Below are 144,179 nucleotides of genomic sequence, written 5' to 3' on the forward strand. Positions count from 1 at the left end.
CGTGAAAACGACATACACTAATGCGCACGCGATCAAAAATATCAAGATCAGATGAAAATTATAATAAAGTACGGAATGTGCAGACCAGCACACTCAACAATTGTGGGCTTGGATACAAAACTGATCCTCCCGGTTGCCAACGTTCTCAATTCAGATCTATCATTTAAAATGAAATATCTTATTGTACAAAATATAATATAGACTTCGGTCGAATAATCTAGCTATGTGTAATACATAGTGCTACAGAATAATCAAAATAGAAAAATCAAGACTTCATGGACAAGAACAGTCACAAGAGAATTCACCCCCCCCCCCCCCCCCCCACCAATACGCCCCCTTTCTAGTATTGATACCAGCGTGTGTAGGAGTGTGAAAGTTATGTGAAAGTAGGTCAAAAGTTCACGGATAGGGTATGCCATGTAAGGATTGTTAGGGGAGATAGATTACCTCTTTTTGCGTAATTATCATTCTGCCAATTTAGAGAAGAAATATCAGTATCTTTCATTGCACTTAGTAAAAATAAATTCTAATATGTCAATTTTCTATCCTTTGTCACGTAATTCGTCAGATGTAATTAAATTCAAGAAATTCCTAGAAAACCTTTACCCCCTCTTGTGAATGCAATGTGTCGCCTGCAGAGCATCAGCGTCTGCCACCACGCTGGATGATTCTCGCTTCCCGGGACCTGAACAGTTAACGTGGTCTGAATTTTTTTGAGGGAGAGTCAGATGAAATAGAGAGGGACCGTAGCTTTTATAATGTTCTACATGGTGAAGCTGGAGATGTGGGCTAGTTTTACTTTCTTTTAAATAGTTTGCAATATACTCTGACTTTTAGTATCCCTATGCAACCAAAATATTTTGCTGGCATCTTGATACATTTTCCATTTCTGTCTCCCCCATAAATCGGTCCACTCTAAAAAATCAATAATCGTATGGCAATTTTATACAGGCAATTGACCTACTTTTATACCCATGCAGCTATTGTCGAGTATTATGGCTGTGGAGTGAAAACGTGATACACGTCTGTGATGTAAAAGTTATTTCTAATTACATTACTTACAAACAATGCATGTGGATCAAAGGTGTCCCGATTTGTGAGCAAATGAGGTCATTACATTTTGAAAATAACGAAAAAATTGGAGAAAAGCCAAAATCAGAAAAAATGCATTTTTTTCTCTTATATGCAAATTAGGTTCCTTGAAGTAATATATGACTGGCCGGAAGTGATGTTCATATCAGAGATTTGTAACGATGATGATCTTGATGGCCTTGATGTTTTTAATGGTGATTCAAAAAACCTTATCAAAGTTTTCAGTTGTCATCTGGTGAGAAAGAAATTTTCTGCACTAACACAATCATTCCACGAGTGAAAAATAATTAGTAAACGCGCCTCAGAGTTGCACTGCTGACGTTACGGCTTTTGGGTGAAAATCGCACGCAATATTTGATTATAATTATGATATGTAGGTAAAAAAAAAATGCGTGTCTAATATTTCCAAGTGAGTGAAAATGAATATTGGCAAACCATTAATAGTCCGGTTGCTTAGGGCAAAAAAAAATGGCCAAATCGTGACACGGCGGATAAAAGCACCAAATTTTGCATATGTGGGTACCTTTTAACATACTAAATCAAATTAGAGCCGTAGCCCACGGAAAAAAAATTACCGTTTGGCCAAAAAATCCAAAATGGCCGCCAATTTGTGAAATTCTGTAGAAATATATACATACCTATGTTGATTTTTATCAAATAAAGTATTTTCTCAATGTTTTCCACATCCTTATTACCCATATTATGCATATATGTCAGATAACAAACGAGTGTACTTGGACTTTTTGAAAAATCCAAGATGGCCGCCGTATGGCATAGGAATACTAGGGCATGTACAAGGGTTTTCAACTAATGCCAAATAGGAAGATGCATGGCCCACTATCTAATTAATTTTGTTTCTGAGTGCCTTATTACAGAAATAATATATTTGTGGTGAGTAACTAACCTTTATTCTCAGGCATTTCGAGAAAAATCCAAGATGGCCGCCATATCAAAGGAACACTATAGTATACACATAGGGCTTCTTCTGCCATGGAGATATAATATTAATTGATAAATTAGGTTTGTTTCTGAGTAGTTTCCACGTCTTTTTAATCCACATAATATATATATGAGGAGAATGTTATGTGTATCCTTTTTGAAAACAAAACAAAACAAAATGTCTGCCATTAGCCATAGAAGGTGGGGTTAAGTTAATACCTGCGAGAGAAAGGGTTCCAAATAAAATGAAGCTAAATTCAGTTGTTTTTCTTTTATTATTATTATTATTATTATTATTATTATTATTATTATTATTATTATTATTATTATTATTATCATCCCATGATACATATCTGTTAGGTAATCTATGTCCATATTTGATCATTTTGGGGAAATCCAAGATGGCCTTCTTTTCCCCATAGGAAAACTGGTGCATTGGATTTTATAGGCACTTCTAAGGCAAATCAGGGTCATTATGATATTTTGTCAAAATACTTAAAGGTACACACTTGTTACCCACCAGACAGATATCTCAAAGTCCAAAAAGAATGTGGGAAATACGGAGAAACAAAATTCATTTTATATTGAACCCAATGTCACTCTGGCACTAGTTGACTGTATTATTCCTATTGTGAATTGCAGCAATCTTGAATTTTCTCAAATACGCAAGATGCACACTTGCTACACACCAGATTTATATAGAGTAAGGTTAATAAGGATGTCAACATGTTTAAATATCAAACGGCTTTATTTCATGTTGGAATCAATGTCTGAACTGTTCCATTAATTGACACCTATGTGCATTTGAATGATGTATTCCTATCGCAACTGGCATCTATCTTGGGTTTTCTCTGAATAGTACTCAATGATACATACACTTTCTACACACACAGAGTCTTTCAAAAGGATAAATAGGATATGAAAGGGAAAACATTTAAAACAATCTGAAGTTAACTGCATTTAAATTGTACTCAGTGTATCTCCGGCATTATTTGATTATGTGTACGAATATTCTAATGACAAAAGGCAGACATCTCGAATTTTTTCAGAATACCCAAAGATACACACATGCTACATACGAGGTATACATCATAGGGGTAATAATAAATGGAGAGAAAAACGTAAATTATTTTTTAAAACAAACCCATGGTAATGTAATTGTATAACGAACCACATGCAGCAATTGAAACCCACCCATTAGTATTCCTATGTCAAATTGTAGCTATCTTGGATTTTCTCAGAATATCCAAGGATGCACACTATTTACCCACCAGATATATATCATAGGACTAATAAGGATGGGCAAAACTTGATAAGCAAACACTATTTCACCCTGGTAGTAGATGAAAAGCCATGGATGTGCAGTTGTAATTCCAGTAGTATTCCTATGGCCAAGACGGCCATCTTGGATTTTCTCAAAATGATCAAATATGCACATTTATTACCTGCTAGATATGTATCACAGTGTAATGATAATGTGTAAAACACTGAAAAAATAAACTGAATTTGATAGTGAATTATGTTTTTCCTAGCTGGAATTAGTTCTAACCCTTTGTAATACTAGAAGAATTCCTATGACAAATGGCGGCCATCTTGGATTTTCTCATAATGCCCAAGAATACATGTTAGTTACTCACCACATACATATTGTGTGGAAGGGATGTGGAAAACACTCAGAAACAAACTTAATTTGATAGTGGAAAATTAATCTTTCCAGTTGCTATTAGTTGAATTCTTCGTATACTAGAATTCCTGTGGCACATGGCAGCCATCTTGGATTTTCCAAAATGCCCAAGAGCACTTCGTAGTTACTCACCACAAACATATTATGTGGGTAACAAAAATCTGAGAAACAGACTTAATTTGATAGTGGACAACGTATCTTTCTAGCTGGTATTAGTTGTGCACTAGTATTCCCATGGCTGTTTCTCTGGCATATGACAGCCATCTTGGATTTTTTCAAAAGGTCCAAGGGAACTTGTTTGCTACCTGACATATATGAATAAAATGGGTAATTAAGAGTGTGGAAAACAATTTATTTGATTAAAATCAACATGGGTATGTATATATTTCTAAAGAATTCCATAAATTGGCGGCCATTTTGGATTTTTTGACCAAACGGTAAATTGTTTGAGAGGGCTACGGCTCTAATTTGATTTAGAATGTCAAAAGGTAACTACATGCCAAATTTGGTGCTTTTATCCGCCGTGTCACGATTTTTTCCTTAAGCCACCGGACTATAAAATTTTGACTGCATTTCTATTTATTTGTGTTCAACAAGGGTGAATTTAATTAGAATGTTTTTAAGCGAATTTTAAGGAGAAAGCCGAGAGAAAAAATAATAACCGTAACAGTTAAAATATTCAGATGTAAAAAAAAGATTTCAGATTTGTGTAAGGCTTTCACTTTTAAGATAATGATTTTCTATTTATGTTTGAATGATGATAAGCTTAAAACATTTTCCTGTAAAGCTCTCTTTAAGAGAAACGGAAGGAAAAGTCTTCACAATATCTTATTTCATGTAAAAAGTTTCATATGCATAGCTGACTAAATAAACATTATGTTAATTCTAAGTCACCGCTGTAATCATATCTACTTCGAGAATACCCCTCTCATGTTGGAAGTGGGTGTGATTGCTTATTTTCTTTCATAGCCAAAATCGAATTTTCCAAGTGAAGCAACCCATCGTGGTATATTTAACCTGGGGCTGATCACATGACATGTCGAATTCCAGGTTGATATTCTAAGCAACATTTCCAGACGTGACCGCCACCGCCATGCCATCCCTAGGTATATCCAATGCCATTTTCACCCCAGCATAGAGTGCGCAGGGGCGGATCCAGGATTATTTGAAGGGGGGTCCGTGGATGCGGAGCGACCCCCCCCCCCCCCCCCACACACACACACACACTTGGCATGGGGTTTGGGGCCCGCTGAAGGGCCCGCTGAATTTTGGTATTTTAGAGGGCGAACGGTGCCATTTGGTACGGTTGAGAACTATGATTCAGCTAGTCAAAATTCTAATTTGAAGAGGGGACCAGAAATCGAAGAAAAAATCCGCCACTGAACATCAGCCAGTATCTTAGAGAACATTCCCACAGATATCTAGATCGATCAATCCCCCTGGGGAGTCTCACTAGATTGCTGTCAGCTTAACTGGCTTAAATGTCTGTCCCGCCTACTAAAAGCTGTTCGAGAGTAATTAACTTTGTGCGCGCTCGGCTCCCGGAAGCTGACAGCAATTTAGCGTGAACCCCCAGGGAGTTAGGTCGATCCAGATGGATCGATCTAAATCTGTGGGAACCCAGTCTTAGGTCCAGCAGTTTAAAGTATTTGACAATTCATTTTTCCTTTTAAGCAAAATGTAAAAATTGAAAGAACATTGATTTTTAAAAATACCAATGCATGTTAATAATAAATTATGTACATGTAAGTCACTGTGTGGGTGAAAGCATCTCTTAATAACCATTAAAGTTGTATACTGCTAAGTAGCTTGGTTTCCACATTTTCTTTCCACCTTATACATGTGCCTTAATTGGCAGATTTTAAATATCAAAACTTGTGTTACAGAATACACAGTGATGGATAAAATATTTTTATCAAACAGATGGATAACATAACTGGTAGCTAAATTAAAATGTTTAACCAAATAATTGATAAATTTGACAAAATACATTAAAAGATTCAACATAATATTGCCTTAAATCAAACTAGACTGTCACGGGTAAGAACGTGGTTGCATTAGTCTACTTAAATCTTTAGGCCTTTTTTAATCTATTTTTTCTCCTTTTTTGTAATGGACAAAGGTTGAATCGACTGTGTGTGTGTGTGTGTGTGTGTGTGTGTGCGTGTTTGGGTGGGGGCTGAGGGGTGGGGGTAGGTCCTCAGGTCCTTGGTCCACTTGATTAGCTTATGCTGTACATGGAAGAATCCAGTATATCATAGAGTAGGGTGCTTCCTGTTGATGTTCTGATATTTAAACCTGATAGTCACCGTATATTTTAAGCTTAATGATTTTTCATGCGCAAATGGTCCCTATAGCTACAATGACTTATGGAAGTTAAGTACATGATTATCTGAAATAAGACTTTTGAGACTCCAAATCTTGTTCATAAGCTTTGCACTATAGCATGGATCGTTGATCATTTGTACATGTAATACATAACCTCAAAATGACGTTCGCTGTTTGCATATGTCATAATTTCTCATTTCACCCTTACCATTGTACTCCATTCCTAATCACAAGTATCAACTTAACACGTAACGCTTCAGAACCTCTTCCTGGCCATCCTACAGGACCCTGTGTTAAATAATGTGTTTGATTCATAAATGCAGGACCTTTGTTGACGCCCTAGACGCCCGACGGCGTAATAGATAGTAGTAGTAGCTGAAGGATTACTGATAACATATACATGAAATCAATAAATGTTATTTAAGATTGAATCATGTATAAGTAAATCCAGACCAAATCTTAATTGAGGTCAAATTTGAAGCACTTTCACGAGAACGATTTTACTTAGACATAATTCAATTATACATAACATTTGTTATTACTTATATATTAAACAAAGAAAAACCCTTCAGCCTTAATGATCGATATATAAATCATAATCATATCTTACTTAGATTCCCTAATAAAAAAGATGCTCTTTCTCCAACCCTTTTTGCAATTGAACTGAATCCCTGTGCAGTAAACCTACTTGTATCGATTACATGTATAACTCACCAACTGTTCTACGAAAACTCTCCAAACCCAATTTAGTAATACTTGTAATACTAAGAAAATTTACCAAACATATATCAACAAAGCATTCTAGACTAAAATTCTTTAAAAATTTCAATAACATTACTGGTTTATTGTTCTGAAAATGGCAATTGAACTACTTGTACCCCCCCCCCCCCCCTACATTACACACTCAAACCTGATATAATGGTAAAGGTGCATGTCACATGCTGATCTATCAGACAATAAAATTGAACGAATTTGAAGTTGTATTCAATTATTTTAACACATAAACCTATACTAATGAAGGTAACAGGTCTATGATATAAGAAAGGCAAAAAATTAAAAATAAATGAAATACGATGAATAAATCCATCAACAGTGTCGTTTTGCCTTCGGACAAAGGTATTCAATATGGTTTGCTAAAGATGGAACCCTTAATTTTGGTAGATGTTTTTCTTAGTTGATTTTGCTTTTGTTGTAGGTTTGTCTGACCGTGTAAAGTTTATTCATTTATGTTTTCATTGTATACCTCTGCTCCGAGGTTTAATTGCTAGGCCCTGCTAGGCCCCTGTGGAGGCGGGGAGACCATCAGGCATCAGCGGCAGCGCTTTTGAACTATATTTAATCGGCAGATCAGGAAGTACTCGGAACATCCATTCTGAATGGGGCCTGTGTTAATGGTTAATACTTAGCTCACTTGTAAAACTACAGTATTATATCGTCGGCATTGTATTTTGCACTGTAGTCTGCAATAAGCTTCGATTCTACATTTTTTTATCTGGAATGAATATCGGTGTGAAAATAATGCAGTAAAATGTATTGAAACATTTTTCCTATAATTATGATGAACGAATTAATAACATGTCAAAGACAGGTTACATGAATAAAAACGAAGCCAGTCAAGCACGCGCACACACAGATACAGATAAGGAGCAAGTTGACGAGCAAACTTGCTACCACCTTCACCTGAGCTGAATATAATAGGATGAGGAGGTCAGTGGAATGCTTAAATTTTGACTTAGACCCCATTCCCACAGATTTTAGATCGAGCCAGCAATGTAAAAGGGGGTTCTTTTCCTGAAAAAGTGGACCTTTTTTCGCGAAACGTAACCTTTGTTTTTTAATCGTTTTTCGAAGTTTTCATCGAAGAATAACAAAGGCGCTGTTAGTCATTTAAGCATATTTAATTTGCTGAAAAGTTTTGACACACCCTAAAGTAAAGTGTAAGAAGAACAAAAATATCACAGCAACATGGGTAATATGCAGTATCATCTGATGTATAAAATTGAAATTGCACAATGAATCAATACTGCCATCACACAAAATCATCTGATTTAAAGTAAAACAGCACCAAGCATACTGCACATATGATATCGCTAATATAGACTTGTGCACCATTGTGAAAAAAACTTGTTGAGACTCATAAAAATGCTCCATTTTTACAACAGCAGTTTACACCAAAAATTTGACAACATAAATTTGCACCAAATTATACACCATTCATAAAATGCACCAATTATTACTCTTTCCTGAAGCTGAACATGTAACAAAAGCGAGGAAGGTTTAAGTGATCTTAGCACTCATCATCTATAAACAAAATTTTTAACTGCACATTACTAATACACAACTGAAGTTGCAAATGTATATATACTGCATATCTATAAACTTGCAAAAATGAACATAAATATATACACATTATGTTCCAAAATATTTTAAAGTTTTACAAGGAAGTCTAAATCCATCCTTTGTTGGTGCTTTCTAGCAAAATATCCACTACCAGTTCTAAACCAATGTCCATGTTGTAATGTATATGTAGCAATGCAAGGTTGCTCAACCTCACCTTACTCATGGAAGCCCGGATGTAAATGTTCAGCCTACGAAGAGCACTGGCGCTGCGTTCACACTCAAAAGAGATTGGGGTACACATCAGGATCACACTTTTTATGACAAGTGCTGGGATATTGGGTCTCTCCCTTTCTGGCAATATGTCAAATCTGAAATACGCAAATCATTCCACTTTCTAAAACAATCTAAGAGTACCGTGGCACCAGTGTTCTTTTCATTCATATTAAAATAAAACCATTTAGTTTGCAGAATGCATTTAATATATCCCTGATCTTAATTACCTGTTTTTCCATCTTCTTACTAGCTCTGGGAGAGGAGATCTTTCTCATAAGTTACAATATCTGTGACATCCCGCTCTCACTCACAGATCACTGATGGCAGCAAGCCCAGGAGGAAAGAGGCTGTGGTTGACAAACCTTAGAAAGTTAAACAGAAAATATCAAATAAAGAAACACTAACTTATTATTGTGTGCTGACAATATGTTTGGATGTTTATTTATACCATGGCCCATAGGAGCCTACGCGTGCGTCTTTTAGACGCCCCTTTACATGCGAAAACGACAAGGCCTATGCCGAGTTCGTCTTTTACTACAGAGCTTTGAGAGCCGAAAATGGCATGGCTGTGTCTCTTTCGCCACTTACTGAACTCCAGAGATGCGAGATTAACACGACCCATGTCGCGTTTGTCTCTCAAAAGACACTGTTATAAAACATGAAATAGGCATTACGTTTGATTTTCGCAGCTGAATAAGTAGACCCTTATAAACGAAGTTGACGTGACCTTAGAGTCATGTCGCTTTCAACTTTTACAAACCTCCAACAAAATCTCCACACAGACGTGCGCGACATGTACTATTGGACATGGGTCAGTTGAAAGCGACATTAACCTAAATGGCTCATGTTACTTTCTGCCAATTAATTTGAAACAGAAGGACCGTCTTAAAACCCTTTATATTTGAATCCTTGAAAATAAAAATATGAGGCCATATAATTATTACAAGCAATTAGCCACACTGTTATCTAGATAGCACTAAATTATGATGGGATTCAAATGAAAAAAATGTTTTGGGACAGCACAACACTGTTTCAAATTAATTGGATTTGACATATAAGAGTTGGCTGAAAGTAACATGAGCCCTTTAGGTTAATAGGGTTTCAACTGACCCATGTCCAATAGTACATGTCGCTCGCGTCTGTGTGGAGATAGATTTTGTTGGAGGTTTGTAAGAGTTGAAAGCGACATGACTCTCAAGTTACGTCAAGTTCGTTTATAAGGGTCTACTTATTCAGCTGCGAAAATCACACGTTATGCCTATTTCATGTTTTATAACAGTGTCATCTGAGAGACGAACACGACATGGGTCGTGTCAATCTCGCATCTATGGAGTTCAGTAAGTGGCGAAAGAGACACAGCCATGTCATTTTCGGCTCTCAAAGCTCTGTAGTAAAAGACGAACTCGGCATAGGCCTTGTCGTTTTCGCATGTAAAGGGGCGTCTACAAGACGCACGCGTAGGCTCCTATGGGCCATGGTATATTTAATGCTTCTTGTCATATATTATAATAGCACTGAAATAATGTAACGCTGTGATAGAATATGGGTTTTACATGTTAATTTTTTTTTTTTTTTTTTTTTTTTTATGAACTTACCGAAAAATTTATCATTCAGATTGTTACTGATATGCTCCAAGAAAGGAATGGCGACATTTACTTTATAACGTTCAAACACAGTTTCTGCTGGAGCGTTGCCCATATGTTTCTGCCTCTTAGAAATTCTGGGGTTGCTTGGTTCAATACCGACCTTCTAGGCCATCCGCACTGCTTGGTTATATATGAACTGAAAAGACTCCGTGACCTTTTCTCTTTCCTTTAAGTAAAACTCTGCACTTCTGCAACCTGAAACAATATAAGAAAAACATAATAATTTTACTCTAGACAAAATATTTTGGGATTTCAAATACAGCTGATTTATTAATCTGATGTCTAAAGAAAGGTAACAGAAACTGAACTGCTTAGAAGTACATGCATTTATATAAACAGCATTTCTGTCAGACATTAACTTAAGTAGTTTATATATATATATATATAAGACATGATTTTTTGCAATTCTGCATCAAACACACTTACCATGCTATGCGTTGGATAATATCCAATGTAGTGTTCTGTAATTTTATCGTGATTCCTGACAGATGTGATAGGTACTGATAAATGATCAGAAATGTCACTGAGGTTACACTAAGCAGGATTTGTTGAGCCTCGCATCTGACACCCGGATCCCAATCTTGGTATTCGCGATGTTCGGCTTCATAGAGCCTTAATCCGTCCCTGTATACTAAACTAAACTAAACTAAACTGAACTAAACTTAAAGTTTTGATAAAATTTCTAAGTACTGCAGAAGGAAGAAATATCGACTAATTAGTCAATTCATCAATGATACGATTATGATAAATGAAAATTATCAAACACAAGCCGAAATACTTTCATACCGTTAGCTTACGATATGATTATGACCTGTGGCTTGACCCTAATCACGTAGCAATTACTCACTTTCCTTGCTCGAATCAAAGAAATGGGACCTCTTCAGTCACCGTTGATGAAATGGCGAATCAGTACCATCTAGTTATGTAGGAAATGTTTCGGATGGATATTACCATCCATACACCTTTTGGACAAATATTTTGGAGAATGGCGTGAGTTTCTTTTACTCAAGACATTCGGCTGGCAATAATCGTGGAGAGCATTCAGAGCTCACGTCTGTGAAAACTGTCCGTAAGTCTAATGTTCTAATGCCAAGTGCTGTACGTTTTTGCGCGACCTCGCCCATCCACCTGTAGACGAAGGAACCTCTTCGTTGACAACATGTCCCCTGCTCTCGTTCTCTCCGAGAGAAAAGTTAGCTGTCAGTTTCGTGAGATTAGTAGCTACCATTAAACGGGGACTGAAAATTACAAATTAAGAGTGAAGAATTTCAAATTGCTTAGTTAAGTTCTTTGACTTTACGAATGACTTATTCTGGCTAAGAATAATCTAAAAAATAAAAGATTAATTGTGACATTTATTTACTACATGTATAAACATTGATTCCGTTATGCAATCCGTTATGCAATGGAATCCCCTTGCCAGAGTTAAAATGTACGGTGAAGCATTGAGTTATTTAACTGTTCCAGTAAATGTCATGTGGTGGTGTGGCATATACCGGTTGAAACTAAAGTCCTTGCCGTTTATTTGTACTTACCGTTTATTTCTCTTTAATCCTCTTTTTACGGAAAGGGGCTGATATAAAAAAAGTCAATAGCATAAATGCAAGAGGAAAACTGACAGTATTTGTTCTGAGATCTATGAATTCCTGACAAATCACAAGCCAAGGAGTATAAAAGTTGAAGTAGACTGATTTCAGGCACCAACTTGATTGGAAATGTGTGTGTACATGTGTGTTAAGGGGGGGGGGGGGGGGTATTCAGAAATGAATAAGCGACACGCGGGGATAGAGGGAATGTTTTTAGCACAATACAGTGTACTCCAAACTGGACATCAGTGGACTGGGTTCTATGTCAGCGACGAAATGTTAAAATGATTAATTTAAATATACTCAATTGACTCAAAATCTTTGACTTGAAGAAGTGGACATGGTCCCTTACCCCTCTGCATCCAGGGTTTTGTTTCAGAAGGTGTCAAGATGAAATAAATAGGTGTAATGTACATGTATATATGGCGATTTTATTGCTCCGTTTAATATGCTGCTCTCATAGTTTGTAGGATGCGTGTAGTAATAGATTCGTTCTTATATTTACATTTTACATTATATAGGTAAATTCCTGTTTGCATTGTACCTCACCACATCTTATAATGACTTGTCATTGCTTACCATAAAGCACACAAGTGCCCGCACGAGCACGTGCATATTCATGTTAGAATATGCACTGAGCAAAAATACAGACTTCACATTTCATATTTAAATATTTAAATTTCAAAGGCATGTCTAGGTAAAAAATGTATTATTTATTTCTAAAACGTGTACTTCATGTGAATTTTGAGAATAGATAATTGTGTAGTCAGGTGTGTCACTTAAGCAACTGCCTTGTCTGAAGCACTGCAGCAATACGTAATGTGAGGTGACTTTTTTTGGGATGGTCCAAGAATGTATATGGCAGAGCATGGTTTATTTAAAAAGCGTCAGTATGTCGCCTGCACAGAAAATATTGAAATTTTGCATACAAATAGCGGATGTTACGGTGCATAAACTGAGCGAAGCAGTGTTACAGCATTGTTGCCCCTCGCCAGAATGGCACTAATCAGGCTGCCAGACGGATTGTATCGCAAGGAGCGTATAACTCTGTCACAGATGATAATTTGGAAAATATTGATATCGAATAACGCTTTTAATGGTTGTTGTATGAATAAGAATCAGCCATGTATTTTTGTTGCTGCATTAGGTGAATTCAATTAAAACCTGGTGTCAGAATTACACTGAGTAGCTCAATTCAGCTATTAGAACAAGATTAAAATCCTTGTTTTCGTTTATAAGTTTGAAAAGCAGAGCAAATCAAAGAAAATTTATTTGGAAAAAATATTCTTCATTAAATGTCAAGTCTGTATAAACGCCCCACGCAATACTTAAAAGAGTTAAATATATATTAAATCATACAAAGTGAATTTTCTTGTTCGGTGTGCAACAGGTTACTGTCCGTGGCCACATATCACTGACCGTAGCCCATAACATAAATAATTCACATGGGGTGTTTATATTTTTGCTCGGTGTATATAGATTGCATTAGAGAAGCGCATGAATCAAAGTTCATTTTTAAAATTAGCAATCTGCTGAGCTGCCAATTGCTGCAGAGACGACCCTTTGTATTTCCTCCAGGTGGCGTAGTAGTACGGTCTTGTTCGTCAAAGCAGACAAAAACTACTCAGGTGAAACCAGTCGACTAAACTAGGACAACCAGTGGCCTATATCATATTATTTCCCTTTGGGGGTGGTCAGAATCTGGGATTTATTTACTTCTGATATTATGAATGTATTGGAATATGTTGATTATATGTCCAATTTTTTATTTTAGTAAATTTTAAAAAATTGTAAAAAGTTTTACCAGTCATATGATTGGGGAGCGGTGACCAGAAAAGGCAACCACTTCCACCTGCCCTCCCCCATCAGTCTAATGGACATAAACTAGAAAGAGTTGTCACTTCTTCAAGTTCTGAGCAACCATGGCGTGAAGACTAAGGCGGTCTGGATACTAAGTATACGAATATTTCAGTTTTAGTCGATTCAATATAACATTTGAAGATCTTTATGTTAAACATACAATGATAACTGATTTGTGTTTAATTTTTAAAATGTTATTTTGCTTAAAAATGGTTTTGTGCATTCCTCAATATTTTCCCCAGGTGACATTTTGCGTCCTCCATAACTTCCTTACCTTTTCACGGCCCATGAGAATTAAAAAGACAGAAAATGCAGTTTGGTTTCATGTTATCTGTTTTGAACTCTGTATGTAGAAAACGTAAAGTTTAAACAGTTAAAGTTTAACCTTAGGAACTGAGAAAAAGTCGAGTAGGGGAAAATACAGTGGAATTGCTTTTTAAAAGCTCTCGCTATTGGTATGTTGATATTAAATGGGCAGTTCGTAGTTAAATTAAAGAAACTAATGTAGGTGTAGTACATGTAAGATACCTCAATGTCCGAATTAAACACAATGATATATGTATAGGGATATACATGTACTTCGGTTTTGAATTTTGGCACGATTATCATATTTCAGTCTATTTATATAAAACTTGGACTGAGTTATTGCAACACTGACTTTTATGTGGCAGATTATAAGACCAGCTCTTGAAGGCACGATTTATGATCTCACTTTTGATCCTCTGATGCCCAAGGTCGATGTCATGCTGTTCATTCAAAACGCTCTGCCCAGAGATGATTTCCATATAATTTTCAATCAATTTGACACCATGAATTTAGACGTACTTTTAAAATAAAACATTGGATATTTGAAACGTCGCACATTTCATTCTGTACAACTACCAGTTCAAAGACTTCCCTTATTTTATTTAAGATATTTTATCTCAAAAACTACATGAAATAAAGAAAACTCAATTATTAAGTCCAGAGAAAGATCAATGTAAAGCTCCATTTGACCTTGACATCACTGGACAAAAGTGAGCATGTAGAAAGGTTATTTTCAAGTTGCAACAGTTTACTAAAAGGTTCTAGAAGTCTTGAATTTTTGTTCGTGTTTTTGCGCAATTTTCTGATCATGTTTCTTAGATTAATAAATCATATAAATATAGGCGCAAACTCAAAATCTTGATCTTATGAGTAATGAATTTGAAGTCCATGAATCTCTTTATCCATATCAGTTGACAAACGAATATTAAATTACTGATTTTTTAAAATGAAATGTCTGTTTTTATTTTCATTATTGAGCGCATATTTCTTCTATGTTTAACCCAGCATACAGAATATTTGAATCTCTTTGAACTTGAACTATAGTGACTTAAATCCTAGAACTGAGAAGTCAAAAATATCTTTATGGATCGTAATTTTCTTGACATTTGAAAACTTGCTGATTTTAAAAATGTCATTCTACTGTCCGCAAGCGAATATTTTGTTACAAAAGTGAATTCTAAAGAGTTTATAAATTTTAGTGTCTGTTTGGGAGACTTTCGTAAACTTGAACAAATTTATTTAGCGAAAATAAGTGTAGATCTGTCTGTTTTACCGTGCATAAAATGGAAAATACATTTTGTTTACGGTTGGTATTTATTTCAAATTTTTCACCATCATAGTAATAAGAATCCGAATAAAAAGCAAAGCGTCAGTAAGATTAATAATGTACATTTCTGGAGTAAAAGTTTGTAAATGAGCAACACGAAAAGTTTCGTTGTAAATGATACCTGTGATATTTAGTTTTTGAACAAATCTGGGTTCTGTGCTAAGATGAAGGGACTATTCATGTGATTGATTATTTCCTAATTTCCAAATTCTTCTGTCGGTTGGCAGTTAGAGTCTAATTCTCTAACCAACAACTTTCATTCCCTCGACCAGCAAGTGCAGAAATGTTGTTTTTAATTTCGCGTATTTGAGAAGAATATACGTTCACAAAGTTGAAAAACATTTGCTACAAGATTTTTGGAATTGAAAGTAAATGTAGAAAAAATTAGTAATTCCATGAACTGACCCTCCGTTTTTTCCCCAGATTTGATTGCTGTACTTTTTGCATATGATGTATGTATTTAATCGATATCATTTTTGTAAGGGGATTTATAATATTTTATATCCCCAATTTTCAAGGATCTTGCGCTTTCTTTTAAGATAAAGATCCGTCTTCTCAAAACCTATGTCTGGTATTATGTCAACTGCAGTGCAGATGTTGTTTACCCTTTTTTCTTCCCAGCAAGAAACCTCGAACTCTACTGGTAGTAGCTTTTTAATTTTGAAAAGACCTATGTCTTTTCTGAAATATTTTACTTAACATTAATAAGATCTAAGATAAGAAGTTGCATTGGTAGTTTATTTGAAAAAATTGTATGCAGAAAAAAGGTTGAATTTGTTACACCTTTGAGTGAGTACTAATGTGGATAGCAATAATCTTTTCTCCTACTCAAACCTTGAAATTTTAGCGATTAAATTATTCTAATTTACATTGGGTGTATTATTTAAAATGAATGAATACGTAAATGGAACTTTGCATTGGTCTTAATAAAAACTTTCTAAATATGCAAAATGTCTTCGTATTTTCATTGGCTTAGTAGAACCTTAGGGTTGAAGTTCGATTCCCGGCTCGGGTACTCCGAAGTGCCTTAATAATTTGTAACTGGAATTTTTTTCAGAATTTTCCTTTGGTTGCTATAAGAAGAAAGTCTACCCGGGGAGGGTGGGTGGGACCACTTAGAGGAGTGGATAACGCGCTTGCCTCCTAAACAGCAAGTCCCGAGTTCGATTCCTGGCGTTACTGGGTCCCAGCAAATTACCTTTTGCAAAAATAAAATCCAAATAAGCATTTTAAATTACTACAGTAGGATCATAGAAAAGTAAGACGGGTAAGCTGAGTTGACAGCTCAGTGGGTAAACCAACAGACTAGTAAGCAGAAGGAAAGTTTAGATGAAGAGTTCGAGACAAGCTGAAGAAAACTATGCAGAAAATTCACGCTAGCATTTTAATACATTTGTAAAAAAAAATGTTTATTATTGTTCGAACAAATTCAAGCAATTATATCATAGATGTTCACAAAAAGAAAAAAGAAAATTACATCGTCAATATTTCTAACAACATTACATTTCAAAATATAAATCGAGTTAAAAAATCCAACTAAAACATGTAAATTCTATACATTTTGAAAATTGTTGCTTGAATTACCAATGATTTCTTTAGTTCAGGAATACCATGGCCGTCGTAAGAACATAAAATTCACATGATCTAGTCTAGAATCAATCAGCAAATTGATAAATTAACAATCAGACCCGTAGCCAGGGTGGTTGTTGGGGTTCGGGGGTTAGAAAGAACCGCCCTTTTGGTCAGAAAAGATCCATTCTGGGTATAATTCGATTAAGGTACACAAAGGTTTCATTGTAAATGACCCAGAAAAATAATTCCTCTTTTGTAAGTGCTGGCTACGGGCCTGGTGATTTTATATTTTACAACTTTAAAGTTGACATGAGTATTATCGCTGATTTCATCCATTAACATTTCTGTCCAAATTCAGTGGTGTGAATGATATCGACCATTCAAAATGCATATGACACTCAAATGTAGGCCTATACATGCACCTCGTATTGTGTCGTCGTGCTGATGATCGCACACAAAACAAAAGGACAGCCCAAAAAGAAGCCATTTTTGTAAGATCTATGGTCGTTTTGCTTATCGAAATGTGCAGCTTTTGGCCTGCATCAACTTGTTTTCTTCACATTAAATCTAAAACTTAAATCTGGACACAATTTTAAGAGAACACTACTTTCCACAGTGTGCGAATCAAAAACGGCATGACGACACAGTCCGTTAACATGTGTATCCCGCCATATTCATTGTAAAAAATAATGTGCAATCAAAACTAGAAAGATTACGCAAAATCTATCTACACAAAACAATTGATTCGACAAATGACGATAAACTCAACTCTGGTCTCTGGTGTTCAATGATCAGGAGACAATAATAACTTCACCAACATGATGTTCAGTACTGACATATGTTAATACTAGATGCACGACCAACCTTCAATAGGCCAATTTGGTCAAAATTTTGTCACGAAAATTTCAATCCTATCGAAGAATGTACTGTGGATAGAATGTTTACTTACGATATTTACTTTTTTATCATGTAAGCAACATCCTACAGTCAAAAAAATGCATCGTTATCGTTATACTTCACCTGGTTTTATTTTCTAAAAAAAAGTTTTTCACCCCCTCCCAGCATTGAAAATATGGGTCCGTCACTGATCGGACAATATCAGTACACCGAGAATCAGAGGAAGTTTATTCTTGTGAAGTAACACTACATATCTTTTCAATGCGTGTGGGCAATACTACATTCTGTCAGTTTTATAATAGTTTAATTTGTGAAGTGTTATAATTTTGATTGCGTTGTTATCAATTTATTGTAGATATAAGTATTGTTTCTATATAACTACATCTTGAATTTTTTCTATACAGATGCATTTTACGTAATGGAGATGTGACAACATTTTTTCATCCAAAAGTTAACTTCATCAAAATGAAGAATGATACCACTCCATATTGCCTAATAGCAGCTTTGCCTGCACGCCACACTTACTGTCAAATAGAAATCTCCTGTAGCGTACCTAAACATCATATAGCGACCACTTTACGAGATTCACTTCATCATTTTCGTTTCTACACATTACTAAACAAAGGACCTTTTTTGCAGACTTTATTTTTGCTTAAGGAGAGTACCAAGTTTTGATCCCATTTAAGTTAGAGAACTGGACACCCTACTCGGTTCAAACGCATAAACAAATAACAATGAAAACGCTATTGAGGGCGGAGAGACTAACGTGAACATTAAAACGGTGACATGCAGGGTTGACAATTAGTGACAATTTTATTCATTTATTATTTTTTTCTGATTAGATGTTCCATGGATAAAATGCTCGTAATCTGCAAATTTTCATTTGGTACACGTTTTGATACAGAATATTATTACCCAAACCAAACATTACATTTCATATTAAATGTCAACCCTGCAAATTGACTAGAGGACAAACTTCGGCATGCGAGACTATCTTGACATATAGGTGCAGTCGCTGTCAAATGATGGACGACGCATTCATCTGCTCGCAAATGGTTGGAAAAAGTCCCTGAAAATAAACGAAGAAATTTACATTGAAATAACGATGCCATAGGGTTTGATAAAACAGTTTTTAACATTACAGCAACGCGTTTTGGTATTAATTGTATTGTATAAAACAAATCACGACTCGCCTTATCATACGAATATATTCAGTGAAAGAACACATGCACTTTACAACGACATTTCTATTTCTTTAATCAAGGCAGACTGTTATACAAGAACATCATCCGTCATTAGAAAAGCTGCTCAGTTTTGTTTCGTTTCGTCCATTATTAAACAATTGAGAGAGAGAGAGAGAGAGAGAGAGGTGTTTGTCGGGAGGGGTGTGGGGTGGGGGCACCCAGGTCCAATATAGAGGTGCATTTTACATGCTCAAGTATCAGAAAATAAAATTGAATGAATTCGAAGTTACATTTATTTTTAATTACATATAATATCATGTGTATAGAACAAAAACCCTACAATGTCTATACATTATGTAAGAAGCATAAGTTTTCCTGTAACGTATGTTCCGGGACATATAATTCTAATTTTTATTTTGCGTTCCGATATATTTTGTAGCAATTCGGTCATGGTAAATAATATATGACGAAAGGATGTTTTTATAAATATTTAAACTGTAACCCAAGGGACTTTTCGTCACTGCTAGGACTACGTAACGTATTGGTTCCCCGAAAAATATTTCAGAAAGTTTCATCTTGCCCAAGCACTTGGTGCAATAGGAAAAGGGTTTTCTGTTGCTGACTGAAAAATATATTGTGATTCCATGTATAGATTGGAATTTCTGATATAATATTTGGACCACGAATGGAAAATATTTTATTTTTAAATAAAATTAAAATGTTTGTTTTACTGCCAGGAGGGTGTATTTACCCCCAGTTTTATAATATTCAGTGACAAGCAAATTAAAGTCGCTAAAAAACAATTGCTCTGTACAGAAGATGATCATAATTCTTATGTTATACTTGTAGGGGATAAATTAAAGACCAAAGCCAGTGATAACTGAATTTTCAAAGGGAGTAAAACGTTCCACAGCTGGACGGTTTGCATTTGTGACAGAAACATGTTCCTTTTTGGGTTTAGACGATGAAATATATTTTATTGTTAATGGTTCCAGGAGAGTGAAACTTTGATACAAACTTCTTCGTGTGGGACCCTAAAATAATCGAACATAGTTTGCAATCTGTGCACTAAATATTTTCAAGAGAATGCCTGTGACTTCGCTTGCACCTCTATATTGGGTTTGGGTGAGGGGTGTCTGTATGGAGCTGCGAAGGTAATTACCTGCCTTGTCGCCTCATTAAGATGGAAGACTTGTTTGGACCATTGGACCGCTGGAAACTTCTACTTTTGCTTCTTTTTTGGCATATGTGTCCCTCTGGAAAATATAAAATAATAAACTATTTAAACTAATTAAAGCTAATTTTGCATTTTAAATGGAAAGTATCGTTCAAGTCAGCGGAATGCCGCCATGAATATGGTGGTTACCCCTTTAGAGCATCATTTTGGGAAAGTATCGACAAGACAATCAGCAATGTTATCTCACATTTATAATCTACAGTACTCACAACATATTGCCGCTGTTTTCAGTGCAAAATATTTGGCCGAGATGTGGAATTTATAGCAACATTCTATGAGACTTATTTCTTCTACATCTTCTGCTGACCTTGGTCCTATCTGAACACCTATCACCAAAATGCTCACCTGATTTACATAATAATAGACACCACCTTTCCAGACAGAAGCCTCCACATGAAGATAGGCTTTGTGATATAATCAGGCGCATTGGAAGCCCAGGGCCGTAGCCTCCGGGGGGCAGGGGGGGCAGCTGCCCCCCCTGTGATTTAGAATTTTCCACTCTGGTAAGGGACACCCCCTCCCCCCTCGGGGGCTTCGCCCCCTCGTGTCCGCTTACTGCCCCCCCTGGCAATTTGCTCAGGCTACGGCCCTGAAGCCTATCCTGGGAAGTGGATTTGGGTTTGCTGAAATCATAATGAAAAAAAGAAACAATCAGAATTCAGCCACCACACTCGATATCAAGTAATAAGACTGAGCATGATTTCATTAGTATAACGAATGAGCAACCCCCCCCCCCCCCACACACACACACAAAAACTGTCGAGTGATCGAGATTGTGCTAGAGAAGACAAGATGCAATTGTGTCGAATTAACTACGTTACCATCAAGTTATTGCGCACACTTGTCATCTTGTGAAATAAACAAAGCAAGATATTTTATTTTCTATACTTTTGTGACTGTATTTTTGTCCAGTTATGCCGGATCATTTGTACTTGCAAAAAAATTCCACGTTTGATTCTTCTCGATCGGAATTGTGTACATAATTTGCATCCTACATGATTTTTCGGTGTATTTTTATCGCCCTGTACAACAGACTTAAGTGGCCGGGCACAACTACAAGTGACACCTCTATCGTTTTATTTGGCACTGCTGAGGAACACAGCAATTCCTCGAATACCGTGAAGTTCAGAGCTACTTCTATGTATATGGGGTGGGGTGGGGTGGGGGGGTTCTTAGTAGCTGAGTACGTTATTTAGCCAAGTTTTAGTGTGCCCTGGTATCTCTTCACATGAAAATAAATTTCTGGCCAGTTTTGTCCATGCTCTTCTCTAACACTTAAGACCCAAACTTGGTTTCCGTGATCATCAATCTGTCAAGAATCGGGGATGAATAGAGGGCAATTTTGATAAGTAATGGGCCATTATTGCGAATATACTCCACCAATTCATTGGAAAAGCTTAAAAGGATATTACTGTTCGTTTTGGCCAAAAATCCGATTTTCCTCGGGTAAACGACGATTCCCCCATACTTCGCGATAGTGAATGAATCCATTCCGACATTCACAGTTAGTCCATTTTTTTCTAAAAAGTTTGGATTTTTGTTGGATTTTTGATAGTCCCTCTCAAACTTAAAGATTAAATAAATAAGTTAAATTTAACGTCTCCTAAGAACAGCTTTAACTGATAACAGTACAAGCGATTCAATTTCTAGGCAGGTACACGTCTCTTCAAGTTTGTAAATTAACAACGCAACGCTTTCTTCAGTGGATGGACTATAGACTATTTTTCAGTCAAACAATTTGTAATTCAGAACAGTAGCTAGCTTAGATCTTGTCACTAGAGTTATGCTGTTCGGCGCAAAGCAAATATATTACATACATATAAATAATACGTAAGCACATCAGTAAGCCAATAACCTACTAAAAAAAAAAGAAAGAAAAAAAAAACTAATCATTAAATACGCGACCGTAGTACATCATAAGTATGGTCGCGCAGACAGCGTTAACCAAATATGCACCATTTTCACGCGAAGTCAATTAAATCAAAATCTCGAGAAGCAAATTGCGCAAGCATACACATGTATCGCTATTTAGTCAAGGCAGATGATTAACTGCTGCGCTGGCGACAATTGGCAATTTATTAAAGCAGACTGACAGTGCTTTGGGCTCAGTTCGACATTTTGTGCCAATTTTTACTTTTCTCGCGCATTCTAGCGATTTTTTTCGCAATCTCTGTCGGATTTTTAATATTACTGTTTAGATATTGTGCAGTAGGCATCATCAAGACATACAATACAACTTAAGACATCGGCAGTCATCTCGGCACTGATATGGTTCAGCATTTCACGTGCGTTGTTCACCTTCCTCCGGGGAACATAAACCCCTGAAGTGATACATGTACACACTGAAACGGAATGCGATATTTGATCATGAAATGAGTTTATTAAAACCATAGCATCCAAAAGGTTGAAGTTATAGCAATATATTAGTGCGAATAAAAAATTTAAAAACCTCTCATCACATAACTCAAGCAGCTGAGTGGCAAACTGACAGCGAATGAAAATGTTTGAATTTTTTAAAAAGTAAAACGATATTCCTTCTCCCAATCATATTTATTAATCTGGGGATATTGCGCTTTCTCTCGACGTTTTCACTATTCTACTGCTATACTTGTTCATCAGTGTGATGATTGACGTTTGTTTATATAACTGCCAATCAAGCCATCCACCTTCAATAGCTTTGATTGGCACCTCTCAATCATAGGAGGTAAAATCTCCTTCGCAGGATGATCGTGATTGACGTTTGTTTAACTAACCGTCAATCAAGCTGTCAAAATTGACTTTGATTGACACATATCAATCACGGGAGGTAAAAGTTCCATTGCGGGACGGCTGTGATTGACGTCTGATTATACAGCCGTCAATCAACTGAATTTGATTGACGGAATATAAAATTTCAAATTTTTCATGTATATTCTTCTCGCAATTCTAATTTGGCTTGGTTGTTCAACTTCATTCGGGTGACGCTAAGGTGAGCTGAAAACTTGATTTTAATATGCTTTTAGTTCTTAACAGCTGGCGGCAGTTTTTCATACTAGTCATTCTTCCTCGTTAAAAAAAAATTAAAAGTGAAATTCTTTTCAACCACAACAGGTTCTTCTACCTGTGATAGAAATAAACGGGCAGATTTTAATCACTGAGGTAAAATAGCATATTTCCCCAATCAATGATAATGTGCGTATTTAGAACTATGAAAGTGAAAAAAGTTGTCCATCTCGCTCTCAATATTACATGTTGCAACAGTGATATGGATAGGGTGAACGGAGTTGGTCATAGATGGTTATGTCTGCAACACTTATTTTTTTGAACAACATACAAAACATTTTATTCTGGGAATTACACAAATGGACTGCAGCAAGGTTGAAGCAATGTATAAGTCAAGTTTAGATTAAGAGAGACAAACTATTCTACAAAATTCAAACTTGTGTTAGTTTTTTTTTTTTAGAAAATTTCCATTCCTTTCCATTATGCAGCATCAGGCCTGCAGAATTATTCCCCACTTTTCTGTCTTGGGCTAAGAGAAATCGAAAAATAAATAAATGAATAAATAAATAAATAAATAAAATACACAAGAAGAAAAGATAACTTCATAATGCATGAAATAGAAAAAAAAATAACCAAAAAAGTTTGATTTTATTTCATGCAGTGTAAATGTATATACATACTGAGCATAATTTGTGACATCAAGAACGTAATGTTCCTTAATTCATCATCATCATCATCCTTCCCCTTTAGGTGAAATGGCAGCAGCATCAGCAACATGATAAGACCAAAGTCGTTTCTGTCTCATTATTGCAGGGATAAACCTCACTTGTGTGTAGACCAGTGTCATTCATGATAGTGTCACACAGAAAAGAAAGAAAGTGGGAAAAATGAGGGAGAATACATGTACCTGTTGTACTCAATGAATGTGGTAAAAATAGATAAACGCAAAGAAAGAGACCAACAGGACCATATCTTTTTTTAATAAACTAAAATTTATCCAAGTTCTTAAAATTAAATGTATTCTAATATCTTTTACTTTTTTGGAATCAAACCATTTTAAATATTATCATCGTACTATCCAACTTTAAGTTGGAACTAAATAATAATTGGTTTCATTATTACTACACAGTCATGTCCCCCTCCCTGTCACTGGATGATCAATGAAACCCTGTAGATTGTGTAGGAAAAGACTTCTGCAAGTTTAAAACAAAAGAGTTTTTACTTTCCAGATATTGCTGCAGTATATTTCAATACAGCAAAATACAATGAAGATGAAAAATAATAAAATATGAACTGCATTCTACATGTAGCTATGCAAGTTACACAGCACAGGCACTGATTTCAAGTAACTGCTCTTTATTTTGTAAGGATTATGAGCACCATAATGTTCTGGTTATCATCACAAATACAACTTAAAATGTTATATGCTCATAATGCTGGTATTTGGAATAGCTGGATGAATACATTCTGAATTTCAGCACATGCATTAAAAGTACTTGTGGTAAGATTGAAGACAGAAAAGGCACCTGAAACATTACAGGAGATACAAGTATAGCGACCTCCTATACCAAAAAATAAATAAATATATAAGTCTTCTAAATAAATCTTCTCAGAATGACAGCACTGGACAAGATGACAATGAACAATTACTACACCTGGCTGTTACAACTTGAGTCTGCTCATATCTTTATTTTATTATTTCTTTAGCGTTCACATTAAAATGTTACATTCACAAGGACTATTGTAAAAAAAACATATATTATTCCACTGAACAATTTCCACGCACAACTAAAATCTTCACATACTAATTTTCATATCTAAAACACTTTCTCTTAAATGACTAAAATCAAATTATCAAATGATAGTAGTGAATTTTAAGAGAAAAAAAACCCTTTGCTTTCAGTTTATCAACAGGGTAGTGAGATGCACAATTTACTGTATGTACAGAATTGGAAGCTAAATATAATTTTATACACAGCAAACCAGTTACTTATTTTACAAAACACCTGGTTTTCACAATGGAGTTTATATCCGTTTTACATATAGCAAAGCACAACATTACACTCATTTATTCACACACTATGTAATCCATAATAATACCTGAAAAGAATGAGGCAATAAATACTACATTTTGAATGCCTTGTTTCCTTTAAACATCAGTTCCAGTTATAATATTGATGTATTAGATAATGTTCAGTGTGTGTGTGTGTGTGTGAGAGAGAGAGAGAGAGAGAGAGAGAGAAGGGTTTTGAGTTATTTTTATTGAAATGAACTATTTTTCATTGTGTCATGATAACATTTTGTCTGAAAAAATTATAGGTCTATCAAAGTACTGAAATGAAATTCAAATGTAGGGATTGTATGATAGATATCAATGATACCGTCAGTTTTTGTACTCATATTTTGTGTAACCTTAAATTACAAATCTCATATCAAGTCTTAGCATTTAAAAGATAGGCCAATATAGAAAGGGGACCAAATTTAGTCCATTTACTTTTAAACTGAACTCAAGACATACCTTCAGAAAAATTATAAATAGATTTTTATAAATGACTTTTCAATGTGAGTGATGAAGTAACATTTTGAATTTCTACATTATGTTTTAACCAATTTTTCCAGTTTTATTCAATATTTCTTTTCTTTTACTTTTCTTACCCTTTTTGTTATTTATTCATTGCATTGTAAAGTCTACTGAACAAATTTGGACTTAAGCCTAGAGTTAAATTGTATTATAATTATCAATATTATTATTATACATGAAGAGTACTCACTACTGTACATGTAAGTTGCTGGATTTAAAATATTTTATTTTAATATCTGACATATTATTGTATCACAAACTGTGAATGAGGACACATAATAGCACCTGAAACAAGTATACTTGGCAACAGCAAACAACCTATCTATTGTCTAAAACAACATATTTATAAACAATTTAAATTTCTGACATAAAATAAGTTGTGATTAGTATTTCTGTTCACCAGACATCAATGGTTCAACCTGTATGTACTATCTGAAGGTAGCACTTCTGCCATATCACCAGTTTATGTGGAAGTTGCTGCCATCTAGTGACAGTTTTGACAGTTGTCATGACACCTCTGTGCATTCACACGACACATGCAACCTCCACTGATGTCACCTGGGCCCTGAAATAGTCATAATTTGGAAAATTTCTGAAAATTGCTGACATAATTTTTAATCATGCATACCTCCACTTACATATAGATATTTATCTTATCTCAAATAGTCTCTTCATCACTTAACTACATCTAAGATGACACAAATATATTCCTAAAAGGAAGAAATTCAAAGAAACAGAATAAATGATAGCTGAAAGCTTTACGATATTTAGAAATCTTGTGCCATTAATGCTATGTGCTTGGATGAAAATGAACTCTGCAAACATTTACTGTATTAATTCATAATTTAAGCTAAAATACTGAATGATAACAATAAATTAATAAAATAAAAACCTACTGCAGGTCCCCATCTGGGTCCTCTTGTGACCCAGCAAATTTCTGTTTTACAAAAACTGCATTTTATCCAATCACATCCATCCTTCTTCTGCACTATGACCCTACAATGTGGACATCGCATGGCATCTCCATCTCTGATCAGTTTCTAGAAAAGCAGAACAGACTAATACTACAGCAAATCCAAGAACAGTGCATATTTTGGTTGTTACAAACAAAAACACTTTATAAGATATGGTGTAACCGGACCCCCCCCCCCCCCCCCCCCCACCTTGTTAAAGTCTACCTATGATGATTCCTACTACAGGGTAGCAAGAAACAACATATTACAGAGGATAAGGATAAGGCAAACTACTGTAAGTGGAATTCTCATGTTCTATATTTTGTGAAATAGGAAAAACATGCATGTGGATGTAAGAAAAATTTACTTCATTAGGAAAGGAAATGGTCTGGCCTCAAGTGCTTCAGTTTTACGGTATATTCGGTATACGTTGAAATGTGAACGGCCCTTACTTTCAATTTGTATTAAAACAGGGCACCCCCACCCCCCTCCAACCAGCTGTTCCCTTGCCAGTGTTACCTCTAACATGTCATTGGTCTGCTTGGCAGCCTTGTCATTTCCTGCTCTGATCTGCAGGTCTTCCTGGTACTGCTTACAGTTGATGCCTTCATGGATTGCCTTACATGTCAGGCAGTTCTTCTTGCCACAAACTGGACAGTCAAAGAAATTTACCTAGTTTGTTAGAGAAGAGAAAACAATTAAGAGTGAACTGAATCACAAAACCTGAAAACTGAAAACATGACTGTGTATTTGCATGATGAAACAACATATGACTTAGTCTAGTAGCAATTTATTTCAAATACAACAATAACACTGTAAAAGTTAGTGGTCAAAATCTGAACAACAGAATAAATTAATAAATTGGATGTGTCCAACCAACCTCATCCTCATATATACACCAGCCCCTGCAGTCTGCTGTCTTACAGTGGTAACTATTGGCAGCCTGGGACTCAGCCTGGGACAGACTCAGCTGCAGGTATTTCTGGAAGACCTCATTGGAAACAAGCTGAAAAACAAACATGCATCAAGCCAATATGGTTCATCTCAGCCAGAAGTGGATGTGTAATGTTGGGGATGACATGGAATAATTGACAGAAATATAACTGAATCAGAATCAATAATAACAAGACACAGCAATATTGTGGGGGTTATTTTTGGTAACATTAATCCATGGCATTTATCTGCTAAAAATGGCCAATAAACATTACTTGTCCGCAGATAAGTTCAACAAGAAATGGTTTTATGTAGCGGTGCTTGAGTAAAAAAATTTGTTTAAAAATATTAACTTTATCCCTTTAAAGGGCAATTATGAGTGTCAAATATTTCACTAAAGTGATGGTTGGAAGAACAAACTGTAAGCGAAACTAGAAAAATCTGGTGATTCCATTATTTTTCATGGCAAAGCTCCATGTATACTCCCTTTAAATGATGTAAAATAACATATATTTATATATATATATATATGCCACTAGGAAGGAATGTCATTTACACTGATTTTGTCTTGCTCAATTTTCATTACCCACTACAAAAGATTTATTTAAGACATGGATAAAAATTCTACTTACTGCCTTTATTTCCATATCTTGCAGAAAGGAAGGACATGTGTAGTTGTCATCCTGATATGGGCACTTCACAGCAGCCTCCTCACTGTAAGTAACTGCAGCCTGCAAACAGCTCCTAGAAATACAAACCAGATACATCTTAATCTACTCCACCATTTCTTTCATAAACTTTAGATAGAATTCAATAGAGTGCAATTCAATACTCTAATCCAGTACCATTTCCATTTCTAACTACTACATCTATACTACAGGCTACATCTACTCTTAGACTTACACAAAAATAGATATATATATAGCACTGGCCACTTTTGGACAGAGACTGCAACCTCCCAACAAAATAAATTTTAATTTGTTAAAACAAATAAAGAAGATAAAAAAGAAAAGAAAAGTCACCATCAGAATTCCTGAAGTTTCTTTAAATAAAAAGTTTTAAATAAAATTTTAAAAAAGAGCACATCATTCTTACTTGCAGAACATATGCAGACAGTCCCTGAGTACCACCCCATCACCAGGTGCTATGTCATCAAAACAGATAGGACAGGTGAAGTCCTCTGTGTTCACCACCAGAGACTGGTCTGCTGCATGTAACAACTGCTGGTAGTTCTCTAATCTTTGCTGCCCTTCTTGACGCCGTCTTCTTTCTTGATACTGAGCAAAATAATTTGAACAAATATTAGCAATTTAAGTAAGCATCAGATCTTCAAAAAACTGGGATGAACTGCTACTCTAAGATTGAAACTCTCAAATCCCAGGGAGGCGAGATTGTACACAGCGTGTTTTGACCAGTTGTATACTTGTTATATGTATGTACATATTTGTAAAGTCTAACGAACATATTCATATGGAGTTTAGACTTAAAATAAATATATTATTATTATTAAATATTTGCTTCCATTAAACTACATGTACCCTTCCTTCATGTACTATTCTATCAGTATTGGAATCAATAAAAATATAGGTTATTTTCCTTGAACATGTATCTATTTTTAATAAAAATGTGATGCACACAATGTTTTGGGCTTTAGTTTCCAAGTTATTTTCAACTATCTTATGTATACAAACAAAAGTCACATACAGGGGCATGCACATCACTTTACAGTCAGTCTGGAGTTATGTGCTATATTTCTTCATATTTCAACACAATTTCAACCATGTGTAATAATTTATGTACTAGAAAACATATCAAGCAATATTTGCTTATTTTCTGTGATTACTATTAAATAGGTATGAACTGAATGATGTAACACTTGATTTTTACTGCAGACAAATTTATTTCCAAAGGGGTTTAAAAATGCATCTGAAGTCAATTTTTCTGTCACTTAAGCTAACCAAATGCCACTATATAGTTTCAAATAGTATAACTTGGAGAAACACCAAAAGACAGTTTCATTTTACCTGAAAAAATATTTGAACAGATTTTTCTGCTTACAAAAGTTCTATGCTGTGTGTAAATGGGTAAGATAAGTAGGTCAAATTATTTACGATGAAAATGTGAAGAGAAGGTCTATTTGAAGCCATTTTATGGCTGATCCAGTGATTAATTCAGTTAATCCCTTGGTAATTGTATTTGAATGGTATGTGCTACTGGGAATCCACGCCCCATCCATGCTCAGTTCAAATGTAAGAAATGGTACCAAGTTTCTTGATACCCCTCTTACAGTTAGATCTTATTGATACATTGATAAAAGTTTGCAGCAGCAAAATTGCATTTTATGATTTCTAGAAGTAAACTGTACATTGAATACTGGGAATCTGTGCTTGTACACCTTTCGTGATCTTATATGCAAATGTGGGTGGTAGAATGTTTATTGAAAGCTGCAACAAAATTACATAATTTTAAGCACACTTCAAACCCAAAGGGCATAAAATGTAATGAAGCAGCAGAATAATATCAATGTTTTCATGTCAGTGTACATGGAGCACTGAAATATTTCTCAAAACCACTAAATTAATACTGCAAACAAATTGCACAACTGTTAATCTTGAAGAAACTCAGATTTATATGTTAACTATAGACATTATACATGCAGTGCACATCTGGCTACATGCATCATAAATTTCCCATGTGAAAGACATGTCTTTTTTCAAATTAACATGAAAGAGAATGTAACACTGGCTTGGCACCTGTAACTTCTAAATTGGCTATCAGTCATTTACATGCAGATGAATAACTTTCATAGGAAGCTTTTTAATTATACCAAATGGACCACATATTTGAAAATGAACACCTTGTCAATTTTGGTCTGCTACAGGTATGAAAAGTGAAAAAGTATTTTATAACCAAATTGCGTTTTTTTTTAAACCTGCAATTTTTCAAGAGGTTCAAAGCAGAATATATATTATGTGCATCTTCATCTTCTCTTAAACTTATTAATATACATAAAGCTACACCACATGCACAAAAACACTCTGGCTCATTTATAAAATGAAAAGAGCATCTTGGTGTATAGGATTATTTGTCCAATTAAAAAAAATATTTTCTTCTTATTAAACAGTTTCATTAGCTATATGTTTGAAATGACCAATAAAGTTTCTTTTGTCGATAGTTTTAGAAAATTCACTAATATTTGGAGTGGGCATTTAAGGAAGGTGACAAGAAAGGCAAAACAAAACAACAAGAATGTTACACTCAACCAGACTGAGTTACCCCACCTCTATCTTCCACTCCTTTGGGGGGGGGGGGGGACTGACTAGATACCACACTTAACGGGTGACAGGGTATAATACCTATCACAGCCCTCATTTTCCTGATAAAGTCTGACTGTCAACAGGCAAAATATTGGCTTGTAAACATCAATGAATTTTACATAGCTATTGACATAAGAAACTCTACTGATTATTTTGTTCTTATCCTAATCCTTGTTTCAAATTTTCTTAAATGAGTATATAATGTAGCAAAAAGCCAGCATTTAGACTTCTGTTACTACTGTCCACCCTGTATGGTGCTCATACAATTATGCAGAAGAGGGAATTGCATAATTTCATGTTAGGTACACTGCACGTGGTTAAACAATCAACCACAACTGATGGCACAATATACTGACAAAGCAAATGCTCAAGTTACAAGCCAACATTGACTGAAATTCATATTTGAAATTTTTCTAAAGAAGCATCTAACATATTTTAATTCAGCAATATCTCATCAGGTGCCTCATGCTTGAGGACTTCCAAGTTCTTGTATTACTGTGATTAAAGTACAGTGTAGGTGGCTAAATGTGACTAGATGTGCAAAATATTATATTGTGAATTGGATTCACACACAAGTTAAAGCAGTTCCTCACTCCAGATATAGTGCTGCAGCATTCTGGACAGAATGGCATAGATACATTTATTTCTTCGATATCAATTTGCTGCAATTTACCTTCGGAATGTCAAAACTCAAAAGTATCAAGTTAAAACTAAATAAAAATTATGACAAAACAATATATTTTTTTGGCTTAATGCATCAAGCCTGATCTTTCAGTTCTGGAGCAATTTAATCTACAACATCTTCATCAGGTGTGGGCTGGACAGCCTGGGTGGTCCGGGCAGTTTGGTTCTGACTCTCCTGGAGTAGCATTTCCAGCTGACCCGCGGGCACGGCAAAAAGTTCCACTGGGTCCTCATCCTCATATGGTCTCCTCATTTGTCTATCAGCCTGAAAAACATGACAAATGAGGAGTGAGAGAGAAAGAGGACCAAGTGGAACAAAGATGTGCCAAACATGCCAGAACCAAATGATTTGTAGAAATACTCTATACGAACAACACACATATCACAAGAACATGGATATGCCAAGCTTAGGCTTAAATTAGAAACTCAATTTTGTAAACAATCTTATTGTGTAAAGAATAGGAAACAGAACTGAAATGGAAACCTAACTATTAGTAAATAACTTAAATGGGAAACACACTTGAGCACAAATGCAAAACACAATGAAACAATATGCAAAGCAACATTCTGTTACTCACGCTATAATGGGAATTATGCACTAAACAGGAAATGAGGTAAAAAATGACAGATCTGTATGCATTTTGAGAACTACTGGCAATTAATTAATTGGTGCACTTTCAGGTTTTAACTGGTGGTTGAGGGATGCACACTGGAGTGCCCCATCCCAGGCATCCTTGTTGTCTATCAGCTAGTTCTCTCTCTCTCTCTCTACAAGAATGCACACATGTGCACACACACACACACACACACACGCACACATACACACACACACATATACACACACACATACACATACACATACACACACTCAAATACACACATACACAAACTGCAAGCATGCACACAGACACACAATCAAATATACACTTGCACAAAGACCCATCCACTCATCTATCATTCCAGGTTTCCCTACCTCCAAAGCTTGCCTATCAAGTTCTTGTTGTTGAGCCATCATCTGCAGCTCCTCATCTGTTGGTACATAGTTGTCTGGTTCCCTGTAGTCAGCAGGTCGGTCAGCGGCACACATGGCACAGCCAGGCCGCAGTGGTAAGTTGACATAGGTGCACTGTGGACAGGACCAACCCTACACAGTGCATAAAAAGTTTTATTTAACATAAATAAAGTTTCATCTCATTATTATCATACTGAAAAATCTACATGAAAGGTAATTATGGTAATTGTACCACAAGTACTTTTAATTCATTTCTACTTCAGACAGTGCTCCCATACTGTTCTTAAATAGCAATATAACAGTATCTTCATGTTACACTTAGTTATATTCTACTTTGTAACTTTAATAAGTATAGGACTTCAAACCTCCGCGGTATCCACTGGTTGTTGTTGTTGCTGTGGCAACTGTTGCTGTCTCTGTTGTTGCTGTGGCAACTGTTGCTGTCTCTGTTGTTGCTGTGGCAACTGTTGCAGTCTCTGTTGCTGTTGTTGCTGTGGTGGTCTCAAAGTTTCTTCTGAACCTGAAGGTCTCCTTGGTTCAGGAACATTTTGATGACCTGAGACAAAGATGAATCATGTCATAACTAGCAAGTATTATTTAATAATGATAACAATAACCAAATCCTAAGTTAGACCTATTTATGAATTAAAAATAATTTAACAATAACATCTCCAAGAAAAAAAATATATACCCAAACCGTTTACAAAACTTACAAGATCTTTTTGAAACTAAATTATGCAATTTCCAAGGCATATAGATCTCCAGAATTGGGGTTCCCTTCCCCTGTTATGAATACAACAGTTGTGAATTTATATAACAACAATATAACAATAATTCTTTACTGAGCACTAAAATGTGTACAGGTTTAATTTTCCTGGCTCTCTACTCTACCATTAGTTTTGTAACATAAATGTACATACAAATTACATATGGCATGATGACTGGCAAAGGATAAAATTACTAGTTATAACTTAGTTATTCAAATGCAGATGTTATTTGAGTTGTATCATAAACCTAGCTGGTCCAGACACTTTGGTAGTGTACCTGGAGCAGCAGCTCTCTGCTGTGAGGCAGGATGTGGTGGTGTTGTTGGTGCAGCAACTGCTGAAAATATACATGAAGGTGCACTGTAGAAGATATATCTATTTTATTACACATTTTTCATGGTTCTCTACTCAACGATTTATATTTCTAATTACTACATACTCATACAAATATCTTTTTTAATGTTGATGCAATCATAGGAAAGCAGCTATATGTAAATATGGTTAAACGCACCTTCAGCAAAACAAGCTACTTTCTAGTACAATTTGAACAAATCATCAATTGTATCAAATTTATCAATTAAAGAGCAACAATTGGTTCTGATTTTAACAAGCATTTTAGCCTACTGCAGGTGGATTTGAAATGTAAATCTTCAGAGGAGTTAATCTCAGCAACATTAACATTATCAATTAATTAATTAACAATATCCCTTCTACTCTTCTGAAAGCAAATAATGTATCATCACATTATCAAACATTTAATCATTACTGCTGTCTCAAAAATTTATCACAAAGAAATGAGCCATCATCAAACATCAAGCAGGTATTAGATATGAAAACTGTGAGTAAAACGATACCCTTTTCATCAATAAAAATCCTGATAAGTTTACCCCCCACCCCCAAAAAAGCATCCTTACTGGGGAATGTGCATTTTAAGGATTCTTTGATGAATTGTTAAATGATGCACATTTGGCTTCCAATTTTGTAAATAAATCTGTAGGTTATCATACTTTGAGACAGGATATAGGCAAAGCAACAGATTAAATTATATTCAGGGATTAAAGATTTTATAAATTTGATAATATATGTAAACACAATTTTGTAATCTAAGACTTTTTTATTTCCCTTGATTTGCTCTTGTATCAAAAGCCATAAGACATGGAGTGCAGCAGACTTAATCTTGAGTGTTCTTGAACCTCATGTCCAAATTTAATTACTGATAACGCCTGTAGCTGCCACAAGATAAAGAAAGCAACAAGGAAGAAAAAAGCTCCATGCTAAAGCTATTCTGGGATAAAAATGAACACCAAAACAGTTGATTTCAGTTATTTTTACATTATAGTAAGGGGCAGATGGAGGCCGTCTTCTGGGAATTCCAGAAGAGGTTAAGAATTTCTCAAGTTTACATTGATGGGCATCTAATTTTTTCTGTTGGAAGATGGTCAAAAATGGAGGATGGATCAACAAAGAAAAATTGGAAGACTGTCAGAAAAGATCTCTGGATCTGCCCCTAATAATGGATTTGAAAATAATTCTCCTCCCTATTACAGAATGATGACCTACCAGGCTCATCACACACGTCTACTGGTATAAGGTCTACAATCATGAAACAAAACATGGTCAGTACCAACAAAACATACCAATTTACAGTAAAGACAAAATACAGTTTTCAAGACAAAATAAATAAAACTTCTGTGCCATACCTACAAATACTGTGTTATACAGACCTGATTTCAGAAAAGCTGCCTTTAATATAGATGTACTTTAAGCCTCGGACTGTAGCTGAAACACACTACTCCCACTGGCTCTAGCAACAACTCAGTGAGCATTTCTATGCCCATGGTACTGACTGCACCAGTCTAAACCTGGGCTGTTTCTTACCTATATATGCCACTCAAATGATGGATATAAAGCACATTTTCAATTTGGTAAATGTAGGAACACTTATTCTTATATAAATGGAAATACAAGGCTCATAGGTGTGTGATTTGGAAGTTTGAACAAACCACCCTTTTTGTCAAGAAAAGATCCCCTCTGGGAAAAATCTGATCTAGGTACAGGAAGATTTCATGCCAAGATACTGATAAGCAGAATAAACAAATCTTTCTTCTGGCTGCCGCATGTCTAACAGCAAGTCTCACCTGCCTGTCCCATGTTATGTTCTCTCTCATACACCTGTCTTCCCGGCAGACCTACCTGCCTGTCCCATGTTATGTTCTCTCTCATACACCTGTCTTCCTGGCAGACCTACCTGCCTGTCCCATGTTATGTTCTCTCTCATACACCTGTCTTCCCGGCAGACCTACAGACTTGGCAGACATCAGGTATAGGTACACTGGAGAGCCATCATGGATCAGCTGCTTGAATTTATTCAGGTGGTCATCATCTTTGGCACGGCTCTTGCCAATTATCCATCTCTGCACTTCTGGGGGGAACTGGTGTTCCAGGAACATCTGTAAGAATTGGTTCCAAATTGACTTTTTCATAAGTAACCATTTATCTCTTTAATATCACACTGTCTTCTGTTTTGTCATTCATGATCAATCTCTAAAATGTGTTCAAATCAATGCTCGCTCATGGAACAACATTTATGTTTTTTTTTTTTTTGTTATTAAACATGTTGTAAGTAATCTTCAGTTATTTTATTAAAGTAGTATAGTAACCTGTCCTTCAATATTACAAGGAATTCTATGAACTGTAATTTTTTCAAAAGGATTCCCATTCTAAAACCATAAAATAATCCTTAAATAATCTTAGTAAGACAAATATTGCATTAGCCATTACTGACAATGCTCATCCAATTTTCCAATTTTAAGCAGTTTTCTCAAAAGGCATTCAGTAAAAGCGCTCCCTAGCAACCAATGAGACCATGTATGAGATAAAATAGTTCAGTAGTTAACACAACCCACAACAAGTTTCCAAAGTCTCCAGTCCCCATGTTTCTCCTACTTACATGCCGTTTTAAATCTCTGATGGTCATTGACAGCCTGACCTTCAGCATGATGGAGGTACCTGAATTACTCTTGTCTTCCACATACACCTTCAGGCTGCAACAATTACAATTTGATTAATAGAACATTTTGATGTAATATTTTAAAATAAAACTTTTATCATAAAACTTGCAATCAACTACTAGCAATTACTAACAATGTCAAAAGCTTAATAAAAAATAAAGGTCTAATCATAAAAAGTTTCAATGTTAAATATGCAATGTTATTATCTGTGTCATAACAAAAAAGGTACACTTGAAAACATAAATATATCCAAAGAAACAAGTCCAAGCAATACTACTTATACCAAACTCCCTGTTACACAGCAGATTTTGGTGAAATGCTACACGATATTATCTGGCTAAAGAAAATGAATCATTTTCTGACATTTTTCACCAAATCATTCATTGGTTGGATTCAAAACATTCCAGTTTTTCCTAAAATTATACAGCCATCTGGTTACAAAAAAATGTTTTATCTCAGAGTAAGCCAGGCAACAGTTAACAAGGCAGCAAATCTGTCAAATGAACAGACAACAAGAAGGAGGTTTGCCAATTTGAACTGTGGATTCTTAGAATCGTTCTTGTAAGTTACAAAATAATTAAAAATACACATTTCCATTTGTAGTGGCAGTGCACAAAATATGTATGTTTTGTCAATTTTGATACAATATTACACAATGCTTAACAGCATAATCATCAAAAATATACAATAATATACCACTGATATTCATAAAATGTAATCAGTGAGTCTTCAGATGCATGAAAGTTAAAAGCCACACCTTGAAAATGCCCATACTCAAAAATTAACATTTCACAAAAAACTGTATAACTTCAAGAAAAAGAGTTCAATCAGACTGGTTTTTGAGCTCAAGCTGTATTTTTGTCATATGCATCTTTTCTGTGAGTTTGAGAATCAGGGGCCCATTTCACGAAGCAGTCGTTAGATAGAACAACTAACTACTGAACTATCTCCCTAACGAGAAAACTTAAGGGGTGTTTCACAAAGCAGTCGTTAACTCATCGCTAAGTTCAGTTGTGAAGTTCGGTCGTTAGTTCTCTCGTTACTCACCGTAGTCTCGAAACAGTCTGCCAGCAGTGGAACACTTGCGTAAAAACGTCACGAAAGCACAAACTCTCCAATTTTTGGAGGCTGGAAATGCATAAGAACGTCTGCTTTGAGGTCGTCGTAAAGGATCTCCACCACCTTTTTGCCGCTCTTTTTGTCACAGCTATGCGCAACCTCTTGTAAATTGCATAATTGTGTGTATATTCTAATAGATTCTGCCTATCATGAAAATGTAGTCTACGTTGCCGTCTGGCGGTACAGATAGCAAGAATGGTAACTGCCATATTGGATACAAAGACAAACGACAGACAATGGTAACTAAGCAACCTTTCTATTTCATTACTTACGCATGCATATGATGAAACTCTGACCAGTTGTTAAATATCCAAGGTAACAACGACACAATAACGAGCGAGAGAGCTAGCGATAGCTTCGTGAAACGGCACTCATTACTAGCGAGAGGCTAACTACCGATGGCTAACTAACTACTGCTTCTTGAAATGGGCCCCAGAAGTGACAGGACTTTTTCCTAAATGGTCACTATGGTGGAAGTGCCCAAAATAGGGTTTTCTTCAATTTTGATACAATATTAAATTTTATTTAAGCTTAACAGCATAATCATCACCAACTTTTAAATTTTCAATGCAGGTAACATAGTTATTTAAAAACTATGACTAACAAAGGTCTTAAGGCCCTTGGAACTTCAAAGTCACACCTTGAAAACCTAAATATGTAAACAGGACATAATTGTAATGAAATGAGTTTAATTCTATTTTCAACACTTTATTACATAACACACAATAACCAATGTTATATCTTTTTTATGTGATCAACTAACAAAATAGTTGAGATGGAAAAATATCTATGGAACAATTTGAATTGTCCAGTTTGCTCACTTCAGTGAACATAACGATAGGAGGAGTGAGTCTAACAAACTGCAGTGCACTGAAATGAAATTTTTCCATTTTTGACACTTTATTACACAATACACAATAACAGATTTCTCATTATTTTTACATAGTATAGTAACAATTGTTAAGATGTGAAAATGTCAAAAGAACACTTATACATATCTCATTAGTTCAAAATTGTGACTGTTAACATGGCTAAGAATTGAATAAGAGGAAAAACCATTTATATACAAAACACACCACAACTTCAACAAAATTAACCTATCAAGCTAATTTGGAACTTGGTCAGTATATCAATCTTATGAATCATTCCTGCAAGTTTCAAAGCAAAATATGGCTTTTTTTGGTATAAAGGGGAGATTAAATAATTCTGAAAAATGCCAAAAAAAAGCATAACCTATGGAAAAATGGTCCAATCAAGCTGATTTTTGAACTTCACATGCTTTTAAGGAATATTTATCAGTTCTGTAAGTTTGAAGACCAAAGGTAAAATGGTTTTCCACTTATCATAATAACAATGAACAAGGCAGCAAAGCTGTCAAATGTACAGACAAAAAAACAGAAAATAAAGATGCAAAAAAGGTCATTTTGTCAATTTTGATGCAATAATAAATAATGCTTATAATAGCACTGTCAGTCAACACTGAATTTTAATCTTGCACAACAGGTAACATGGTCAATAACAGGAGCGGACCCAGAGATATTTTCTGACAGTATTACAAAGTATCTATGTTGATCCATCCTGCATTTTGATGGTCTTCCAACAGAAAAAAATAGATACCAGTCAATATAAACTTAATAACCTGACTGTCTTCCAGAAGACCCAGAAGATGGTCTCAATCCACCCCTTCAATAAGATTACAGTTTCAGGACCATGAGAGTTCAAATTCACATTATGAAAGTCTCAATATTTGAAAAATGATGACAGTGCATAAAATAATATTACATAATGTTTAAAGACATAAAAAACAATACAACTGCTTATGTAGAAATACAGAAAATGTGCAGAGCCCCAGGCAGATGAGAGCCTGCCTGGGGCTAAAAGTCACAAATGCAAGTGTTTGAGAAAAAATTATAAAGAAAAACAACAAAACTAGAAAAGCACTTTGAGAGTGCAGACCTCTGCCAAGGCAGCAATTGTTGATTATAATTGATAATTGATTGATTATTGATCCGGACCACCACCAAAAATTAATCATTGTCCTCTTTGGCCCACTTCCGACAGTTCCTGAAAATTTCTGCAAAATCAGTCCATAACTTTTTGTGTTACGTGGATGACAGACAAACAGGGGTGAAAATATAACCTCCTTGGCAGAGCTTGAGGTAAATATAATTCCAATGAAGCTGCTATTCAAACTTTTAATCTTCCAGTTTGATATATATATATATATATATATATATATATATATATATATATATATATATATATATATATATATATATATATATATTTAAAACTTATTTGCAATATTAAACAAAATTTACCTGCATAATTATCACTGCTTCCTTATTATTAATCTAGCAAAGAGCTTTACCTTTGGGAGTTTACAGGGAAATATCAACAAGTGTGCTTTACGTAATCTCATTTAATGGCCTATTAACGCAAATGACTTTATAACTCTGAAATTAATCTAGTGATACCCAAGGGTAATTTACAGACTGACCCACTCAAAGGTCTTCAGGCCCATAAGTCACACCTTAAGAAAAGCACAAAACCATAATGCCCAAAATAGGAGAATACCAATCCTGATGCAATAATACATTATGTTTTACTGCACAGTCAACATCAACTTATGCACAACAGGTAACACAGACGAAAGTAAAAGCATAAGGCTTCAGGCCCATCAGAGTTCAAGTTTATACTTAGAAAGTGCCAGATTGAGAAAAATGAAAATTTCACAAAAAATGCATAAATACAATAAACATGATAATCCAATAGAGCTGGTTTTCTCATGAGCTGAAGGCCAATCCTAAAAATCATACTTGTAAGTTTAAAATTATAATAAGTAGCACAGTTTTCTTTTCATAATGTTTGCAGTAGCAGTGCAAAAAGATTGTCAATTTTGATGTAACATTACATAATAAATTAGAGAATAATTATCACCAATTTTTGTTTATTGACTATAAATAGGATGGACATGTAGAAAATATGATTACCATTTGGCTTCATGTCCATGGGAGCTCCGAGTCCCACAATGAATATGCCAAAAAAGATAATGAATATAACACTAAAATGTATAACTTCCAGAAAAAGAAGCCAATTAGACTGCTTTTCTAACTCAGGCTGCATTTTAGTCCTGTGTTTCTTTTTTGAAAGTTTGACAGTCATAAGTAACACGGTTTTTCCATAATGGTCATCAAGGCAGCAGCACCAAAAATTGTGTTTTCTTCTATTTTGATGCAACATTACATAATGCTTAACAGCATAATGACCATCGATTTTTAATAATAAAATATAAGTGTCATGGATTTTCACAAAATGTGACTAGCACGGGTCTTCAAGCCTGTGGAGGTTCTAAGTTGCACCTTGGAAATGCCAATATGTGAAAAATTAAATTTTCACAAAAAACTGTTTAATTGCCAAAAAAATTTACCAAACAGACTGCATTGCCTACTGAAGCTGTATTTTAGACCCATGTTTCTTTCCTGTAAGTTTGAGAACAGTAATTGACATGATTTTTGTTAAATGGTCATCATGGGAGCAGTGCCCAAAATAGGGGTTTCTTCAAATTTTGATGCAACATTACATAATGTTTAACAGCATAATGACCATCAATTTTTAATTATAAAATATTAGTATCACGGATATTCAGGAAATGTGACAAGCAAAGGTCTTCAGGATCATGGAACTTCAAAGTCACACCTTGAAAATGCCAATAAGTGAAAAATTAAATGTTCACAAAAAACTGTTTAATTGCCAGAAAAATTTACCAAACAGACTGCATTGCCTACTGGAGCTGTATTTTAGTCCCATGTTTCTTTCCTGTAAGTTTGAGAACAGTAAGTGACATGATTTTCCTTAAATGGTCATCATGGGAGCAGTGCCCAAAATAGGGGTTTCTTCAAATTTTCATGCAATATTACATAATGTTTTACAGCATAATGACCATCAATTTTTAATTATAAAATATTAGTATCATGGTTATTCAGAAAATGTGACTAGCAAAAGCCTTCAGGCCCATGGAACTTCAAAGTCACATATTGAAAATGCCAAAATGTAAACAATACAGCACTGTTCTGAAATGGGTTTATTTCCATTTTTAACACTTTTTAAACATAAAACAAAATAAACAGTTAACTGCCATTTTTATATGACCAATGAAGAAAATTGATGAGATGGGAAAAGTATCAATAGAACAGTTTTAAATGCCCAACTTTCTCCATTCTGAGATTCTGAACATAGTGGATGAATGCATCTGACAAACTGCAATGATATGAGTTTATTTCCATTTTTGACACTTTATTACACAATACATGATAACAAGTTTACCATCATTTTTACAAAATCAACTAACAATGTTGTAAAGATGCAGGAAATGCCAAACAAACACATTTACGTATCTTATTAGTATAATAATTAGACTGTTAACATGCCTAAGAATTGAATGTGAGGAAATGTGAAAAAACAGCATTACCTTTTAAAATAATGGACTGATTATGCTGATTTTCAAACTCAACCTGCATTTTAGTAAGATTGGCCCCTCCTGTGAGTATAATGACAATTGGCCAATCTGTTTTTCTTATATTGTGTTATCAGTGTTGCATATATACTGAAAAAAGTGAAAAAAAAACAGCATAAATTCCCTATAAGTGACCCGATCGTGCTGATTTTCAAACTTGACCTGCGTATTATGAATATTTATCAGTTCTGTAAGTTTCAAGCCAAAGGGTAAAACAGCTCTTCATTTATTGTGTTATCAGTGTTGCAAAAATGCTGAAAAAAAGTGAAAAAATAGCCTAAATTCACTAAAAATGACCCAATCATGCTGATTTTCGAACTTGACCTGCGTATTATGAATATTCATCAGTTCTGTAGGTTTCAAGCCAAAAGGTCAAATGGTTTTCCATTTATGGTGTTATCGGTGCTGCATATATGCTGAAAAAAGAGAAAAAATAGCCTAAATTCACTAAAAATGACCCAATCACGCTGATTTTCGAACTTGACCTGCGTATTATGAATATTCATCAGTTCTGTAAGTTTCAAGCCAAAAGGTAAAATGGTTTTCCACTTATCGTGTTATCGGTGCTGCATATATGCTGAAAAAAGTGAAAAAACAGCATAAATTCCCTATAAGTGAACCGATCATGCTGATTTTCGAACTCGACCTGCGTATTATGAATATTCATCAGTACTGTAAGTTTCAAGCCAAAAGGTACAATGGTTTTCCACTTATCGTGTTATCGGTGCTGCATATATGTTGAAAAAAGTGAAAAAACAGCATAAATTCCCTAAGAGTGACCCGATCATGCTGATTTTCGAACTTGACCTGCGTATTATGAATATTCATCAGTTCTGCAAGTTTCAAATCAAAAGGCAAAATGGTTTTCCACTTATCGTGTTATCGGTAAAAGTGCACGGCGACGGCGACGGCGACGGCGACGACAGACGCAGATGATGGCTATATGTACAGACACATCTGTGTCTGTACATAAAAAGCATGGCGACAGCATCAATGATAACGCCAGACGCAGGTGACTGCTATATGTACAGACATATCTGTACATATACATACTTAAAAAAAATTCAATCAAACATATATAAACATACAAAAGATACCACCACACCCACCTGATCATTTTCTCAGTTGATTTCCCACTATCTCCAGACTGGTAAAGTTCCATTTTTATATTGGCCCTCTTAATTGCAAGACTTTTCGCAACTATGGCAGCTTGTTCTCCTTCACCTTTATAAATAGCACTCTGCAGTGACTCAATCAAGTTCTGAAGTCCTGTAGAAAGTGACCTGCTATGAACTTGTTCTTCACGTCTTTGCACCCCTCCCGCGCCCCCACGGGATGACAAAGGGGTGGCGGGTTGTTCATGTGCCTCAGGGGGTGGGGCGTAGGCGGAGTAAGACCTAGCTGCCTTGGCCTTAGAGGAGAAAGAAGCTGTGGGGGCACTAAAGTCCCTGGGGTGGCCTCCCCCTCCTTTGTATTTCCATTCCTCAGTGCTGTCATAGGGTTCTTTAGGAATGGCGTTTACGTACATGTCTACATATTGCTGTGAGGCTGTGTTGCCAGAGAAAGAGGACTCAGATGAATAGAAAGGTATGGCATCTGCAACTTCACGGCCAGATGCCATGTTCCCGTCCTTCGCTGCACCTTGAAAATAATTCATCAATTTAATGCCAATCTGTTATTTTCACAGTACGGTGAGTATATAAGTTTCAGCTGTATTTCCTTTTAAAACATTTAAAATAATTAAACAAATTAAAGGGGTTGGGCAAACAACAGACAACCAAATCAATACTGCCAACTTTTAAATGAAATAACACAATATAGGATCCAACATGTTCTCTTGGCAGGACTACCAGCTTCCAAGGTGTGGTAGCCAGAATTGGTGTAAAATTATAAAAAATTAATGCAATAATATTATATATTACTGATCTTTAAATGAATATTATGAATATTTAGTTTTTCTTATATTTTTCATGCTATTAACAATCAAATTTCTTTTAGGGATTTTATGTTTTTAATTTTTCATATGTAAATTGCCCTTTTTTATTTTCCCTTACTTTTTATTTAGATTGCACATTCCAAATACCAATTTCTTTCTTACATGAATATCACATGCACTGAATTTAAAGAGGATCTCTCTTTTTAGCCTGGATTTTTTAAGTATATGGAACAAATATAAATAAACAAGCATTTTCTGTCCTCAATTATCAAAATCACATGTGGTGCCAAATATTATGTCAAAAAGAAATCTGATCAAAAGCATTACCAACCTATGATGCTCTTTCCCTACAAGCTTCTCAGCCTCATGGTGCTGTTTAAAAAAAGCTTTTATATTTTACAAGTAAAAATTTAAAACATCCCTCAGAAAAGGACTGGACAGGACTGCTAATTCCTTGAAACATAATTTCCAACATATTCATAATGTAGGACAGATAGGATTCCTATAAAAATATTGATATCATAGAATCACAAGATGACCTGCTTTAAAATATTTCAAGCATTGCATACCAGGTGAGCACTTGGTGTTAGTTTGCTCTCTGTTCCTCCCTCCCCTCCTCAGTGGGTGTCTCTCTAACTGCAGCACTCTCTTTATTTCTGCTTGGAAAACTACAAACTGCTTATCATTTCTGTAACATCCAGAATGAAAAATAAATATTATGTTATATTCACAACTTATAGCATATATCATGAGACAGTATATACATCATATTAGGCAGATGCTTAAAACATCATAAAATCAAAATATTAATTTGATTTTTAAAGACTGCCATATTTATGTAATATAATATTACTCCATGCTATTGCTATTTTTTTGACTCAATACATTTTATAACTGTGGAATTCGACACAAAAATTACAGAATGTGAGAATTTTGTTTTGGTTAAATGACAGCCTCTCTCAGTCTACCAGTTTGCATCTAGCATTGTGGTTATAACTGCATCAGGAAGGAGCAACAGTCCACACAACCAAAGCCAAGTCAGACCATTCTTGACAAGCTTTATCACTAACACTGGATTCATTCTACATGTTTATGATTTGAGTCCAGTGTAGAAAATATCTTGACTATGTAACTGGCATACTTGTCAAATTTAAAAGCAAATAATTTCCCTTCACTGGTCTTGATCTCATGCCATTCCTCTTTTTTCACCTCATAATTAGCTGTGTTCAATATTACTGCCAGCTGACCCTGAAAAAAATATGATCAAAAATTATCTATGTGTACAAATATCAAACACACACAAGATAGTAAATTCAAAAGATAACTAGTCCCCAGTAAGCACATACATGATAAGAGACAAATTTGGGTCAAAGGCAAACTCAATTTTAAACAAGGCAGCAAAGCTGCAAATGGCAGCAAATGTACAGACAACAAGAAAGAAAATAATTTTTTGGAAAAATGGTCCGATCAGGCTGATTTTTTAACTTGACCTGTATTTAATGAATATTCGTCAGAACATTTTATGTAAGTTTGAAGACAAAAGGTGAAACAATTTTCATTTTATTTGTATAACAGTGGATAAAATATGCTGAAGAAAAACAGAAAAACAATATAACTTTTGGAAAAATGGTGCGATCAGGCTGATTTTTTAAACTTGACCTGTATTTTATGAATATTCATCAGTTACGTAAGTTTGAAGACAACATATTATTTGTATAACAGTAGATAAATTATGTTGAAAAAAAAAACAGGAAAACAGTATAACTTTTGAAAGCTGATTTTCAAACTTGACCTTTACTTCATGAATATTTATCAGTTCTGTAAGTTTAAAGACAAAAGGTGAAATGGTTTTCCTTTTATTTGTATAACAATGAAAGTGCATGTTGACGACACAACAGACACAGGCGACGGCTATATGTACATTTGTAACATTTGTGTCTGTACATAAGAATGTTAGAAAATGGTGTCTTTTTAACCATAACATCCATTTTACTTAAATAAATTCAAATAACTGCAATTATAAACAAGGCAGCAAAGCTGTCAAATGTACAGACAAAAAGCAGGAAATAACTATGCACAAAATAGGCTACTGTCAATTCTGATGCAAAAGACATTATGTTAAACTACAAATTCAACATCAAATTTTAATTATGCTCAATAGGTAATACCAATGTAAGTAAAATGTGTAACAAGCATAAGGCTTCAGGCCCATGGGAGTTCAAGTTCGCACTTTGAAAATGTATAACATCCAGAAAAAGAAGCCAATTAGACTGTTTTTCCAACTCAGGCTGCATTTTTAGTCCTGTATTTCTTTTTTGAAAGTTTGGCAATCATAAGTAACATGGTTTTCCCATAATGGTCATCATGGCAGCAGCACCCAAAATTGTTTTTTCTTCTATTCTGATGCAATATTACATAATGGTTAACAGCATAATGACCGTCAATTTTTAATAATAAAATATACGTATCATGTATTTTCAGAAAATGTGACTAGCATGGGTATTCAAGCCCGTGGAACTTCAAAGTCACACCTTGAAAATGCCAATATGTGAAAAATTAAAGTTTCACAAAAAAAAAACTGTTTAACTGGCAGTAAGAATTACCAAACAGATTGCATTCCCTACTGAAGCTGTATTTTAGTCCCAGGTTTCTTTCCTGTAAGTTTGAGAACAGTAAGTGACATGGTTTTTCTGAAATGGTCATCATGGGAGCAGTGCCCAAAATATGTTTTTTCAAATTTTGATGCAATATTACATAATGTTTAACAGCATAATGACCATCAACTTTTATTAATAAAATATTAGTATTATGGATATTCAGAAAATGTGATTAGCAAAGGTCTTCAGGCCAATGGAACTTCAAAGTCACAACTTGAAAATGCCAAAATGTAGACAAGACAGCACTGTTCTGACATGGGTTTATTTCCATTTTTAACAATTTTTTTAACATAAAACAAAATTAACACTTTACTGCCATTTTTATATGATCAACTAAGAAAATTGATGAGATGGGAAAAATATCAAAAGAACAGTGTTTAATGTCCAATTTCTTCCATTCTGAGATTCTGAACATAGTGAATGATTGAATCTGACAAACTGCAATGATATGAGTTTATTTCCATATTTGACACTTTATTACACAAAACATGATAACAAGTTTACCATAATTTTTTTCATAATCAACTAACAATGTTGTAAAGATGCAGGAAATGTCAAACAAACACTTTTATGTATCTAATTAGTTAAATAATAAGGCTATTAACATGCCTAAGAACTGAATCTGAGGAAATGTGAAAAAACAGCATAACTTCTAAAATAATGGCCTGATTATGCTGATTTTCGAACTCAACCTGCGTTTTAGTAAGATTGACCACTCCTGTGAGTTTAATGACAATTGGCCTATCTGTTTTTCTTATATTGTGTTTACAGTGTTGCATACATGCTGAAAAATGAAAAAATCAGCATAACTACTTAAATAGTGGCCCGATCATGCCGATTTTCGAACTTGACCTGCGTTTTAGTAAGATTGATTACTCCTGTGAGTTTCATGACAACAGGCTTAACGGTTTTCCTTTAAATGTGTTTACAGGGTTGTATATATGCTGAAAAGTGAAAAAACAGCATAACTTCTACTATAATGGCCCGATCATGCTGATTTTCGAACTTGACCTGCGTTTTATGAATATTCACCAGCTCTGTAAATATAAAAGCAAAAAATAAAACTGTGTTCCACTTATCGTGTTTACAAGGAAAGTGCACGGCATCGGCATCGCCATCGGCATCGCCATCGGCGACGACGGCGACGACAGACGCAGGTGATGGCAATATGTACAGACACATCTGTGTCTGTACATAAAAACATTTCAAAAAATTAATGTCATTCATTAACATTTTTCATGTTTTGTCTGTAAAATGTTGAAGAACATCTATAAAATTGAGACATGAGTAAATTCATATCAGTAAGGATAATTCAAACTACTAATAAATCCATGTTATACTGTGACTGGTCATAGGCATCATTTATAAATAATACTTGTACTTAAATAATTTTCACCATCAAAATTAATAAAAATTGGAAAAATCAAATATATCTGATGGAATTTATGGGTAATTCATGTGATGAAATTTTAGATACCGCTCCCATCTCCAAAGATTTAAACTGTGGAGACAACAAATATTGTATTTAGACACAGCAGTGTTTGATCAATAATAAACTGACATAACCTGAGTGATGAACTAATATAACCTGAAGGAGGATTGTGGAAATGATCTGTCTGTGTACTCAGTATAAGAACTGCCCAGTATGTGTGCCTGTAACACTGTTCATTGACAAATTAGTCAAAGATATTTCAAATCAGCCTACCCCATTCTTTCCTCTTTCTGTAACTAAAATCTTGTAAAGCATGTCCTGCTGTAACAGTTGGATACAACTTCCATGACCAGAAAATAAACTCCTCCAACCATGGGTTCGTCCTTCCACCAGCCCATTAGGAACCAATACTTCTCCACGACAACCAGCCACAAACACATCTGCTAACATGCTATTATTAGCCATTTAATTGTCTTTTCTGGCACAGAACTGTATTTCAAAACCTTTAATTGCCCTGTCTTCACTTATATTATGTAGTTTCTTCAATCAATTCTCAAGCAAAGTCTTCACTTAAAAACAATGACAAAATTGCTCTCATTCCTGTTTTTACCTCAGATTTAAGTTATACAACACTTCTTTTCTAAGATTTTTCATACATGAATCCAGTACACCTAAAGCTGTTATATAAATATATTACACTTAAGTGACACACAAAATGATCAATTCCCCGCACACTTTGCCATCTTCACTGGTCTCTTTAGCCACTGTTCCACAGGAAAACATTCCACAAATTCCAACCTTATACGTGTAGCTAAGAAGGTTTAAATTTTGTACATTCTGTTTTATATCCACATCAAAAACCTGACCTTATTCTGTCTTAAGCACGAACATCTACTTTTAAGTAGACATTTGCAGTCAAGAATGTTTTACTTCCTGGTGTATATGTACAGTATGTATGTCATATGAATTCACATTAAAAACCTATTTTTGGTTCCATAGATTCTTGACCTCCTGCACTGAATTTCCTTTTCGCATTGTGTGAACCAAAACTAGTGAATATGTGTGAACCAAAACTAGTGACACAGTGAATACAAATGCAAAGAAAAAACGGTTTCGTGGGACTGAAACTGATAGATACTACCAGTACATGTACATGCATGTGACACACAACATGTAGTACGGAAAACGATTGTCTAGTGGAGAAACGAAATTTGTGTATTATTTGCTAGTCCTTGTTCAAATGAACACAAAGTTCGTAGTATTGCTTACCCTTTCTCCAATTAAATAAATCCATGCATTTTCCCCAAGTTTCAATTTCAACTCGCTTCGACTTAGACACTTCCGGTGGTATTTCCCACTGCGAGTGGCGTCACTTTGAAACTTGCACCGTCATCAAGGTATTAACGCTCTTACATACTGTATTGTACATTCTGTTTTAGCATTGGATTTTTAATTCTTCATAACTTGCCTTACCTACGTACAATCTTGCATTTTCATGTAAATATGCCAGTTGGCTCTAAGCACGTAAACAGTTGAGAACTCTCTTGCAAACGGAGACTGGAATACAGCCACCGTCAATAAGTACGGGCGGGAACACGATCTTTTATTTAAAATAATACCATTATTATTATAAGGAGAAGGAGATTCTTTTCAAGGTTTGAGTGCATCTGCAGTGTATAATTCTAAACTGAAGTATGATACAACACCTTATAACATACTTAAAACAGAGCATTTTTTTTTTGCCTTTTCCATTACTCAACCTGTGTTACATGTAAAATGCTGTACATTTAGTTCATTGCTAAATTATTCAGCGTATAATGTATTAGATATGTATTTTTAGTAATTCCTGTAAAATGAGGGAAAGAATACACTGATAGTGCTAAGTCCTTGTGACATAAGTTTTTTAAAATTGTGCTAGAAAGTCACATTTTATGATTTATAATTTCAGAGAATGAATGCTGAAGAGAGATGGATACTAGAATATGCTTGTCGACATAAAATGCACCAAGTCTTACATGGTGAGCATAACAAAAGTGTGAGATAAAAGAATTTGTTACTATTTTTTTCAAGACCCCAGTTTATGATATTTATCTATAACCAAATTTACCATGCATTTATTAATATTAAAACAGTCGTGTATAGGTAAATATGGGAAGGGGTAGGTCAGCTCCGATCCATATTTTATATCTAGTGAATATGTAGTAATAATGCTTGAATGAATAAAGAAGTGATTTGTCCAAAGACAATGTGAAAATTTATGACATTTTTATTGGATGCACAGTAATTACCACTTTTGAAGAACTGTGATGAAAAAGTTCAATGTTTATTTTTTTTTTTCAGTCCTATGTAAGAAGTACCCCGATGGTCTAGACACGTTTCAAGTTGCTCCAGTTTATCAAGGCTTAGCAGCTCTGCTATTTGTTGTCACACACTGGCAACTGAAGGACTTTCAGGGTGCAATGGAAATACTTGATGTTCTGTACATTTTTGTTGAAGAAGTCATTCCTTACACACTCTTTTCAAGGCTGATGACTGGTTTGAGAACTATGGTGAGTCTTGAAAATAATTAACTGGAAGCAACATTAGATAACAGAGCTCTCATTTCAGTATTTACCCAAACAGTACGCATGAAGTAACATTACTGATAATGTTATATTTGTTAAAACTACTTAAATGCACAGGCTATATCTTACATGCATCGGAGATTTCATATATAATAATCTAGGGGCACAATTTTATTTTTAAATATGTAATTGTTTTCTTTTTTTCTTTTGTAAGCACTTATTCCATTTGTTGAAAACCAAGGATGAAGACATTTTGGCAAAACTAAATGAATATTTTCCTCGAAATGGCAGAGAATTGAAGGTTAGTACATATTATATTTAGGAGCAGAATTTGACAAACCGACCATTTATTTGTTTTAAAGAGTTATTCCACTGTGTTTCCTCCTTAGTATTTTTTTCATCCCCCGTAAAATTTTTTATCTTTCCATATCCCCGAATTTAAAGAAGTCTAAAAAAAGATGTTCACCTTTTCTTAACTCTCATGAAGTCATATAAAATAGGATGATATTATGTGGATAAAAGCTGTTGCATATTTCATAAATTTTTCCCATTATATATTTAGTCAATTTCTCAGATAGAAATTTTCAGTTTTTAATGCAACTTCTGGAAAATGAAACACTATTTTGTTTTGAATTTACATGTCATTGAGTCCTCTGTAAAGAGAATTTACAGTCCATTTTCAAAACTTTGACAAGATCCTCTAGAATTTTGTTACAATACAGTATACATTTTGCAGAGTTCCCGTCCCTTTCTTTATACACAATAATATCTTATTAATATAGAAATGTACGGTTTCTGAAAACTTGATGTAGTATTGTACTTATAGCTGTATCTTCACACACTTGATTAACTTCCTTCTTTCTTTGTAAATTATGTATTTTATGATATTCTTTTCTATATATGTAGATACAAAGAGTTCTACACAAGAGAGAGATCGAATTTAGAAAGCTGTTCATTTCCCTGGTTGCAGATGAAGACAGGTGTGCAGACTACTTGAAGCATGGGTATAGGGAGGACTTTGGGCAAGATTTTAAGGACTCTGTCCGAAGGCTGGTAAATGAATTTGTTTCTAAGATTGAAGAGATCCTGCCTCCTACAACAATTGATATGGTAAGACTTTCTGAGAAACAACAGGACTTACGGTACCCACTTTTCAACCAGTTTTCTATTTTCACCCTTTGTTTTTAAATATTGATAAATTTGGTTAAAGACTGACATTTTGAGGTTATCTCAGATGACTTTTATTTTTAAAAGGTTACTCTTTCTCTTAACAATATATTTTTTATCCATAGATTTGTGTTACAGTTTAAGATAAATCTAATAGTTTTCCAGCAGAATAAAAGGAATTTTCTCTAGTTTTAGGATTTAGTTAAGAGGTTTATAAATGTCTTGGAATTTATTGTTATTGGTATCATGAAAGTATAATTTGTATTATATAAAAAAGACATACTGATAAACAAAAGAATTTCAAAGTGATTATATACATGTTCAATAATTTCATCAATAAATTTATTATTATAAATACCAGATTTTAGCTGGTGAGAGGCCTTCCATGAGGGATCTCTCTACACCCACATCAGAGAACATGGAGATTGTTCTGGATTTAATTCTCAGTAAAGAGCAGCCCACGGCAGACGACTTTGTGGCTGTTCTGGAGGAGATGTGGCAGACAGAGCACACACAGAAGAGAAAGATGAAACATACTGACATCAGCACAGATGGTTTAAAACTGAGGTAGCTAGAGTTCATTCGGTTTATAGAATATATGATTACATTTAATTATGTCTCTTTGCTATAAAGATGTAAAAGATTAAGATCTAATATTACTATGCATGCATTTTAAATTATACATGTATACAGTATATTGTAAAATTAAGATAGCTGGTCTTTGTCTTGGACATGTTTCATACAGATTTCAATGGATTTTGATTATGTTTTATAATGCTTTTGGTTGCCTCATGTAGTGTCAAGATTCTTTTACAGGAAAAAAGCAAAATGTGCACCTGAGTCTCCAACAAACTCTTTAAATCAGGAACAGATTCTAAAATCTCAAGAGACAAGTAAGCTTAGCTACATGGTCCAGTCCAAAAATGGTCAGTTAAGAAGCCCTACTTCAGAAAATTCTGATGGAGTATCACAAGACACACAAAATGAAACTTATACTTACACTGATTTCAATTCTGCTCATCCAAAACAGAGAGGGAGAGGTAGTTTCATAAAAACTGATTCCAAACCAAAGGACATGCCAGCTGCAAACCTCCAAACAGGGTTTAAACGTTTAAAAGACCAGTCAGAATTACAAACAAGTGAGGACAGACAGGTTATCAGAAGACATTTCAGTCCAAACAGTAATCAAAGTAAAAAATCAAATTCTGAATCTGAGGATTACACGAAGAGAAGTTTACCAAATGCGAATACATTTTCAAGAGGACCTGAACGAAACAAGAGGCATTTAGATAGTGAGAAAACTGAAACAAACAGAAGTCCACAAGGCATTCTAAAACCTGTGGATAACATTGAAATGTCACAAGAAAGTAGTTCATCTTCTGCTTCCCAGTCTCTGCTGCCGGTTCCAAAAGTTTCTCCAGGAGATAAAAGAGATTTTATAGTAATGAGGTACGTACTGGTAGGCTAAAGATGTCATCTGAAAATCATTTCTGATTGTTTTATTTCTTTTGGTTCATATACAACTACCTTGATAAACTATGAAAATTGAAATTGAAAATTAGACATTCACATGATTATGATTTGCTCTCGTATATTATCATATGTGATGTTTCAAATTACAAATATTGATATAATTATTATATGAGCAATCAATATATATATATATATATACTCAAAGCTAGAAAACTTAAAAATTTCATTTTTGCTTGTTGTGGATTTTTGTATAAAATAAATGTGTTTGCAGCAGTTCAGATGATACTGGGTGCCTTGGGAGTGATTCTTTAGACCCTCAAGGATTGACAGAGAAAAACAGTGGAGAGGGGAATGCAGCAGACACCCAGGTACTGATTTTCCCAATTACTGGTACTTAGATATTAATTTCACCTTGTTTCTAATTTTGATGTTCTGATGTTGTTCTTGAAGTACTTGAATTGAGTTTTTTTAATTGGTTTAAAAAGTAATACCTTTGTTACATACTTAACTTAATAATACATTTGTTTCAGATATTCTTTTATTGGAAAGTCTTCTAAATTATTGGGTTTCCCTCATCTTATTTTCAGGTGTATCTCATATCCAGTAGCAGTGAAGAAATGGTATTGTCTCAGGAGAGAGATCTGTCACATCAGCCACTCCAGGAAAGTAGAACACAGCAACCAAACATGAAGGCTTCCAAGTCACAGGTGTCCAGTAGCTTAGTCTCTCAGGTAAATTAAGTTGATATTTTTTTGTCCATGAGTTCAGTGATTTGGCTGATACATATGCTACTATTCAGCAAAGGTTGCTATAAAGCAACCAGACATATCTAAAAAGTGCAGTTTTAGACCATGCTGTAAATGATTAGACATATTCCCAATTTATTGTCAAATTTGACCAATTCGTGACAATTGTCTCTACAAATTTATGCGTTTGTCCAAAACAAGACCATTCACTAACAGAATTTTTTTTAATCACAAACATTATTTAGAAATGAAATGATATTGCTGTTTTTTCATATAATGCAGGTTCATCCAGATTTACCCAGCAAAGACAAGCAAACAGATGGAAAAGTAGAACTTGCAAATGGTAATTACATACACGTATCTTGTTAATATTGTCTGATGATTTACCTAGAAACTGAATGGTATTTTTATAATTCAAACACACAATGGGTTATACTTAAAATTAAGGCCTTAATGTTGATTTGTATTTTCATTAAACTGTCCAATTGTCTTCTTAAATCATTTGACATCACTGACAAAGAATTACAACCCCATTTTCTTTGAATAGTGATATGGTATCAAATTTCTTAATTATATAGAGCATCTTTTTTAAGATATTTCAGCTGAAGTCACATCTGAAGAAGAAGAAGGGGAGTCCAATGATACCAGTAGTATAGGAGACAGTGCAGGGCAGCAGTTACTTTCCTATGTCATAGAGGAATCTGATGTGGAAGAAGATGAAGACAAAGCCTCAGATGTTTTGCCGACTACCTCTACACAGTCTTTCACACAGGTACTTTACCCAATAAATATTGTTCTTGCAAAGCTGCGGTTGTGTAAATGCTGCATATTGTTAGATATTCTTGAACACATTCCTCCAAAGATAAAGAAAACATCAGGGTAGTCCTTAGCTCTTTTCAGTTTCATCATTGCTATTTATCATTTGTATGTTATATTTGTGACATCTTTCAAACCCACGTACCTGTTACTGTATTATAATTATTGTTATTTAATTTTTAGTTTTGCCAAATGAACAAGTACATGAAATTTAATATATTAGTGCTTGGAATTCCACTGGGAACTTCTTAAATTAATACACATCCCCAGCTTTTAGCTTTCAAAATTCACTCCAGCAAAATTGCCTATAAACTTCTCTGTTATTATAATAATGGTATTAAAAATTTTTTGAATGACTTTTCAGTTTGATGCTATACTTGAAGACTGCCATGTCAAACAACAAGTAGTGTCAGAGAAGAAGTCTCACCTTCCTAAATTAGAGAGGCACTTGCGCCCAGAGAACACCAGATTGTGTGTTGTGAAAATACAGCGAGATGAGGTAAAGCAGTTGCAGTTCACCTTGTGCTTCAACTTATATATTAATTATACAGCAGAAATAGGTATTTCCCGAGATAAGTATTTGCCACAAGACCCATACTGTGTTTCTGTTCTTAAGTGGGTGGCTGAGAAGAGGGAAGGGGGCAGATTTTAAGATAAGTCCCAGTTATTTGCCATTTCTTTTCTTATATCTTGTCTCCAAGTATTGTAATTACAGGAACTAGACTAATCTATTAATGAATTATTTGCAAACAAATTATAATTTTTATGTGAGATCATAATAAAAGTCAGTTCACATTTGCTAGCAAACATTATTCCATTTTCAAGAACAAGTCTTCTTATCGCTTGCTTTTCTTAAATAATTACATCAGCTGTGTTATTGTTAAGATTTGCCTATTACATTTGTGTAATGTTTTAGTTTTATTTTTGAATATATAAACTTGTATAACAGTTCGTATTGATTCAGGGCCAATTTTTTCTTCTCAGGCTCTAGATGACCAACTGAATAACAACAGTGACAGCATGTATTCATGAAAACCATCTTGGTGGAGTAGGACAACCTGCTGCCACTGCCCAGGTGGAGGTTGTCAGTCCCAGCATGCTAGGGGGTAGACAATCCCCTACTTATTGTTGTTACAAGACTGGTCAGCTATCTTTACCAAGTACAGTACTGCTAGTCTCCTAAAACCATTACCTCGGATGTGGCTGCTGTCACCCTGGCTTTAAAATGTTTGCTGCACATGTTGAGTCTTCAGCTTTGAGAAGGAAAAATACAGAAACACAAAGAATGTGATCTCAAATTGTGCCAGGCCTCATATCACTGTTGTGTTTATTAATTAGTGTAGTTATTAATATGTACTTCTTTAGTTCGGTTTAATTTTGTGCTTAGATTTTTTTACTGTAATATAAGCCCAACTTTCTACATGCGTGAAATGTTTTAAAACTTGGATAGCTGTTGATCATAAAGGAAATACCATGATGTTATTTCTAGGGTACTGGAATTGTTAAAAATTTTAATCAAATAAAACTGAAGTGCTTTGTGATGAGAATTAGCCAAGAATTATACATTTATCATCAGACTTAACTTTTTCAAAAAGGAAAATGCTTGCAAAAGTTTCATTATAATTAAGCAGATTTAATTGGCATGATAAGTTGTATCATCTTCTGCTGAAAACTTCTACTGAATAGCGACAAAATGAGGATGACGTGTCAAACAACAACCAAAATAGTTTTTAGTTTGAGGTAAGAAAGTTTTATATTACTTAAGAGTGTTTTAAATTTTGCAGTTAGATGTTTCCCATTAATCTGTAGACGATCATTTCTTCCTGCAGTAGACATGTTCAAGCATTGTTTTACAAACAATATCAACCAAAGTCCAATCTGCTTTTTCTGGCAGTGAAGAGGCTCCATAAAACCACACCCTCCACATGGAATAAGCATGTGCAAGAAATTCAACTTCTCACATGATATTTATTTAAATCTCTAGTAGTTTTTCACTGCTATGCTGGTACTACCTCCTTATGAACGATGATATCTTTGTAAGATCATGTTTTCCTTTAATTCTGAAATAAAAATCATGCAAAGTCCTTCCATTTCCCCTTGTGTAGAACCTTGTTCTGTGCTTCCAGCCGCTGCCAAGACTGCTTGCTTTTGTAAGGGTACATGAAAGGGTATTTCTTAGGTTTGTACTGCTCAAATGGTGATATGACTTTGAGTTTTTCTACTAAAACCTGTTCATTAATGTCCTTTATATCCCTGTACTTGTCCAGGTAGCTGAAAAATAAAAAACAAATGAAAATGCTTGACAATTTCATCATTCTTACTGGAATGTCTTGACAAGGTCCATGTTGGTGACCTGAACCCAAGGCCAGTCTTCCCAAGGCCAGGGCTTCCCCCTCAAAGATGACAAATACATTTAGTTAACAAATTATTTCAAAGTATTATGTGTAAAATGAATTCTAGGAAATGAATAAATTTATGAGCACACATCTTTTTGACAGCTGTATCTAGATGATAAAATTTACAAAATACATTGACATAAAATGTAAGTATTGTAGACACTGAATTTAGCCCTACAGATGGGATCTGAGTGCAATATAACTGAACAATGGAATAAACCCACAATAATAAGCAGCCACCCAAATGTATCACATTTAGGCCCTTGAAGGGGCATGCTTTTTCAAATAATTTAGAACACTGCCACTGAACCTGATCTGTAATATACATACAAATTAAATGGTTCTCTGTGTGGATACTTGACTTGCTTTGGGCGGTAGGCAGGGGGATAGTCGTACTCATAGGATGGCTCCTTCATGTCTAAAAAGAGAAAATATGCCATTGCCATATGGATATTTATAAATGATGGAACTGTCTGGGAAACCTGCACGACAAATATAAAATTTGATTGGCTTTGAAGTACAAAGTAAGACTATAAAAGCATTAGAAATATGATTTCAGCTGCTTGGCAATGGTAACAACATGCTATCATACTCACACACTGCTTTCATACTCGCTGAGTATATGACGATACACTTCTCTCACGCTGCTGTCATACTTGCTGAGTACATGACGATGCACATCTCTCACGCTGCTGTCATACTCACCGAGTACATGATGATGCACGTCTTTCACACTGCTATCATACTCGCCGAGTACATGACGATGCAAGTCTCTCACGCTGTTGTCGTACTCGCTGAGTATATGATGATACACATCTCTCACACTGCAATCATACTCACTGAGTATGTGATGATACACATCTCTCACACTGCAATCATACTCACTGAGTATATGATGATACACATCTCTCACACTGCTATCATACTCACTGAGCATGTGACGATACACATCTCTCACACTGCTATCATACTCACTGAGCATGTGACGATACACATCTCTCACACTGCTATCATACTCACTGAGTATGTGATGATACACATCTCTCACACTGCTATCATACTCACTCAGTATATGATGATACACGTCTCTCACACTGCTATCATAGCAGCACTGGAAGAACAGGAAAGCTGCAGGTGTCATGTAATCCTCATGGCGCTGATAAAACTTGAATGTGCTAAATGTTCTCTCCTTGAGACTGCGGCTGCAAAAGAGATCACCAGAGATCAATTCATTAAAACTTTTAATTTAATAACTTATGATGCAGAATTTAACAATAAAGTTAGACTGTGGTATAATAAAATCAGAATAACAGAGTCAATAGATGGGCACAACATGGTTATCAAGTTCAGTAATTTATCTCAAGTTCTTGAAAATTTGTTTCCACCTGATAACAGTTGACTGTTGACTGATATGAGAGGTTAAAAGGTAATTTGAGGGAAATGGTGTTACTTTCGTGAAAATCTTCTGAAAATGCAGATTTTCAGAATCAACCTGCAAATCTAGCAAATAAAACTACCTGTAAATTCAAAGCTTAAAACAAAAATTCAGTTTGGCAGTCGCCAAGTGTATGAAAATATGTCAGACATCAACATGAACAGACACAGGGGGCACTAAGAGTTTCTGTATAAAATACTACATGCTGTCTGTTACCTTTGATTTTTTTTTTCATTTTTTAAATTTTGAACTAAAGGCTGCCCTATTAAGACCCCTTTTTTTTGGGGGGGGGGGTATCATTTCTGTGTCACTTTGTTACTAAATAAATTTGTAAGAGCTCAGAACTAGTTTTGCTTTCCTTTGGAAAACTGTTATTAATGAACACCATTTTGGATGAAATATGGTGTTAATCCAATCCTTTCCTAGCATAGTTCAATTCTATTCAGAAATTTAACTTTTGTTGTTTTTTTTTCTGTGCTGACAAAAGAATCAACTTAAACCTCTAAAAGGGTAACTGACATCATCGGCTGACAACATTACAGAAAAACCACCTTAGAATTTGAAATTCCATCTTCTGCAATCTGTTTTATAACATTGTCTACTTCCAGTTATTTTAAAATTAGGTCATGATCATGAACTTCTATACTCCTGAACTAACTCACCAGTTCTGTGGTCTCTTCTCCAAGCTGTAGTCTATAAGTTTGTCTTGTTTATAGAGAATAAAAACATAACGCAAGTACCCTGTACCATTGGGAGGAAAGGGGGGAAGGTAATCACATATGGACTCCCCTTTATCTACTTGTTCTCCAGGAATATTACCTCTAGAAGATAAACAGGAAATAATATAAAATGATGTATAAGAAACACATAATGACCTTAATTTTACTTGATAAGGAGGAACCCAGGAATTGGTAAAAATTTTTCAACTGACACCTCTCTCAGTCTCTGTATTTCTGCATGCAAAAAATGCTCCACCTCTGATAAAATTTATTACTGCTGACTCTCACTCTTATAAAATGCAGATAGCGTTTACTCCAACAAATGGTTAATGTCCTTTATGAAACTCAATGGTGAAATATTATGATATTACAGATCAACATCTTATAATTCTATTTTAGTAGTAATGTTCATATTTGCTATTATTATCATGAGAAGAGAAGCAAACAGACAATGTGTGACTTAACCAAGAGGACATCAAAGCACTGAAGACTCACACAAACCAATGGAGACACTCAGCAGTGTTGTCCTGCAAGTGACCGTCAGGACTGGTCATCACCAGGGTCCACAGTGTGTCCTCAGGGGCATCAAACTGGACCACGGGGGCCTGGCCAGACTGTAAGTATATGGCATACACCACTATCTGATATATCATAGCAACAGGAACAATGGCATCTTTGAGAAAATATTACACTCTTATGCATCATATCACTGGTTTGTTACAATAAGGTTATCTAAGAAAATACATTTAAAGAATGTTAAAGAAATTATAATCTACCTTATCTAACAACTAACTGTAGAAGAAATGGTATTCAGAATGGTTTTCTTATAGTATCTTCAATTATTTACATTTCACTACAATAACCCCTGCTAACTCACCTCTGAGGCTGCTATCCTGTTGCCATAGTAAACAGGTGCCACATCTTCTGAATAGAGCTCATAGAAAATGTCCAGGGGAACTCTCGGGGTGAAATAAACTGGGCCAAACAAATCTTTGAATATATTATAATGCCTTGCCATGGTAACAGAGAAGTCTGGACCACTTATTTTTTCCCATTCACTCTGGACCTCTGATAGTGGTATCTCCACTGAAAACAATCACAACAGATAGTTAAACAAATAATCGTACAGTTTTCTGATCATTTTTGTGTCCACTCAGTAGCTGATTTTATTTATTTATCTATCTTTTCAGTTATTCTTGTTAATTTCTGAACAAATCACTATGAAAAGGTCACTTAACTTCAAAAACACTGTATCATATCATAAATTGTAAACTAAATCCCATCAGAAACATGTGTAGACTATAATATTAGTTATATTACAACACTGCAGCACATATATTCACCAAGGTCAGCAACCCTTGGGCCCAACTTTACAGCAGCCGTCAAGGTGCATCAGTGTGAACTGCTTCCTTCAGATTTGATTTGAATGCAGATTTGAATCACTTCCTTGACCCCTCCCTCCCCCAATGCAAAACACACAAGCACACTGTGAACAAAATGTGTTAGTATTTTAATACTTAAAAGTATATTGTCAAGTTTGAACATCTGTGAGATGTGTCTGAAGAACAGACAAAACTCATGTTGCCTTTACATAATTATTTTGCACCAAATATGAATATGAACATTAGCCAAAATCTCAATCATTACCACAAAGCATCTTATTAGCTTATATATATACATTAAAACGTGAAGAGAATCTGTCAATTCCCACTAATTTGGTATGATTCCCAAAGTAATTCATTAAGTAGAAAACCCCAAAATAACAAAAAAATACTAGTGGGGTCTTTATTGGTGCAAATTACTCTTTTCATGTCTTACCTTCAGTGTGCAGAATTTTAAAAGGTGACAGGTTTAAACTGTTAGTACTAACCATACCCAGGTCAAATGAGACAAATTCTGTCTTTTAATAGGGCACAGCATTATTCTTACTTAATACATGGAATGCATATAATTATTTCTCTGAACATGTTTGCAACAAACCTCATAACTTAACGTGTGCTTAATGCTTAATAATATGCATGAACACTAATTCAGTGACCGTCAAAATATTTCTTTTGTACATTTCAAAATCTTTTTAAACAAAGCTACTGAAAAATCTGAATAATTACATGTTCTAAGTCTGGCTTCATCTTCATACTGTCTTTTGTTCTTTGTCCATTCAACATATTCCTTATTGGATGGCCTATGCTTCACAGGACCAGTGGTATCTGGCAAACCAATGTCTATCTCTTCCACTGGTAGTGCACTTTTATGGAAGTCTGAAACACAGTGACATGTTATCATAATCCATTAAACATTTAACAGGCTGGAAATATTCAGCAGGGGATCAGATCTGCTATGTATATGTGATTCTACATATGGGACTGATGGAATGTATTATATAAACTATATATTGGGGCTCTGAATATATAATAATACCAATGAGAATGAAAGAAACACTATCATACAACTAGAGAAAAGAGGTGGCACAATGTCATATCTAGTAGTCTAACTTATATGACTATTTACAAGTAATATTTTTTTATTATTATTAGGGTAATTCCACAGTATTCTGGACAAAATATGTGCAGTTATAGAATGGCATCTAGACCAACTGCAAGTTAACTTAAATCATTGTGTTGTGTAAAGACTAAATGTCTGTATTTTGACCTATTTGGGAATTTTACATGTAACAAATTTTTCATAAATCTACAGTTAGGTAAAGTTTTTGTGTCATGGAGGGGGCGTCAGTTTTTAACTATGGCACTTTAACCCCTGGGAACATATTTGCTATTGACCATAAGGACACCAGGGATTTGGTACCCAGGCCTTTTGTGATAGCTATATTTGATAAAGAACCATGTCTGATTAAGACAGTAAAATTTTTGCAAAAATTTATTTGCCCCTCCTCCTCAGTCAAATAGTACAAGAAAAGTCTTCTTTATAATAAACAGAAAAATAATTATAGCTTCTTTCTTTTCTAATAACTTCTGACAAATAGGGCAACAAATTCACAGTCAAATAATAAAAATGAAAATGGCGTTTTGAAAAATTGGCAAACATGGTGTCATTAATATACGAATATATTATAATCTAAACGAGATTGCTTAAAATTTCAAATTGTCTATTCATGCTCAGATGTGTGGTTATCTGTGTACTAAATGCCAAGTAACTTGCATGAATTACTAGAAAAATACGTTCGGCATAATTCCTCTACTCACCGGCCAACCGCATCTCTAGAGTTGGCGCTATCTCTGGCGGTATACCAGGTCTTTTAAGATATGTCATGCGTTTACGTTTACGAATAGGAAGATTATGTTGTCGTGTTCTCCATCTTATTTGGTCGACTCTGCACCTTAATGACAAATGTCTCTGTACTAAACGCGTTGAAAGCGAAAACGTGACCGAGGTAGCCATTTGCACGTAGTATCGGTGAACAGGTTTGACTATAAGTTGCTACTTGCCAAGACAGCCTGTAACCAGAGCCAGATGGAAAACTGTAACGTAACATATCCCGCACAAAAACGCAGTAGATACTCCAGCACAGTAGACTACTGCAATCATACTGCAAACATGCCTCAAATCTGCTTTGATTTGGGAGCTAATTAGCATATTTGAAACATGCTTCTATCATGCTGCTAATCTACTGCATTAATGCTCCTCTCTGTACAAACCTATGTAGGCTACTTTTTGGAGGCTATACTGCATTTCTACTGCAAATATGCTCCACACCACTACTGCGTTAATGCTTCTTTGCTACCTCTATACTACTGCATTTTCGTGCGGGATGAGTTGCAGCATCAACCACAATAAATTTTCTCTGCTTTCAAACTCAGCACAAAAAAGACTACTTTGAATGAGAAATCAAATTTCCATTCCAGCAGAAAGGTCAAGTTTTAGCACAACTGTTTTTTCCAAAATATTTTCCCTCATTTTGTGACACAAAAATCCGCACGTTTTCGTTACATACATGTACATCGTACCAATATATTTCAATCAAGACATTTTTGTTGAAGTAGATCATTTGTAGGATGCTCCGTATTATTGGAATAGAACTTTATTACTGTACGGAAGCGTGGTCTAGAAGGAATAATGCACCTGTGTTCACGGCATAAAACGCTACTTTTTTTAATTGACACCATTGACATTACAAATACATGACAATACAAAGAAGGGGGGAATAACATTCGCTAACACATTCACACTTACCAGAAACTGTGTGTGCTATGACACTTTTAATTAATTACATCGTTGCACGCTAAATATTCAGATTGAAAATAAATTAATTATATTTGAAGTGTACAGACAGAGTGATTTATCCGTTTTCACCAGATATCTAAGCGGGGCCGTAGCAATAGTCCGAAGGTTCAATAGTCCGAAGGTTCATTGGTCCGAATATTCACTATAGAACCTTCAGACCAATGAACCCTTGATTAAAAAATCGAAGGAAATGTAACCACTTTTCGGACCAATGAACCTTCGGACTATCGAGACGCCCCCATCAAATGAAATCAGACCTCCCAAAGTTGGTTTTACCAGTGAACCCTGCCGTTCAAACGACCCACCATCAAGGTGAAGCGTGAACAAAAGAAGAAATATTTAAAATGCCAATCACATTTACCATTCTGAAACAAAAATCATTGTGAATACAAACAAATCGGTTTGTTTGTATTCCCCTTTCCCTCACAAATTGAGAAACGGTTGACCCCCCCCTTCCCCCCAACACACACACACACATTTTTCCACATCGTCCTTCAGATCCTTAGCAGGGTCGGAGACAAAGGGCCCTGTTGCCCTCTACCAGGGACAGATTGATTTTTCACAAGATATTCAAAGATATGCCTTTAGATAAATAGACAGGCATTTCATTCTCTGCCTGGCTCTTTCAAAATTTCCCTATAATATCGGCGCTCCACCCTGGTAGAGGGTAGGACCCTGTCCGCTACCTTTATAGATTAATCATAGATATATTGTGTCATGGGCCTAGGCCCCAGTTAATATTTGTCCAACTCAAAACCCGCATATTGTTCGTTATTCTCACGGCTACTCTAATTTGAAAATTTGTTCCCTTCGTTGCTGCATACACTGCACCGACTTCCCATGTTTTTTCTCTTCATTAAATTCGGTGGTTCAAATATTGCACTGATATTATAACTGCAGCTAAAATTGGCAGACGAGCCGTTTGCATCGTGTGGAACATCTGAATTATTCGCTGATAAAGGCGTGATATGTGGTGTATGTGGGAGTGGGAGAGGTTAAGGCCCCCTTGCAGGGATCGAGGCGTTTTTTCTGTGGGTTTTCATCCCTGGGTCTGATGCCATTTGTCTTCGAAATCAGTTTTTAATAACCCCCTATTATTAAACTAAATATTAATATATTATTACCAATAGTAAAAGAGGTTGTGTTTTATTATCATTATTATTATTATTTTTTTTTTTTTTTTTGGTTCCGTTTGCCTGTTTGTCCGTGTGCCTGTAAGCAACATTACGGAAATAGTTGGGGACGGATTTTTATTAACTTTTCAGATAATGACTAGAGTGGACCAAGTAAGACACGGTCAAATTCAGGTGGTGATCAATTGATCAATTGATTAGTAGATTAATAAAGACTGTTTGTATGTTTGCCACATTATGCAAAAAGATATATAGAGGGATCCTGATGACAATTTCAGTAAAGGTCAGAAATGGACTAGATTTTCTCATTGAGACTAATCAATCAATAATGATAATAATATAATTAATCTATTTATTAGGTAATTAATAGGCCTATAGTCTAAAACAATGAGAACTGATCTGCCTCGGCTGTCGTCTTCGCTCTCTAAGCGCTTTTCTAGTTCTTAATAAAATGACGTCTTTTCTCTTTGGTTTCTGTGTCTTAATCGACAAGTAGATGAATAATCTGTATCCCTGTGCGTCACTGCACCGTTACTCCCCCGCACCGATACTCCCGCGCAGTGACTTCCCTATATCGCAACTTTTGGCTTTGGTTAAAAATGTAACACCCAAAGCACAATTCTTGATTTATAAACTTTTCTGAAAAACAATTTTTTTTCAAAAGTAACCCACCCTCTTGAGACCCAAAAGTGACACATTTTATTGTAAATATTTTGGAAAGAAAAATAAGGAAACAAATACTAAAATTGATCTGCTTTGATACTCACAGCAGACTTTGTATGCAGCTCGGCTTTGTGATTTTTGAGATATGTCTGAGTACTTCACTTCGTTTTTCAACAGTGGTTACGGTATACAGATTACCCAACCTTTTTATTTATTTATTTATTTATAATATCTCAAAGTTTGTTTAAACCAAAGATGAATAACGCACCATTAGATAGCCTAGAAATAAAAACGACAGGGAATAGCCGTTCCATACCGTGGAGCCGTTACTACATGTACTCCTGGATGTCCAACATAATCGCCAAAATAAATCAGTATGTTCCATACTATACAAAGGAATTACAAGTTTGTGTCAAGCGGCCGTTGAAATGAAAAACATTTAAATGCACTGGAAGTACATGGGTGGATTATTTGAAGGGGGGAATCTGCGGATGCAAAGCCGACACTTCCCCAATATATATTTCTTATGTTGATTTTTGTTTTGTTTTATTTCTGCCTTTGATAGGTAATTTGTTTTTTCTTAATGATTTAAGTATTTTTTACTTATGAGTGTTATAAACATTTTATCTGTGCCAAATTTACTATTACCTGCTACAACTGAACCGTTCAATCACCATACAATACATAATTCAATAGAAAGGGATTTTTGTAGTAGGTAAAGTTAAATGATGTAATAATGTAAACATCTATAGGATCACATATTCTGGCGATTACTCTACTTTCCAAGAAAATTTTCTTATGCAGACCTAGGATTTCGAATTCAAATTACATTAAAAACGTAAAAAGTATTTGTAATAAAAGCGTGATATTTATTTCACATCACTGGCACAGCTATGCATTGTCTATAATTCTTTTACAAAAACAGTTCACTTTTACAAAAACAGTTCCCACCATTCACTCTGTTAGCTATCAACCAACCACATAACCAACTCATAATAATAATCTTCTAATCATGCATACAATATCACAAAGCAATGCTTTAATAAGAAAATCATTGCTACGGTCAATGGAAGTGAAAAATCTGGATGTCTATTATTTTAATAAGCTTATAATTTATCCTTTTTAACATAAAGATTTCCACATTTTTCTGGAGCCAAAGCAAGCTTCAAAATTTCACAGCCCTTTTATAAGTTTGACTGCAAGTAGTGTTACTGACATGTACTTATCTTACAGGCTTAATACTTACATTGCCTTTTCATTATTTGAGTGATTATAATTTTCAGCTTGCTGTCATAAAATTAATCAATTAAGTATATCATTCCAAGAAGTTGTTAAGTTGTCTTTACAACTTTTTGATCATTCACAGCAATGTTTATATCAGCAATTCTTTAACAAGGCCTCAAAGCTGTCAAATGGACAGACATAGAAATAATGAATGATGATCAAACAATGATTTAATGTCAGATCACAAATTCTTTTTTAAAATTTGATGTGACATTAAATAATTTTATAATTTTTTATAGTATATAATCACTACCAATTTCCAGTTATGTACCATGTATGACTCTTGAGATTCAGAAAATGTAAACAGCACAGGATTTCAGACCCACAAAAATTCAAAGCCACACCTGGGAAATTCCACTTTGTGAAGAGTAAATAATTCACAAAACACTTCAACTTTAAAAAAGAATATCCATCCAAGCTTGTTTTTAACTTGAATTTCTTATAAATCATTTCTTTAAGTTTGAGAAAACTGGAAAATGCCAATTTGTGAAGAAAAAAATTAGCTAAAAATTACTAAAAAATAAATAATAAATAAATAAATAAAAATAAAGGGAGAAAACAAAAAAGGAAAAAAACAAATAACACTCTAAACAGGCTGGCATGCAAACTTATCATGAGCTGTGTATACATGTAGTTCTACCAATTATTCCTTTAAGTTAATAATAATAATAATAATAATAATAGTAATAGCAATGTTTTAGAGCAAAAATTTAAAGAAAGTCCAAGGTCAAGCCAAGTCCATGGCCGTATGTTCAGTCACATTGTGTCTGTCCATAATAAATACTTTTTGCACATGATTTTTGATTAATAATAACAATCTTTAAAAATTGGTTACCATATGTTGCCATGAAGCCATGAGTGCTGACCTTAAAACACAACTTACTTATGGAATCCCCTTCCAACCCCACCTTTCTTAATGCAGACATTTGTATTAAAAAGCTTTCCACAGAAATATAATCATTAAAAAGAAACCTTACAACCATTACCTGGGCTATTTCAGTAATCAAAATGTATCAGTACAAATCCTCCCTACATAAAAACAAATTTTAATGATGAAATCAATACTGTTCATTTTTCCCAAAACCAATGGTACCTCACACAATTAATCACTCTTCCATGATCCATTCTCCTAAAATAGTTTTTTTGTTAACTTCTGTCCTTTTCAATAATGCTATTAAATATTTTACCCTCCCTTACAAAATTCTTCAATCTTAATAACTGAAGTCTGCAGGGAAAGTGTGGAGGTGGTCACTCCTGTGTGGTCACTCCAGGGATGTCCATGTTCCACATCACAAAGTAGTCGTGGAAGTACATGAGAATAGCCAGTGGCTGTCCAATAATTAGGGGCACCCACACTGCCATGTTGCCATACTGGCCATGTAAAATCTGGAAGACAAAAACCACAAATGGAATCTGGAAATAATAATATAATGTTGAATGGATAACAGTGATTTTTTCTTAGTCAGGCAATTGTCAATAAAAGATTGTTTAATCATTTCAAGTGTAAGTGTTTAAGTGTTTTTTGTATTTTGTAAATAAAAAACTATACAGCAAAGCTGCCAAATATACAGACACCAAACAGGAAACAGGGCAGCAAAGCTGTCAAATGTTCAGACATTATGCAGAAATAAGTGAACTAAAATAATATTTTAACCAATTTTTACATATTGCTTCAAAACAGCATAATCACTCTTACTCTCTTACATTATGTACTACATGTAACATGGACAATGTAAAACTAGCAAGCAATTCAGTTCCTTTGGATATAAAAGCCACTGAAAATGCTGTGTGAAAAATAAAAATTTCAGAAAAGATAAAAATAAATAAAATAATTGCCTCTTTACCAAAGATACTCAGTAAACTTAATGTAAAACAAAAATATGATTTGGAAGTTATGCGGTGAATGTCACCAAAATTATGCAAAAAAAAATAAATAAATAAATAAATAAAAATAAATAAATATAATAATAATAAAATTAAATAAAAAAAATAATTACTGTAAATGTACACCAATCATGCTGATTTTCAATGACAACCTGAGTCTTTATCACACAAAGCCACTCAGTAAATTTAAAGTAAAACAAAAATAAGGTTTGGCAGTTGTGGGCCGAACATCATGTGTTGAACAGCCACAGTGAGGTTGACGACAACAGTGATGACAAGGACAGACAGACAAAGAAGAATATAAAAATGGAGATAGGATTATCAGCTGACTGTGTCCAATGAAGCCAATTTTTTCAGATAATATATTTGAGAAAATTGTAAATAAAATTAAAAAGATTGCCCAGCAGGCAAACGACATTGATTCTACATTGAATCAACGTTGATCCACCAAAATTAACGTTGATTCAACGGTGAATCAATGTCGCTTGTCTGCTGGGTGGCAAATTCCATATATGAAAATAGTTAAACATTAATAACTTTGTCAAATCTACTCCAATATCTGTGAAATTTGTACCAATGAAGACAAACAACATTCAACAAATATAAATCTGAGATATGGTTATCAGTTGACTATGTGTATTGAAAGTGATATTTTGGACAATATATTGATGAAAACTGAAAATTACATTTAGAAAACTGGCAATTCTTTGGCTAAAAATAGTTAAATTTTAATAATTTTCTCAAATCTAGTCCAATTTTTGTGAAATTTGTAATTTGATATATTTGTGTAAAAGGTGGCAAATTACCTATAACTGTCATCTGGAAAACAATATATACCCTTTTCAGACTTCCAATAACAACCAATACCACCTGCAGATTCCTCTTTACAATGGGTTTCTGGAACCAGGCTGTTGGCACACCATTATAAAATCATCCTTAATCTTGAACACATATATTGAACACATGGATGTAACAAAGCACTGCTATTGCTGCTGTCTTTCACTGCCTGCTTTTTCTATAAGAATTGGCCATGACTGCACAGGTAGAGACAGTTCACCAAGGGGCCTCCCCACTGTATTGAAAGGGTCACCTAGAAAAGGAAAATGAAGAATTGATTTGTGAAGAGACTAATATTATTTTATGAAAGACAAAAGCCTTACAGATGAGCAGAGCAAGTTTAAAAAAAATTTAACTATGGTGTACTATCAAGTGTCCAAACAGATTTGGCAGAGACAAGTGTTGTGGTGAATCACCTGTCACAGGTGGTCACATCTGTTTCTGCCAAGACTAGGTACATTTATATTTTTATGATAAAAATAAATAAAGTTATAAATTCTAACTTGGTCAAAGCAACTAAATTATCATTCACATTTATACAAATTAAGTTAATCGACTGTAATTTTCTGAAATAATCCTAACAGTTGACTGTGTGTAACCATAGTGATTCTTTGGAAAAAAGATCTCAAGACTGTTGAAAGACTGGCAAATCCCATGGATAATAAATAGTTAAACATTTATAATTTCGTCAAATCTAATGCAATTTTTGTGAAATTTGTACATATGAAGGTTAAATACTGTCAAAATCTGAGATAAGCTTATCAGTGTACTGTGTTTGATGAAAGTGATTTTTGGGGCAATTTATTTGACAAAACTGAAAGTTACATTGAAAACACAGGCAAATTTGAAGGATGAAAATAGTTAAACGTTAATAATTTTGTCAAATCTACCCAAATTTTTGTGAAATTTCTTCAAATAAAGGTTAACTACTGTAAAAATCTGAGATAAGCTTATCAGTTGCCTATGTCTGATGAAACTGTTTTTTTGGGCAATGTTTTTCTGAAAACCGAAAAATACATTGAAAACACAGGCAAAATTCAAGGTTAAAAGTAGTTAAGCGTTAACAATTTTGTCAAATCTACCCAAACTTTTGTAAAATTTCTACAAATGAATGTTAACTACTGTTAAAATCTGAGATAAGCGTATCAGTTGACTGTGTATGATGAAAGTGATTTTTTGGGCAATATATTTCAGAAAACCGAAAAATACATTAAAAACACAGGCAAATTTCAAGGTTAAAAATAGTTAAACGTTAATAATTTTGTCAAATCTACCCAAATTTTTGTGAAATTTCTACAAATGAAGGTTAACTACTGTTAAAATCTGAGATAAGCGTATCAGTTGACTGTGTATGATGAAAGTGATTTTTTGGGCAATATATTTCAGAAAACCGAAAAATACATTAAAAACACAGGCAAATTTCAAGGTTAAAAATAGTTAAACGTTAATAATTTTGTCAAATCTACCCAAATTTTTGTGAAATTTCTACAAACAAAGGTTAACTACTGTAAAAATCTGAGATAAGTGTATCAGTTGACTGTGTATGATGAAAGTGATTTTTTGGGCAATATATTTCAGAAAACCGAAAAATACATTGAAAACACAGGCAAATTTCAAGGTTAAAAATAGTTAAACGTTAATAATTTTGTCAAATCTACCCAAATTTTTGTGAAATTTCTACAAATGAAGGTTAACTACTGTAGAAATCTGACAAAAGCCTAAAAATTGACTGGGTGTAATGAAAGCGATATTTTTTGCAGAGAATATATTGGAGAAAACCGAAAAATACATTGGAAAGTTTGGCAAATTTGAAGGATGAAAATAGTTAAACATTAATAATTTTAATAAATCTAGTCCAATTTAGGTGAAATTTCAAAAAGTGGAGGTTAATAACTGTAAAAATCTGAGATAAGCTTATCAGTAAACTTTGTGTAATGAAAGTGGCTTTTTGGACAATGTATTTGAGAAAACTGAGAAATACATCAAAAAAACTGCAATAACATGGCTGAAAATAGTTAAACGTTTATAATTTTCTCAAATCTGGCCCAATCTAGTGAAATTTATAATTTGATGATTTGTGTTTGTGTAAAATGTGGAAAATTACCTAAAATTGTCATATGGAAAACAATAAATACCCTTTTAAGACTTTCAATAACAACCAATACCACCTGCAGATTCTTCTTTACAATGGGTTTCTGGAATCAGGCTGTTGGTACACCATTTGACAATCATCCTTAATCTTGCCTCATATCATATACTGTACACAAGGATGAGATAGAACACTGTTCTTGCTGCTGTCTTCCACTGCCTGCTTTTTCTATAGCCATGACTGCACAGGTAGAGTCAGTTCACCAAGGGGCCTCCCCACTGTATTGAAAGGGTCACCTAGAAAAGGAGACATAAGAATTGATTTGTGACGAGACTAATATTATTTTATGAAAGACAAAAGCCTTACAGATGAGCAGAGCCAAGTTTTAAAAAAATCTAACTATGGTGTACTATCAAGTGTCCAAACAGATTTGGCAGAGACAAGTGTTGTGGTGAATCACCTGTCACAGGTGGTCACACTTGTTTCTGCCCAGACTAGGTACATTTATACTTTTATAATAAAAATAAATAAAGTTATAAAATTCTAACTTGGTCAAAGCAACTAAATTTTTATTCTAATTTATAGAAATTAAGTTAATTGACTGTAATTTTCTGAAATAATCCTAACAGTTGACTGTGTGTAACCAAAGTGATTCTTTGGAAAAAAGATCTCAAGACTGTTGAAAGACTGGCAAATCCCATGGATAATAAATAGTTAAACATTTATAATTTCGTCAAATCTAATGCAATTTTTTGTGAAATTTGTACATATAAAGGTTAAATACTGTCAAAATCTGAGATAAGCTTATCAGTGTACTGTGTTTGATGAAAGTGATTTTTGGGGCAATTTATTTGACAAAACTGAAAGTTACATTGAAAACACAGGCAAATTTCAAGGATGAAAATAGTTAAACGTTAATAATTTTGTCAAATCTATCCAAATTTTCATGAAATTTGTACAAATGATGCTTAACAAGAATAAAAATCTGGGGTGAGGTTATCTGTTGATTGCGTGTAAGGAAAGTGAGTTTTTGGTCAATATATTTGAGAAAACTGAAAATTACATAGAAAAGTTAGGCAAATTTCAAGCTTGAAAATAGTTAAACGTTAATAATTTTGTCAAATCTACCCAAATTTTTGTGAAATTTCTACAAACAAAGGTTAACTACTGTAAAAATCTGAGATAAGCGTATCAGTTGACTGTGTATGATGAAAGTGATTTTTTGGGCAATATATTTCAGAAAACCGAAAAATACATTGAAAACACAGGCAAATTACAAGGTTAAAAATACTTAAGCGTTAATAATTTTGTCAAATCTACCCAAATTTTTGTGAAATTTCTACAAATGAAGGTTAACTACTGTAAAAATCTGACATAATCCTAAAAATTGACTGGGTGTAATGAAAGCGATATTTTTTGCAGAGAATATATTGGAGAAAACAGAAAAATACATTGGAAAGTTTGGCAAATTTGAAGGATGAAAATAGTTAAACATTAATAATTTTTATAAATCTAGTCCAATTTTGGTGAAATTTCAAAAAGTGGAGGTTAATAACTGTAAAAATCTGAGATAAGCTTATCAGTAAACTTTGTGTAATTAAAGTGGCTTTTTGGACAATGTATTTGAGAAAATTGAGAAATACATCAAAAAAACTGCAATAACATGGCTGAAAATAGTTAAACGTTTATAATTTTCTCAAATCTGGCCCAATCTAGTGAAATTTATAATTTGATGATTTGTGTTTGTGTAAAATGTGGAAAATTACCTAAAATTGTCAGATGGAAAACAATAAATACCCTTTTAAGACTTTCAATAACAACCAATACCACCTGCAGATTCTTCTTTACAATGGGTTTCTGGAATCAGGCTGTTGGTACACCATTTGACAATCATCCTTAATCTTGAACACATATATTGAACACATGGATGTAACAAAGCACTGCTATTGCTGCTGTCTTTCACTGCCTGCTTTTTCTATAAGAATTGGCCATGACTGCACAGGTAGAGACAGTTCACCAAGGGGCCTCCCCACTGTATTGAAAGGGTCACCTAGAAAAGGAAAATGAAGAATTGATTTGTGAAGAGACTAATATTATTTTATGAAAGACAAAAGCCTTACAGATGAGCAGAGCAAGTTTAAAAAAAATTTAACTATGGTGTACTATCAAGTGTCCAAACAGATTTGGCAGAGACAAGTGTTGTGGTGAATCACCTGTCACAGGTGGTCACATCTGTTTCTGCCAAGACTAGGTACATTTATACTTTTATAATAAAAATAAATAAAGTTATAAATTCTAACTTGGTCAAAGCAACTAAATTATCATTCACATTCACAAAATCTGAGATAAGCTTATCAGTGTACTGTGTTTGATGAAAGTGATTTTTGGGGCAATTTATTTGACAAAACTGAAAGTTACATTGAAAACACAGGCAAATTTGAAGGATGAAAATAGTTAAACGTTAATAATTTTGTCAAATCTACCCAAATTTTTGTGAAATTTCTTCAAATAAAGGTTAACTACTGTAAAAATCTGAGATAAGCTTATCAGTTGCCTATGTCTGATGAAACTGTTTTTTTGGGCAATGTTTTTCTGAAAACCGAAAAATACATTGAAAACACAGGCAAAATTCAAGGTTAAAAGTAGTTAAGCGTTAACAATTTTGTCAAATCTACCCAAATTTTTGTAAAATTTCTACAAATGAATGTTAACTACTGTTAAAATCTGAGATAAGCGTATCAGTTGACTGTGTATGATGAAAGTGATTTTTTGGGCAATATATTTCAGAAAACCGAAAAATACATTAAAAACACAGGCAAATTTCAAGGTTAAAAATAGTTAAACGTTAATAATTTTGTCAAATCTACCCAAATTTTTGTGAAATTTCTACAAATGAAGGTTAACTACTGTTAAAATCTGAGATAAGCGTATCAGTTGACTGTGTATGATGAAAGTGATTTTTTGGGCAATATATTTCAGAAAACCGAAAAATACATTAAAAACACAGGCAAATTTCAAGGTTAAAAATAGTTAAACGTTAATAATTTTGTCAAATCTACCCAAATTTTTGTGAAATTTCTACAAATGAAGGTTAACTACTGTAAAAATCTGAGATAAGTGTATCAGATGACTGTGTTTGATGAAAGTGATTTTTTGGGCAATATATTTCAGAAAACCGAAAAATACATTGAAAACACAGGCAAATTTCACGGTTAAAAATAGTTAAACGTTAATAATTTTGTCAAATCTACCCAAATTTTTGTGAAATTTCTACAAATGAAGGTTAACTACTGTAAAAATCTGACATAAGCCTAAAAATTGACTGGGTGTAATGAAAGCGATATTTTTTGCAGAGAATATATTGGAGAAAACCGAAAAATACATTGGAAAGTTTGGCAAATTTGAAGGATGAAAATAGTTAAACATTAATAATTTTAATAAATCTAGTCCAATTTAGGTGAAATTTCAAAAAGTGGAGGTTAATAACTGTAAAAATCTGAGATAAGCTTATCAGTAAACTTTGTGTAATGAAAGTGGCTTTTTGGACAATGTATTTGAGAAAACTGAGAAATACATCAAAAAAACTGCAATAACATGGCTGAAAATAGTTAAACGTTTATAATTTTCTCAAATCTGGCCCAATCTAGTGAAATTTATAATTTGATGATTTGTGTTTGTGTAAAATGTGGAAAATTACCTAAAATTGTCATATGGAAAACAATAAATACCCTTTTAAGACTTTCAATAACAACCAATACCACCTGCAGATTCTTCTTTACAATGGGTTTCTGGAATCAGGCTGTTGGTACACCATTTGACAATCATCCTTAATCTTGCCTCATATCATATACTGTACACAAGGATGAGATAGAACACTGTTCTTGCTGCTGTCTTCCACTGCCTGCTTTTTCTATAGCCATGACTGCACAGGTAGAGTCAGTTCACCAAGGGGCCTCCCCACTGTATTGAAAGGGTCACCTAGAAAAGGAGACATAAGAATTGATTTGTGACGAGACTAATATTATTTTATGAAAGACAAAAGCCTTACAGATGAGCAGAGCCAAGTTTTAAAAAAATCTAACTATGGTGTACTATCAAGTGTCCAAACAGATTTGGCAGAGACAAGTGTTGTGGTGAATCACCTGTCACAGGTGGTCACACTTGTTTCTGCCCAGACTAGGTACATTTATACTTTTATAATAAAAATAAATAAAGTTATAAAATTCTAACTTGGTCAAAGCAACTAAATTTTTATTCTAATTTATAGAAATTAAGTTAATTGACCGTAATTTTCTGAAATAATCCTAACAGTTGACTGTGTGTAACCAAAGTGATTCTTTGGAAAAAAGGTCTCAAGATTGTTGAAAGACTGGCAAATCCCATGGATAATAAATAGTTAAACATTTATAATTTCGTCAAATCTAATGCAATTTTTTGTGAAATTTGTACATATAAAGGTTAAATACTGTCAAAATCTGAGATAAGCTTATCAGTGTACTGTGTTTGATGAAAGTGATTTTTGGGGCAATTTATTTGACAAAACTGAAAGTTACATTGAAAACACAGGCAAATTTCAAGGATGAAAATAGTTAAACGTTAATAATTTTGTCAAATCTATCCAAATTTTCATGAAATTTGTACAAATGATGCTTAACAAGAATAAAAATCTGGGGTGAGGTTATCTGTTGATTGCGTGTAAGGAAAGTGAGTTTTTGGTCAATATTTTTGAGAAAACTGAAAATTACATAGAAAAGTTAGGCAAATTTCAAGCTTGAAAATAGTTAAACGTTAATAATTTTGTCAAATCTACCCAAATTTTTGTGAAATTTCTACAAACAAAGGTTAACTACTGTAAAAATCTGATATAAGCTTATCAGTTGCCTATGTCTGATGAAACTGATTTTTTGGGCAATATATTTCTGAAAACCGAAAAATGCATTGAAAACACAGGCAAATTTCAAGGTTAAAAATAGTTAAACGTTAATAATTTTGTCAAATCTACCCAAATTTTCATGAAATTTGTACAAATGATGCTTAACAAGAATAAAAATCTGGGGTGAGGTTATCTGTTGATTGCGTGTAAGGAAAGTTAGTTTTTGGTCAATATATTTGAGAAAACTGAAAATTACATAGAAAAGCTAGGCAAATTTCAAGCTTGAAAATAGTTAAATGTTAATAATTTTGTCAAATCTACCCAAATTTTTATGAAATTTCTACAAACAAAGGCTAACTACTGTCAAAATCTGATATAAGCTTATCAGTTGCCTTTGTCTGATGAAACTGATTTTTTGGGCAATTTATTTGACAAAACTGAAAGTTACATTGAAAACACAGGCAAATTTCAAGCTTGAAAATAGTTAAATGTTAATAATTTTGTAAAATCTACCCAAATTTTTGTGAAATTTCTACAAATGAAGGTTAACTCTTGTAAAAATCTGAGATAAGCCTGAAAATTGACTGGGTGTAATGAAAGCGATATTTTTTGCAGAGAATATATTGGAGAAAACTAAAAAATACATTGGAAAGTTTGGCAAATTTGAAGGATGAAAATAGTTAAACATTAATAATTTTAATAAATCTAGTCCAATTTTGGTGAAATTTCAAAAAGTGGAGGTTAATTACCGTAAAAATCTGAGATAAGCTTATCAGTAAACTTTGTGGAATGAAAGTGGCTTTTTGGACAATGTATTTGAGAAAACCGAGAAATACATAAAAAAAACTGCAATAACATGGCTGAAAATAGTTAAACGTTTATAATTTTCTCAAATCTGGCCCAATTTTAGTGAAATTTATAATTTGATGATTTGTGTTTGTGTAAAATGTGGAAAATTACCTAAAATTGTCATATGGAAAACAATAAATACTCTTTTAAGACTTTCAATAACAACCAATACCACCTGCAGATTCTTCTTTACGATGGGTTTCTGGAATCAGGCTGTTGGTACACCATTTGACAATCATCCTTAATCTTGCCACATATCATATACTGTACACAAGGATGAGATAGAACACTGTTCTTGCTGCTGTCTTTCACTGCCTGCTTTTTCTATAGCCATGACTGCACAGGTAGAGTCAGTTCACCAAGGGGCCTCCCCACTGTATTGAAAGGGTCACCTAGAAAAGGAGACATAAGAATTGATTTGTGATGAGACTAATATTATTTTATGAAAGACAAAAGCCTTACAGATGAGCAGAGCCAAGTTTTAAAAAAATCTAACTATGGTGTACTATCAAGTGTCCAAACAGATTTGGCAGAGACAAGTGTTGTGGTGAATCACCTGTCACAGGTGGTCACACTTGTTTCTGCCCAGACTAGGTACATTTATACTTTTATAATAAAAATAAATAAAGTTATAAAATTCTAACTTGGTCAAAGCAACTAAATTTTTATTCTAACTTATAGAAATTAAGTTAATTGACTGTAATTTTCTGAAATAATCCTAACAGTTGACTGTGTGTAACCAAAGTGATTCTTTGGAAAAAAGATCTCAAGACTGTTGAAAGACTGACAAATCCCATGGATAATAAATAGTTAAACATTTATAATTTCGTCAAATCTAATGCAATTTTTTGTGAAATTTGTACATATAAAGGTTTACTACTGTCAAAATCTTATATAAGCTTATTAGTTGCCTATGTCTGATGAAACTGATTTTTTGGGCAATTTATTTGACAAAACTGAAAGTTACATTGAAAACACAGGCAAATTTCAAGGTTAAAAATAGTTAAACGTTAATAATTTTGTCAAATCTATCCAAATTTTCATGAAATTTGAACAAATGATGCTTAACAAGAATAAAAATCTGGGGTGAGGTTATCTGTTGATTGCGTGTAAGGAAAGTGAGTTTTTGGTCAATATATTTGAGAAAACTGAAAATTACATAGAAAAGTTAGGCAAATTTCAAGCTTGAAAATAGTTAAACGTTAACAATTTTGTCAAATCTATCCACATTTTTGTGAAATTTCTACAAACAAAGGTTAACTACTGTAAAAATCTCATATAAGCTTATCAGTTGCCTATGTCTGATGAAACTGATTTTTTGGGCAATATATTTCTGAAAACCGAAAAATACATTGAAAACACAGGCAAATTTCAAGGTTAAAAATAGTTAAACGTTAATAATTTTGTCAAATCTACCCAAATTTTCATGAAATTTGTACAAATGATGCTTAACAAGAATAAAAATGTGGGGTGAGGTTATCTGTTGATTGCGTGTATGGAAAGTGAGTTTTTGGTCAATATATTTGAGAAAACTGAAAATTACATAGAAAAGTTAGGCAAATTTCAAGCTTGAAAATAGTTAAATGTTAATAATTTTGTCAAATCTACCCAAATTTTTGTAAAATTTCTACAAACAAAGGTTAACTACTGTAAAAATCTGATATAAGCTTATTAGTTGCCTATGTCTGATGAAACTGATTTTTTGGGCAATTTATTTGACAAAACTGAAAGTTACATTGAAAACACAGGCAAATTTCAAGGTTAAAAATAGTTAAACGTTAATAATTTTGTCAAATCTATCCAAATTTTCATGAAATTTGAACAAATGATGCTTAACAAGAATAAAAATCTGGGGTGAGGTTATCTGTTGATTGCGTGTAAGGAAAGTGAGTTTTTGGTCAATATATTTGAGAAAACTGAAAATTACATAGAAAAGTTAGGCAAATTTCAAGCTTGAAAATAGTTAAACGTTAACAATTTTGTCAAATCTATACAATTTTTGTGAAATTTCTACAAACAAAGGTTAACTACTGTAAAAATCTGATATAAGCTTATCAGTTGCCTATGTCTGATGAAACTGATTTTTTGGGCAATATATTTCTGAAAACCGAAAAATACATTGAAAACACAGGCAAATTTCAAGGTTAAAAATAGTTAAACGTTAATAATTTTGTCAAATCTACCCAAATTTTCATGAAATTTGTACAAATGATGCTTAACAAGAATAAAAATCTGGGGTGAGGTTATCTGTTGATTGCGTGTAAGGAAAGTGAGTTTTTGGTCAATATATTTGAGAAAACTGAAAATTACATAGAAAAGCTAGGCAAATTTCAAGCTTGAAAATAGTTAAATGTTAATAATTTTGTCAAATCTACCCAAATTTTTGTGAAATTTCTACAAACAAAGGCTAACTACTGTCAAAATCTGATATAAGCTTATCAGTTGCCTTTGTCTGATGAAACTGATTTTTTGGGCAATTTATTTGACAAAACTGAAAGTTACATTGAAAACACAGGCAAATTTCAAGCTTGAAAATAGTTAAATGTTAATAATTTTGTCAAATCTACCCAAATTTTTGTGAAATTTCTACAAATGAAGGTTAACTACTGTAAAAATCTGAGATAAGCCTGAAAATTGACTGGGTGTAATGAAAGCGATATTTTTTGCAGAGAATATATTGGAGAAAACAAAAAAATACATTGGAAAGTTTGGCAAATTTGAAGGATGAAAATAGTTAAACATTAATAATTTTAATAAATCTAGTCCAATTTAGGTGAAATTTCAAAAAGTGGAGGTTAATTACTGTAAAAATCTGAGATAAGCTTATCAGTTAACTTTGTGTGATGAAAGTGGCTTTTTGGACAATGTATTTGAGAAAACCGAGAAATACATCAAAAAAACTGCAATAACATGGCTGAAAATAGTTAAACGTTTATAATTTTCTCAAATCTGGCCCAATTTTAGTGAAATTTATAATTTGATGATTTGTGTTTGTGGAAAATTACCTAAAATTGTCATATGGAAAACAATAAATACTCTTTTAAGACTTTCAATAACAACCAATACCACCTGCAGATTCTTCTTTACAATGAGTTTCTGGAATCAGGCTGTTGGTACACCATTTGACAATCATCCTTAATCTTGCCACATATCATATACTGTACACAAGGATGAGATAGAACACTGTTCTTGCTGCTGTCTTTCACTGCCTGCTTTTTCTATAGGCATGACTGCACAGGTAGAGTCAGTTCACCAAGGGGCCTCCCCACTGTATTGAAAGGGTCACCTAGAAAAGGAGACATAAGAATTGATTTGTGATGAGACTAATATTATTTTATGAAAGACAAAAGCCTTACAGATGAGCAGAGCCAAGTTTTAAAAAAATCTAACTATGGTGTACTATCAAGTGTCCAAACAGATTTGGCAGAGACAAGTGTTGTGGTGAATCACCTGTCACAGGTGGTCACACTTGTTTCTGCCCAGACTAGGTACATTTATACTTTTATAATAAAAATAAATAAAGTTATAAAATTCTAACTTGGTCAAAGCAACTAAATTTTTATTCTAATTTATAGAAATTAAGTTAATTGACTGTAATTTTCTGAAATAATCCTAACAGTTGACTGTGTGTAACCAAAGTGATTCTTTGGAAAAAAGATCTCAAGACTGTTGAAAGACTGGCAAATCCCATGGATAATAAATAGTTAAACATTTATAATTTCGTCAAATCTATCCACATTTTTGTGAAATTTCTACAAACAAAGGTTAACTACTGTAAAAATCTGATATAAGCTTATCAGTTGCCTATGTCTGATGAAACTGATTTTTTGGGCAATATATTTCTGAAAACCGAAAAATGCATTGAAAACACAGGCAAATTTCAAGATTAAAAATAGTTAAACGTTAATAATTTTGTCAAATCTACCCAAATTTTCATGAAATTTGTACAAATGATGCTTAACAAGAATAAAAATCTGGGGTGAGGTTATCTGTTGATTGCGTGTAAGGAAAGTGAGTTTTTGGTCAATATATTTGAGAAAACTGAAAATTACATAGAAAAGCTAGGCAAATTTCAAGCTTGAAAATAGTTAAATGTTAATAATTTTGTCAAATCTACCCAAATTTTTGTGAAATTTCTACAAACAAAGGCTAACTACTGTCAAAATCTGATATAAGCTTATCAGTTGCCTTTGTCTGATGAAACTGATTTTTTGGGCAATTTATTTGACAAAACTGAAAGTTACATTGAAAACACAGGCAAATTTCAAGCTTGAAAATAGTTAAATGTTAATAATTTTGTCAAATCTACCCAAATTTTTGTGAAATTTCTACAAATGAAGGTTAACTACTGTAAAAATCTGAGATAAGCCTGAAAATTGACTGGGTGTAATGAAAGCGATATTTTTTGCAGAGAATATATTGGAGAAAACAAAAAAATACATTGGAAAGTTTGGCAAATTTGAAGGATGAAAATAGTTAAACATTAATAATTTTAATAAATCTAGTCCAATTTAGGTGAAATTTCAAAAAGTGGAGGTTAATTACTGTAAAAATCTGAGATAAGCTTATCAGTTAACTTTGTGTGATGAAAGTGGCTTTTTGGACAATGTATTTGAGAAAACCGAGAAATACATCAAAAAAACTGCAATAACATGGCTGAAAATAGTTAAACGTTTATAATTTTCTCAAATCTGGCCCAATTTTAGTGAAATTTATAATTTGATGATTTGTGTTTGTGGAAAATGTGGAAAATTACCTAAAATTGTCATATGGAAAACAATAAATACTCTTTTAAGACTTTCAATAACAACCAATACCACCTGCAGATTCTTCTTTACAATGAGTTTCTGGAATCAGGCTGTTGGTACACCATTTGACAATCATCCTTAATCTTGCCACATATCATATACTGTACACAAGGATGAGATAGAACACTGTTCTTGCTGCTGTCTTTCACTGCCTGCTTTTTCTATAGCCATGACTGCACAGGTAGAGTCAGTTCACCAAGGGGCCTCCCCACTGTATTGAAAGGGTCACCTAGAAAAGGAGACATAAGAATTGATTTGTGATGAGACTAATATTATTTTATGAAAGACAAAAGCCTTACAGATGAGCAGAGCCAAGTTTTAAAAAAATCTAACTATGGTGTACTATCAAGTGTCCAAACAGATTTGGCAGAGACAAGTGTTGTGGTGAATCACCTGTCACAGGTGGTCACACTTGTTTCTGCCCAGACTAGGTACATTTATAATTTTATAATAAAAATAAATAAAGTTATAAAATTCTAACTTGGTCAAAGCAACTAAATTTTTATTCTAATTTATAGAAATTAAGTTAATTGACTGTAATTTTCTGAAATAATCCTAACAGTTGACTGTGTGTAACCAAAGTGATTCTTTGGAAAAAAGATCTCAAGACTGTTGAAAGACTGGCAAATCCCATGGATAATAAATAGTTAAACATTTATAATTTCGTCAAATCTAATGCAATTTTTTGTGAAATTTGTACATATAAAGGTTAAATACTGTCAAAATCTGAGATAAGCTTATCAGTGTACTGTGTTTGATGAAAGTGATTTTTGGGGCAATTTATTTGACAAAACTGAAAGTTACATTGAAAACACAGGCAAATTTCAAGGATGAAAATAGTTAAACGTTAATAATTTTGTCAAATCTACCCAAATTTTCATGAAATTTGTACAAATGATGCTTAACAAGAATGAAAATCTGGGGTGAGGTTATCTGTTGATTGCGTGTAAGGAAAGTGAGTTTTTGGTCAATATATTTGAGAAAACTGAAAATTACATAGAAAAGTTAGGCAAATTTCAAGCTTGAAAATAGTTAAATGTTAATAATTTTGTCAAATCTACCCAAATTTTTGTGCAATTTCTACAAACAAAGGTTAACTACTGTCAAAATCTGATATAAGCTTATCAGTTGCCTATGTCTGATGAAAGTGATTTTTGGGGTAATTTATTTGACAAAACTGAAAGTTACATTGAAAACACAGGCAAATTTCAAGGTTAAAAATAGTTAAACGTTAATAATTTTGTCAAATCTACCCAAATTTTCATGGAATTTGTACAAATGATGCTTAACAAGAATAAAAATCTGGGGTGAGGTTATCTGTTGATTGCGTGTATGGAAAGTGAGTTTTTGGTCAATATATTTGAGAAAACTGAAAATTACATAGAAAAGTTAGGCAAATTTCAAGCTTGAAAATAGTTAAATGTTAATAATTTTGTCAAATCTACCCAAATTTTTGTAAAATTTCTACAAACAAAGGTTAACTTCTGTCAAAATCTGATATAAGCTTATTAGTTGCCTATGTCTGATGAAACTGATTTTTTGGGCAATATATTTCTGAAAACCGAAAAATACATTGAAAACACAGGCAAATTTCAAGGTTAAAAATAGTTAAACGTTAATAATTTTGTCAAATCTACCCAAATTTTCATGAAATTTGTACAAATGATGCTTAACAAGAATGAAAATCTGGGGTGAGGTTATCTGTTGATTGCGTGTAAGGAAAGTGAGTTTTTGGTCAATATATTTGAGAAAACTGAAAATTACATAGAAAAGTTAGGCAAATTTCAAGCTTGAAAATAGTTAAATGTTAATAATTTTGTCAAATCTACCCAAATTTTTGTGCAATTTCTACAAACAAAGGTTAACTACTGTCAAAATCTGATATAAGCTTATCAGTTGCCTATGTCTGATGAAACTGATTTTTTGGGCAATTTATTTGACAAAACTGAAAGTTACATTGAAAACACAGGCAAATTTCAAGGTTAAAAATAGTTAAACGTTAATAATTTTGTCAAATCTATCCAAATTTTCATGAAATTTGAACAAATGATGCTTAACAAGAATAAAAATCTGGGGTGAGGTTATCTGTTGATTGCGTGTAAGGAAAGTGAGTTTTTGGTCAATATATTTGAGAAAACTGAAAATTACATAGAAAAGTTAGGCAAATTTCAAGCTTGAAAATAGTTAAACGTTAACAATTTTGTCAAATCTATCCACATTTTTGTGAAATTTCTACAAACAAAGGTTAACTACTGTCAAAATCTGATATAAGCTTATCAGTTGCCTATGTCTGATGACACTGATTTTTTGGGCAATATATTTCTGAAAACCGAAAAATACATTGAAAACACAGGCAAATTTCAAGGTTAAAAATAGTTAAACGTTAATAATTTTGTCAAATCTACCCAAATTTTCATGAAATTTGTACAAATGATGCTTAACAAGAATAAAAATCTGGGGTGAGGTTATCTGTTGATTGCGTGTAAGGAAAGTGAGTTTTTGGTCAATATATTTGAGAAAACTGAAAATTACATAGAAAAGTTAGGCAAATTTCAAGCTTGAAAATAGTTAAATGTTAATAATTTTGTCAAATCTACCCAAATTTTTGTAAAATTTCTACAAACAAAGGTTAACTACTGTCAAAATCTGATATAAGCTTATCAGTTGCCTATGTCTGATGAAACTGATTTTTTGGGCAATTTATTTGACAAAACTGAAAGTTACATTGAAAACACAGGCAAATTTCAAGGATGAAAATAGTTAAACGTTAATAATTTTGTCAAATCTACCCAAATTTTCATGAAATTTGTACAAATGATGCTTAACAAGAATGAAAATCTGGGGTGAGGTTATCTGTTGATTGCGTGTAAGGAAAGTGAGTTTTTGGTCAATATATTTGAGAAAACTGAAAATTACATAGAAAAGTTAGGCAAATTTCAAGCTTGAAAATAGTTAAATGTTAATAATTTTGTCAAATCTACCCAAATTTTTGTGCAATTTCTACAAACAAAGGTTAACTACTGTCAAAATCTGATATAAGCTTATCAGTTGCCTATGTCTGATGAAACTGATTTTTTGGGCAATTTATTTGACAAAACTGAAAGTTACATTGAAAACACAGGCAAATTTCAAGGTTAAAAATAGTTAAACGTTAATAATTTTGTCAAATCTATCCAAATTTTCATGAAATTTGAACAAATGATGCTTAACAAGAATAAAAATCTGGGGTGAGGTTATCTGTTGATTGCGTGTAAGGAAAGTGAGTTTTTGGTCAATATATTTGAGAAAACTGAAAATTACATAGAAAAGTTAGGCAAATTTCAAGCTTGAAAATAGTTAAACGTTAACAATTTTGTCAAATCTATCCACATTTTTGTGAAATTTCTACAAACAAAGGTTAACTACTGTCAAAATCTGATATAAGCTTATCAGTTGCCTATGTCTGATGACACTGATTTTTTGGGCAATATATTTCTGAAAACCGAAAAATACATTGAAAACACAGGCAAATTTCAAGGTTAAAAATAGTTAAACGTTAATAATTTTGTCAAATCTACCCAAATTTTCATGAAATTTGTACAAATGATGCTTAACAAGAATAAAAATCTGGGGTGAGGTTATCTGTTGATTGCGTGTAAGGAAAGTGAGTTTTTGGTCAATATATTTGAGAAAACTGAAAATTACATAGAAAAGTTAGGCAAATTTCAAGCTTGAAAATAGTTAAATGTTAATAATTTTGTCAAATCTACCCAAATTTTTGTAAAATTTCTACAAACAAAGGTTAACTACTGTCAAAATCTGATATAAGCTTATCAGTTGCCTATGTCTGATGAAACTGATTTTTTGGGCAATTTATTTGACAAAACTGAAAGTTACATTGAAAACACAGGCAAATTTCAAGGATGAAAATAGTTAAACGTTAATAATTTTGTCAAATCTATCCAAAATTTTGTGAAATTTCTACAAATGAAGGTTAACTACTGTAAAAATCTGAGATAAGCCTGAAAATTGACTGGGTGTAATGAAAGTGATATTTTTTGCAGAGAATATATTGGAGAAAACCAAAAAATACATTGGAAAGTTTGGCAAATTTGAAGGATGATAATTTTAATAAATCTAGTCCAATTTTGGTGAAATTTCAAAAAGTGGAAGTTAATTACTGTAAAAATCTGAGATAAGCTTATCAGTTAACTTTGTGTGATGAAAGTGGCTTTTTGGACAATGTATTTGAGAAAACCGAGAAATACATCAAAAAAACTGCAATAACATGGCTGAAAATAGTTAAACGTTTATAATTTTCTCAAATCTGGCCCAATTTTAGTGAAATTTATAATTTGATGATTTGTGTTTGTGTAAAATGTGGAAAATTACCTAAAATTGTCATATGGAAAACAATAAATACTCTTTTAAGACTTTCAATAACAACCAATACCACCTGCAGATTCTTCTTTACAATGAGTTTGTGGAATCAGGCTGTTGGTACACCATTTGACAATCATCCTTAATCTTGCCACATATCATATACTGTACACAAGGATGAGATAGAACAATTTCGTCAAATCTAATGCAATTTTTTGTGAAATTTGTACATATAAAGGTTAAATACTGTCAAAATCTGAGATAAGCTTATCAGTGTACTGTGTTTGATGAAAGTGATTTTTGGGGCAATTTATTTGACAAAACTGAAAGTTACATTGAAAACACAGGCAAATTTCAAGGATGAAAATAGTTAAACGTTAATAATTTTGTCAAATCTACCCAAATTTTCATGAAATTTGTACAAATGATGCTTAACAAGAATGAAAATCTGGGGTGAGGTTATCTGTTGATTGCGTGTAAGGAAAGTGAGTTTTTGGTCAATATATTTGAGAAAACTGAAAATTACATAGAAAAGTTAGGCAAATTTCAAGCTTGAAAATAGTTAAATGTTAATAATTTTGTCAAATCTACCCAAATTTTTGTGCAATTTCTACAAACAAAGGTTAACTACTGTCAAAATCTGATATAAGCTTATCAGTTGCCTATGTCTGATGAAACTGATTTTTTGGGCAATTTATTTGACAAAACTGAAAGTTACATTGAAAACACAGGCAAATTTCAAGGTTAAAAATAGTTAAACGTTAATAATTTTGTCAAATCTACCCAAATTTTCATGAAATTTGTACAAATGATGCTTAACAAGAATGAAAATCTGGGGTGAGGTTATCTGTTGATTGCGTGTAAGGAAAGTGAGTTTTTGGTCAATATATTTGAGAAAACTGAAAATTACATAGAAAAGTTAGGCAAATTTCAAGCTTGAAAATAGTTAAATGTTAATAATTTTGTCAAATCTACCCAAATTTTTGTGCAATTTCTACAAACAAAGGTTAACTACTGTCAAAATCTGATATAAGCTTATCAGTTGCCTATGTCTGATGAAACTGATTTTTTGGGCAATTTATTTGACAAAACTGAAAGTTACATTGAAAACACAGGCAAATTTCAAGGTTAAAAATAGTTAAACGTTAATAATTTTGTCAAATCTATCCAAATTTTCATGAAATTTGAACAAATGATGCTTAACAAGAATAAAAATCTGGGGTGAGGTTATCTGTTGATTGCGTGTAAGGAAAGTGAGTTTTTGGTCAATATATTTGAGAAAACTGAAAATTACATAGAAAAGTTAGGCAAATTTCAAGCTTGAAAATAGTTAAACGTTAACAATTTTGTCAAATCTATCCACATTTTTGTGAAATTTCTACAAACAAAGGTTAACTACTGTCAAAATCTGATATAAGCTTATCAGTTGCCTATGTCTGATGACACTGATTTTTTGGGCAATATATTTCTGAAAACCGAAAAATACATTGAAAACACAGGCAAATTTCAAGGTTAAAAATAGTTAAACGTTAATAATTTTGTCAAATCTACCCAAATTTTCATGAAATTTGTACAAATGATGCTTAACAAGAATAAAAATCTGGGGTGAGGTTATCTGTTGATTGCGTGTAAGGAAAGTGAGTTTTTGGTCAATATATTTGAGAAAACTGAAAATTACATAGAAAAGTTAGGCAAATTTCAAGCTTGAAAATAGTTAAATGTTAATAATTTTGTCAAATCTACCCAAATTTTTGTAAAATTTCTACAAACAAAGGTTAACTACTGTCAAAATCTGATATAAGCTTATCAGTTGCCTATGTCTGATGAAACTGATTTTTTGGGCAATTTATTTGACAAAACTGAAAGTTACATTGAAAACACAGGCAAATTTCAAGGATGAAAATAGTTAAACGTTAATAATTTTGTCAAATCTATCCAAAATTTTGTGAAATTTCTACAAATGAAGGTTAACTACTGTAAAAATCTGAGATAAGCCTGAAAATTGACTGGGTGTAATGAAAGTGATATTTTTTGCAGAGAATATATTGGAGAAAACCAAAAAATACATTGGAAAGTTTGGCAAATTTGAAGGATGATAATTTTAATAAATCTAGTCCAATTTTGGTGAAATTTCAAAAAGTGGAAGTTAATTACTGTAAAAATCTGAGATAAGCTTATCAGTTAACTTTGTGTGATGAAAGTGGCTTTTTGGACAATGTATTTGAGAAAACCGAGAAATACATCAAAAAAACTGCAATAACATGGCTGAAAATAGTTAAACGTTTATAATTTTCTCAAATCTGGCCCAATTTTAGTGAAATTTATAATTTGATGATTTGTGTTTGTGTAAAATGTGGAAAATTACCTAAAATTGTCATATGGAAAACAATAAATACTCTTTTAAGACTTTCAATAACAACCAATACCACCTGCAGATTCTTCTTTACAATGAGTTTGTGGAATCAGGCTGTTGGTACACCATTTGACAATCATCCTTAATCTTGCCACATATCATATACTGTACACAAGGATGAGATAGAACAATTTCGTCAAATCTAATGCAATTTTTTGTGAAATTTGTACATATAAAGGTTAAATACTGTCAAAATCTGAGATAAGCTTATCAGTGTACTGTGTTTGATGAAAGTGATTTTTGGGGCAATTTATTTGACAAAACTGAAAGTTACATTGAAAACACAGGCAAATTTCAAGGATGAAAATAGTTAAACGTTAATAATTTTGTCAAATCTACCCAAATTTTCATGAAATTTGTACAAATGATGCTTAACAAGAATGAAAATCTGGGGTGAGGTTATCTGTTGATTGCGTGTAAGGAAAGTGAGTTTTTGGTCAATATATTTGAGAAAACTGAAAATTACATAGAAAAGTTAGGCAAATTTCAAGCTTGAAAATAGTTAAATGTTAATAATTTTGTCAAATCTACCCAAATTTTTGTGCAATTTCTACAAACAAAGGTTAACTACTGTCAAAATCTGATATAAGCTTATCAGTTGCCTATGTCTGATGAAACTGATTTTTTGGGCAATTTATTTGACAAAACTGAAAGTTACATTGAAAACACAGGCAAATTTCAAGGTTAAAAATAGTTAAACGTTAATAATTTTGTCAAATCTACCCAAATTTTCATGAAATTTGTACAAATGATGCTTAACAAGAATGAAAATCTGGGGTGAGGTTATCTGTTGATTGCGTGTAAGGAAAGTGAGTTTTTGGTCAATATATTTGAGAAAACTGAAAATTGTTGAAAATAGAAAAGTTAGGCAAATTTCAAGCTTGAAAATAGTTAAATGTTAATAATTTTGTCAAATCTACCCAAATTTTTGTGCAATTTCTACAAACAAAGGTTAACTACTGTCAAAATCTGATATAAGCTTATCAGTTGCCTATGTCTGATGAAACTGATTTTTTGGGCAATTTATTTGACAAAACTGAAAGTTACATTGAAAACACAGGCAAATTTCAAGGTTAAAAATAGTTAAACGTTAATAATTTTGTCAAATCTATCCAAATTTTCATGAAATTTGAACAAATGATGCTTAACAAGAATAAAAATCTGGGGTGAGGTTATCTGTTGATTGCGTGTAAGGAAAGTGAGTTTTTGGTCAATATATTTGAGAAAACTGAAAATTACATAGAAAAGTTAGGCAAATTTCAAGCTTGAAAATAGTTAAACGTTAACAATTTTGTCAAATCTACCCAAATTTTTGTGCAATTTCTACAAACAAAGGTTAACTACTGTCAAAATCTGATATAAGCTTATCAGTTGCCTATGTCTGATGAAACTGATTTTTTGGGCAATTTATTTGACAAAACTGAAAGTTACATTGAAAACACAGGCAAATTTCAAGGTTAAAAATAGTTAAACGTTAATAATTTTGTCAAATCTATCCAAATTTTCATGAAATTTGAACAAATGATGCTTAACAAGAATGAAAATCTGGGGTGAGGTTATCTGTTGATTGCGTGTAAGGAAAGTGAGTTTTTGGTCAATATATTTGAGAAAACTGAAAATTACATAGAAAAGTTAGGCAAATTTCAAGCTTGAAAATAGTTAAATGTTAATAATTTTGTCAAATCTACCCAAATTTTTGTGCAATTTCTACAAACAAAGGTTAACTACTGTCAAAATCTGATATAAGCTTATCAGTTGCCTATGTCTGATGAAACTGATTTTTTGGGCAATTTATTTGACAAAACTGAAAGTTACATTGAAAACACAGGCAAATTTCAAGGTTAAAAATAGTTAAACGTTAATAATTTTGTCAAATCTACCCAAATTTTCATGAAATTTGTACAAATGATGCTTAACAAGAATAAAAATCTGGGGTGAGGTTATCTGTTGATTGCGTGTATGGAAAGTGAGTTTTTGGTCAATATATTTGAGAAAACTGAAAATTACATAGAAAAGTTAGGCAAATTTCAAGCTTGAAAATAGTTAAATGTTAATAATTTTGTCAAATCTACCCAAATTTTTGTGCAATTTCTACAAACAAAGGTTAACTACTGTCAAAATCTGAGATAAGCTTATCAGTGTACTGTGTTTGATGAAAGTGATTTTTGGGGCAATTTATTTGACAAAACTGAAAGTTACATTGAAAACACAGGCAAATTTCAAGGATGAAAATAGTTAAACGTTAATAATTTTGTCAAATCTACCCAAATTTTCATGAAATTTGTACAAATGATGCTTAACAAGAATGAAAATCTGGGGTGAGGTTATCTGTTGATTGCGTGTAAGGAAAGTGAGTTTTTGGTCAATATATTTGAGAAAACTGAAAATTACATAGAAAAGTTAGGCAAATTTCAAGCTTGAAAATAGTTAAATGTTAATAATTTTGTCAAATCTACCCAAATTTTTGTAAAATTTCTACAAACAAAGGTTAACTACTGTCAAAATCTGATATAAGCTTATTAGTTGCCTATGTCTGATGAAACTGATTTTTTGGGCAATTTATTTGACAAAACTGAAAGTTACATTGAAAACACAGGCAAATTTCAAGGTTAAAAATAGTTAAACGTTAATAATTTTGTCAAATCTATCAAAATTTTCATGAAATTTGAACAAATGATGCTTAACAAGAATAAAAATCTGGGGTGAGGTTATCTGTTGATTGCGTGTAAGGAAAGTGAGTTTTTGGTCAATATATTTGAGAAAACTGAAAATTACATAGAAAAGTTAGGCAAATTTCAAGCTTGAAAATAGTTAAACGTTAACAATTTTGTCAAATCTATACACATTTTTGTGAAATTTCTACAAACAAAGGTTAACTACTGTAAAAATCTGATATAAGCTTATCAGTTGCCTATGTCTGATGAAACTGATTTTTTGGGCAATATATTTCTGAAAACCGAAAAATACATTGAAAACACAGGCAAATTTCAAGGTTAAAAATAGTTAAACGTTAATAATTTTGTCAAATCTACCCAAATTTTCATGAAATTTGTACAAATGATGCTTAACAAGAATAAAAATCTGGGGTGAGGTTATCTGTTGATTGCGTGTATGGAAAGTGAGTTTTTGGTCAATATATTTGAGAAAACTGAAAATTACATAGAAAAGTTAGGCAAATTTCAAGCTTGAAAATAGTTAAATGTTAATAATTTTGTCAAATCTACCCAAATTTTTGTAAAATTTCTACAAACAAAGGTTAACTTCTGTCAAAATCTGATATAAGCTTATTAGTTGCCTATGTCTGATGAAACTGATTTTTTGGGCAATATATTTCTGAAAACCGAAAAATACATTGAAAACACAGGCAAATTTCAAGGTTAAAAATAGTTAAACGTTAATAATTTTGTCAAATCTACCCAAATTTTCATGAAATTTGTACAAATGATGCTTAACAAGAATAAAAATGTGGGGTGAGGTTATCTGTTGATTGCGTGTATGGAAAGTGAGTTTTTGGTCAATATATTTGAGAAAACTGAAAATTACATAGAAAAGTTAGGCAAATTTCAAGCTTGAAAATAGTTAAATGTTAATAATTTTGTCAAATCTACCCAAATTTTTGTAAAATTTCTACAAACAAAGGTTAACTACTGTAAAAATCTGATATAAGCTTATTAGTTGCCTATGTCTGATGAAACTGATTTTTTGGGCAATTTATTTGACAAAACTGAAAGTTACATTGAAAACACAGGCAAATTTCAAGGTTAAAAATAGTTAAACGTTAATAATTTTGTCAAATCTATCCAAATTTTCATGAAATTTGAACAAATGATGCTTAACAAGAATAAAAATCTGGGGTGAGGTTATCTGTTGATTGCGTGTAAGGAAAGTGAGTTTTTGGTCAATATATTTGAGAAAACTGAAAATTACATAGAAAAGTTAGGCAAATTTCAAGCTTGAAAATAGTTAAACGTTAACAATTTTGTCAAATCTATACACATTTTTGTGAAATTTCTACAAACAAAGGTTAACTACTGTAAAAATCTGATATAAGCTTATCAGTTGCCTATGTCTGATGAAACTGATTTTTTGGGCAATATATTTCTGAAAACCGAAAAATACATTGAAAACACAGGCAAATTTCAAGGTTAAAAATAGTTAAACGTTAATAATTTTGTCAAATCTACCCAAATTTTCATGAAATTTGTACAAATGATGCTTAACAAGAATAAAAATGTGGGGTGAGGTTATCTGTTGATTGCGTGTAAGGAAAGTGAGTTTTTGGTCAATATATTTGAGAAAACTGAAAATTACATAGAAAAGTTAGGCAAATTTCAAGCTTGAAAATAGTTAAATGTTAATAATTTTGTCAAATCTACCCAAATTTTTGTAAAATTTCTACAAACAAAGGTTAACTACTGTAAAAATCTGATATAAGATTATTAGTTGCCTATGTCTGATGAAACTGATTTTTTGGGCAATTTATTTGACAAAACTGAAAGTTACATTGAAAACACAGGCAAATTTCAAGGTTAAAAATAGTTAAACGTTAATAATTTTGTCAAATCTATCCAAATTTTCATGAAATTTGAACAAATGATGCTTAACAAGAATAAAAATCTGGGGTGAGGTTATCTGTTGATTGCGTGTAAGGAAAGTGAGTTTTTGGTCAATATATTTGAGAAAACTGAAAATTACATAGAAAAGTTAGGCAAATTTCAAGCTTGAAAATAGTTAAACGTTAACAATTTTGTCAAATCTATACACATTTTTGTGAAATTTCTACAAACAAAGGTTAACTACTGTAAAAATCTGATATAAGCTTATCAGTTGCCTATGTCTGATGAAACTGATTTTTTGGGCAATATATTTCTGAAAACCGAAAAATACATTGAAAACACAGGCAAATTTCAAGGTTAAAAATAGTTAAACGTTAATAATTTTGTCAAATCTACCCAAATTTTCATGAAATTTGTACAAATGATGCTTAACAAGAATAAAAATGTGGGGTGAGGTTATCTGTTGATTGCGTGTAAGGAAAGTGAGTTTTTGGTCAATATATTTGAGAAAACTGAAAATTACATAGAAAAGTTAGGCAAATTTCAAGCTTGAAAATAGTTAAATGTTAATAATTTTGTCAAATCTACCCAAATTTTTGTAAACTTTCTACAAACAAAGGTTAACTACTGTCAAAATCTGATATAAGCTTATCAGTTGCCTATGTCTGATGAAACTGATTTTTTGGGCAATTTATTTGACAAAACTGAAAGTTACATTGAAAACACAGGCAAATTTCAAGGATGAAAATAGTTAAACGTTAATAATTTTGTCAAATCTATCCAAAATTTTGTGAAATTTCTACAAATGAAGGTTAACTACTGTAAAAATCTGAGATAAGCCTGAAAATTGACTGGGTGTAATGAAAGTGATATTTTTTGCAGAGAATATATTGGAGAAAACCAAAAAATACATTGGAAAGTTTGGCAAATTTGAAGGATGATAATTTTAATAAATCTAGTCCAATTTTGGTGAAATTTCAAAAAGTGGAAGTTAATTACTGTAAAAATCTGAGATAAGCTTATCAGTTAACTTTGTGTGATGAAAGTGGCTTTTTGGACAATGTATTTGAGAAAACCGAGAAATACATCAAAAAAACTGCAATAACATGGCTGAAAATAGTTAAACGTTTATAATTTTCTCAAATCTGGCCCAATTTTAGTGAAATTTATAATTTGATGATTTGTGTTTGTGTAAAATGTGGAAAATTACCTAAAATTGTCATATGGAAAACAATAAATACTCTTTTAAGACTTTCAATAACAACCAATACCACCTGCAGATTCTTCTTTACAATGAGTTTGTGGAATCAGGCTGTTGGTACACCATTTGACAATCATCCTTAATCTTGCCACATATCATATACTGTACACAAGGATGAGATAGAACACTGTTCTTGCTGCTGTCTTTCACTGCCTGCTTTTTCTATAGCCATGACTGCACAGGTAGAGTCAGTTCACCAAGGGGCCTCCCCACTGTATTGAAAGGGTCACCTAGAAAAGGAGACATAAGAATTGATTTGTGATGAGACTAATATTATTTTATGAAAGACAAAAGCCTTACAGATGAGCAGAGCCAAGTTTTAAAAAAATCTAACAATGGTGTACTATCAAGTGTCCAAACAGATTTGGCAGAGACAAGTGTTGTGGTGAATCACCTGTCACAGGTGGTCACACTTGTTTCTGCCCAGACTAGGTACATTTATACTTTTATAATAAAAATAAATTAGGTTATAAAATTCTAACTTGGTCAAAGCAACTAAATTTTTATTCTTATTTATAGAAATTAAGTTAATTGACTGTAATTTTCTGAAATAATCCTAACAGTTGACTGTGTGTAACCAAAGTGATTCTTTGGAAAAAAGATCTCAAGACTGTTGAAAGACTGGCAAATCCCATGGATAATAAATAGTTAAACATTTATAATTTCGTCAAATCTAATGCAATTTTTGTGAAATTTTTACATATGAAGGTTAAATACTGTCAAAATCTGAGATAAGCTTATCAGTGTACTGTGTTTGATGAAAGTAACTTTTTGGGCAATTTATTTGACAAAACTGAAAGTTACATTGGAAAGACTGGCAAATATGAAGGATGAAAATAGTTAAATCTGAATAATTTTGTGAAATCTACCCAAATTTTCATGAAATTTGTACAAATGATGCTTAACAAGAATGAAAATCTGGGGTAAGGTTATTTGTTGATTGTGTGTAATGAAAGTGAGTTTTTGGACAATATATTTGAGAAAACTGAAAATTACATAGAAAGGTTGACAAATTTCAAGGTTAAAAATAGTTAAATGTTAATAATTTTGTCAAATCTACCCAAATTTTTGTGAAATTTCTACAAATGAAGGTTTACTACTGTAAAAATCTGAGATAAGCTTATCAGTTGACTGTGTATGATGAAAGTGATTTTTTGGGCAATATATTTCAGAAAACCGAAAAATTTGTTGAAACACAGGCAAATTTCAAGGCTAAAAATAGTTAAATGTTAATAATTTTGTCAAATCTATCCAAATTTTCATGAAATTTGTACAAATGATGTTTAACAAGAATAAAAATCTGGGGTGAGGTTATCTGTTGATTGCGTGTAATGAAAGTCAGTTTTTGGACAATATATTTGAGAAAACTGAAAATTACATAGAAAGGTTGTCAAATTTCAAGGTTAAAAATAGTTAAACGTTAATTTTTTTTTGTCAAATCTAGCCCAATATTTGTGAAATTGGTAATTTGATGATTTGTGAAGAAAAGGTGGCAAATTAACTATAATTGTCATCTGGAAAACAATATATACCCCTTTCAGACTTCTCATGACAATACAACATACAGTTCTCTTTAAAATGGGATTCAGGGAATCAGGCTGTTGGCATTTCATTTGACAACGTCCTTAATCGTGCCACATTTCATGTATTGTTCCACTGGATGAGACTGTGCTGCTATTGCTGCGCTGCTGTCTTTCACTGCCTGTTTTTTCTACAGGAATTAGCCAAAACTGCACAAGTAATTCACCAAGAGACCTGCCCACTGTATTGAAAGGGTCACCTAGAAAAGGAGACAGAAGAATTGACAAGACTTGTTTCTGCCAAGACTGGTACACTTATACATTTTCAATAAATAAAGTTATAAAATGTTAACTTGGTCAATACAATCAAATTTTCAGAAAAAATTTGTACAAATGAACATTAACAACTGTAATCATCTAAGAGGAACACAATATAAAAATTAAAATTGTATGCCCCAGAACATATGTTAACAGAAGATACGTTACAATTTAGGCTCCTTACATTATGTATAGACATTGTAAAAATTTAATGTGGATGTAAAATTGAGACAGTCGTGGATTTTTGATCTACATACACATGTATGTTTAACAGTTGAATACAATTGTGTATTGGGTTTATGTGATCAATGAAAACTTCGAACAGACTATGGCTGTGTTCAGAATAAAAGTTATCATTCCAGCAGGATCTATCTATCTGTGCATGGAATCTCTGTGCATAATCTTGATGAGAAAACTATCGATAATATAAAAATTGCATAGGAGTGATGATGCAGGGAAGTAGCTTAAACATGCTGGTATGCAACAAGTAACAGTGTAACAGTGTGCACACTATGGTAATTTTAAAGGGACGTACTGATGTGGGATCTATTGGTGTGAGATGTGTATAATGCAAAAATTTACCAGGGGGAATATCAGTGTGAAGGAGTGTCGACATGACCCAGTATGGACAATAATATACATAATGATAAAAATGACAGGGAATAACCATTCCATGCCATGGAGCCATTAATCACTCCTATATGTCCAACCTAATCAGCAAAATAATTCAGAATGTTCCATACCAAGCAAATTTGTTTCAAGCAGCAGATACCATTTAAATGCAAAATTTGAATCACTAAAGGTAGCTCATATGTTGACAGGTGTTTAACACCACCCTCTCCCCCTCAACACTGCGAGTCCTAACGCTCGTTTGCCAGTTCCGTAATCTTGTTCCACCACACACTGGAAATTCCACACTTCCCAGGAGCTGGGCCCCGTAACTCGAAAGTATCGCGTATTGCGACTGAGCGCAAGCATCTCCATTCCATAACTCACCCCATATAATACATTGTAGCCTCTATGTGATATCGCTATTTGCAATAAGCAATGCTTTCGAGTTAGGGGGCCCTGAACAGTTAACAAGGTCTGCAACATTTTGGGGAGAGACGGATGAAATATTTTGTTTGCAAAGCTTTGCATGGTGAAATGGGGGAAGTGAGTTTTGAGCTGGTCTAAAAGTTTGCAATATGGTTTATATTAATGCAAACATTGCTTTGGTAGTTTCATAATTTTTTCTCTTCTGTCTCCCTACAAAGTGTCCCACATTTGAAAGTTATGGGGTGGACGTCCTGTGTCGAACAGTGATAGCGACAGCCATGACACAGACAAACAGACCGATCAGAATATATAAAGATACTCGTGTCTGTATATAAAAATGTATTTTGCACTTATATGCAAATTACATTGCCTATAATAAAATAAGGCTGACAAGAAGCAATGTTCATATCAGAGATTTCAAATAGTGGGGATCTTGATGGCATAAGGTGATTAAAAAAAAATTATCTTCATAAACCAGTCTTGCAACACGATATGTTTTTATACTTTTTACAATAAAATAGGACTAAATCATATGATCATGTAACTGGTTTGAGTCCACTTACACTACTGGTTTTGGACACTGTTTACAACACCTGTCTCAGGAAAAAAGCCTCCCTTGAACCTCACTTGTGTAATGTATAGTGAAGCTCGTACGTCATGAAAATCATCACAGATGGGGGAAATGAATAGATGGAAATTATCACGTTATCTATTTGAATCTCAAGTAATGTTAGCAAAGCTTGTACACAGCAAAATAAGATTTGAAAGGAGGGTAAAATGTGTTTGAAAGATGTGTTCAGCACTTGGGGTAAATTGCAATTCTTCCGGTAGGGTGGACTTTTTAGCAGTTGGCCCACACAATGACTTTTTTAAAGGTTTTTATTGCTGTATTTAAATCATATTTGACCAAAGTGTTGTTTCTTTGAAATTAATCAATTAATCTTGGTCTGTTTTGCACATTACAGTAGGTTTTGTAAAAATATCAATCTAACCTAAAAGAAACTTAAAAAGTTGACACATGAGCAAAAGTTTTGTGTGCATCATACTCAATGGCAAGTATGCACTTATAAAGATTTGATTGTAAATTTGAACCTACATGCACTCGCTCTTGTATATGTATATATATAATTTAATAAAAGCCTAGCACTTCACTGTGTGGAATTTATCCATAAAGTCACATCTGACAAAATAATTTATCATGTGTCTAATGTCAAAGAACTTGGCATTATGGTCGATAAGCACAAATTTCTCTGCACAAAGGTGTTCCTTCTTTCTTTCAAGCCAAAGAATGAAGTCTCCAAGAGCCTGTTGCACAGACACTTTACTGATCTCCTGTGGTCCTTCTGGTAGTTGGTTTGTGTGCTTTCTCTAACAGATGAATGAATGCAATGTTGTAATCCTTAACTGCTGCTTCGTGGGTTTCACCTGTTCCATAAACAAGTACAATGTATGTATTGACAGCAAGCAACATCCGGTTAGTTGGACCAGTTGGTGTAGTATTGACTTTGCTATCATGTTATATCTCATTTAACTTGTCTGTCAGCTCACTCTACATTGGAATAGGTATGTTAACCATGTGAGTGATTCTGTACAGGTGTTACACTCTCCTCTACCTCATTGTACCTGTAATACTGGTATGTGCCAATGTCACCTACATATGTACTGAGTAGGCTTTCAAATACATCAATTACTGTTACTGTTTCTAGTTCAAGTCCGGTATCAATTAACATGGTTCACTACAGCATCAGAGAATTTTATCAGGTTCAGTCTTTCACATGCACTGCCTGACAGAAACTGGTGATTCTCCTTAACTTCCAAGTGAAAAAGTTACAGTAATTTGATGCTACATGAGCCCAATGGTTGTGTTCCCAATTTTGCTGAATATCTCCTTTTAAATCAGCTGAAGCATGCACCTATCACTCCCATTAATTCTGCAATTACAAAGAAACAGTCCAAGTTGCCTTTAATAACATCATTTTACCAGGTGAGTCACTTGAGCAAAGAAAAGATCTGAAATATAACAGTTCATGTATATGTATAAGTAACTCTGAAGTTGTGAATGCTACAGACTTAATTTCCCTGAGTGGCTTTATCCAAATAATCATTAATTCTAAAAGTATTATGAAGATTAAGGAAACAAAAGATCTTCCATGATTCTGCCACAAGACAACTGTATTTCATTTCAAACTAGGTGATGCAGGAATTAATTGTGTAGGGGATAACATGACAGGACTTAATTAAAACGCTTGGTTTGGTACTTATGGAGGAAAACATTAATTGCCAAAATTGTGGAAAAAAATCACTGTAAAAGTAATCCAATCCTGCAGATTTCCAGAGGCAACTTGTCTTTTAACAAAAACCACTCAGTTCAAAAGTAAAACAGAAATATGTACAGTTTTTAACTTAAATATGAGGCAAACATCACCAAAATTGTGCAAACAATAATAATAATAATAATAATAATAATAATAATAATAATAATAATAATAACACGAAAAACAGAATAATTACTTATATGTAAACTGATCATGCTGGTTTTCGAAAGCAACCTGGCAACCAAGGCAATTGCCTAAAATGGACATATGCCAAACAGGCATATTTTTCAAAAAAAAAAAATCTTTTTTAACAATTCTGGCAACAAACCTTGACAACTGGAACCCCTACTGGACTACCAGGCGCTGACAGTTAATGTCGGGCCCTGATTTTGCAATGCTTTTCATACTTACAACTTTTTTGCATTAATTGGCTTCTGTCTTTCAGTTCCATAAAATTAAAATGACATCTACCCTTATTTTTTGGATGTCAACTATCAGTACCGCGAAAATAAAAGCAGGCATGTGGAGCTAGAATTTTGTTAAAATATTTGTCTCGGCTATATATTTTCATCTTGTTTGAATCTCATATTGAAATCTGCAAATAAGAATAATTTCATGAATAAACCGCATTATATTAAGCATAAATGCATTGTTATAAAACAATTTTTGCTTTTATATCACGTATCAAAACTTCGAAACAATCTTCAATCTGGTGGACTTGGAAGCGCGAAGTCGGTGAGAGCAGACGCCGCTGCAGTTTACAGATAACACGAGCAAAAACGATGAAAACCATTGCAGCAGTCGTATACGGATGGTTTACGAGTGTGCAAAGTGTAACACAATTATTGGCGCCAAGTCCTGTTGGCTTGGAGTGGACTTAGATCTTTGGGCGCTGTAAGTAACCTCCACTATCTCCATCTTCATTCTTCAATCATTTCGTATTTTTGTCGCTGAGCAAGTGTTAGTTAATTCATTTAGTTATTCATAAGAATTACTTACATAAAAGCTTCTTCACCATGTTATGACTTGTGTTTTTATTTGCCCAACAGTGCATGTAAGTTTATAGTGCGTACTTATACTTTTTAGTAGTATGAAAAAACATAGATCTAGAGATAAAACTGAGTGCTCATTCCCTTTGAAATAATCGGTATTCATATATCGGTCCAAATCCGCCTAGACTCTCGTTGAATGCAATCTGTTTAACAGAAAAATATTCCTCTTTTTGTTTTTGACCCATAGTTTCAGTGGGAACGAGTCCTTAAAGTAGTTACTGGCTAGTAACTAAGGGGTTTGAACTCCCAAGAGGGCCAAGACGGAAGCGTTGATATATATCCCTTACGAAAAAGTCCTATAGGATCCTTTAAGATCCTATAGGTTTCTATAGGAAATTTGGCCAATTTCCTATTGGATCCTCTTTCTTACCTGTATTTTATAGCTTGCCATATACAGTCCTTTAGCTGTGTTACTACAGTGATTCAGAAACTTTATGTGAAAAGAGAGACATGTGTCTCCTGTTTCATGAAAATATGAGACACAAGGTTCAAAACAAGGGACACATCATAAACAACATTTTTTATTTCCATAAAACAAGTTTTATTCTTAAAAAAAAAAATTTGCTCCTTGAAACATTCTTAGGCAAGATTGCCAGAAGTGCCATTATTAATGTCATGTCAATGTAGTAATGTCAATTAAGTAATGTAATGTCATTACACCGCAAAGTCATTATTGTCTCATACATCAATGTTCATGAGAAATGCCTTTGTCATTTTGCTTTAAACACACCAAGAGCACTTCTAAAGTCAAAATCCTGAGAAAGGGGGCCATTTAGTTTTATGGTGATCAACATTTGTAAATTTTCACTGATATTTGTCATGAACTCCTGGTAGGTCTTCAAATATGGCACTCCATTGGCTGCTTGGCTAGACACGAATGCAAGTTGGTGAGCAATGCAGTGCAGTTGAATGAGCTGTGGATTTATTTCTCTTTTTAGTCTTGTACCGACTCCATTGTGTTTTCCGGTCATAACCTGATGAGATAAAGATTGAAATTAATTTTTCCAAATCAACATCTGATGAACTAACCATTATTTTAGAAAAATTCAAACTCTTAATTTTTTTCATTATTAAAAAGTTTCCAAACTATTTAATATGTTGGAATTTTTCATAAATATAACAGACTGACAGTAATAATTATAATCCTGACTAAATAAAATTCATGAATGAAATTTCAAATATTTATTCCATTTATTGTTTCCCTGTAATATATTATATATCCAGTACATTAGTTAATTTATTCTATTTATCAACTTCACACCAATTGTTTTTTATTTATTGTTTCTTGATAATATTATGCAATACTGACCGATGCACCGTCACTTCTTAGTCCTACTACCTTATCAGGCGGCACTTCAAACTTTGTCACGAGATTTTTGACAGATGTTGCAATGGTGTCTGCTTTCCCATCCAGTATTTCACAATTCTCTAAGAAAATGGTCTCTGGTTTACAGTCTTATGATATCCTCGCATACGCACCCAGTTTTTTTGTTCTAGTAATGTCACATGATTCATCACAAAGCACAGAGATATAGTCTGCATCTGTCAGCTTTTTTCTCATATCTCGGAGAATCACTTCGTATATACTCTCTTGAAAGTCTTTGGTAATAGTGTAGGATTGGTAGTATTTTGTGACTGGCGCAAGAGCACTGCATACTTGCTGTATCAAAAAATCAACAAAATCTGGGTACTTGGATGTTGGTATGTCCTGCTTTGCCAAGAAATATATTGTTCGTAGAGCATGGATTATGGCACTGTCGTTCTCACTAAACTGATTTTTTACCAGTCTCGATAGTGTTGACCTTGAGATTTCATCTTGAACCGACTGGCGATGGTCAGCTGCTGAAGCATGCCGCTCCAAAGTCGTGGTTCTGAAGTTGCTACAGCCTTCGGTAAAAACGTTCTTTTTTGGCTTTTTACACATAGTGTGCAAAACATATGGTTGTCTTTGTGTTCTAGCCATGTCCATTTAGATTTCCAAGCTTCATTGAACTCTCGTTTGACACGTTTCCGAGGCAAACAAGCGGCCGGCTGGTCAGGAGGTTCAGTTTCACTGTCACTTTGCTCAGGCTCCGCCATGTGCGAGGGGGAAAATTGCGATGAATGCAAGAAGAAGCATGATTAGCTGAATTCGCAAGCGTTGCTAAGCGCTATAACTGAAAGGTGCGATGTTATTGGCTGTTGAGTCCCACTCAGTTTCAGGTGAAACTGCGCACTCACTGAACAACTTTTACTTTGTTAAACTGTTTGGATCATTTTTGATTTTTATTAAATTTGACTATATACGTATTTTTCTGATTTCCTGGTCGCAAAGGTGATGCTATTTATGCAACAATGGCCTCATGTTGGGTCGCATTACGATCGTTTTTTATGAGACAGTAATGAAATTTATGGGTCAAAGAAATGTCGCAAAGTCGCGCCGTTTCTGTATCGCTGCGTTAGCATAAGGCTAATAGGGATTATATTTACCCAGGTCATTACTTAGAATAAGTTGTATCATTGTGAAGACAGTTTTACTGCAGACTTTTGTGAGCCTGCTCAAAGATACAAAAAAACAGGTCACACGATAAAAAACCCAATTTAACCATGTTGACATAGTTTACTGCCTCCATAATTGCAAATAATGGAACATCTAAGTATCTTCAAGGTGTTACTTTCTCAGGCTTTTTCTTTGATGATATTTTGCTCTTGCATTATCTGAAGATGTCAGCAGTCAAGATTTGTCTACTAGTTGGCTGTAAGTTTTCTACCTAGAGTAGGTTATGTGTCAGTGTGTCTGAGAATAGCACAATATCCTGCATGGAACTTGAGAGAACTTCCTTTGTTCATGACAGAACTTTTCACCTGCTGTTTTCAACATGAAACGATCATTAGAGTGTGCAAAGTTAGGTTCATTGTATTTATCTATTTCCTGTTAACCTGTTAAGGTATGTTCCCTATTAAATGGAGCAAAGGTGCTGTGCCGTGCAAGCTGACAGTTACATGTCTAAATCATTTGGGAAGTTCTGATTAAACACAAAAATAGCAAACCCCTGCCCAAATATCAAATATTTTAATATTTTTGGTGATTTCTTTTTAATTTCCATCCAGCATTGTGCCATTTATGAATGTGGAATGACATTGGTAATTATGCAGGTATACTTGTGCAGTATCTACCCCCCCACCCCCAAATCCCAATTTTACCTCTAAATCTAAAGTCCAGTCAGCCCAGGCCTCTAACACTAACTAGTACTAAACTAACCCTTAACTCCAACCTAACCCTAACTCTAAGGGGCCAGGGTGGGACACTGCACAAATGCTGCTAATTCCCACTGTTTAAGTGTTATTAGTACCACCAGCGTGTACGCTGGCGGTACTCATGGTTTTAGTCCCGACCCGTCTCGTCCGGCTCCGCCGGCTCCGCGTACTGGCGCCGGATACAAGTCACCGTTACCGCTTCTCCTCCTAGACCGCAAGGACCCCTGTCCCCATCTCTTGGATTTAGGTCACATATAACCTCAACTTGAACCCCCAGGTTTTTTTGTCTCAGTCGGTGCATTGACCTGGGCGTGACGCTCCTTGAAATGCACCCTTGTCAAAATTTTTGAAAATTCAATGCCAATTATCTACCCTACGGAAGGAATTATGGGAAAATTTTCTACAGACAGCTTTCCAAAAGTCATATGTGTAGATTTCAAATATGCCCTTGGATTTGACCTTTGACCTTTATTTCAAGGTCAAACGGGCCAAAATTTTTAAAAAAATGAAATTTTTTAAGAAAAAAAATATTATTTGCCCTGTTATTCAGACACCACACAGACTTAACCAATAATATTATTGGAAAGTGTTACCCTTCAGGTCATCTTTCATCTCCATGAATTTGGGGTCAATCGGTGCATTTTCTTGGGAGTAGCGGCCATAAGATTCCAAAACTGAAAACTGTCTCTAATTCGGGAACCGTTAATGCTAGAGACCCATTCTTTTTTGCATTTTGTAGAGCATGTAAAGCCCAACACTGGAAGTGGTCTCCGTTTTTTTGTATTCCAAACGGTTTTCGTGTTATGCTGTATTAAAAAGTACTTTGTGGTGGCACATTATTGTAACTCAGAATTGTAACATTTAGTCCCTTATATCTCCAAAACTGGCCGAGATAGGTCAATAGTTATTATTTAAGTTGAATAGGAAGTCATTTACTTGCAATCTAGATGTGAGCTTGAAATTGACCTTTGACCTACTTTTCACCATGAACTGAACTTTGCAAATTATTGTTCCCTTTTATCTCCAAAACTGGCAGAGATAGGTCAATAGTTACTATTGAACTTGAATAGGAAGTCACATACTGGCAATTTAACAGTGACCTTAAAATTGACCTTTGACCTACTTTTCACCATGAATTGAACTTTGCCAATTTTCGTTCCCTTTAATCCCCAAAACTGACAGAGATAGGTCCATAGTCACTATTGAACTTGAATAGGAAGTCATATACTGACAATTTACTATGACCTTAAATTTGACCTTTGACCTACTTTTTACCATGAACTGAACTTTGCAAATTTTTGTTCCCTTTTATCTCCAAAACTGGCAAAGATACGCCCATAGTTACTATTGAATTTGAATAGAAAGTCATTAGAGGCAATTTATTTTGACCTTAAAATTGACCTTTAACCTACTTTTCACCATGAACTGAACTTTGAAAATATTTGTTCCCTTTTATCTCCAAAACTGGCAGAGATAGGTCCATAGTTACCATTGAACTTGAATAGGAAGTCATATACTGGCAATCTAAGTGGGACCTTGAAATTGACCTTTGACCTACTTTTCATCATGAATTGAACTTTGCAGATTTTCTTTCCCTTTTATCTCCAAAACTGGCAGAGATAGGTCCATAGTTACTATTGAACTTAAATAGGAAGTCATATACTGGCAATTTACTGTGACCTTAAAATTGACCTTTGACCGTCTTTTTACTATGAACTGAACTTAGCAAATTTTCGTTCACCTTTATCTTCAAAACTGACAAAGATAGGTCCATAGTTACTATTGAACTTGAATAGGAAGTACACTAGCAATCTGTGACCTTGAAATTGACCTTTGACCTACTTTTTATGATGAACTGCTTTTTGCATGTTTTCTGGCCTTTAAATCTGCAAAATTGGCAAAGAAATGCCCATGGTTGCTATTGAACTTGAATAGAAATTCATATACTATGATATTGAAATTGACCTTTGACCTACTTTTTCACCATGAACTGAGCTTTGCATATTTTCTTGCCTCTCATATCTTTAAATCTAGCAGAGATGTCCCCATTGTTTCCCCTAGGTTTTATCTTTTGTCAGCACATATGCACCATTGACAACGTATTTCAAGGAAAACCAATAGGCCTTTTGTCTAGAGAATACAGGAGTGATCAAGGGTATGAAAATGCAAGTCAATTCAAAAATCTGCTTGATTGTATCATTTTTAGTCATATTTTTTTGCATATTTTGAGAACTCTTGTTGATTGCATCTTATAGAGCTTGTCAAACACCAGACTGGTGATGGTGTCCCTTTTAGGAGGGGGGGGGGGTCCATACGAATGCGCTTACTCCAGCTGGTGGTACAATATCCGGAGGCGGTATCGCCTCTCTGATCCTCTAGTTTTAACGGGTAAAGAGTACACTGTAAGGATCATCAAATCAGAAGTAATCTCAGCACTTGGGCTTTATTTTATGAGCATATTGAAAGGACAAAGAAAGTCAAGATGTAGTTATTCTTCAATACACTATATGTGCAGAAGTGCATGGGGTGGAGAATAGAGCAGCAAAAAAGGGAGCATGTGCTCTGAAAAGTGTATATTTAGTTTATTGCAGTGATTTTATGATAAGTATTTCACTTAAAAAATGGAGAGAAAGCTGGTTGCACATATTATTTTAAATGTACTTTATGTAAAAGAGGCAAAATGTTAGTGCAGTCTACTCAAAGTACTTCTGTGTTAGGAGTTTAACCACTTTGGTTAATAAAAAAAACTTCATATAGTGTTTGTGGTTTTTTTATTTCTATTTATTTATTTATTTTGACATTTTCACATTTCAGCATAGACAATAGTTAGCCAAAGAGTGTGAACAGGTCACAAACTGGTTACTTCAACAAAAGCCCCAGATGTTGGAAGGTGGGCATTTTAGTTTGCAATCTTTCATTGCTGTTGACTATTAAATCAAAGGAAGTTTGTCTTTAAACTTCAAAACTTTGTTCTTTTTATTTTGTGCCAAGAAAAGACATTATTCAGAATGTTTAATAGATATATGGTGTAGATACTGAAAATGTGTTTCTGTTATTTTGTTAATTTAATTGTGTTTGCAATCAGTGACAATATATCATAATTCCACATATTTACAGCATGTCTGGCTGAAATGTTCACACTGCAATAAAATCCTTGACAAGAAGTATCGCCCAACACCCAGAAGGTTGGATAGCCACCAAGGGGCCTTTACTTTGTATTTGAACAGACTTGAGAGGTAAGCAGATCTTTAAAGAGGCATGATTTTATATGAGGCTATGTGTCATATTGTTGTTGAGGTGAAACTTGAATGGTGTGTGAAAAAATTATTTATCACTCTAAGATGTTGGCATGTTTGGATTTTTTTAATTTATTTATTTATTTTTGCATGTATTATGGTGATGTTTGTCTCATATGCGTCTCATATGTTTGTCTCATATGCGTCAAATAGTGCTTTTATTTCAAATTTAGTGTGTAAAAATGTCAAACTACAAGCATAGGTCAGATTTTTTTTTACTTTGGGTTTTTTGGTAAAACAGATATTAATGCTGGGTTGATTTTAATGAAATTAACCAGGAAAGCTGAATAAGAGTCAAGTTTTGTACAGACTGAGAAATTTTCTACACGACTGCTCCTTGTTACAGTACAAATATCTGCTTCTTCAGTTTTGTTACCTTTAGACCAGTTGGTCCATTTTGTCACAATGAAGCCATCAACCTGCTCACTACACATGATGTCATGTAGCCCAAGACTATAAAACATGGCTAAGTTAATATAAGATTGTGGATCCCCCTAGCTCTGAGCCTGTGTTTCAAATGTTTTTAAATATAAATTGGAACAGATGTTGTCCATTGTGTGTGTTTGTGTGCATTCTGTAGAATAAACATTTAAAAACTCTTAATGTAAATATTTCTTGTGATACAATTATTGGTTTCATTTCAGATGAAGATTCTTCTTGTTACCCTCAATCAGAGAGTGTGCTATTTGGAATCATTGCTCCCTTCTGAACCAGCTCAGTCCTCCCATCGTTCAAGTAATGTTGCAACAGTGGCTCCATCTAGTGGGACAAACAGCTCTACAACAGTGGCTCCATCTGGTGGGACAAACAGCTCTGCAGCAGTGGCTCCATCTGGTGGAACACAAACAGATTGACAGCAGAAAAACAAGCAGGTTTTAAGTTGAGCTGGACAAGAAAATAAAGTAGATTGATCTACAGGATTGTCTGCAAAATCATGGTTTTGTTAATAGAAAAGCGAAGATGCCATCACAGATGTTAAATCAGACTTGTTTTTACAAAATTATCAATTTTTTTTTTTTTTTTTTTTTTTTTTTTTTTTTTTTTTTTAGATGAGTGTCTGGTGAAGACTGGTTCTCATGTGTAATTTATCCCATAAATCTTAAACCATAAATCATTCTTTTTTAATATTTATAAAAGTTGAGGATCTAGTAAATACTGGCACTCAGTTTAATTTAAATGTAATTAATCTTTGTGTAAAAAAAACTGCATTTATCTTCATGAATGGTGTTAAAAGGGACATTTTTACAAGTATTGTTTCAAGGTGTGCATGAGACTAGTGAATACAGACTTTCACTCAGCAATTAATACCATTTCAAAATAATTGAAGTTTTTAGTTAAAGGGATAATAACTCTTCAAACATTGTGAATAACTCATAGAAATATAATATATTCTGTTTTACCACAAAAATGGCAGTTATAGCTATTATTCTGATATCTGAGCTCGTCTTTAGACCACGTGACCTCCATTGATGGCTATACTCTGTTAAAATCTCTTAAGAGATTTCAACAAAAAACCAAACTTTTTTGAAAAAAAAACCAGGGACTAACTTTGAATGTACAAATGGATTCATTAACCATTGGTAAGTATGGGGAAATTGTTGTTTACTCCAGGAAAATTCATTTTTTGGCCGAAACGAAGAGTTATTATACCTTTAATGGTAAAACAGACTTGTATCTGTTTACAATAATTTATTGTTTTGCTTGAGCATCTGTTGAACACTATTGGCTTCATCTGTAGTTAATAGTAAATACCATTAGTTCATATGGCTTTGAAATTATTTGAAATTATCCTTATGATTTGTAAAGAATTATCTTACTAAACGTTCAATGTAGTAAAAGCCCGAGTCGATATTGTATCCATAACAATTCTTTTGAATCAATCCCAGATAAAATAGATCAAAATGCATTGTGTTCTTTTTAAAGCTACCATTATCAGTTTGTGTTGTAATTTGTTTGAGACTGACAAATACTTAACAATCTGTACGATTGTCTGAAGCATGTTTCTTAGATAAGCTAGACCACTGTTGTTTTTTCTTTGGCAGTCTTCAGGAATTCTTCAGTTCGATTTGAGTTCTCCACATGTACAAGAAATAAACTAGCAAATTTAAAAAATTGCCTAAAATCATTTCAATCTGTAGTTGATCTCCATGGAGTGTAAGACCCCATTTCCAGAGATTAGATCTACTTTAGATCGACCTAACTCCCTGGGGGTTCACGCTAAATAGCTGTCAGCCGGGCGGACATGAAAGTTAATTACCCCCTTACAGCTTGTAGTAGGCAGGATGGACATTTAAGCCGGATTATCTGACAGTAATCTAGTGAGACTCCCCGCGGCGATAGATCGATCTAAAAGCTCTGGGAATACAGCCTAAGGGAGGTAAAACCTAAAAGATGAATCTGAAGTAAACTTTTCAACAAAAAGGTGACCAAATGCCACCATAAAGTTTCAGATTGTATAACTTGGATATGACAAAGTTTCTTATTACTCCAGAAATGATATTTGATATATACTGCTTACTTTCTGTACTGTATAATATATATCTGGGAAAGAGAAGTAGGTCAATTTAAGAACAAAAGTTAAGAAAGAAAAAAAAAATCATGTAAGTCTCTCCCCAAGCGGGCTTCCTGACTTGTATGTCTATGAGTGTACCTGATGAATGCCCAATTTAGAATGTCAACAAACCATAATTCTCAAAGAATTTGTTCTCATTGGATAAATCAATTATTACAGATACAAGCCTGAAAAGTCTCTGGCAGTGAATCGCGAACTGCTGCTGCTACCACTCAAGACATTAACTAGATACTGTAAACATATATCGGCACATGAATCAATAAGACATCAAACAACTTTCATGGAAAATAAAGTGAAATTAAATCTGGAGATTCTTTTATCTATTATCATTTCGAATTTATGTTAAATCTCGGCACGTTCGTCTTCATCACCATCATACTTCCATCGCAGTCCGAAGCGCGAAGTGCAAACAGTGCATATCAAAACCGTAAATAGGAGTCCTTACGTAGGAAACATCGCGCTAGAGAACAGGTTTAATTAAGGAATTCTTGTTGGCGGTATTGTCATTAATTTAGAGAATCATGAACAAATCTGGATGACTCTGTCTATAACAAAGCAATTGAAAAAATTTAAAAAATTACTTTTTCAGAATTAAACATGAAAAAATAATGAAAAGAACGAATTAAGGCAGAATAAATTTTAATTAAAAATGGAATCTGAACAACAAATACTGCTTAAAGCAAATTAACTCTAATATAGAAAATACGCACTCATGATTTTTACTTATAATTAATTTTTAAAATAATATCGGTACCTTAATTGCCAATGTATGACAGGACTGTGTGAAAACGGCATACACCCTCCCCTACACATACACTACCGGTACACAGACACACACACACACACACACAGAGAGAGAGAGAGAGAGGCGGGAGTGGGGGGCAAATCCAATGCTTCTTCCCCGTTGCCAATTTCTTTTCAGTATCAAAAAATTTTTATTGTCAAATACAACGTAGCTTATATAATACCATAGACTTTGGTCGAATAATGTAGCTGCGTGCAACCCAAAAATATGCTGTAGCACTATCAAAAAATAAATATATCTTCTTGAACAAGAACGGTCACATTAGAATTCATCCCCCCCCCCTCCCACCACCAATACGCCCCCTTTCTATTCATACCATGACAAACTCAGCGTGTGTAGGAGAGTGAAAACTATGTAAAAGTAGGTCAAAAGTTCACAGATAGGATATGCCATGTAAGGGTTCTTAGGGGTGATAGGCTATCTCTTTTTGCGTTTTTTTATTCTGCCAATTTTGAGAAGAAATATCGGTATCTTTCATTGCACTTGCTCAATATAAATTCAAATAATTCATTTTTCTTTCCTTAATCACGAAATTCGTCAGATTTTATTAATTACAAAATTTCCCTAGAAAACCTGTACCCCCTCTTTTGAATGCAATGTATCGTCTGCAGAACATCAGCGTCTGCCACCACGCTGGATGATTCTCGCTTCCCGGGAGATGAACAGTTAACGCGGTCTGAAAATTTTTAGGGAGAGTCAGATGAAAAAGAGAGGGACCGTGGCATCTGTAAAGTTCTACACGGTGAATCTGGACATGTGGGCTAGTTTTTCTCTTTTCTTTAAATGTTTGCAATAAACTCTGCCTTTCTGTAACCCTATGCAACCAAAATATTTTTCTGGTATCTTGATACATCTCTCACTTCTGTCTCCCCCCTATAACGGTCCACACTAAAAAAATCATCAATCGTATGCCAATTTTATACAGGTAATTGACCTACTTTTTTCACCCATGCAGCTTGCTCATGCAGCTATTGTCGAGAATATTATGGCTGTGGAGTGAAAACGCGATACACGTCTGTGATATAAAAGTTATTTCTAATTACATAATTTACAAACAATGCATGTGGATCAAAGGTGTCCCGATTTGTGAGCAAAAGAGCTCATTACATTTTAAAAATAATGAAAAATTAGAGACAAGCCAAAATCAGAAAAAAATGCATTTTTTCTCTTATATGCAAATTAGGTTCCTTGAAGTAATATATGACTGGCCGGAAGTGATGTTCATATCAGAGATTTGTAATGTTGATGATCTTGATGGCTTTAATGGTATAAATGGTGATTAAAAAAATATTATCGAAGTTTTCAGTTGTCATCTGGTGAGAAAGAAATTTTCTGCACAAACACAATCATTCCACGTGCAAAGAAAAATTAGTTAACGCCCATCAGAGATGCGCTGCAGACGTCACAGCTTTTGGGCGAAAATCACACGCGATATTTCCTCATAATCATGACATACAGGTTAAAAACTGTGATTGAAAATGGATATCGGCAAACCATTAAAATTTCGACAGCATTTCTATTTATTTGTGTTCGACAAGGATGAATTTAATTAGAATTACTCTCTCTCTCTCTCTCTCTCTCTCTCTCTCTCTCTCTCTCTTTTTAAGCCAATATTAACGAGAAAGCCGAGAGAAAAAATAATAAGCATAACAGTCAAAATATTCGGAAGTAAAAAATTCAGAGATAAAAATGTTGTTGGCCACTACAGTTCCTCTTCGTAGATCACATGCAAAATTTTAAGGCAATTTGTAGCCGTATAAATTGATGTTGTAAATTAAATGCACTTTCACTAACTGCAGATGATAATTAAAACGGAATCAAACAAGTTAAAGGATAGGGAGTTATTGAGTGTAAGTTTAATTTCTTTAAGAGTCAACAAGTGTAGAAATTGTGGTAGGAAAAGATGGAACATGTCAAAGTCACATATAGTTCGATTTGATTGGTTAATTTCTCAATAGATTTGCAAGTTTCTGACACATGCAAACTAAGGATGGATATGGTCCAAGCATGAGTAATTCTAATGACATTTTTAATATTTTAAATCAAAAACAAGTCTATTAGAAATTACCTAATAAGGAAATGTTGAATGGCGGTTTGCAACATGAGAATCACGCAAAAACAATGGAAAGAAAACAAGTAAATGCATGATCAGTACGGAGAACAGAGTTTAAATACTTGTGAAATTGTATGAAAAGAGAGTCGGTGAATAAACGTTCGAAAGCTCTAGATCGTGGTTATTCTTCACTATAATCATCAGATTACGAGCTTCTTAATAATGTTCGTGATGCACAAGTAAATTACGTTCTAACAACGTAAGCAGTAACAACAGCAATTTACACGCAATTTGGTAACGTACTGTATGTATCGGTAACGTTACCAAATTACGCGTGGTTGTTGTTGTTGTTGACGTTGTTTGTGGTCCGTCGGCTTAACTATGCTATGAGTGGGTGCGCCATATCTAGGTGATGTCTCACGCTCTCACATAGTTGCGCCAACGGACATCAAACAACGTAAACAACAACAAAAATGATAACATCAACAATCTACGCTCAATTTGGTAACGTATGTATCGGTAACATATGTATCATGTGAGTGATTTTTACAAATCCTTTGAAGACATTTTTCGTCTTATGTCCCGTTTCTATTTAACTATAACGTTATGCGCAGTAAAAAATTAGGTGTTGGCTTACCAGAAGTTGGAAGCAGCTACCAGCTATTAAAAAGATAGGTAACGAATGAATGGATGGATATCAAACTCGCTATGACAACATAACAAAGTGAAATGTGCTTTGTAGAAACACACGTGCGCTCATGTATGGCGTCTCACGCACTGACATAGTTGCGCCGACAGACAACTCACAACTTAAATAACAACAACAATAACAACAACAACAACAATCTACACGCAATATGGTAACGTGCGTATCGGTAACGCAGTGGCGGATTTAGAGTTAGAGAAAAAACTAAATTGAGTTGAACTGACCGAAAATATAGCTCCTGACAAATCCACAGGTGGACTGCCACTGACGCCCGTACCTATCTTATCATCATCAACATTGCCAAAAGAATCCGCGCTAAATCTGCTATTGCCATTGCTACAGAATCACGGGCTGATCATTTTGCTGTCTTTCCCGCAAAACTGTGAACAGGAGACTCGTCCAACATGGTTATAGCGCAAAAGTTAACATGCAATCTTTGAGTCCAGAAAAATTCCCCAAAAGAAGGGGGAAAACGCAAAAAAAAAATAAATAAAATGAAATAAAAATAAATAAAATAAAAAACTACAATAATAATAATAATAATAATAATAATAATAATAATAATAATAAGCGAAAAAGGGGGGCACGGTAGCGTCGGAAATTCTAGGAAAGTGACCACCAAGAAGAAAAGAAGTAACCATAATTGCACTTTGGGGATCGATCCACCCGACCTTGACCTACAGTATGTGGTAAGCGGCATGACGTACCGAAAGAAACATAAAAGAAGGAAAAATTACGAAATAAATGAAAACGAGCAAAATGGCCAAACACCCATACAATGTTGTTCTTGTGTCGGAAAAAATGCTAGTAATTGAAATTATAGTGGAATTTTTTTTAGGTAAAAATGGTGCATTATTTAGACAAAAATGAGAAAAATCAGTGAAGAATCTGTATAGACTCTAATTAATTTACATTAGTTTTTTTTCATTTGATTTAAAGCCATTTGAAAAAGAGATATACAATTTTATCTCATTTAAAGTTCATCTATTATAAACAAAAATGTAAATGTTAAAACATTTATTACTGCAAAACTGATTATTTTTGTCATGTTGGCTCAAAGTGAAATATAATGAGTGGAAGAAAACAGTCGATAAACTTCGCACGTGCAGCAGCATTGTCTCTCTGGTTGTTTGATGGTAAGAAAAAACAAAATGAAAAGTGATCATTACAAGTGATTATTTGTATGATTATTCACCCAATGCTAAAAGTGACATAAAATGCTTAATGCTGACTCTCTGACGCATTTTTCGAGAAAAATTCTTCATGAAAGGTTGATAATGGTCGTCTTTGGAGCTTGCAAAGTTTAAACGCGACAAGCAGTTACGAAAAGTAGAACATTACGCCATTTGAAAATGAAGAAGCTGACCGCGTGGACTCTGATATTTACTCTACATGAGTTGGAAGCATGGAGCGAACGTTTTATGCAATGTGATTTCACGCAAAAAACTAAAAACTTTGATAAAAAATGTGAAAAAATAGGGCTCAGCTGTTCGTCATTGATTTGTGACAAAAGAAATCACGTTAGATGGAAGACACGTTTCATGGTTTGTACAATAGAGTGAGGTTCCGCTTAAAAGCTGGAACAATCATCCTTCAGAAATAGGAGAACAGCGTGGAGAAGGTTTCAAAAATTAATTTCGTCTGAAAGAAAAACCTATTCGTAACACGACAACATCAACTTGTTAATTTGAAACGGATATTTTGAGAACGTCATTTTAAACGCGTCATTCTTTTGTTTTCACATTTTTTCAAATGTCTTCATTTCTCTGTCACCTACCACTATTCCAATTTCCTTTCAGTACGCGTAGACAACAACTTATAGTAACTTTTTTATGAAAAAGGGGCAATCATGCAAAAGAAACCTTGCAATTGTTTACGGTGTGGTGTTGTTTTTGTAGTAATATGGTACTGATTAGCTAGATTCGTGCATCTTAATTCACTGTCACGTCAAAACACGAAATCTAACCAAAACGACAGTTCCCGCACTCCTGAAGTAGGAACGAATCAGGAAGTAGGCCCCACATATATATATATATATAAACTACGCAAAATACCACAGCACAGCACTGAGAGGAAAGAGACAAATCGACAATGAAGGTCGTTTTTCTCTTGGTGTTGGTAATGTATACTTTGATCAGATGGGAAAATGTTCATTTAGTCGTAGTGTCAAAGCCAAGCATTCCGAGGGCCCTTCGTAACTATGCCGCAGTCACGTCTACAACCCCAAATGTCCCAAGGTCTGTCAGCAGTCGAGAACAGCGGCTGACAACGACACGACCTAGGCATAAAAGCACCAGAGTTCCCAAGACCACTGAGAATGACTCCCCTATGGTAACCGGAAGTGACTCCCCTATGGTAACCGGAAGTGACTCCCCTATGGTAACTGGAAGTGACTCCCCTATGGTCACTGGAAGCGATTCCCCCATGGTCACCGAAAGAGACTCCCCTATGGTAACCGGGAGTGACTCCCCTATGGTCACTGGAAGTGATTCCCCTATGGTCACGGGAAATGATTCCCATTTGGTCAACGAAAGTGGCTCACTCGTTGTCGACAAAAGCAGCTCACCCATGGTCACCGAAAGTAATTTACCCACGGTCAACAAAAGTGCATCTCCTATGGTTACACGGGCGAACACAGCAGCTGTAAGTAAAATGATTGTCCCTACCGCCGCGTCCACAAACAAGGTAACAAACAATGAGATTCATACAACAGAGAAGGAACTACGAAATGTACAAGTTTACTACCCGGCTCTCACTCCAGAGATCCCAGACCTCAACTCAAATATAAGCCTTACAAATACACGCCAACCCAGCACCGGTCATGTATCTCAAGAACATTCACCTTACCTTTCACCAAAATTGGAACAATTTGCTCCAACTTCCTCCATGTTGTATTCTCAGAGGGAACTAATGCTGCTTAACGTAACAGTAAACACCCCGTTCTGTGCTGCTCGTAGTGATGGGATAACTGATGATGTCATCCTCGTAACCTGCTACTGCGACGACTTGTGCGACGTGTTTGGTGATTGCTGTTGGCCATACAACCGCTTTTGCAACGATACCAAAATCACCGGGGTTGATATACATAGAAATAATACAGAGTGTTGGTTACAGGGGTCTAAAGAAATTGAGGACGTATACAGTAAATACTACTGGGTAGTGTCTTCTTGTCCAAGCCACTGGCACGATGAAGAAGTTCGAAATAAATGCGAGTTTAAAGACTGGTCCAATGACATAGCTGTTGTGTTGCCCGTCTCGTCGGTAGAGTCAAATGTCGCATTTAGAAACTCTTTTTGCGCCACCTGTCACAACGTGGCGGTGCACAAAGCGTGGAAGCCTAGAATTGTGTGTCACAAGTCACAAATCGAAGTTTTCAAAGATGTTACCACCGTTACCGGAGTTTTGGAGAAGATCCATTTGACACCAGATTGCATGCTGTTTTTTGGCACACCGGACCATCACCCAGGACGCCCTTGCATAGGCCCCGAAGGGGGACACGAACCCACGAGCGGAATCAACAATGGAAGATGCCAATTCACATTTGACGCCGAATCTGTGCGTCTTTGTAATTCTGGACCCGTGTCAGTGACGTATTTTGAAGGGCCTCATGGCCACTCTTATGGTCGGAATCTATTCTGTTGGCTTTGCCATGTGCCTCCAAATACTACCCCAAGCATCCATCGCTGTAATGAAAACGGTAAGTCTTCTTAGTCGCAAAATCTTCATGTTAGCTGTGAGTTATAAGTTGTAATTCATTACAAAATACGTTATTCGTCAATTCAATATTAATTCTTTCCTGAATTGTGTGGTGTATACATTTTTAATCCTTATCATTTGTATTACAATGCAATCGATTGTTTACACGTTGCGCAAAAAGTATATTTGGCTATAACTACAGTACATGTATGTTCGAATGGTGCAGAGAACAATGATAAAATATATTGAATATCTTCCACTGTATGATATAACTTGTTTTATAATTTCTTTAAAATAATTAAATAAATACACAATTAAAATGCATTCGATCATAAAATGACTAGATAAAAGTCAGATTATATAGCTATACTGGTTCAATAACCCTCAGAGGTATTTATATAAACGTTGAAATACAATTTCTTGGCCCGTTAGCCTCTTCAACTTATAAAGATAACTGGTGCACTGGAAAAGAGCTTTGTTGTAATTCTAAATAAGATTAACAAGGTTTTCTTTTGATTAAAGGGAGATTGCTATGTTTGGATCTATTTCCTTATTCCCTTAGAAAATGCAGAACTAAACACTAAGCCAAATGCCTGTTGTGAAATGATGGTGTAACATAAAAAAAACCCGTACATAGTTTGTTTGATGTAATATCTCAATGTAAAAGATCTCAAACCTAAAAAAGGTAAGGCAGACTCGGCAAAGAGGTGGTAAATCACACAAAAAGGGTCAATTTTTGCCCTTTGTATACAAGTATTTTACGTCAAAGAAACGTGGAAAGGGGTTATTCTGACCAATTTATGTCATTTAAACTTTTCGATCTCCTTTGAAAGAACCTAGATTAAAAAGACGTTCACAGTTGATATACTTCGAAAAAATTGAATAATCGGTGCTTCGTCAGGTCTTGAAAAAGATGATACAAATTAAATACTTTTTTCCGTACTGCACTTCCTATTTTTTAATTTGTTTTATTAATTCAATTATATATTTTATAATTTTTTTGTATCTAATTATTGATTGACTTTTAGCGGCAGGTGAGATAGAGAACAAAGCATTCGAACCTAAGGGCCTTTCCGCTTTGATAGATTATCAAAGAGAAGCACGATGCCAAGAAAGTTGGGACCACGTAAGCGCGTACAATTACTAAGCTAAAATCTCTTGGCCATCTTTAAAACAATGCTGTCATTTTTAACTATTCTAAAAAAACACTTTAAAACTGTCAAAAAATTGTTCAAATGAATCTTCTGAAAAATTTAATTCTACTCATTTATGTGAAATAAAGATTAAATATAAAAATGTGATCTTTGTTTTGATAGAGTGGTTGCAAGATCACGTCCAGAGAATTTTTCATTGAAATACATTTTCGCTTTCCAATTGACCTTTCACTTGTAAAAATGCATTCTGTTTGCAATGTTTTAGTAGGCCTACGTAGACACTAAATTGCCGAGTGTGACATTTGGCAGAAACCTGTTAAGCAAGAGTTTCGTTTCGTGGTTTGAAAAATAATGACACATAACAATTTTGCTCCTATATCATTTGGTTTACATTTTTTACAGGATGCCTGTAAGCAGACCAAAGAATGCCAAGAAGATGAAAGGTGGTGCTCTCTGCCCCTTGATTTCATCATAAACTTGACGTTCAATTTGACTTTAAAACTCAGTCCCAAACAACCCGTTAAAAATCCATGTGTACTAACGCCACTCTGTTACATTGACTCCACGATTTTCGATGGGGGAGATTTAGCTGACTTTTCACCAAGTGGGGCGTGGGAGACCGAAATAGAGAGAGGATTTCATGATAGGTGGTGCTCTCTACCACTTGGTGAGAGAGATGACATGATCGTTATTCTACCAATCACGCTGAAGCAGAGCGTCCGCCGTTTGCGTGATGCTAGCCAATTGTTCGAGGACTTTCTGGATCAAGTTGAGGCTCTCATAAAGGAATCTTACCGGCAGATTCCTTACGTAGGAATCGATTTTGACGTCAGTGTCGTGAGAGACCGCAGTTCCTTTGAGGAGACCCCATCTAGAAGAGAGAATCCCGATCATGCCATATCTTCTCTCTCTCGGGCCCGAGACAATGTAATGTTATGGCAGTTTTTGATGGCAATTATTATTACCTACATTTAAAATGTAATATTGTCATAATAAACATTCATTTCCATGACAGTATTTGAAGATTGAAATGAGATACGGATTGGCGATCTACGGGATTTTAACATTAATGCATGACAGGACTTTTAAACACCTTTGATCCGCCTAGAACTGCGTTCCTCTTAACGCAAATAGTGGACACTGACTTAAAATTGCGTGAATTTGATTTCTAAATCACCTGTAGAAGACAAAAGTATTATGCTTGTTACTCTGCGTTTTCCCAAGCTGATCTATTATAATAAATACATGTATGTAGTTGGGGTCGGTATAGGCCTATCGCAGGTGTAATGTTCTGCGTGAAAATATATCAGAATTTTAAACTGAATGAAATAATGGCCAAAATGACGGTGTTATATGTTTGTGATAATGAAGCTGAATAAGTAGCAAATTAAAAAGAGCATAGAAGCAACATCTCTGACAATTTTGAGAATAATTGTGTTAGAGCAGATGCGTAGAATTTTTGGATTTAAACGTTAACAGAATGGCAAGGAAATGACTATCGTAAATAGTTTAATGACATAGCTATCACTTTGCTTATTTCTCGTAAAACTTTCAATATCAGTTCACCGGGAAGTGCATTTGTGAGAGGCACTTGAAGAGTGCATTGAGAATTAGTCATACACTGTATATACTTCCAATCGTGCATTGCTAAAACACAAAATATGTCTGTGGTGAAGCTATAGTAGTTATCAGATTTGAAAAACACACTTCAGATGACACTAAATTAAATTATTACATGCTGATGAATCTTTTCGCAGGATCTAATTAACAGTTTCACACTTCACGCAGGAAATCAATGCTGCCTTGTTGAGTGTCGTGACGGTGTGTTACGCTCAATGTTTTCAGTTGCTTCCTCAAGTTGTCATACCAAATGCCTTGAAAAGATTGCATAACATATCCCGTCTTTTTACTGCAAATAAACTATAACGATATCACGACACTACAGAGAAAAACTAGCTAGGCTGATGAAGGCCCAAGGCGCGCCACACGATCCGAACGCGCTTAGCACTCCTCATTCTAGCATTTCCAGTTGAAGTTGATACATTTCCAAGGGGTTGGTGCATTAACCTGGGCCGATAAGAAAAATTTCCGGGGTTGGATTTACAAATAACGAACAACACAATGTAGCCTGGGTAATTTGGATGGGTGGACTTCATAGAATTAAGGACTTAGGTTGCGGTGGTGCTCCCTTGGTTACCCTCTACCAGGGTCTCAGTTATTATTGTGGACATTTTTTGCTGAATTGACATCACACCAAAATGACTGTCTATTTATCTAGAGACCTACATGTATCTGTGAATATCTGTGAAAAATCAATCTGTTGCCCTGGTAGAAAGTAGCCATTGGTCAAGTATCACCCGAAACATGAAAAACTGGCCGAAGTCTACCCACAGCTGTGTACTTGGTGATCCAACATAGAGCTAGTTGGCTAAGGGGGTCAACTCACTAGAATCTCAATGACTGCCTCTATATCAATCGGTAAACATCAGGGGCGGATTTAGGCCGTCTTCTGGGTCTTCCGGAAGACGGTCAGATTTTCATGTTAACATTGACGGGTATCTAATTCTTTTGTCGGAAGACGGTCAAAAGAGAAGAATGGATCAACAAAGATAATTTAGAAGACTGTCAGAAAATATCTCTGAATCCGCCCATGAACATCCAAATACGTAATCACGAAAATGATTTGATGACGGTTTCTGATTTAAAGGAATTTTTAGCAAGGATCAAAAGGCATCAGACATTTTAATGACGACTTGTATTAATCCCTTAAAATAGATCAGCTTTCATGTTTCAACAAAATATGGAATTTCCATAATATTTTACCGTGCTATTATTTCAATTACATTTTCATATGTGATGTCGTCATTGGGCAGGACAGCAGCGAAGACACTGACATGCAATTCATCAAATACAGATCAAATCGACTAATAAACAATTATTCCCCAAATAAGGTCAGTTCGCACAATTTCCACAATATTCTACTCAATTGTAGATTTTTAAATTGTTTATTATATTTATTTCAAGATGCATGTTCATAATAATTTGAATAATTTTGAATATGAATTTGAAGGGGGATTCCGTGGATGCAAAGCCGCCCCCACCTCCACCCCCCTGTTGGAAGCCCCCGAAAATGTTGGTTTTTCAGAGGGCAAACGGTGCCATTTGGTATGGAATAGAAGTATAATTCAGCCAGTCAAAACTCTAATTTCAAGAGTGGATCATTGGTGTTTTTTTTTCCAGAAATTGAAGGGGGGGGGGGGTCTGGACCCCCTGACCACCACCCCTTATTCCGCCACTGCACTCTATATTCAAACAGGACCAACTTTTAAATAATATTTAGTAAGTAACATTTTATCTGGAATTATTTAGAAAATGGGAATCCAATTCTTCATCAGAGCTGCACCCAAACAAGAACATATATTTTGTATGGGTTTGAAATATCACTTCATAATAAAGTTTCATCGTAACTACCAACGTCTGTTCCTCTTTCTGCAAGATATATTTCCTTCTGAGCTTTGTCTGACATCTGTGGAATGATCATCAAGAATTTTATGCTCAATAAAAAAATTTGGTCTCAAAAATATATATCAGTGACTAAGACATCAGTATGGTAATCATTTTCTGTTACTGAAGGACAGAGTTTTTTATGTGGTATATGGACTGTGATCTCTGATGACTGGTTGTCTGCTACCCCATTGGAGTGAGTGGGGCTGGTCATGTCCTTTCTTAGGGGGGTTTAGCAGGTTCTAAACCCTGTTATATTGTCATACATTGGAGAAATTGGTTGCTTTGTTGTAGTCTTCAAATTCTCCATTTTGTTGTACTTTGGTTCCATTACATCCTACGAGAAAAAAGATGAGCACTTTAGACCAATGAATAAAAAGAAAATTTCCAGTTAACGAAGTATAAAATAAAAGGTTTTCACAGGCAATTCATGAAAAAAAGACAAAAGAACTAAACAAAACAAAACAAACAAACAAACAAACAAAAAAACCCCATAAAACAAGAAGATGAACCTGTACACATGCTTTCTACTATATATGCAAAATACTGAATACTTCAAAGTTCTGAATCTTTTGTCTTTTGTCTCAGCTGAGTATCCAAATAAAACCCTCAAATCTTTTACCGATCACATTTCTATACAATATGTGACTATATACCCCATTCTGTGCCACAGAGCTGTCATATACAATGTCTGGCATACTGATTGCCAGGTCATTTCCTCCATATAATAGAAAGCCATCGCTCCTGCAGGTGCCCCAGTCTGAACTCGCTGCCGCCACTGGAATGCAGGGCCTTGCTCACACTGAAATCATAGCAACAACTATTTCAATATCTAGGGGAATCGTTTGATACATTACCAAAAGATTAAGATCCGGACTTATAATAAATATGAAATGAATTTTTAAAATTTTGCTGTAAAGATTATACCTGATGTGCCTTTAACTTAAGAAAAATTTGTTTGATACCGAATACCTTATTTTCTAAGATGTACTTGATATCACCTAAGATGACTTAACAAATTTTCCTTAAAATTCTTTGTGAGAGTGAGAAAAAGCCCAGATTTAATGACTGTACCCCCACGGGATGACGCATGGGGAGTCGTGTGAGAGGCGGGGAGACTATTAAAAGATAAGGGGGTTTTCCTTTCATGTACGTCTGCCATATTTACGTCGTGGCTTTGTAGAGCCATGGCTCAACTAGATGTGAATGTGGCCAGAGAGAGAGGGACAGAGAAAGAGAAATCTGATCCTCTTCTTTGCAGAAATAGGAACACAACTTTTATGACCTCTAATAAGATGACCACAAGTATAATGGGGACCACAGTGGCAGCTGTTTCTGAAATAACACATTTACTGGGAATGTTTCAACTCAGAAAGGGAAATAATTCATCGAAGAAGTAAAACCAAAATTCTGAATCACAAAATGAATACATTCTATCCAAAACTGAATATTTTCACTTTTAAATATGACTAAAATAGTCATTTCACGGCAAAAAATAATGTAAACTAAATAATTTTTTCAGTACCTTGTATCTGTTGCAGAGGATGCATGACCTTGAGGTCCATGGGCCTGTGGATTGTGTTGACCAGTGATGTCTGGTTAGTGCCTGTGTACTTGTTAGCTTTTTCAATACTCAGATGGTTCCAGTCAGTCCAATATATCCAGTCTTCAAATACAGCAATGGCAAATACCAGTATGTGGGCTATTCTGACTTCTGATATGACCAATTAACTGTTGCTGACATCAAGGATGGCATACCTGAAATCTAATGTACATATGTATTAGATTTTGCGTCATTTCCTATAAATGGAACAAGAAAAACTACAGAGCCTGCAGTGAACTGTTTGTCTCTGTTAGAAGAAGATCAACTTTACAACCTCCAGACCTGCTTGGCTGTGGTGCAGGTAATAACCTGTGACACTACCACATACTAAATTTGGTTACATTAGCCAACTGAAAATTTATAAACAAAAAAAAAAAAAAAAAGGAAAGACATGAGCATATATACAAATATAAGTCTGTCCAGTAAATATATCTGGAATAAAATGCCTAGCATATAAGACATATTTTAATTAGAAATTAAATGTAAATCAATTACTTATATCAAACGTGAGTATGCAGTCCCTGACTTTTTATCTGGCCACTAAAATTTTATTTGTATTATTATCATTATCTATTTACAAACTTTTAGGTTCTTTTTTAACCATTTGGGACAAATTCCTATTTATCTTATGTATATTATGCTTATAAAACATAATGAGAATAAATCATAATTGAAAATAACCTTGTCCAAAAATTAATATTAAGGGCAGAACAAATGAAAAGATGAAACTACTCTGCTAAGATCTGCCTAGAATCACGGTATAATAGTGGAGAAGACTAGAATATGAAACATGTCCACAAGCTTACATATCCATCAACAGACACACATAGCGTATACATGCAGTTCTCACTAGTACACACTCCATTATGTTATCCCAAGATAATGTTTGTTTTCAAGTTTCTCTTACCTGAAAACACTGGCAATTTTCACGGCTAAAAATAGTTAAATGTTAATAATTTTAACAAATCTTGTCCAATGTTTCTGAAGATTGTCCTAAATCTTGCCACATGTCATGTATTGTGCACATGGATAAGACATAGTGCTGCTCTTGGTGCGGTCTTTCACTGCCTGCTTCTTCATGGTAAGGGTACTCTGGAAAAAGAACAATATAACTGAAAAAACTGAAAATTACATTGAAAAGACTGGCAAATTCAAGGAATTAAAATAGTTAAACGTTAATAATTTTGTCAAATCTTGTCAAATATTTCTGAAATTTGTGCAAATGATGCTTAACAAAAATAAAAATCTGTGACAGGCTGATCAGTTGACTCTGTCTTTTGAAAAGTGTTTTTTGGGACAACATATTTGGAAAAACTGAAATTTACATTGAAAAGACAGGCAAATTCCATGCCTTAAAATAGTTAAACGTTAATAATTTTGTCAAATCTGGCCCAGTGTTTCTAAAATTTGTAAAAATAATGCTTAACAACAATAAAAATCTGTGGTAAGCTGCTCAGTTGACTGTGTCTAATGAAAAGTATCTTCTTCTGACAATATCTTTGAAAATTACACTGAAAACACTGGCAAATTCCATGGCTTAAAATAGATAAATGTTAATAATTTTGCAAAGTGATTATAAAATAAAATAGCAAATGTGATGAATTGAGGTTGTTTGTGTAAAAGGTTGCAAATTACCTATAACTGTTATCTGGAAAACAATATATACCCTTACAAGACTTCTCCTTACTACCAATGCCAGATGCAGATTACTCCTTACAATGGGTTTCTGGAATGGGTTGTTGTTATCCCAATATTTGACAATGTCCTAAATCTTGCCACATGACATGTATTGTACACATGGATAAGACATAGTGCTGCTCTTGGTGCTGTCTTTCACTGCCTGCTTCTTCATGGTAAGGGTACTCTGGAAAAAGAATAATATAACTGAAATAACTAAAATATTACATTGGAAAAACGGTCAAATTCAAGGACTTAAAATAGTTAAACATTAATAATTTTGTCAAATCTAGTCCATTATTTCTGAAATTTGCACAAATGATGCTTAACAACAATAAAAATCTGTGATAAGATCATCAGTTGACTGTATCTAATGATAAGTGTTTTTTAGGACAATATATTTGGGAAAACTGAAATTTACATTGAAAAGACTGGCAAATCCGAGGACTTAAAATAGTTAAATGTTAATAATTTTGTCAAATCTTGTCCAGTGTTTCTGAAATTTGTACAAATGATGCTTAACAACAATAAAAATCTGTGATAAGCTGATCAAATGACTGTGTCTATGAAAAGTATCTTCTTCCGACGATATCTTTGAAAAAAACTTAAAATTACACTGAAAACACTGGCAAATTGCATGCATTAAAATAGTTAAATGTTAATAATTTTGACAAATCTTGTCCAGTATTTCTGAAATTTGCACAAATGATGCTTAACAACAATAGAAATCTGTGATAAGATGCTCAGTTGACTGTGTCTAATGAAAAGTGTCTTTTGGGGACAATATATTTGGGAAAACTGAAATTTACATTGAAGAGACTGGCAAATCCGAGGACTTAAAATAGTTAAACGTTAATAATTTTGACAAATCTTATCAAATATTTCTGAAATATGTACAAATGATGCTTAACAACAATAAAAATCTGTGATAAGCTGATCAGTTGGCTGTATCAAATGAAATGTGATTTTTGGGACAACAAGTTCGGGAAAAGTGAAATTTACATTGAAAAGACTGGCAAAACCCAGGACTTGAAATAGTTAAATGTTAATAATTTTGACAAATCTTGTCCAATATTTCTGAAATTTGCACAAATGATGCTTAACAACAATATAAATCTGTGATAAGCTGCTCAGTTGACTGTGTCTAATGAAAAGTATCTTCTTCTGACAATATCTTTGAAAAAACTAAAAATTACACTGAAAACACTGGCAAATTCCACGGCTTAAAATAGATAAATGTCAATAATTTTGCAATGTGATTATAAAATAAAATAGCAAATGTGATGATTTGAGGTTGTTTGTGTAAAAGGTTGCAAATTACCTATAACTGTTATCTGGAAAACAATATATACCCTTACAAGACTTCTCCTTACTACCAATGCCAGATGCAGATTACTCCTTACAATGGGTTTCTGGAATGGGTTGTTGTTATCCCAATATTTGACAATGTCCTAAATCTTGCCACATGACATGTATTGTACACATGGATAAGACATAGTGCTGCTCTTGGTGCTGTCTTTCACTGCCTGCTTCTTCATGGTAAGGGTACTCTGGAAAAAGAATAATATAACTGAAATAACTAAAATATTACATTGGAAAAACGGTCAAATTCAAGGACTTAAAATAGTTAAACATTAATAATTTTGTCAAATCTAGTCCATTATTTCTGAAATTTGCACAAATGATGCTTAACAACAATAAAAATCTGTGATAAGATCATCAGTTGACTGTATCTAATGATAAGTGTTTTTTAGGACAATATATTTGGGAAAACTGAAATTTACATTGAAAAGACTGGCAAATCCGAGGACTTAAAATAGTTAAATGTTAATAATTTTGTCAAATCTTGTCCAGTGTTTCTGAAATTTGTACAAATGATGCTTAACAACAATAAAAATCTGTGATAAGCTGATCAAATGACTGTGTCTATGAAAAGTATCTTCTTCCGACGATATCTTTGAAAAAAACTTAAAATTACACTGAAAACACTGGCAAATTGCATGCATTAAAATAGTTAAATGTTAATAATTTTGACAAATCTTGTCCAGTATTTCTGAAATTTGCACAAATGATGCTTAACAACAATATAAATCTGTGATAAGATGCTCAGTTGACTGTGTCTAATGAAAAGTGTCTTTTGGGGACAATATATTTGGGAAAACTGAAATTTACATTGAAAAGATTGGCAAATCCGAGGACTTAAAATAGTTAAACGTTAATAATTTTGACAAATCTTATCAAATATTTCTGAAATTTGTACAAATGATGCTTAACAACAATAAAAATCTGTGATAAGCTGATCAGTTGGCTGTATCAAATGAAATGTGATTTTTGGGACAACAAGTTTGGGAAAAGTGAAATTTACATTGAAAAGACTGGCAAAACCCAGGACTTGAAATAGTTAAATGTTAATAATTTTGACAAATCTTGTCTAATATTTCTGAAATTTGCACAAATGATGCTTAACAACAATATAAATCTGTGATAAGCTGCTCAGTTGACTGTGTCTAATGAAAAGTATCTTCTTCTGACAATATCTTTGAAAAAACTAAAAATTACACTGAAAACACTGGCAAATTACATGGCTTAAAATAGATAAATGTTAATAATTTTGCAAAGTGATTATAAAATAAAATAGCAAATGTGATGACTTGAGGTTGTTTGTGTAAAAGGTTGCAAATTACCTATAACTGTTATCTGGAAAACAATATATACCCTTACAAGACATATCCTTACTACCAATGCCAGATGCAGATTACTCCTCACAATGGGTTTCTGGAATGGGTTGTTGTTATCCCAATATTTGACAATGTCCTAAATCTTGCCACATGTCATGTATTGTACACATGGATAAGACATAGTGCTGCTCTTGGTGCTGTCTTTCACTGCCTGCTTCTTCATGGTAAGGGTACTCTGGAAAAAGAATAATATAACTGAAATAACTAAAATATTACATTGGAAAGACTGGCAAATTCAAGGACTTAAAATAGTTAAACATTAATAATTTTGTCAAATCTAGTCCATTATTTCTGAAATTTGCACAAACGATGCTTAACAACAATAAAAATCTGTGATAAACTGATCAAATGACTGTGTCTATGAAAAGTATCTTCTTCCGACGATATCTTTGAAAAAAACTTAAAATTACACTGAAAACACTGGCAAATTGCATGCATTAAAATAGTTAAATGTTAATAATTTTGACAAATCTTGTCCAGTATTTCTGAAATTTGCACAAATGATGCTTAACAACAATAGAAATCTGTGATAAGATGCTCAGTTGACTGTGTCTAATGAAAAGTGTCTTTTGGGGACAATATATTTGGGAAAACTGAAATTTACATTGAAGAGACTGGCAAATCCGAGGACTTAAAATAGTTAAACGTTAATAATTTTGACAAATCTTATCAAATATTTCTGAAATATGTACAAATGATGCTTAACAACAATAAAAATCTGTGATAAGCTGATCAGTTGGCTGTATCAAATGAAATGTGATTTTTGGGACAACAAGTTCGGGAAAAGTGAAATTTACATTGAAAAGACTGGCAAAACCCAGGACTTAAAATAGTTAAATGTTAATAATTTTGACAAATCTTGTCCAATATTTCTGAAATTTGCACAAATGATGCTTAACAACAATATAAATCTGTGATAAGCTGCTCAGTTGACTGTGTCTAATGAAAAGTATCTTCTTCTGACAATATCTTTGAAAAAACTAAAAATTACACTGAAAACACTGGCAAATTCCATGGCTTAAAATAGATAAATGTCAATAATTTTGCAATGTGATTATAAAATAAAATAGCAAATGTGATGATTTGAGGTTGTTTGTGTAAGAGGTTGCAAATTACCTATAACTGTTATCTGGAAAAAAATATATACCCATACAAGACTTCTCCTTACTATCAATGTCAGATGCAGATTACTCCTTACAATGGGTTTCTGGAATGGGTTGCTGTTATCACAACATTTGACAATGTCCTAAATCTTGCCACATATCATGTATTGTACACATGGATAAGACATAGTGCTGCTCTTGGTGCTGTCTTTCGCTGCCTGCATCTTCATGGTAAAGGTACTCTGGAAAAAGAACAATATAACTGAAAAAACTGAAAATAACATAGAAAACGCTGGCAAATTCCACGACATAAAATAGTTAAACGTTAATAATTTTTTTCAAATCTTGTCCAATCTTTCTGAAATTTGTACAAATGATGCTTAACAACAATAAAAATCTGTGATTAGATGATCTGTTGACTGCATCTAATGAAAAGTGTTTTTTTTTTGGGGACAACATATTTGGGAAAACTGAAATTTACATTAAAAACACTGGCAAATCTCATGACTTAAAATAGTTAAACGCTAATAAAATTTTTAAATCTTGTCCAATATTTCTGAAATTTGTACAAATGATGCTTAACAATAATAAAAATCTGTGATTAGATGATCTGTTGACTGTATCTAATGAAAAGTGTTTTTTGGGACAACATATTTGGGAAAAATGAAATTTACATTGAAAAGCCTGGCAAATCCAAGGACTTCAAATAGTTAAACGTTAATAATTTTGTCAAATCTTGTACAATATTTCTGAAATTTGTACAAATGATGCTTAACATCAATTAAAATCTGTGGTTAGATGATCTGTTGACTGCATCTAATGAAAAGTGTTTTTTGGGACAACATATTTGGGAAAACTGAAATTTACATTGAAAAGACTGGCAAATCCAAGGACTTCAAATAGTTAAACGTTAATAATTTTGTCAAATCATGTATAATATTTCTGAAATTTGTACAAATGATGCTTAACAACAATAAAAACCTGTGATAAGCTGATCAAATGACTGTGTCTAATGAAAAGTATCTTCTTTCGACAATATCCTTGAAAAAAACTGAAAATTACACTGAAAAATCTGGCAAATTCCATGGCTTAAAATAGTTAAATATTAATTATTTTGCAATGTGATTATAAAATAAAATAGCAAATGTGATGATTTGAGGTTGTTTGTGTAAGAGGTTGCAAATTTCCTATAACTGTTATCTGAAAAACAATATATACCCATACAAGACTTCTCCTTACTATCAATGCCAGATGCAGATTACTCCTTACAATGGGTTTCTAGAATGGGTTGTTGTTATCACATTATTTGACAATGTCCTAAATCTTGCCACATATCATGTATTGTACACATGGATAAGACATAGTGCTGCTCTTGGTGCTGTCTTTCGCTGCCTGCATCTTCATGGTAAAGGTACTCTGGAAAAAGAACAATATAACTGAAAAAACTGAAAATAACATAGAAAACGCTGGCAAATTCCACGACATAAAATAGTTAAACGTTAATAATTTTTTTCAAATCTTGTCCAATCTTTCTGAAATTTGTACAAATGATGCTTAACAACAATAAAAATCTGTGATTAGATGATCTGTTGACTGCATCTAATGAAAAGTGTTTTTTTTTTGGGGACAACATATTTGGGAAAACTGAAATTTACATTAAAAACACTGGCAAATCTCATGACTTAAAATAGTTAAACGTTAATAAAATTTTTAAATCTTGTCCAATATTTCTGAAATTTGTACAAATGATGCTTAACAATAATAAAAATCTGTGATTAGATGATCTGTTGACTGTATCTAATGAAAAGTGTTTTTTGGGACAACATATTTGGGAAAAATGAAATTTACATTGAAAAGCCTGGCAAATCCAAGGACTTCAAATAGTTAAACGTTAATAATTTTGTCAAATCTTGTACAATATTTCTGAAATTTGTACAAATGATGCTTAACATCAATTAAAATCTGTGGTTAGATGATCTGTTGACTGCATCTAATGAAAAGAGCTTTTTGGGACAACATATTTGGGAAAACTGAAATTTACATTGAAAAGACTGGCAAATCCAAGGACTTCAAATAGTTAAACGTTAATAATTTTGTCAAATCATGTATAATATTTCTGAAATTTGTACAAATGATGCTTAACAACAATAAAAACCTGTGATAAGCTGATCAAATGACTGTGTCTAATGAAAAGTATCTTCTTTCGACAATATCCTTGAAAAAAACTGAAAATTACACTGAAAAATCTGGCAAATTCCATGGCTTAAAATAGTTAAATATTAATTATTTTGCAATGTGATTATAAAATAAAATAGCAAATGTGATGATTTGAGGTTGTTTGTGTAAGAGGTTGCAAATTTCCTATAACTGTTATCTGAAAAACAATATATACCCATACAAGACTTCTCCTTACTACCAATGCCAGATGCAGATTACTCCTTACAATGGGTTTCTGGAATGGGTTGTTGTTATCCCAATATTTGACAATGTCCTAAATCTTGCCACATGACATGTATTGTACACATGGATAAGACATAGTGCTGCTCTTGGTGCTGTCTTTCACTGCCTGCTTCTTCATGGTAAGGGTACTCTGGAAAAAGAATAATATAACTGAAATAACTAAAATATTACATTGGAAAAACGGTCAAATTCAAGGACTTAAAATAGTTAAACATTAATAATTTTGTCAAATCTAGTCCATTATTTCTGAAATTTGCACAAATGATGCTTAACAACAATAAAAATCTGTGATAAGATCATCAGTTGACTGTATCTAATGATAAGTGTTTTTTAGGACAATATATTTGGGAAAACTGAAATTTACATTGAAAAGACTGGCAAATCCGAGGACTTAAAATAGTTAAATGTTAATAATTTTGTCAAATCTTGTCCAGTGTTTCTGAAATTTGTACAAATGATGCTTAACAACAATAAAAATCTGTGATAAGCTGATCAAATGACTGTGTCTATGAAAAGTATCTTCTTCCGACGATATCTTTGAAAAAAACTTAAAATTACACTGAAAACACTGGCAAATTGCATGCATTAAAATAGTTAAATGTTAATAATTTTGACAAATCTTGTCCAGTATTTCTGAAATTTGCACAAATGATGCTTAACAACAATATAAATCTGTGATAAGATGCTCAGTTGACTGTGTCTAATGAAAAGTGTCTTTTGGGGACAATATATTTGGGAAAACTGAAATTTACATTGAAAAGATTGGCAAATCCGAGGACTTAAAATAGTTAAACGTTAATAATTTTGACAAATCTTATCAAATATTTCTGAAATTTGTACAAATGATGCTTAACAACAATAAAAATCTGTGATAAGCTGATCAGTTGGCTGTATCAAATGAAATGTGATTTTTGGGACAACAAGTTTGGGAAAAGTGAAATTTACATTGAAAAGACTGGCAAAACCCAGGACTTGAAATAGTTAAATGTTAATAATTTTGACAAATCTTGTCTAATATTTCTGAAATTTGCACAAATGATGCTTAACAACAATATAAATCTGTGATAAGCTGCTCAGTTGACTGTGTCTAATGAAAAGTATCTTCTTCTGACAATATCTTTGAAAAAACTAAAAATTACACTGAAAACACTGGCAAATTACATGGCTTAAAATAGATAAATGTTAATAATTTTGCAAAGTGATTATAAAATAAAATAGCAAATGTGATGACTTGAGGTTGTTTGTGTAAAAGGTTGCAAATTACCTATAACTGTTATCTGGAAAACAATATATACCCTTACAAGACATATCCTTACTACCAATGCCAGATGCAGATTACTCCTCACAATGGGTTTCTGGAATGGGTTGTTGTTATCCCAATATTTGACAATGTCCTAAATCTTGCCACATGTCATGTATTGTACACATGGATAAGACATAGTGCTGCTCTTGGTGCTGTCTTTCACTGCCTGCTTCTTCATGGTAAGGGTACTCTGGAAAAAGAATAATATAACTGAAATAACTAAAATATTACATTGGAAAGACTGGCAAATTCAAGGACTTAAAATAGTTAAACATTAATAATTTTGTCAAATCTAGTCCATTATTTCTGAAATTTGCACAAATGATGCTTAACAACAATAAAAATCTGTGATAAACTGATCAAATGACTGTGTCTATGAAAAGTATCTTCTTCCGACGATATCTTTGAAAAAAACTTAAAATTACACTGAAAACACTGGCAAATTGCATGCATTAAAATAGTTAAATGTTAATAATTTTGACAAATCTTGTCCAGTATTTCTGAAATTTGCACAAATGATGCTTAACAACAATAGAAATCTGTGATAAGATGCTCAGTTGACTGTGTCTAATGAAAAGTGTCTTTTGGGGACAATATATTTGGGAAAACTGAAATTTACATTGAAGAGACTGGCAAATCCGAGGACTTAAAATAGTTAAACGTTAATAATTTTGACAAATCTTATCAAATATTTCTGAAATATGTACAAATGATGCTTAACAACAATAAAAATCTGTGATAAGCTGATCAGTTGGCTGTATCAAATGAAATGTGATTTTTGGGACAACAAGTTCGGGAAAAGTGAAATTTACATTGAAAAGACTGGCAAAACCCAGGACTTAAAATAGTTAAATGTTAATAATTTTGACAAATCTTGTCCAATATTTCTGAAATTTGCACAAATGATGCTTAACAACAATATAAATCTGTGATAAGCTGCTCAGTTGACTGTGTCTAATGAAAAGTATCTTCTTCTGACAATATCTTTGAAAAAACTAAAAATTACACTGAAAACACTGGCAAATTCCATGGCTTAAAATAGATAAATGTCAATAATTTTGCAATGTGATTATAAAATAAAATAGCAAATGTGATGATTTGAGGTTGTTTGTGTAAGAGGTTGCAAATTACCTATAACTGTTATCTGGAAAAAAATATATACCCATACAAGACTTCTCCTTACTATCAATGTCAGATGCAGATTACTCCTTACAATGGGTTTCTGGAATGGGTTGCTGTTATCACAACATTTGACAATGTCCTAAATCTTGCCACATATCATGTATTGTACACATGGATAAGACATAGTGCTGCTCTTGGTGCTGTCTTTCGCTGCCTGCATCTTCATGGTAAAGGTACTCTGGAAAAAGAACAATATAACTGAAAAAACTGAAAATAACATAGAAAACGCTGGCAAATTCCACGACATAAAATAGTTAAACGTTAATAATTTTTTTCAAATCTTGTCCAATCTTTCTGAAATTTGTACAAATGATGCTTAACAACAATAAAAATCTGTGATTAGATGATCTGTTGACTGCATCTAATGAAAAGTGTTTTTTTTTTGGGGACAACATATTTGGGAAAACTGAAATTTACATTAAAAACACTGGCAAATCTCATGACTTAAAATAGTTAAACGTTAATAAAATTTTTAAATCTTGTCCAATATTTCTGAAATTTGTACAAATGATGCTTAACAATAATAAAAATCTGTGATTAGATGATCTGTTGACTGTATCTAATGAAAAGTGTTTTTTGGGACAACATATTTGGGAAAAATGAAATTTACATTGAAAAGCCTGGCAAATCCAAGGACTTCAAATAGTTAAACGTTAATAATTTTGTCAAATCTTGTACAATATTTCTGAAATTTGTACAAATGATGCTTAACATCAATTAAAATCTGTGGTTAGATGATCTGTTGACTGCATCTAATGAAAAGTGTTTTTTGGGACAACATATTTGGGAAAACTGAAATTTACATTGAAAAGACTGGCAAATCCAAGGACTTCAAATAGTTAAACGTTAATAATTTTGTCAAATCATGTATAATATTTCTGAAATTTGTACAAATGATGCTTAACAACAATAAAAACCTGTGATAAGCTGATCAAATGACTGTGTCTAATGAAAAGTATCTTCTTTCGACAATATCCTTGAAAAAAACTGAAAATTACACTGAAAAATCTGGCAAATTCCATGGCTTAAAATAGTTAAATATTAATTATTTTGCAATGTGATTATAAAATAAAATAGCAAATGTGATGATTTGAGGTTGTTTGTGTAAGAGGTTGCAAATTTCCTATAACTGTTATCTGAAAAACAATATATACCCATACAAGACTTCTCCTTACTATCAATGCCAGATGCAGATTACTCCTTACAATGGGTTTCTAGAATGGGTTGTTGTTATCACATTATTTGACAATGTCCTAAATCTTGCCACATATCATGTATTGTACACATGGATAAGACATAGTGCTGCTCTTGGTGCTGTCTTTCGCTGCCTGCATCTTCATGGTAAGGGTACTCTGGAAAAAAAACAATATAACTGAAAAAACTGAAAATAACATAGAAAACGCTGGCAAATTCCACGACATAAAATAGTTAAACGTTAATAATTTTTTCAAATCTTGTCCAATCTTTCTGAAATTTGTACAAATGATGCTTAACAACAATAAAAAATCTGTGATTAGATGATCTGTTGACTGCATCTAATGAAAAGTGTTTTTTAGGACAATATATTTGGGAAAACTGAAATTTACATTGAAAAGACTGGCAAATCCGAGGACTTAAAATAGTTAAATGTTAATAATTTTGTCAAATCTTGTCCAGTGTTTCTGAAATTTGTACAAATGATGCTTAACAACAATAAAAATCTGTGATAAGCTGATCAAATGACTGTGTCTATGAAAAGTATCTTCTTCCGACGATATCTTTGAAAAAAACTTAAAATTACACTGAAAACACTGGCAAATTGCATGCATTAAAATAGTTAAATGTTAATAATTTTGACAAATCTTGTCCAGTATTTCTGAAATTTGCACAAATGATGCTTAACAACAATATAAATCTGTGATAAGATGCTCAGTTGACTGTGTCTAATGAAAAGTGTCTTTTGGGGACAATATATTTGGGAAAACTGAAATTTACATTGAAAAGATTGGCAAATCCGAGGACTTAAAATAGTTAAACGTTAATAATTTTGACAAATCTTATCAAATATTTCTGAAATTTGTACAAATGATGCTTAACAACAATAAAAATCTGTGATAAGCTGATCAGTTGGCTGTATCAAATGAAATGTGATTTTTGGGACAACAAGTTTGGGAAAAGTGAAATTTACATTGAAAAGACTGGCAAAACCCAGGACTTGAAATAGTTAAATGTTAATAATTTTGACAAATCTTGTCTAATATTTCTGAAATTTGCACAAATGATGCTTAACAACAATATAAATCTGTGATAAGCTGCTCAGTTGACTGTGTCTAATGAAAAGTATCTTCTTCTGACAATATCTTTGAAAAAACTAAAAATTACACTGAAAACACTGGCAAATTACATGGCTTAAAATAGATAAATGTTAATAATTTTGCAAAGTGATTATAAAATAAAATAGCAAATGTGATGACTTGAGGTTGTTTGTGTAAAAGGTTGCAAATTACCTATAACTGTTATCTGGAAAACAATATATACCCTTACAAGACATATCCTTACTACCAATGCCAGATGCAGATTACTCCTCACAATGGGTTTCTGGAATGGGTTGTTGTTATCCCAATATTTGACAATGTCCTAAATCTTGCCACATGTCATGTATTGTACACATGGATAAGACATAGTGCTGCTCTTGGTGCTGTCTTTCACTGCCTGCTTCTTCATGGTAAGGGTACTCTGGAAAAAGAATAATATAACTGAAATAACTAAAATATTACATTGGAAAGACTGGCAAATTCAAGGACTTAAAATAGTTAAACATTAATAATTTTGTCAAATCTAGTCCATTATTTCTGAAATTTGCACAAACGATGCTTAACAACAATAAAAATCTGTGATAAACTGATCAAATGACTGTGTCTATGAAAAGTATCTTCTTCCGACGATATCTTTGAAAAAAACTTAAAATTACACTGAAAACACTGGCAAATTGCATGCATTAAAATAGTTAAATGTTAATAATTTTGACAAATCTTGTCCAGTATTTCTGAAATTTGCACAAATGATGCTTAACAACAATAGAAATCTGTGATAAGATGCTCAGTTGACTGTGTCTAATGAAAAGTGTCTTTTGGGGACAATATATTTGGGAAAACTGAAATTTACATTGAAGAGACTGGCAAATCCGAGGACTTAAAATAGTTAAACGTTAATAATTTTGACAAATCTTATCAAATATTTCTGAAATATGTACAAATGATGCTTAACAACAATAAAAATCTGTGATAAGCTGATCAGTTGGCTGTATCAAATGAAATGTGATTTTTGGGACAACAAGTTCGGGAAAAGTGAAATTTACATTGAAAAGACTGGCAAAACCCAGGACTTAAAATAGTTAAATGTTAATAATTTTGACAAATCTTGTCCAATATTTCTGAAATTTGCACAAATGATGCTTAACAACAATATAAATCTGTGATAAGCTGCTCAGTTGACTGTGTCTAATGAAAAGTATCTTCTTCTGACAATATCTTTGAAAAAACTAAAAATTACACTGAAAACACTGGCAAATTCCATGGCTTAAAATAGATAAATGTCAATAATTTTGCAATGTGATTATAAAATAAAATAGCAAATGTGATGATTTGAGGTTGTTTGTGTAAGAGGTTGCAAATTACCTATAACTGTTATCTGGAAAAAAATATATACCCATACAAGACTTCTCCTTACTATCAATGTCAGATGCAGATTACTCCTTACAATGGGTTTCTGGAATGGGTTGCTGTTATCACAACATTTGACAATGTCCTAAATCTTGCCACATATCATGTATTGTACACATGGATAAGACATAGTGCTGCTCTTGGTGCTGTCTTTCGCTGCCTGCATCTTCATGGTAAAGGTACTCTGGAAAAAGAACAATATAACTGAAAAAACTGAAAATAACATAGAAAACGCTGGCAAATTCCACGACATAAAATAGTTAAACGTTAATAATTTTTTTCAAATCTTGTCCAATCTTTCTGAAATTTGTACAAATGATGCTTAACAACAATAAAAATCTGTGATTAGATGATCTGTTGACTGCATCTAATGAAAAGTGTTTTTTTTTTGGGGACAACATATTTGGGAAAACTGAAATTTACATTAAAAACACTGGCAAATCTCATGACTTAAAATAGTTAAACGTTAATAAAATTTTTAAATCTTGTCCAATATTTCTGAAATTTGTACAAATGATGCTTAACAATAATAAAAATCTGTGATTAGATGATCTGTTGACTGTATCTAATGAAAAGTGTTTTTTGGGACAACATATTTGGGAAAAATGAAATTTACATTGAAAAGCCTGGCAAATCCAAGGACTTCAAATAGTTAAACGTTAATAATTTTGTCAAATCTTGTACAATATTTCTGAAATTTGTACAAATGATGCTTAACATCAATTAAAATCTGTGGTTAGATGATCTGTTGACTGCATCTAATGAAAAGTGTTTTTTGGGACAACATATTTGGGAAAACTGAAATTTACATTGAAAAGACTGGCAAATCCAAGGACTTCAAATAGTTAAACGTTAATAATTTTGTCAAATCATGTATAATATTTCTGAAATTTGTACAAATGATGCTTAACAACAATAAAAACCTGTGATAAGCTGATCAAATGACTGTGTCTAATGAAAAGTATCTTCTTTCGACAATATCCTTGAAAAAAACTGAAAATTACACTGAAAAATCTGGCAAATTCCATGGCTTAAAATAGTTAAATATTAATTATTTTGCAATGTGATTATAAAATAAAATAGCAAATGTGATGATTTGAGGTTGTTTGTGTAAGAGGTTGCAAATTTCCTATAACTGTTATCTGAAAAACAATATATACCCATACAAGACTTCTCCTTACTATCAATGCCAGATGCAGATTACTCCTTACAATGGGTTTCTAGAATGGGTTGTTGTTATCACATTATTTGACAATGTCCTAAATCTTGCCACATATCATGTATTGTACACATGGATAAGACATAGTGCTGCTCTTGGTGCTGTCTTTCGCTGCCTGCATCTTCATGGTAAGGGTACTCTGGAAAAAAAACAATATAACTGAAAAAACTGAAAATAACATAGAAAACGCTGGCAAATTCCACGACATAAAATAGTTAAACGTTAATAATTTTTTCAAATCTTGTCCAATCTTTCTGAAATTTGTACAAATGATGCTTAACAACAATAAAAAATCTGTGATTAGATGATCTGTTGACTGCATCTAATGAAAAGTGTTTTTTAGGACAATATATTTGGGAAAACTGAAATTTACATTGAAAAGACTGGCAAATCCGAGGACTTAAAATAGTTAAATGTTAATAATTTTGTCAAATCTTGTCCAGTGTTTCTGAAATTTGTACAAATGATGCTTAACAACAATAAAAATCTGTGATAAGCTGATCAAATGACTGTGTCTATGAAAAGTATCTTCTTCCGACGATATCTTTGAAAAAAACTTAAAATTACACTGAAAACACTGGCAAATTGCATGCATTAAAATAGTTAAATGTTAATAATTTTGACAAATCTTGTCCAGTATTTCTGAAATTTGCACAAATGATGCTTAACAACAATATAAATCTGTGATAAGATGCTCAGTTGACTGTGTCTAATGAAAAGTGTCTTTTGGGGACAATATATTTGGGAAAACTGAAATTTACATTGAAAAGATTGGCAAATCCGAGGACTTAAAATAGTTAAACGTTAATAATTTTGACAAATCTTATCAAATATTTCTGAAATTTGTACAAATGATGCTTAACAACAATAAAAATCTGTGATAAGCTGATCAGTTGGCTGTATCAAATGAAATGTGATTTTTGGGACAACAAGTTTGGGAAAAGTGAAATTTACATTGAAAAGACTGGCAAAACCCAGGACTTGAAATAGTTAAATGTTAATAATTTTGACAAATCTTGTCTAATATTTCTGAAATTTGCACAAATGATGCTTAACAACAATATAAATCTGTGATAAGCTGCTCAGTTGACTGTGTCTAATGAAAAGTATCTTCTTCTGACAATATCTTTGAAAAAACTAAAAATTACACTGAAAACACTGGCAAATTACATGGCTTAAAATAGATAAATGTTAATAATTTTGCAAAGTGATTATAAAATAAAATAGCAAATGTGATGACTTGAGGTTGTTTGTGTAAAAGGTTGCAAATTACCTATAACTGTTATCTGGAAAACAATATATACCCTTACAAGACATATCCTTACTACCAATGCCAGATGCAGATTACTCCTCACAATGGGTTTCTGGAATGGGTTGTTGTTATCCCAATATTTGACAATGTCCTAAATCTTGCCACATGTCATGTATTGTACACATGGATAAGACATAGTGCTGCTCTTGGTGCTGTCTTTCACTGCCTGCTTCTTCATGGTAAGGGTACTCTGGAAAAAGAATAATATAACTGAAATAACTAAAATATTACATTGGAAAGACTGGCAAATTCAAGGACTTAAAATAGTTAAACATTAATAATTTTGTCAAATCTAGTCCATTATTTCTGAAATTTGCACAAACGATGCTTAACAACAATAAAAATCTGTGATAAACTGATCAAATGACTGTGTCTATGAAAAGTATCTTCTTCCGACGATATCTTTGAAAAAAACTTAAAATTACACTGAAAACACTGGCAAATTGCATGCATTAAAATAGTTAAATGTTAATAATTTTGACAAATCTTGTCCAGTATTTCTGAAATTTGCACAAATGATGCTTAACAACAATAGAAATCTGTGATAAGATGCTCAGTTGACTGTGTCTAATGAAAAGTGTCTTTTGGGGACAATATATTTGGGAAAACTGAAATTTACATTGAAGAGACTGGCAAATCCGAGGACTTAAAATAGTTAAACGTTAATAATTTTGACAAATCTTATCAAATATTTCTGAAATATGTACAAATGATGCTTAACAACAATAAAAATCTGTGATAAGCTGATCAGTTGGCTGTATCAAATGAAATGTGATTTTTGGGACAACAAGTTCGGGAAAAGTGAAATTTACATTGAAAAGACTGGCAAAACCCAGGACTTAAAATAGTTAAATGTTAATAATTTTGACAAATCTTGTCCAATATTTCTGAAATTTGCACAAATGATGCTTAACAACAATATAAATCTGTGATAAGCTGCTCAGTTGACTGTGTCTAATGAAAAGTATCTTCTTCTGACAATATCTTTGAAAAAACTAAAAATTACACTGAAAACACTGGCAAATTCCATGGCTTAAAATAGATAAATGTCAATAATTTTGCAATGTGATTATAAAATAAAATAGCAAATGTGATGATTTGAGGTTGTTTGTGTAAGAGGTTGCAAATTACCTATAACTGTTATCTGGAAAAAAATATATACCCATACAAGACTTCTCCTTACTATCAATGTCAGATGCAGATTACTCCTTACAATGGGTTTCTGGAATGGGTTGCTGTTATCACAACATTTGACAATGTCCTAAATCTTGCCACATATCATGTATTGTACACATGGATAAGACATAGTGCTGCTCTTGGTGCTGTCTTTCGCTGCCTGCATCTTCATGGTAAAGGTACTCTGGAAAAAGAACAATATAACTGAAAAAACTGAAAATAACATAGAAAACGCTGGCAAATTCCACGACATAAAATAGTTAAACGTTAATAATTTTTTTCAAATCTTGTCCAATCTTTCTGAAATTTGTACAAATGATGCTTAACAACAATAAAAATCTGTGATTAGATGATCTGTTGACTGCATCTAATGAAAAGTGTTTTTTTTTTGGGGACAACATATTTGGGAAAACTGAAATTTACATTAAAAACACTGGCAAATCTCATGACTTAAAATAGTTAAACGTTAATAAAATTTTTAAATCTTGTCCAATATTTCTGAAATTTGTACAAATGATGCTTAACAATAATAAAAATCTGTGATTAGATGATCTGTTGACTGTATCTAATGAAAAGTGTTTTTTGGGACAACATATTTGGGAAAAATGAAATTTACATTGAAAAGCCTGGCAAATCCAAGGACTTCAAATAGTTAAACGTTAATAATTTTGTCAAATCTTGTACAATATTTCTGAAATTTGTACAAATGATGCTTAACATCAATTAAAATCTGTGGTTAGATGATCTGTTGACTGCATCTAATGAAAAGTGTTTTTTGGGACAACATATTTGGGAAAACTGAAATTTACATTGAAAAGACTGGCAAATCCAAGGACTTCAAATAGTTAAACGTTAATAATTTTGTCAAATCATGTATAATATTTCTGAAATTTGTACAAATGATGCTTAACAACAATAAAAACCTGTGATAAGCTGATCAAATGACTGTGTCTAATGAAAAGTATCTTCTTTCGACAATATCCTTGAAAAAAACTGAAAATTACACTGAAAAATCTGGCAAATTCCATGGCTTAAAATAGTTAAATATTAATTATTTTGCAATGTGATTATAAAATAAAATAGCAAATGTGATGATTTGAGGTTGTTTGTGTAAGAGGTTGCAAATTTCCTATAACTGTTATCTGAAAAACAATATATACCCATACAAGACTTCTCCTTACTATCAATGCCAGATGCAGATTACTCCTTACAATGGGTTTCTAGAATGGGTTGTTGTTATCACATTATTTGACAATGTCCTAAATCTTGCCACATATCATGTATTGTACACATGGATAAGACATAGTGCTGCTCTTGGTGCTGTCTTTCGCTGCCTGCATCTTCATGGTAAGGGTACTCTGGAAAAAAAACAATATAACTGAAAAAACTGAAAATAACATAGAAAACGCTGGCAAATTCCACGACATAAAATAGTTAAACGTTAATAATTTTTTCAAATCTTGTCCAATCTTTCTGAAATTTGTACAAATGATGCTTAACAACAATAAAAAATCTGTGATTAGATGATCTGTTGACTGCATCTAATGAAAAGTGTTTTTTTTGGGGGGACAACATATTTGGGAAAACTGAAATTTACATTAAAAACACTGGCAAATCTCATGACTTAAAATAGTTAAACGTTAATAAAATTTTTAAATCTTGTCCAATATTTCTGAAATTTGTACAAATGATGCTTAACAATAATAAAAATCTGTGATTAGATGATCTGTTGACTGTATCTAATGAAAAGTGTTTTTTGGGACAACATATTTGGGAAAAATGAAATTTACATTGAAAAGCCTGGCAAATCCAAGGACTTCAAATAGTTAAACGTTAATAATTTTGTCAAATCTTGTACAATATTTCTGAAATTTGTACAAATGATGCTTAACATCAATTAAAATCTGTGGTTAGATGATCTGTTGACTGCATCTAATGAAAAGTGTTTTTTGGGACAACATATTTGGGAAAACTGAAATTTACATTGAAAAGACTGGCAAATCCAAGGACTTCAAATAGTTAAACGTTAATAATTTTGTCAAATCATGTATAATATTTCTGAAATTTGTACAAATGATGCTTAACAACAATAAAAACCTGTGATAAGCTGATCAAATGACTGTGTCTAATGAAAAGTATCTTCTTTCGACAATATCCTTGAAAAAAACTGAAAATTACACTGAAAAATCTGGCAAATTCCATGGCTTAAAATAGTTAAATATTAATTATTTTGCAATGTGATTATAAAATAAAATAGCAAATGTGATGATTTGAGGTTGTTTGTGTAAGAGGTTGCAAATTTCCTATAACTGTTATCTGAAAAACAATATATACCCATACAAGACTTCTCCTTACTATCAATGCCAGATGCAGATTACTCCTTACAATGGGTTTCTAGAATGGGTTGTTGTTATCACATTATTTGACAATGTCCTAAATCTTGCCACATATCATTTATTGTACACTTAGATAAGACATAGTGCTGCTCTTGATGCTGTCTTTCGCTGCCTGCATCTTCATGGTAAGGGTACTCTGGAAAAAAAACAATATAACTGAAAAAACTGAAAATAACATTGAAAAGACTGGCAAATCTGATGACTTAAAATAGTTAAATGTTAATAATTTTGTCAAATCATGTCCAATATTTCTGAAATTTGTACAAATGATGCTTAACAACAATAAAAATCTGTGATTAGATGATCTG

At 33.5% G+C, this 144,179-nt stretch overlaps 3 protein-coding genes and 5 long non-coding RNA genes across 23 annotated transcripts; 2 read left to right on the plus strand and 6 right to left on the minus strand.

The window, feature by feature from the left end:
• Window positions 1–16,763: 16,763 nt before the first annotated feature.
• Window positions 16,764–20,608, minus strand: LOC106182032 (uncharacterized). Its single transcript, XR_001240256.2, has 3 exons — window positions 20,481–20,608; window positions 20,197–20,290; window positions 16,764–18,919 (listed from the first exon to the last, which is right to left on the minus strand). It is a non-coding gene; the product is annotated as an uncharacterized LOC106182032 (long non-coding RNA).
• A 3,604-nt stretch (window positions 20,609–24,212) lies between these two features.
• On the minus strand, window positions 24,213–49,740 carry LOC106182035 (ranBP-type and C3HC4-type zinc finger-containing protein 1). Of its 12 annotated transcripts, none has more exons than XM_087010602.1 (17): window positions 49,645–49,740; window positions 45,224–45,330; window positions 44,652–44,770; window positions 44,414–44,454; window positions 43,256–43,787; window positions 36,451–36,544; window positions 35,749–35,950; window positions 35,061–35,093; window positions 33,778–33,837; window positions 33,099–33,289; window positions 32,695–32,865; window positions 28,816–28,997; window positions 28,353–28,464; window positions 27,668–27,793; window positions 27,307–27,459; window positions 26,731–26,874; window positions 24,213–26,399 (listed from the first exon to the last, which is right to left on the minus strand). In XM_087010602.1, the coding sequence occupies exons 5-17, from the start codon at window positions 43,765–43,767 to the stop codon at window positions 26,319–26,321; spliced, it is 2,061 nt and encodes a 686-aa protein (XP_086866728.1). In that variant the 5' UTR covers window positions 43,768–43,787; window positions 44,414–44,454; window positions 44,652–44,770; window positions 45,224–45,330; window positions 49,645–49,740; the 3' UTR covers window positions 24,213–26,318. The 12 variants fall into 12 exon arrangements, with proteins under 12 accessions (XP_086866728.1, XP_086866720.1, XP_086866719.1 ...); XM_087010594.1 differs by lacking the exons at window positions 44,414–44,454; window positions 49,645–49,740 and adding an exon at window positions 48,445–49,124 and having other exon boundaries at window positions 33,099–33,120; window positions 33,151–33,289; XM_087010593.1 differs by lacking the exons at window positions 44,414–44,454; window positions 49,645–49,740 and adding exons at window positions 35,694–35,744; window positions 48,445–49,123 and having other exon boundaries at window positions 33,778–33,834; window positions 35,800–35,950.
• LOC106182037 (uncharacterized) lies at window positions 49,512–56,340 on the plus strand. The gene is made up of 13 exons (XM_087010603.1): window positions 49,512–49,568; window positions 50,120–50,189; window positions 50,512–50,720; window positions 50,950–51,036; window positions 51,642–51,845; window positions 52,264–52,469; window positions 52,719–53,351; window positions 53,647–53,743; window positions 53,963–54,106; window positions 54,404–54,464; window positions 54,715–54,893; window positions 55,302–55,436; window positions 55,922–56,340. The coding sequence occupies exons 2-13, from the start codon at window positions 50,123–50,125 to the stop codon at window positions 55,967–55,969; spliced, it is 2,070 nt and encodes a 689-aa protein (XP_086866729.1). The 5' UTR covers window positions 49,512–49,568; window positions 50,120–50,122; the 3' UTR covers window positions 55,970–56,340.
• Window positions 56,341–56,925: 585 nt separating this feature from the next.
• Window positions 56,926–62,926, minus strand: LOC106182036 (large ribosomal subunit protein mL38). Its single transcript, XM_013566662.2, has 8 exons — window positions 62,688–62,926; window positions 61,596–61,745; window positions 60,365–60,573; window positions 59,983–60,101; window positions 59,431–59,589; window positions 58,399–58,535; window positions 57,664–57,751; window positions 56,926–57,208 (listed from the first exon to the last, which is right to left on the minus strand). The coding sequence occupies exons 1-8, from the start codon at window positions 62,881–62,883 to the stop codon at window positions 57,010–57,012; spliced, it is 1,257 nt and encodes a 418-aa protein (XP_013422116.2). The 5' UTR covers window positions 62,884–62,926; the 3' UTR covers window positions 56,926–57,009.
• Window positions 62,927–66,311: 3,385 nt separating this feature from the next.
• LOC147762130 (uncharacterized) lies at window positions 66,312–75,834 on the minus strand. Of its 2 annotated transcripts, none has more exons than XR_015334190.1 (5): window positions 75,378–75,834; window positions 73,447–73,666; window positions 71,696–71,912; window positions 69,497–69,780; window positions 66,312–68,192 (listed from the first exon to the last, which is right to left on the minus strand). It is a non-coding gene; the product is annotated as an uncharacterized LOC147762130 (long non-coding RNA). The 2 variants fall into 2 exon arrangements; XR_015334191.1 differs by having other exon boundaries at window positions 73,414–73,666.
• Window positions 75,835–98,472: 22,638 nt separating this feature from the next.
• LOC147762131 (uncharacterized) lies at window positions 98,473–100,610 on the minus strand. 2 transcript variants are annotated; one of them, XR_015333989.1, is made up of 2 exons: window positions 100,255–100,610; window positions 98,473–99,542 (listed from the first exon to the last, which is right to left on the minus strand). It is a non-coding gene; the product is annotated as an uncharacterized LOC147762131 (long non-coding RNA). The 2 variants fall into 2 exon arrangements; XR_015333988.1 differs by having other exon boundaries at window positions 98,473–99,621.
• A 40-nt stretch (window positions 100,611–100,650) lies between these two features.
• LOC106150649 (uncharacterized) lies at window positions 100,651–108,327 on the plus strand. The gene is made up of 4 exons (XR_001237151.2): window positions 100,651–100,820; window positions 107,030–107,105; window positions 107,333–107,451; window positions 108,156–108,327. It is a non-coding gene; the product is annotated as an uncharacterized LOC106150649 (long non-coding RNA).
• A 13,505-nt stretch (window positions 108,328–121,832) lies between these two features.
• On the minus strand, window positions 121,833–124,801 carry LOC147762132 (uncharacterized). Of its 3 annotated transcripts, none has more exons than XR_015333736.1 (4): window positions 124,512–124,801; window positions 123,527–123,766; window positions 122,658–122,779; window positions 121,833–122,338 (listed from the first exon to the last, which is right to left on the minus strand). It is a non-coding gene; the product is annotated as an uncharacterized LOC147762132 (long non-coding RNA). The 3 variants fall into 3 exon arrangements; XR_015333738.1 differs by having other exon boundaries at window positions 122,658–122,803; window positions 124,512–124,797; XR_015333737.1 differs by lacking the exon at window positions 124,512–124,801 and having other exon boundaries at window positions 123,527–123,817.
• Window positions 124,802–144,179: the final 19,378 nt, after the last annotated feature.

This window comes from Lingula anatina, chromosome 4 (assembly GCF_051362555.1).
Source record: "Lingula anatina isolate TDL-2025a chromosome 4, LinAna3.0, whole genome shotgun sequence".
Lineage (NCBI taxonomy): Eukaryota > Metazoa > Brachiopoda > Lingulata > Lingulida > Lingulidae > Lingula > Lingula anatina.

Coding starts and splice junctions, on each gene's coding strand:
- LOC106182035 (XM_087010591.1), bottom strand. CDS start 48,636: ATGGCTAATAATAGCATGTTAGCAGATGTGTTTGTGGCTGGTTGTCGT. Junction 33,290..33,777: donor GCAGAGAGCTGCTGCTCCAG/GTACACTACCAA, acceptor TCTTTGTCTCAG/GTCATCAAAATGTTCCTGAA. Junction 27,794..28,352: donor AAGATATGGAAATAAAGGCA/GTAAGTAGAATT, acceptor TTTGTTTTTCAG/CTTGTTTCCAATGAGGTCTT.
- LOC106182037 (XM_087010603.1), top strand. CDS start 50,123: ATGAATGCTGAAGAGAGATGGATACTAGAATATGCTTGTCGACATAAA. Junction 50,190..50,511: donor AATGCACCAAGTCTTACATG/GTGAGCATAACA, acceptor TTTTTTTTTCAG/TCCTATGTAAGAAGTACCCC. Junction 54,465..54,714: donor AAAAGTAGAACTTGCAAATG/GTAATTACATAC, acceptor ATCTTTTTTAAG/ATATTTCAGCTGAAGTCACA.
- LOC106182036 (XM_013566662.2), bottom strand. CDS start 62,883: ATGGCTACCTCGGTCACGTTTTCGCTTTCAACGCGTTTAGTACAGAGA. Junction 60,574..61,595: donor TGAAGCCAGACTTAGAACAT/GTAATTATTCAG, acceptor GATTGTTTTCAG/TGGAGATACCACTATCAGAG. Junction 60,102..60,364: donor ACAGGATAGCAGCCTCAGAG/GTGAGTTAGCAG, acceptor ATATACTTACAG/TCTGGCCAGGCCCCCGTGGT.